This window comes from Macrobrachium nipponense, chromosome 17, assembly GCF_015104395.2.
Source record: "Macrobrachium nipponense isolate FS-2020 chromosome 17, ASM1510439v2, whole genome shotgun sequence".
NCBI lineage: Eukaryota > Metazoa > Arthropoda > Malacostraca > Decapoda > Palaemonidae > Macrobrachium > Macrobrachium nipponense.
In genome coordinates this window covers 40,149,625-40,276,160 of record NC_087210.1, presented here as the reverse complement: position 1 = coordinate 40,276,160, position 126,536 = coordinate 40,149,625, and the positions used below count along the sequence as shown (strand labels likewise).

The 126,536-nt window shown below is 38.8% G+C and overlaps 1 protein-coding gene across 1 annotated transcript; it reads left to right on the top strand.

Moving 5' to 3' along the window:
- The first annotated feature begins 13,745 nt into the window (after positions 1–13,745).
- Positions 13,746–119,258, top strand: LOC135196193 (uncharacterized). Its single transcript, XM_064222790.1, has 5 exons — positions 13,746–15,391; positions 68,065–68,224; positions 86,912–87,069; positions 91,002–91,176; positions 118,334–119,258. Exons 1-5 carry the CDS (start codon positions 13,761–13,763, stop codon positions 118,460–118,462), a joined length of 2,253 nt encoding a protein of 750 aa, XP_064078860.1. The 5' UTR covers positions 13,746–13,760; the 3' UTR covers positions 118,463–119,258.
- Positions 119,259–126,536: the final 7,278 nt, after the last annotated feature.

Genomic DNA, 126,536 nt, shown 5'->3' with positions numbered 1-126,536 from the left:
AACGTTATATATATATATATAAAAGTAACTTACCAAGTAAATACTTAGCTAACTATTACCCTTGCACAGCATCCTAAATTAAAAAATTCACATGCAAGTGACTTAAGGGGGAGGCCCGCCCACCGCAATGGGGGAACTCGCAAGTGACAGAAGCCCACAGCGTCATTCTTATTCATGCCACGCAACCGACTAGACGTCATCTTGCTCCCAAAGTTCATGTTGCTTGGTGAAGTTGGTGATGTATGCACTTTAGTTGGTTTTTCGTTTGTTGCTTTACCTGCATTAGTTTTTCTCTTCTGTTAGCTGAGGATATTTGTATATCTGAGTATGTATAGACTAGATTGACCAAGCTGTGCTATGATGCGTACATTAAGTGCAGTAAGTGTAGATGACAGGTGTGTATGAGAGAGCTTACCTGTGATGACTGTAAGCAGTGGGATGATAGTAGGTGGAGGTTTTTGAAATCTCCCCTACATAGGTTAGAAAAGAACACGATCAGGAAGGTGGCCACTAGAGCCAAAAGTAGGACTTCTGTCAGTAGAGACTCTTCCACTAGGCCTAAGACAGACTTCAATCTGTCTCTTCCTTCTACTCCTGGTAATAATCTTTCACCTATACCCAGCCTTCCTTTCTCACTCCTCCCACTCCAGTCCTCGGCTCCCATGCTTCCAAACCTGATGCCATTGCCAGTCTAGAGTCTAGCATTAACTCTCAAGTTTGATAAGTTTAATCTAGTGTTAAGTTTTGTTTTGAGGTTCAGGATGTCTCTTAGAGTCCTCATGGACAAAGTGGAGAAAGTGAGGAGTGATAAAGTGCTAAGTGAAGTGTGAGTCGCAAGCGTGTCAGTGGCGTGGTTGGTATGGTGTTTGCATCGCACCTCGGTGGTCGCTGGTTCGATTCTCGGCCATTCCATTGAGGAGTGAGAGATGTGTATTTCTGGTGATAGAAGTTCACTCTCGACGTGGTTCGGAAGTCACGTAAAGCCGTTGGTCCCATTGCTGAATAACCGCTGGTTCCATGCAACGTAAAAACACCATACAAACATACAAACATCGGCTTTCCTAGACGAAGGTCACTGTCCCACTCCCCTGCACCAGGGAAAAAACTTACCGGAGGTCCAAGGGAGGCTGATGGGGTTTGCCCACAGACTACCGCCTCCTCTGTCGGTCCTGTTGTAAAGTCCCAGGATACGACCAAGTGCTGTTGAAAAGGAATGTCTGGATATATGCCATTTATCATTCAGTTCTGACTCTGACTCTGATCGCAGGCATTGTAGACGCTATTGGGACGCTTCTAGGCCATTGAAAACGCATGTGTGTGATTTGGCTCCCGAGTCTGTGGTGCCAATCAAGCGACATAAGGACTCCTATAACCTCACCCTTCCTGCATGTAACTACAGGGTTGACCCTTCAGTGTTTGCTCCGGTACAGTTGCCTTCCCATCCATGGGACTCGCCTATACTTCTGTCCCACAAGGACCAAAAGTCAAAAGCTCCGTGCTAGGCACATGTCAAGGCTCCCACTCTCAAGAACCCGGTCCCAGCTCACTCCCACCAACAGCGACCGCACACCCATAATTGGCTTCCGCACCACCAGTTCTCGCTCCCACTTTGACTGCTCTTGCTCCTGTGATGTCTGCTGCCGCACCTGTAACTGCTTTGGATCTGCAATTCAGGGCCCCTTCTGATTCAGGACATGTAGCCCCTCAGCAACAGCAGACCTTAGTTGCGGTATCAGATGACCCCTCTCTTGCACCGCTGAAGAGCCAGCTTGCAGAGATTCTGAGTTATGTCAAGCAAGCTTCTCTGACAGGAGTTTCCTGTAAGACAGCCGATGACCTTTTTTACTCGTCCTACTCCAGCATCTCCTGTCTCCTCATTCCTGATGTTGAAAATTCAGCTTGAATTTGCTCTCCTTCCCAAGATGGTCCTTTCCACCACCACCTGGAAAGCTCTGAAGGGGGTCAAAGAGTGGCTCTCGATGAAGAGAGAATGGGAAGGCAACGTTCACTCACCCCCACCCCCCCTGCATCTTATCAAGAGGTATCAAAGGCCTTCTGACACAGGAGAAAACCCCTTCCTGCAAGTTGCTGCCTCTTCCCAAGGGGACTTGTCTAATCTCATCGACTCTGCATCATGCAGCCTTTGCTTTGGCCAGAGTTTTCTTCTCGGCAGAATTGGACCACCTTGTCAGGAGCTTGTTGAGAGTGTTTTGAGTTTAGTTTGGACGGTGGGTGCTCTCGCCAAGAAGATTGAGAATGCCACAAGGATGGTTGACTTCATTCAGCAGACCTTGCTCTTCACCTTCCTTTGGACCTTTGGTGTTCTTTGGCTTCAAAGGGAGTTACGGCCCTGCAGAAGGCAGTTTTGCTTTTCGCGCCTCTGGAGCCTCTCATCTCTTCCCGCAGGCCATGGTAGAGCAGATAGCTGCAGACCTGCAGAAGTAGTCTACTCGGGACCTCCTGACTCAATCGTCATTTACCAAGCCTTCTCCATCGGTGCCATTTCGTCTGAAGTTCGTCTTTCTGCTCCAGCAGCACTTCTTTAGTGCAAAGAGACCCCATTCTCATCCTAGACCCTGTTCCAACCTGTGCTTCCATTCAAAATCCGTCAAGAAGCACTCCACCGCCAAGTCTCAACCAAAGAAGTGAACAAGAAGTCCTTCATGCCCATTTGGGAGCCAGGCTCCTTGAGTTTTGGGAGAAGTGAGCAGAGCCGTGGATCATCCCTTTCTTGGAGATCCCTCCTTTAGTCTCCTCTCCCATCGCATTGACGGCGTACTTGAAAGGCTCAGAAAGACCCATCTCTTTTGAAAGAAGTCCTCCCTCCTGAAGAAGGTCATAGCAGAAGTAGTAGAAGTTCATTCCTAGGGATTTTACCACCTCCTGTTTGTAGTTCCCAAAACATCAGGGGAATGGAGACCAGTACTGGACGTAAGCGCACTCAATCACTTCGTAGAAAAGACCAAGGTCAAGGTGGAAACAAGCCAGTCAGTCATGCTATCCATTTATCGGGGTGATTGGATGATCACTAGATATGCAGGATGCTTATATGTATGCACATCCCAGTTCATCCAATATCCAGGAAGTACTACCTAAGGTTTGTCTTCCAAGGGAAGGTCTTCTAGTTTTGGTCCCTCTGCTTCAGTCTTTCTATGGCTCCTCAAGTATTCTCTCGAGTTCTCTCTTCTGTCGCCAAATGGCTTCACCTTGTAGGCATCAACAGAAGCCTTTATGAAGATGACTGGCTTCTCCTTTATTTGGGGATGATTTTCCATCCACAAAGAAAATTGCAAACTGCATTCAGTCAGTCTCCACAAGTTCCTCTCTCCCGTCGTGCTCAGCTCTACAGTGGATGAGTCTGCTAGGAACGCTTTCTTCTATCAAGACCTTCGTTCCATTGGGCAGGTTGCACAAGTAATCTTCAATTCTTCCTCAAAGCCAACTGGGACAGGAAGACTCGACTGAGCTCGACGAGTTTTCCTATCACACTGGAGGTAAAATCCTATCTCAAATGGTGACTGCCAGAAAGAAGGTATTCACAGGGGAAATCCCTTCTTCCTCCCACCCCCAACCTGGACTTGTACTTGGACGTTGCAGACATGGTCTCCAGTAGAAATGAAGCTCCACATCAACATCAAGGAGTTGAGGGCCATTCATCTGGGCCTAAGTCAGTTCTCCTCGTATGTGTACAACAAGACGCTGGTTGTACATACTAACAACACCATGGCCTTGTCTTACATTAAGAAATGGGGGCATGCACTTTTCTCACTGTCAGACAGCAAGAGAGCTACTCCTGTGGGCTCATCAGAATCAAGTAACACTCATCACCCACTTCATTCAGGGGAAATTTAATATCCTGGTGGACGAGTTGAGCCGGTGGAGGCAATTACTTAGCACCAAATGGACTCTGGACGACAGGACGACCTATGGAGATTGTGGGGCAGACCCCTAACAGACTTGTTCGCAACATCAAAGAAACAACCGCCTTCTCCAGCCCCCGATCCTCGAGCATGGGTGACAGACACACTGCTGATCGATTGGTCGGGCCTGGATCTTTGCACATTCCCACCCTACAGCCTGGTCATGGAAATCCTGAACAAGTTCTTGTCCCACAGTAACATCTCAATGACTATGGTAGCTCTGTTCTGGCCCATGAAGGAATGGTTCCCGGACCTTCTTTGTCTTCTGGTAGACTTCCCGTGATTGCTCCCCAAAAGACTGTGGCTACTCAGACAACTGCGCTTCAGAAGGTACAACAAAGGGTTGTCCACGCTCGCTCTGACAGGCTTCAGACTGTCAGGAAACTTGTCAGAGCAAAGGGATTTTCAAAAGCAGCTGTGGAAGCTATTGCAAGGTGTAGATGTCAGTCTGCTAGCAACGTCTACCAGTCAAAGTGGGCAGTCTTCCATAGATGGTGCTTCAGACATCACATCTCGTTATTTAAAAACCTCTAAGAACCTTTCATCTAATACAATTAAAGGCTACTGAGCCATGCTTTCCTCAGTGTTTAAGCGTCATAATCTGGATCTTTCTGCGAATCAAGATCTTCATGACCTACTGAAATCTTTCAATATACTTCCAAGTAGATGTTGACAGTGGTCTCCTGGGACCTGGATGTAGTATTGAAGTGGCTTGCAATCCCTCCCTTCGAGCTATGGCTAAACGTGTGTGGGAGCTTCATGCTATGGATAGGAGAGTCGGATTCTCCCAAGGTGACATGGTCTGCTCCTTAACTTTGGGGTTCCTAGCCAAGAATGATGATCTTAATAAGCCATGGCCTTGCTCCTTTCGTATAAAGAACTTACAGGTATCCTGGGCTTGGAAGAAGAAAGAGTTCTCTTCCTGGTCAGAGAGCTGAGGTGTTACCTGGAGGGAACAGAGATCAGGGGATCCTCAAGTAACCTCTAGTGTTTGGTCAAGAATCCCTCTCGTCTGCTTTCCAAGAACGGCCTGGCGTTCTCTATCAGAGATCTAATGTCTGAAGCTCATTCCCGGATACAGGAGGAATCGCTTCCATCGGTTAAAGTGAGAGCGCATGAGGTCAGACCTGTGGCCACCTCTCTCTCCTTTAAACATAACTAGTCTCTCACAGTGATCCTTTAATCAACTTATTGGAGGTGTAAGTCGATATTTGCATCACAGTATTTGAAGGTAGTAGGAACAGTGTTTGAAAATTGCAGTGGCTGGCATGGTATTGAGTGAGGAAGCGCAGGAGAGAGGAGTGTCGAGGATGTTGAGTTATGGGAGCCTGCGGGGGTTACCTAGTACCTGAAGGACCCACCAGTTGGTTGGTTGGTTTGTGTCTTTTATCATGAACTTGTGTAATGGTGTAAAGATGACAGGTTTATTTCCTGGTCTTCTTGTTATGGTACTGTGCCCAGGGCAAGGGCATGAATATTTTATCTTGAGTCTTGTCAGTGGTCAGTCAGATCCCTCCGCTGCAAGACTTCCACCAACATAGAAGTTAAGATGAGCACCAGCAGAGGCAGCATCTCCCGGTGTAGCTCTCTTACCAGGTAAGCAAGCGACGAACACTGACCCATTGTTAGCCATTCCTGTAGCTTTTATAATAAAGTGAAGTTTGTTCATGTAACTTACCTGTCAGATATATATATAGCTGTATTCTCCGAAGTCCGACAGAATTTCAAAACTCCCGGCACACGCAGTGGTAGGCCAGGTGGCTAGTACCCATTCCCGCCGCTGGGAGGCGGGTATCAGGAACCATTACCATTTTCTATTCAGATTTTCTCTGTCGCCGGTACTGTAAACATCTGTTTCCAGTACCTACGTCTTAGGATTTTGGAAACTTCATTGCCGCTTGAGTATCCTGATTGTCTTTTGGTTTATTGACTTGGATTTGTGGCTTGGCATACGCTATCGTGGTTTGATTTTGATTTTGGCTTTGACTGTTCTTGAATTAAGATGTCTGGATCTAGTTCTTCTAGTTTCAGGGTGTGTTGTATGCAAGAATGTAAGGTGAGGCTACCGAAAGCTTCGGTAGACCCTTACTCGGTATGCACAAGGTGTAGGGGGCATGTTTGTTTGTTGAACGATAGATGTAACGAGTGTGAGAATTTGACTGATCTTGAGTGGAAGACGTATGATTCTTATATACGTAAACTTGCGCGTGATAGAATCAGGAGGTCTTCCTCCAGGAGTGCTTCAATTAATAGAAGTCAGGGTAGTAATTTATCTCCTGCGAACCCTCCTGTAGATTTTGTTACACCTAACCCCGTAGTATTGCCTTCAGGCAATCAGGAGGTATCTACAGAAGGAAACGTACTTTCTACGATCATGGAGTCTATTTGTGCCCTGGAGTCAAAAGTGCTCGCGCTCCAATCTAATGTGTTGAAGTGCAGTGATAGTTTTGGTGCCTCTAGTGTTGTGGAGGGGGCGTCAGATCAGTCCCATAACGCCTCCAGGTCTAGACCTCTCGTACTCCCAGGACATAAAGAGTGGGCAAGTCGAAAGCCGAAGGAGGGTTACAGAGACTATCTACCGGTCTGACGTCCCTTCAGCAGAACCTGTTGACGCTTCCCAGGCTACCAAGGATCGTACACGTGCACGAATCCTTAAAGAATCTTTCTCTTCCTCCGAGGCGTCCTCCCCTCACCGGGGTTGGAGCGCTCAGAGGGCCTCTCACAATGAGAGTGGCAAAGGCGCAAGATGTCGCACAGGCGGCTGTCGTCTTTACCGCCCTCTTAAGAGAGGTTTTAGAGAAGAGGACGCTTCACGTCCTCCTTCTCGACCTACGTTTCAGTCGTCTCCTGAATGCTTTGAAGACATTCCCCCACAGAAGAGGACCAGGAATTCATCGGAGGAGGACGCTTTTGAGCGCTCCGATCGCTCTAATTTTGTTCCTGAGAGAAAGGAGAAAACGTCCCCTCGACCATCATCTTCTCACAGGATTAGTCCTTCTCCTGGCCATGGATCTTCTCCTTCTAGAGAGATCCTTATAAATATGCAACAACAGTTGGCGTCGTACTTCGCAAAGAGAGAGGTAGAACCCCATTGTCGTAGGAAGGATCGGTGGCTGCCTGTCAAGAGAACCAGGCAGTCCCCTGCTCCTTCTCCTCGTTCATCGACCTCCCGAGCTTCGTCGCCTTCTAGATCCTGCCTACTCATTCGAGAACGCGCAAGCGTTCCTTTTGAGAGAGCTTCTAGGAGTATCGATGAACGTGACAAAGGCGCAAGATGTCGCACAGGTAGCCATCGTCTTTGTCAGGAGGTCGGGAACGTCCATAAGTCTCCTACTGACGACGATAACCGAACATCTGAGTTTGCCACTCGCGCGCTTCAAGAGCGGCGCGAGACTCGCCAAAACGCTTCTCAAGTTGAACGGGTGGACGCTTTTGTGTCTTACACGTCACGTCAGGAACTTTTTCAACATCGAGATATTCAACAAGACCCTCGTAAAGACGTCTTTGGGGACGCACGACGTTCTATGCACGCTAGATGTCCTGCACATCTAGACGCTCGCGAGGACAATTCTGATGGTGCTCGACGTCCTGCACATCGAGACGCTCGCCAGGACGCTTCTGAAGATGCTCGACGTCCTGCACATCGAGACGCTCGCCAGGACGCTCGTGAGGACGCCTTTGAAGGTTCTCGACATCCTAAACATCATGACGCTTGGCAAAGTATTTGCCAAGACGCTATTCAGAACGATGGACACCCTACATGTCAAGACGGTTGGCAGGACTCCTGCAAAGGCGCTCTTCAGGACGCTCCGCAGGACGTTCCTTTACAGGAACTGGAAGTTTCGAAATTAGCGGTGAAACAGACCCGAATTTCTACTGCGAACCCTCCTTCAGACAGAGGCCCCCTTTTACGAACGGAACCTCAGGGCTTGATTACATCACGGTCTGTTAAGGACACTTCTGCTATTCCCCTAGAGGAAGGAGAATCTTCGAGTGACTCTCGTCCTGCTGACGATGAAGAGCCGACAACGTCGTCTTCTTCGGACTATTAAGACGTTAACCCGCCTCCTGAAAGACTTGTTTACCGACAAGTTTCAGACACCGGTTCCTTGCTCTCCGCCTTCACAGTTGGCCTCATCGAAGACGAGGAAGGCGCCTGGCTTCGTTAAGATGGCCACTTCGCTCTCTACAAAGAGAGCATTCAAGAGGATCCATGACTGGATGGACTCCAGGAAGGCGCGGGGCAAGGCTTCCTTTGCTCTTCCTCCATCGAGGCTAAGCGGAAGAGCTGGAATTTGGTATGAAACGGGAGAGGAAGCGCAGTTGAGAATTCCTCAAAACCCAGAGGAAAGAAGTGACGTCTCTGCCCTTCAGACACCGGTCGGAGCGAGATTCTCATTCTTTGCAGAGGCATGGAGAGTAAGAGGGATGGACACCTGGTCCCTCGAGATAATCGAGAGAGGTTACAAGATACCTTTCCTCTCAACACCTCCATTGAGCACGAAGCCCATAGACCTGTCGCCCTCATACCAGCCGGCGAAGCAACAGATATTGCTCGATCTTCTCGAGCAAATGATAGAGAAGAGAGCCGTAGAACAGGTTCTAATGTTAGATTCCTCAGGCTTCTACAACAGGTTATTCCTGGTTCCGAAGCAGTCTGGGGGATGGAGACCTGTCCTGGACGTCAGCAGGCTGAACCTTTTTGTGAGAAAAGAAAAGTTCGAGATGGAGATGTCTTGGTCTGTGCTGGGAGCTTTAAGACCAGGGGACTGGATGGTGTCCTTGGACCTCCAAGACGCCTACTTCCACGTCCGATTCATCCTCAATCAAGGAAGTTCCTGAGGTTCGTCTTGAAGGGACAGGTTTTCCAGTTCAGAGCGCTCTGTTTCGGGCTAAGTACAGTGCCTATGGTCTTCACGCTTCTCATGCAAAATGTTGTTAAATGGCTTCATCTCTCAAAGATAAGGGTCTCACTTTACCTAGACGACTGGCTCATCCGTTCATCGTCGGAGTCGAGGTGTCTGGAGGACCTTCATACGACATTGCAGCTGACGAAGGCCCTAGGCCTACTAGTCAATTTCAAAAAGTCCCATCTGATCCCTACGCAGTCCATCATATATCTGGGGATTCAGATGGATTCAGTGGCTTTTAAAGCTTTTCCATCCCTGGAACGTCTGCAGAAATGCTTAGAAAAAGTGTCAGTCTTCTTAGGGAAGGAGACATGCTCGGCGAAGGAATGGATGAGTCTGCTGGGGACTATTTCCTTGCTGGAGAAGTTTGTTTCCCTAGGGAGGCTGCACCTCCGGCCGCTCCAGTTTTTCCTAGCGGAGAACTGGAAAGACAAGGAAGACATAGACGCAACTTTGAAGATTTCTCAGTCGGTCAAGGATCACCTGAAGTGGTGGAATGATCCCGTCAAGCTTTCAGAAGGACTGTCCCTCAGCCTTCTGAGCCCCAACCTAGTGTTGTTCTCAGATGCGTCCATGGCGGGCTGGGGAGCAACACTAGGCAAGGAGGAAGTGTCAGGCCTCTGGAGAGGGGAACAGAGGTCCTGGCACATAAACCTCAAAGAGTTAGAAGCTTTTCAATTGGCTCTCCAGTTCTTCGAGGGACGAGTTGTTGGCCGAGTTGTCCAGATCAACTCGGACAATACCACGGCTCTCGCATACATCAAGAAACATGGGGGGAGACACACACTCGGTCCCTGTTCGAGATAGCAAGAGACATCCTTCTTTGGGCAAGAGCACGGAACATAATAATCCTGACGAGGTTCGTTTCAGGAGTTCAAAATGTTCGGGCGGATCTTCTCAGCCGTCGACATCAACTGCTTGCGACAGAATGGACTCTTCATCTAGAGGTCTGCCAAGAGTTGTGGAGACTATGGGCCGTCCATTAGTAGATCTCTTCGCAACATCGAAGACGAAGAGACTTCCTCTTTACTCCTCACCGGTTCTCGACCTGGGAGCAATAGCAATAGATGCCATCCTATGGGATTGGACGGGGATGGACGTCTACGCCTTTCCCCCGTTCAAACTCCTGGGAGAAGTAATCAGGAAGTTTGCGGCGTCTCAGGGAGCGAGAATGACGTTAATCGCCCCGTTTTGGCCTTCAAGTGACTGGTTCACGGAGGTCATGTCCTTTCTAGTGGACTTCCCAAGGACCCTGCCAGAGAGAGTCGATCTACTCAGACAGCCCCACTTCGAGAGGTACCACGGAAACCTCTCCGCTCTGAGTCTGACTGCGTTCAGACTATCCAGAAGTTGGTCAGAGCGAGAGGGTTTTCAAGACCGGTGGCAAGAGCTATTGCCAACGCAAGAAGAGCTTCCTCTCGAGCAGTCTATCAATCTAAGTGGGCTGTCTTCAGGAGATGGTGTATGAAGAAAGGTATTTCTTCCTCCAAGACCTCTGTGAATCAGATCGTTGATTTCCTCCTCCATCTGAGGAATGTTGACAGACTCGCGGTTCTCACGATTAGGGGGTACAAGAGTATGTTGTCGGCTGTCTTCCGACACAGAGGCTTAGACCTGACCAACAATAAAGACCTTCACGATCTTTTGAGGTCTTTTGAAACCTCGAAAGTACCGCAGCCTAAGATTCCGTCATGGAACTTAGATATAGTTCTAAAGTTCCTAATGTCAAGTCCTTTCGAACCTCTGCATGCTGCCTCTTTAAAGGACGTCATAAGGAAGGCTATTTTCCTAACCGCTCTGGCCACAGCAAAGAGGGTTAGTGAGGTTCAAGCCATAAGTAAGTAGTATGTGGGCTTTAGAGGACACAGTGCAGTGTGTTTCCTGAGCCCTTCCTTCTTAGCGAAGAACGGAAATCCGTCCAACCCCTGGCCCAAGAGCTTTGATATCAAGGGGTTAGCAGAGATCATTGGACAAGAACCAGAGAGAGTCCTGTGCCCTGTCAGGGCTCTCAAGTTTTATTTGGAAAGAACTAAACAATGTTGAGGTCCTTCGGACAATCTCTGGTTTTTGTCAAGAGACCAGACTTTCCAATGTCAAAGAACGCACTGGCGTTCTTTTTGAGAAGCACCATCAAGGAGGCTCATTCGTCCTGTCCAGATGGTGATCTTAAAATTTTGAAAGTTAATGCTCACGAGGTAAGAGCTGTCGCGACCTCAGTGGCATTTCAAAAGAATATGGCACTCAGTGATATCCTGAGTACCACATTTTGGCAAAGCAACTCTGCGTTCGCTTCACACTACCTGTGGGATGTGAAGACGGCATACGAGAACTGCTATTCGCTAGGGCCATACATATCCACAGACATGATATTGGGGGCAGGGAGCAGCACAAATCCTATCCTATAGAAAATGGTTAGGTGTGCTTTTAATTTTGTTGTGTTGATTTACGGTTGTGGGGTCGGCCGCCTGAGGCGGACTTCCCTTCTTTTTAGTTTTTTTTGTGACCGCTCTTTGGTAATTGGCCTACATGACTGTAATGTCATGCATTACAGTGTTATGCTTATTTCATCAATTGAAACACGTTTTGATTTTCTTTAGCCTAAAAGTTATGTGGGATTAACTTTTGATTGGTTAGGTCAGGTGGTGGTTTTTTGCTTTGTTGCCCTCAGAGTATGGTCAATATGGTCTAGTCGCATTGTGGTCAGCTATGCTAACAGGTAAGGAACCAAGATGTCAATCATCTGCATGTAATTATTTGTTTCCAAAATCTTTCTATTCTGTCCCTTCCCACCTCCAATGGTGGGATTCAGATATATACGTATATATCTGACAGGTAAGTTTCATGAACAAAATGATATTGTTATGATACAATAAAGTTTGTTCATACTTACCTGGCAGATATATATAATCAAGTACCCACCCACCTCCCCTCATGGGACAGTGGCATTAGAAAATCTGAATAGAAAATGGGAATGGTTCCTGATACCCGCCTCCCAGCGGCGGGAATGGGTACTAGCCACCTGGCCGACCACTGTGTGTGCCGGGAGTTTTGAAATTCTGTCGGACTTCGGAGAATACAGCTATATATCTATCTGCCAGGTAAGTATGAACAAACTTTATTGTATCATAACAATATCATTTTTATAATTATACTTACCAAGTAATTACTAAATCAAAGCCTCCCCTCCTCCCCTCTGATTTTCATGAACCTAGCGGCAACAAATGAGAATGACGCTGTGGGCTTCTGTCACTTGCGAGTTCCCATTGCAGTGGGCGGGACCTGTCACCCCTGCTTTGCAACAGTCACTTGCACGCAAATATTTGAATTTAGGATGCCATGTGAGGCTAATTGTTAGCTAAGTGATTACTTGGTAAGTATATTTGTAAAACTATTTTATTTTAAAAATATAGTTTTTATAAATATACAGTACTTACCTAGTAATTACTAAATTTCATGAACTTAGCGGTAATAAATAAGAATTATGCTGTGGGCTACTCGATTCCAAGGTCCCGTTGCGGTGGGCGGGACCTGGACCTGTGTCACCCCGCCCCCATTGCAAGTCTCACAAATTTTTGAATTTAGGGTGCCATGCTAGGCTAATTGTTAGCTAAGTAATTACTTGGTGTGATATTTATAAAATTTAATTTTATTATAAAAATATATTTGTAATCAATTACATTACATATTGTCAGTTTTACAAAACCACAGGATTTAGCCCTGACTTGATTTGGCTCATCAAAGTTAATTCCAAAGTCAGATGTGGACTAACTGAATCCAAGAGGGTGAAACTTATTGCCATATAAATATTCTCTCTCTCTCTCTCTCTCTCTCTCTCTCTCTCTCTCTCTCTGTATTTTGTTATTGGCTGCTATTTGTTGTGTATAGTTGCACTTACTTCACTGGTATTGGACAAAAGCAGGTACTCTGATCAGATAATTTCCGTAAGGATTTTTTCATCAGACTAGGCAGATTGATTGGTTTTGAGTGCCTTTATTTTGTTGATGTGCTTGCATGTATCTTTTTTTTTTTTTTTTTTTACATATTTCCAGTAAAATTTCTGTTAATTTGTTATTAAAAATGATTCTTATAACTTTCAAAACTTTCATTTTTACATAAAAGATTTCAAATGAGTAGTATTTACATTTGCCTTAAAAAATCTTGCTTAAAAATCTAGTGTCTTGGAAAAGTAAAAGTTTAGTTTTAGTGGTTTTATGCTTGGGGCATTTTTAAATAGAAGACATCAGAAAACATGAATACAGTACTTTTTTTAGGTTGAAACGGATATGTTTTACCCCAAAATATTTTTTATGTACAGAAATCTCTCTGTTAATGCTTAGTATTATGTATAGGCCTGTACATAATAAACAGAAATGGTTAACATGGCAAAAAATTAATTTTATAACTCGGATGCCAGGCCTTGAAGCAAGAGCTAAGTTGTGGCTGTTTACTATGTCCTCTGTATTTATTATTTATTGTATATTCACCTGTAGAGTTATATCTTTGAAGATGGAATTTTCATCATAAGCTGGATTAAATGTACTGTATTATGTTCATTGTTTCTTAATTTGGTTACATTTTCCCAATTGTACAGTTTCCATGTTTATCTAGATTGTTTTATTCAAGTCTTGTTCCTTTCTGCAAAATTTAAAGAAAGGTAATTTTTTTCAGGAATCCTAAGCTTAGGCCATACTTATGTCCATCATTTGCTGTATTTGTTTGGTCATTATAAATACTATTATGTGTGAAGCTCATTGCTTATTTGTGTATAATTTGTATTTATTGTGTTTTTAACTATTTTTTTTTTTTTTAGAACTGGTAATTTTTTGCTTTGTCTTTTGTAATGAACATGGCATAGCATTTCAATATTACGTGAATTAATTTTATAACTTTTGGTTTTACTAGGATTATACTACATACTAGGAAAAGGAAAATGTCTTATCAGTGTGGGCTATGCAAGAAAGATTATTCTTCAATAAAACGCTTAGAAAAACACAAATGCTCGTTTTGCTTTTTTTGTCAACGTTCATATAGCACTAAGCAAAAATATGACAGTCATAGTTGTGCTGGCAAAAATGCAAAGGAAATACTGAGTGTTGGTTTTGAAAATCCTGGTATTTCTAGTCATGTGTGTGAATGGTGTAAAAAGGGATTTTCAAGTTTGAATTACTTAGCTGCTCATAAATGCCCGTACTGTGCAGTGTGTGATCACATTTTTGCATCATATCAAAAGTATGAAATGCACAAGCGCAAATGTGCAAGGTTGCACTCTTCAGCTGATTTAGAGCCTGTAGATTCATTACCACCACCAGAGCCTACTAGTACCCCAGTCATTACAGATCATAAGTGTGAATTATGTAAAAAGTATTTTTCTAGTCCTAAATATCTTGCTACTCATAAATGTGCATATTGTAGACCATGCAGAAGAAGTTTTGCTACTTTTCAAAAGTTTCGAATGCACAGATTAAAGTGCACAAGAGTTAATCATTCTTCAGAAAATAATTCAGACTTGGGCACTGCAGATGAAGTTATAAATAACAATAGTTTACAAGAAGTCGTTGCAGCAAGAGGTAATTTTATTACCAGAAAAGTAATAAGTCACATGGCCATGCTGGAGTTGATCAGACGTATGTCGGGGTTGTCATCTATGATTGATCTGATTGATCACTCTGGGCCTTCCCTGACAAAGACTCATGATGTGAATGAGAGACCAGAAAATTTGACACATAAGCCAGGAAGTCTTATTAATTTACTAGACACCTCAGAACAAGATAATTTCCAGTGCTTTGGTGGAGAATCTACAAATTTTATTCTTAGTAGATTATCTTTGAGTAGGAATTCCCCAGAAAATGACAGAGAATCAGATGTTGGAAGTGTAGATATTGAGGATGGTCAAGATAACAAGAGTGTTACTTCTTTGGATTTTGATAATGCAAATTCAGATGAGGTTATTGATCAGAAAAAGTTAGACTTTTTAGACAATAGTATGGATAATATTGGAGACCATTCTGTAAGTCAGAAAGAGGCTGAAGAGCATAGACAGTCCCCAAAATATAAAGAGAAACACTTTGAACAATTTTCAGTCGATGACAAAATAGGTGCCACATCCCCTTATGTAAATGAGTGGATGCGTTTGGAAAGATCCCCAAGTGAAAGTGAGCATACTGTTGACCATTCCCTTTGTGATGAGAGAACAGATCATTATAATGTTAATGAAGGAGATAGATTGTTAAACTTTTCAGTCTGTGATGATGAAAGTGCTGGTGTTAGGTTTTCCTCCATGAGTAGTGATTGTAAAATAAGTAGACTACCTGAAAATCCAAAAGAAAAATTTGATGTTTATTCTAAAACTGCACCCTCCTTCCATCATCCAAATCCTGAATCATCAGAATTGTTACCTCTTGAGGAAATTGAACCTGCCAGATTGGATCAAAATGTTGTTTTCGCTCAGTTAGTGGCAGCTATAAGATCTCAGTTCCTGTTATCTGCTGGGTCTCACAAATCATCATATTTTTTGGATGACAGTCAAGATAGCTCCGATAACCAAATAAAGGAATGGATAAGGTGAGCTTAATATAGGCTATTTCATTTCCTACCCAAAAATGAAACAAATCAAACATCCATTGCTATCATAATTAATGCTAAAGCGATCAGTGAAGTTAGGCAAGGTTAGGTTGAATCGGCAAAGTAACTTTCGTAGATAAGCATTTTGTTCTGGGACTGTAAGATATCAACAATTTTTGTTATGAGAAGTATTCTTTAATGGAATGTAATATTACTAATTGCAAATCCTCTTACTGTACTATTACTTAAGCTTTACCATTTGGATAGGGTGGATGCACTAAGTGCTGAACAGCTGTTTGAAGTGCAATAAATTATTGTTATGTAACTGGTAAAACCTCCCCCATGAGAGAAACCCATGCTCCTTTTTACTTGTTAGCAGCTTTTCCAACTGTGTTTTACCTTCACTTTATTTTATTACCTCCAGTTATTGTCACTATGTAGTATTGGACATTGTATTTTCCTGATTTTTGTGTAACTGTTGCTACATTTAAAAAACAGGGTGCTTATGTTTATGGGTTGCAGTGATTTTCATATTAGTTAATCAAAGAGTGCAGGCTGTAATTCACTTTATTTCTCCCATTGTGCATATTTTCTCTGGGTTTGTAGGTAATGTAAAAGTTTTACCTACTCATGTCTGCAGGAATAGAGAAAAGCTGGCGAGTCCCAGAAGTCTTACAAACACTTTCTAGAGTTTGGGGCTTGAGCACCGATTGTAAACATGTAACAGGTTGTGGTCCATTCATTTCAGTAGGATTGTGGAAAGGCTTTAAAGTTCCAGGGATAGAATTTCCTCCACTGCAAGTAGAGATATAGCTGTGCTGCTTATCCACATGTTATAAGGTATACAGTTCAGTCATCGCAAGTACTCAGTCAAGCAAAGCACTGATAGGACTTATTCTGTCAGATTGATCATGGGATCTTATGAAGCTGGCGATAAAAGTGCTGTTGATGGAGCCTATTAAATCTTCCAGCCACTTTGATGCTTAACTACCGTTGCTGAAGTTTGCATGAATAAAACAATTCTGTCTTTATTGTGATGTGAAGTCAGTGAAACAGCTGAAGAGAAAGAGTATGTATTTGCACTTTTGGCATCATAAATTGATATTGCATCAAATTGCAATGCTGTTAATGCCTATTCTTGCAGACCCCTTCAGGATGATAATTGTAGCATGGTAGACCCCTTCAAGATGGTAATGTTAGCATAAGTGAGGTCCTTCCAGGAGTAAATTTTATATCTTTACTAGAAGATGTGGATCAATTTTTTATCTCCATGACTGCAGAAGTGTTCATTAAGGAGATGGCTCTATTGCAGTGTAACTCCATTTGAAAGTTTCAGGCAGTATGCTGATTATCGTCTTCCAGATCTGGGCTTGAGTGAGATGTAGTACAGTTACTGGTGCAGTGCATCATTGTTAATGATAGTGGTCAACAAGAAACCTAAGCTCATCTTGTTACAGTGGGTAGATACTTATGAAGGTCAGGAAAAAGTCATAATTTGAGATAAACAAGTAGCCGGACCTGTGAAGCTGATATCTTGTATGGGATCCTCCATCAGTACTGTGGCATCCTTTGCTGGATCACTTAACATTACTAACAAACTAGTGCTGGAAGAAAGGTTAATGATCCAGTTGCTTTGATCAGCAGTCATTGCATGAGTAGTCCTTTATGAGCAGGCTTATATTCATAGGGATCAAAAAATAGAATGAAGACCTGATTAAAAAATGAGGTGAAGACCTCTTGAAGTAGGCAGAGACTTTGTGACTATTCAAGGTTAGAGGGGTTGTTGAGTGGCACAAGCTAGAAGCTGTACCGAGAAAGTGGAATGTAGTCATGAATGGCCAAAGTAAAGACCTAAAAATCTTTTTTCATTGGTACTTCACCTGCTGAATGAAAGAGCAAGAATCTTTGGGAAATGGCTGAGAACTGTTTTAAGGCTGCCATCAGCTGAAAGCTTACCATGTAATCTTTGCCTCTACCAGATTTAGGGGCACAGTAAACAGATACCCGTACGTGTTTGTAGATTGTCATAGACTCTCTTGTTTTGGTTCAAGAATTTCCTGTCAGCACAGGAGACCTAAACTCACTTAAAGGAAACAATGCACAAGTTTTGTCTTCTATCATGCAGTATGTCAACTGCTAAGATGTTATTTCAAGTTGTTAGCCTGGTATTTTGTTGATTTCACTTATAGCTGAGCTGGTTAATATTAGTTGTTGCCATGAGGTTGATGGATCACTAACTTATCTATATCTCAGGATTGTAACCTAGAGCCTGACCATTCCACATTTGCAACCTGGAGTAAATTTGATAGCAGCATTCATACAAGTATCAAAGAGGACTTTCTAGCTTTTTCATTTTACGTGTGTTTCTTAAAGAAATAAAAGGTAAATAATAGGTGAAAGTCCTAGAATTGGTCACCTCCTTCTTAAGTAGGTATTGCCATTTTTCTTTTAAAAGAAAAGTAAGTGTATTTCCCTAATTGCATACAAAACTTGAAATTTAGCTTCAGAAGTGGATTTTTATTCCTTTCCCATTGTTACACGTCTAATCTATAAATAGTCAAAAAGTGGAAGTGCTCTCTAAGTAGGAAAGGATGCTCTCCCAAGTTTAATATGTAGGTCTTACTTATCAACTGCTGTTCAGTATATTAGCCTGTCCTCTCTAAGTATGAGTGGCATAAGTAAAAGCAAGAGGTTTGTGTCTGTAAAGTGAAAATTCTTTTTAAGCACTTTTTTCATGTAAGTACAGTTTGTGATCAGTAATAATTGTATGTTTAATAAGATTGGTAAAATTGTAGAATCTCATCTGATACATTTTGTTCAAGTTAGTGTACTTGGAAACTTACTTTTGATGGCTAAATGCCTGAAATGATTTGTTAATATTAAAGCATGAAACTTGCATAAAGGTATCATGTCATACTTTTTTTTTTTTATGGTACTTTGCATAATAACAATTTTGACTTTTACATGTTAGTTTTGCTTGCGTTTTAATGTTTTGAGACAGTACGATATAGTATAAATTTTTTATTGTTGGCATGTGGCATAATACTAGGCTCAGGGACAAAGTGAGGGTTTAATGTTTGAAAGAAAAAGGTAACCAGTCTCTAGATATGGGGACAGTTGTTGGTTTGGATAAATCGACAAGTAAATTTTATATGTAAACTTTTTTTTTTTTTTTTTTTTTTGTTACAGTTTATTTATTCAGTGTTGAGCAGCGGTTTTTGAGAGGGGTGAGACTGTTGAAATGATTGTTGTTATATTGTTATGGCAAGAAAATTGAAATATTTTTTATTTCCGTGTCGTTAGATTTCATCAGATATTACTCTGTATCTCAGGTTGCCTTTCCCTTTGCTGTACTTGCACAGTATTGAGAATATCAGGATTTTAAAGTACTGTTATTCGTTTTAGAAAATTTTGATATCGAAAGCGCACATCCGTAGTAGAAATAATACTTGCAGACAAGATACAAAAATTCTTAATTGACCGCACTGGAGCTTGAATGTGAATAGTACAAAGTAGATTCAAATTGTAGGTGATTTTGATTATATAACACATTAGAGGTTAAAATTTTGTAATGTGTACATATTTTTTAATTTACCTTCTAATTGGGTTCTACTTTGTCATAATATGTATAAATGTGGTAAATATTCTGGGAAAAAGATTTAGACACATTAATATTTCATGACAATAAAGTATGAAGAAAATATGAGGCTGATTACAGACTTTTCTCCTTTACATACAACATATTTATGGTCCGGGATCCTACCTCAAATAGGCATGTGTTGCTCATCCTGCCCAGTTGGCTACCATTTATCTTCTAGAGTCTAAAGGTTTCATACAATCAACTTACCTGTCAGATATATACATAGCTAAGACTCCGTCGTCCCGACAGAAATTCAAATTCTTTCGCGCCACTCGCTACAGGTAGGTCAGGTGATCTACCGGCCTGCCCTGGGTGGCAGGACTAGGAACCATCCCCGTTTTCTATCATATTTTCTCTGTCGCCGGTGGTATCAACATTGTTGTTATTACCTCCTGACTTAGATTCATTTTTCATCCTTTGATCATCGTTTTTTTCGGCTTTTTGGTGACGTATTTTGATCGTGTTTTGGCATTCGCTACAGTGGACTGTTTTTGTTTTTTTAATAACTCTTTTGGATTTTTCTCAGTATTCTGATTCTAATGTGAGTGTGAGAATGTGTGTGAATGTAGGCTGCAGGGTGAGGATACCGAAAGCTTCGGTGGATCCTCAACAACGTATGCCGTAAATGTAGGGGGTTTCAGTGTTCTGCTATTAATACTTGTAAGGAATACGAGGGATTGAATGCAGAAGAGTGGAAGACTTTGACTTCTATTTGAAGAAGTTAGAGAGGGATAGAATTAGACGATTGAAAGGTGTTGAGTTCAAGGCCTATTGAGCCTTTCACTGATAATTCTAATCCTACTGATGTAGATTCTCCCTATGTATCTCATTCTCAGAGTGCTTTTTCGGATTCGGCATCGAAATCGCCAATCTGAAAGGCTACAATTAGAGACATGAAGTCCAAGATGGCTGACTTCAAAGGTAAGGCTAGTGAAAGTTGAGCATTACAGTGAAGTGAGTTCTCCCAGTGTTGTGGAGGGGGCGTTTGATCGTCCCTAGCGACGCTCCCAGGCCTAGACCTCTTCCAAGCTCACAAGCCCAGAGGAGAAGGAAAGTCGAAAGCCTTAAGGAGGTTGTGGGGAATCCCCAACGGTCCAGACGTCCCTTCAGCTAGCTCTGCTTCGTGGCAGGCGGCTCAAGGGCGCTATAGAAAAAAGCGTCCTTCGCGAGTGTTTCTCGTCCTCTCCCTCTCCCTCACCTAAACGAGGGTGGAAGGAATCGAACTTGTCGAGAACCGCTGAAGCGTCATATGAAGCCTGACATAGATTCTAGTCCAGAGCGTTTCTCAGATGACGCTCCGTCTTCTAGCAAGAAAGCGTCACCTGAAGTGTAGCGGAAGTACCCTTTCCTTCTTCTCCCCCAAGTGATGACGAAAGACGTCATGCACTGGACGTGAGAGAAGCGTCAAGAAAGATCATTATGGCAGTTCAAGAGCACTGTCATCTCTAGTGGGAGTTTTTAGCGCCACGTCGGAAGGACGTGCACCTTCCAATTAAGAAGTCTCGTCCTCTCTCACCTGTTCAACGAGAAGCGTCATACAGACGGAAACGGCGAAACGTCTTACAGAAGCGTCTAGTTCGAGAGCGAGAACAGGTGCTTACGAGAGTACGTAACGCCGGAAGAGACGTAACGACCTCTTTTAGACGCGAAGCGTCATTGGAAGCGGAGCATAGACATGACGCTCCGTCCAATATTATGACGCCAAGTAGGACGCCTTTGGAGAGCGGAGCGTCTTCCAAGCGCGAAGCGTCATCGAGACGTCAGCAAAAGACGTCATCCATGACGCTTGGCGAACGGGAAGCGTCATGTAAGTGAGGCGTCTTCTAAAATTCTAGAGAAGCCGAAGCTTATGACGCCTTCCAAGACTATTAGAGCGGGAAAGAGGAAGGATTATCATTCCCTTAGCCCTCTCCTATTAGGAGTTTGTCTCCTCAAGAAGAAGAACGTTCGGAAAGGAGAGCGGAAACGCATGTAGATCCCGAGTTAGAGGAAAACTCGGATGACGAATATAGTGGAAGATGAAGGTCTGTCTAACTATAAGGTGTTGACTACCCTACTTCTTGAGGAGTACGGAGACGAGTTGACGCCTGCCGCTCCTCCTTCAATCCGCGCTCGCTCTTTTCCAGTGCTAAGAACGAAGAAGCCTTCGTCTTTTCTCAAAATGAAACCCACCATATCGATGAAGAGAGCATTACATTCCTTAGACTCATGGATGAAGTCTAAGAAAGACTTAGTGAAGACAGTCTTCTGCATGCCTCCAGCAAGATTAGCTGGGAAAAGAGGCATTTGGTATCAGACGGGAGAGAATATGGGTATTGCTCTCCCTTCTACAACCGAAACAGATTTTTCGACTTTGGTTGACGCTTCACGGCGTCAAAGTCTCAATTCTGCACGGATTACGTGGGGAATTTCGGAACTGGATCATCTCCTCAAGGGACTCTTTCGTGTATTGGAAGTTTTTAACTTCTTAGATTGGTCCCTTGGGGTGATGTCCAAGAAAGCCCATGATTCGGAAGGAATCGAACCTGAAGCCCTGTTATGCATATTGTCTTGTATTGACAAGGCGGTACAGGATGGATCTTTTGAAATCTCCTCTTTGTTTGGGGCAGGTCTTTTAAAGAAAAGGACTGTATATGGCGCCTTCTTAACAAAGGCAGTCTCACATGCTCAGAGAGCAGCACTTCTTATATGCGCCTCTATCTGACTTTTTGTTCCCTTCTCAGTTAGTAAAGGACATTGCGCATTCTTTAACTGAGAAGGCAACTCAGGATCTGCTGACGCAGTCAGCAAGAAAGAAGAAACCTGTTTGCTGCATCGGACAAGAAAGACCAGTACAAACGGTGCAGCCCTTTCGAGGTGGTCCGACCTCCAGACCTTCCACAAGGAGGAGGAAGGCTCCAGAGAAGAGAGGTAGATCTGCTTTTTCGTCCCTTTAAGAAGGGAAAATGAAGATTCTCTCTCCAAGCACCAGTAGGTGCCAGGCTCCTGGGATTTGTGGAAGCCTGGACACTGATACATGCAGACGCGTCATCTTTGGCGATCTTAAGGAGGAGGGGATATCGTATCCCTTTCCTGAACACTCCTCCCCTAACGTCAATACCAGGGAACTATCAGCCAAATACAAGGATCCTGTGCTGAGGGATACTCTTCGATCGGGGAGGATGTGGAACAAATGTGGGACAAGAAGGGGAGCGATAGAATTGGTACGGGATCAAACACTCCCCGGTTGTTTTACAATCGCTTTTTACTGGTGGCGGAGAAAGCTCGGGAGCTGGAGACCAGTACTGGACGTCAGCTCTCTGCAACAAATTTGTTCAGAAGGAGAAAGTTCTCCATGGAGACTTCTGCTTTCAGTCATGGCGTCATTACGACAGGGAGATTGGATGGTGTCTTTAGATCTCCAGGACGCCTACTTTCACGTCCCGATCCACCCTTCAGTCGAAGAAGTACCTCCGTTTCATGACGGGGGGAAGGATCTTTCAGTTCAGAGCCTTATGTTTCGGCCTGTCCACAGCTCCTCAGGTCTTCACAAGCCTGATGAAGAATGTGCGAGGTTTCTTCACCTCAAAGGAGTGAATGTCTCTATGTATCTGGACGACTGGCTCATCAGGGCCAGATCGGAGAGACAGTGCTGGAGGACCTAAAGTTAACTCTGATTTAATCAAAGCGTTGGGATTGCTTGTGAACCTCGAGAAGTCTCAGCTGACCCCCAGACAAGACCTAGTCTATCTGGGGATTCGGATGGATTCTCGGGGTGTTTTCGAGTTTTTCCTTCGCAAGAGAGAATCGACAAAAGGTTTGCGGATAGTCTCTCTCTTCTTAGAGAAGCAACAAACGTCGGCGAGGGAATGGTTGAGCCTTCTGGTGACGCTTTCCTCGCTAGAACAATTCTTCCCTCTAGGAAGACTTTATATACGTCCGCTTCAATTCTTCCTCAAGAGGTCTTGGAGCTGGAAAACCGGACACTGTCGGACGTTTTTCCATTCCAGTGGAGATAAAGTCACACCTACAGTGGTGGTTGCTCCCTCTGGAAGAGAACAAAGGGATCTCTCTAAGAACACAGAAACCCAGACCTAGTGTGTTCTCCGACGCGTCGGAGAGAGGTTGGGGAGCGACATTAGGCTCAGAGGAAGTGTCAGGCACCTGGGAACCAGCACAGGTGTCTTGGCACATAAACTGCAAAGAGCTCTTCGCCGTACATCTGGCCTTGAAGAGCCTAGAACCTCTGGTGTCAAACAAGGTAGTGCAAGTAAACGTGGACAACACCACAGCACTTGCCTACATTCGGAAACAGGGAGGGACGCACTCCTCGTTCCTTTACGAGCTCACGAGAGACCTATTACTTTGGACGTCTCACAGAAACATCTCCCTGCTGACAAGGTTCGTACAGGGAGTAAGGAATGTGAGGGCGGACAGGCTCAGCAGGAGGAACCAGGTCCTTCATACAGAAATGGACACTACACGAGGAAGTGTGTCTCGATCTCTGGTCTCTGTGGGGAACTCCTCATGTGGATCTCTTCGCAACATTCATTTCAAAAAGGCTCCCAGTTTTTTGCTCGGTCGTGGAAGATCCAAGAGCTCTTATGGTAGACGCCTTCCTGCTAAATTGGTCTCGAGTAGACGTATATGCTTTTCCCCCATTCAAAATCCTGGGGTTAGTAATGAGAAAGTTGTGGCGTCAAAAGAGACGAGGATGACGTTTTGTAATAGCCCCCTTTTTGGCCGGCCCAGGAATGGTTCACGGAGGTGGTAGAGTGGATCGTAGATTTTTCCAAGATCCCTACCAAGAAGGATGGATCTTCTCAGACAACAACCACTTCAGAGGTACCACCAAAACCTCCCCGCTCTCGCTCTGACTGCCGTTTCGACTATCGAAAGACTTGTCAGAGCGAGAGGCTTTTCTCGCGAAGTGGCAAAGCGCGATCGCGAGAGCACGCGCCAGAACCTCCACTACGAAAGTATACCAATCAAAGTGGCAGGTATTTAGAAGGTGGTGTAGATCCAAGAAGTTGTCCTCCTCCACTACCTCTATAGCGGAAATTGCTGATTTCCTGCTATTCCTGAGAGAAAAATCTCGTCTAGCCGTATCCACAATAAAGGGATACAGAAGTATGCTCTCGGCTGTATTCAGGAACAGAGGTTTAGATCTGGCAGATAATAAAGATCTCCACGATCTCATAAGGTCTTTTGAGACTTCAAAGTCTAAGGAACCAGTACCTCCGAACTGGAACCTAGACGTAGTCCTAAAGTATCTGTCATCAAAGAAAGATTCGAACCTCCTCATCGGGGCATCAGTTTTAGAGACATTACCCGAAAAATGCTTATTCCTTTTATCTTTAGCTACGGCAAAGAGAATTAGTGAATTGCATGCTCTGCAGGATAAAGTAGGATTCAAGGGAGACTCAGCGATTTTGCTTCGTTTAAGACCCTGTTTTTAGCGAAAAACGAGAATCCTACGAATCCCTGGCCTAAGTCATTCGAAGTCAAAGGCATGTCGAGTCTCGTAGCAGAGAAGCAGAGAGGTCTCTATGCCCTGTTAGAGCTCTGAAGTTCTACCTTCAGAGAAAACATCAAATGGGAGGCTCTAGACAAGGTCTTTGGTGCGCGGTAAAAGACCCCACAAGACTGATGTCCAAGAATGCGCTGGCATTTCTTTGTAAGGAAACGTCATTACAGACGCTCATAAGGCCTGTCCTGACGAACAGTTACAACTGTTGAGGTAAAAGCTCATGAAGTGAGAGCTATAGCGACGTCTCTCTCCTCGTTTCATAAGAATATGTCGCTTAAAAACATCATAGATACGACATTTTGGAGATGCAACTCGGTATTTGCATCTCATTACTTGAAAGACGTGCGTGTGACATATGAGAAATGTTTTTCTCTAGGTCCTTTCGTATCGGCGGATACGATTCTGGGTACGGGAGCCGACACCAATCCTTAAATGTATATACTTTTCTTCTTTTTGGGATATGGTCAAGAGTCTCTTCGAACAATGGAGGACTTAGGCTAGCACGGGCGGCCGTCCATGTTGTTCAGTAAGAGAATTCTTGTCATATCCAATTAGTTGAGTATAATGATGAAAATTATGTATGTGTGCGTAGTGGTTTTGAGTTACGGTTGTTGTGACGAGTCGGGGCGGGGATAACTCGGAACAATCCTTAGTTCTAACAGATGGTTAGGATCAGTGGTCGGCGGGATTGGTTGTGTGTCTTCCTTCATAAGGTGTATTGGTCATATAAGTGGATCAGCACCCATTGACAAAGTCCTTTCAGGCTCTGCCGAGTAAGTGGATAAGACCCCATCGGCAGACCCACAAGAACTCTTGGCCATAGATCATATATCTCGCTAAAGTTTCTTGAGGTGATGCAGACTACTGGGCAAACACCCACGAAGTCTACCACCTATCAGGTAGGAACCAAGGTTTTATTTATACCTACAACATATGTTGTTTACCTGTCTATTCCATATAGAAGCTGTCTCTTACCCTCCACCGAAGGGTGCCAATCAGCTATGTATATATCTGACAGGTAAGTTGATTGTATGAAAATGATATTGTTATGTTACAATAAAGTTTCATACATACTTACCTGGCAGATATATACAATTAAAGGCCCACCCAGCCTCCCCGCAGGAGACAGGTGGAAGAGAGAAAATATGATAGAAAACGGGGATGGTTCCTAGTCCTGCCACCCAGGGCAGCCGGTAGATCACCTGACCTACCTGTAGCGAGTGGCGCGAAATTTGAATTTCTGTCGGGGACGACGGAGTCTTAGCTAGTATATATCTGGCCAGGTAAGTATGTATGAAACTTTATTGTAACATAACAATATCATATTTATAGAGATTCCTTGATCTTGGACCATCTCTTTTAGATCAGGTTAAATAACTTACAACACCTTGTATATTTTCTTTATCATAAATATTAGCCAGAATCACAATTTATTGAGGAAAAAAGATGATGAAGAGGACCCAAGGGGAAGAAGACTATATCAAGGTACAAGAAGCCCAGTTCCCTTCTGGTAGCAAGCACTGGAGCAATAGTGGATCATCTAGAATAATGGAAACTAGCTAAAATGGTGGATCTGCAAGGGAAGACATATTTTCAGAAAAGTACACTCTCCAGGTACCTTAGGCCTAAAAGCAATTGCTCCATCAAACACACATCTCTATGTATGCTATAGACACGGGAGTTGAGATATGAAGAAATGAGTATGACTCGGTGAGATCTCTCCTAATAATAAATATGACCTGCAGTGAGTTGGTTCTGTTACATAAACATGTAACATCAAGTAGAATCTTGTGATGGTACAACGATGCCAAGTGTGCTCTATAAAGATGACAAAGCTCCAGGAGGTACTTAGAAGCCAGGGAAGACGGAAAGAGCTTGAGCCTCACACGGCTCATCATCAGTCACTACAAGATGCCCCCTGGTGAACATAGAAGTAAACCTTAACCTACTAAATCTAATATGGAATAGAATTTTCTAAGTTAGGATGGACATCAATTTTCAGCAGAAGTGGAAAGTAAGACAGGAGGAATGAGGATGGAAATATCACCTGAAGATGACATGATCAGACTCTGGCATAACTTGCATTCTCAAGCATTAAGGAGATATTTTTATGGTGGGATGAAAAGGCTCCAAAGGACAATGAGGGCTTTGTTTACTAGAATGACTTGGGAATAGTGAGACAAGTCAGGCTGCAGAAAATAAATCAATAGTATTTGGGCATACAAGCCTGCTGGATTTGATGATAAGGATGCTTTCTGGCTGTGCTCCAGGGTTGTTTTTAGATTAGAAAGGACCTCAAAAGAACACTTAGGATGAAGCCTCATACTCATGGAGACCTGGGCAATGATACTTGAGCATAATGTGCACAAAGGTAGTCAGATACACTGAAGCAGTTAAATGCAGTGGCACATCAGCTTAGCAGATTTTGTCACTTAATTTGCTCGTCCAAGTCCAATAAAAGCAATAGAAATATTTTGTACTTACTGGAGAAATCCAATAAGTAAGATAGGGATATTGACCAGTAGACTGTGGCTTTCTTTTTGTACCTGTGAGGATGGAAAAAACTCACTCATGTTGACTAATGCTCTCAGGATGTGTCTGCTAGGGTGGATGGAGAACAGATATGTATACACGACCAATATTTTCATCTTTATGCGCCACGTTGGGAAACAATAAGCAATGTCCAACTGTGCCTCTCTCTCTCTCTCTCTCTCTCTCTCTCTCTCTCTCTCTCTCTCTCTCTCTCTCTCTCTCTCTCTCTCTCTGTTATTTTTTGACTACTTAATGCAGTTACAGTAGCGTACTGTACTTGATACAAGCTGGAAATGTAGTGTTACACTTTTTTTATTATGTTTGTATGTGTACAGGGTATACAGCCATGTGTGCATCACAGAATTAACTACACCATTTATGTGCTATGTATATGCGCTCTCTCTCTCTCTCTCCCTCATTAATAATTTGGGGTTATGTTTAAAAAGAAACAATGTTTAGGTATGTTTTATTTATATTTTACGGGTTCTGTATACTGTGTATAACTGAATCACGAAAGTTAGGAACGTGATAAATCCATAAATAAAGATAAATGCCACGAAGGAAAAATAAACGAAGGAATAGTCCTTCGTGGCATTTATCTTTCTGTATACTGTATATACTTGCACATCATGTAAGCATAAGTAGATACAGGTATATATATTATTAGAAGTAATTAACTCCGAAGAGATATGTCTGAATTTAAAGGATAAGTAAATCAATACCTTGAATTGAATGAAGTGTAAAATATTGCCTAGCATAGCTTATCAAATACTTATGAAATAGCACTATGCTATGAGAATTAGCCCTGGGGACCGTATCATTGGTCATATGCCAATCTTGTTTATGCACCGTAAGGGAAGATCCCTGAGCTGTCTTTAATACACGATACCCATTATATACACTGGAACAGTCAAGAATGCTGAAGCAGACAGCCAAGCCCATACATGAACACATGGGGATGCTGAAGCCAGTTGCCAAGTATTTGTCAGCAGTCAAGTACTCTGAGACCATTGCATACACAGGAACAATGAAAACCAAAAAGGACAGAGATCATTCAGCTGATATCACTAAAATCACAGGCATGGGTAGTGAGGCGATTGGCAGCATTGTAAAAGCTGAGGGTAAAAACCTACAGTTAACTCTCATAAACAGATCAACCACAAATAATATCTTGTCCTGGATCACAGGCACCTTTCATGAGTCAAGCCAGGAAAGAGGTATGCATAAGCTGGACAAAGGATCTCCAAGAAAGGAGTGGTTGGAATCACATGAGTGGAGAAAGATGAGTAGGAGTAATGAATTTGGAGGCAGGAATGATATAAGATAAAGATAATTAAATATCCCTCCCTCCCAGGAGTGGTACAGTAATTGTCCAGAGAGGGAGACTGGGAGAGGAGAAGCTTCAATAGGTAATAAATGAATAAAAATGAATAAATTCTTTATCCTAAGAACCAGAAACTTCAATGATAATTGTGAATAGCACAGCAGCACAAAGACTTCCAAGAAGGCATACACCGAGAAATGTTGCCATGCTCTCCAGGCCTGTGAGGCAGGGGTTAGATCAGCACACTGACTTTCAGGAAGTCATACACAGAAATTTTTGCCATGCTCTCCAGGCCTGTGAAGCATGAATTGGATGTGTGGGGTAGGATTTCTTTCTTTTTTGAGATTACAAAGTTGGTGTGGCTGGGAACAGTTTGCATGGAATAAGGGTAATGATTAGTATGTTGTAAGAATAAGGATTCAGTGCCTATTTTGTGAGTATGAAGACTGTATGTTAGTTTTGATTCTTCAACAGAATATTTGTGTACATTAGTGGATAGCTCACAGATATTGCCAAAATGGGAATTTGGGTCTTGGAAAACTGTAGTCTTAATCTGAAGGTTCAGTTGGCTTCAAGATTACACAATTGTCCCAGCTTCCCTGTTACAATAATTTGCATAGTATTCATTCAAGCAGTTTCAACTTTTACCCCTGTACCTGTCTTAATAAAGTTACAGGACAAGAAACAGACGAAGCCTAGGGGGGAAATTGGTTAATATTTTGAAAATATATTTTAGGGAAAGAGGATTATAATTGAGAAACTTTTGGTGACACGGGTTTGATATCAATGATTGCCACTTGAATATTCATTCCTGAGGTAATAGATACAACTGTTCATGAAACCTGTCCTAGCATGTCTTTGCCATCAAGTGCAGGGCATACATCTGGTTTTGCACTATAGACACACAAGTTGTAGATCATGCCCCAAGTATGGATAAAAGCTTGGCTAGGAAGTCCTTGGCAAGTATGCTGAGGCCTGTTGACCATACAAAATAAACTTATGTAGCAAGGCAAGACAAAATGCTTTATTTCAAGGAGAATGTAGGCCACAAAAATGAAAACAATTTCAGTTTTAAAAATGACCATGAACTAATTCATTTGAAAGAGAAAATTACGGGAAGCCAGAAGTGGCGGACATCCAAGACAACCAAAACACTTGTTGATAATACTAAACAAAAACATAAATAGCAAACGTTTGAGAAATATTTAAACAAAAAATTGATTTTTTCTTAGATACAAACCTTAATTCTTTACTGAGGATTTAGCTTGTGAACACAAGCTGCAATGGCTGTTTAAACTTGACTTAAAAGATAGTTAACTATCAACTTATAGGGGGATCCCTTCCCACTTGTTGGTCTGCATTCCACTTTGCTTTTGGCTGCTGTTGAGTTCAGATGTCTCTCATGACCCTCTGCCTGATGATTCTACTTAAATATTCCCTTTCCTCTTTAGGTTTTTGACTTAGTTTTCATCAGTTTCTAAACTATCGATCAAGTAAGCTTTCTTGCAAGGCATTGGGGTTAGTTTTCCTTGCCAGTATGAATAATTATTTTCATCAGACACAAAACAACTTTGGTAGTGCCGAAGCTGTGTCATGCTCTGACATACTAATATATTTACCTTTCAGGTGTGGAATATGTGGCCACTCGGATGTTCAGTTAGTGTGTGGTTTCCTTAATTAAAGTAATCCTACTATCATGTGCTTTGTTTTGCTTGGAAAAAATAGGCTGTGTATTCTTTTTCCTTTGATCATTGGCTTAGTCTGTTAATTTTGACTGGTGGAAGGAGGATAGAGGTGTTCATTTCTCTGTTCACCTCTTGTGTCATTCTCACTGGACCTCACTTGCACTTTTGACTACAGCTGCAATTTTAGAATGTGGAGAATCTGCCTTGCATTATAAGATTGATTAGCTTCTTTTGGTGTGCCACTCCCATTAGGGTGGGCTGGGGAGTCTTGATTGCTGATGGCAATTGATTTCTTGGTTGGGATTGTCACTTGGGGCCATTCTCTTAGACTCAAGGTTCTCTTTGTAAGGTTTTAAGCTTGTTTCAAGTAGCATCGTTTTTCTCTCGGTGAGAGAAAGTGTTGTGACAACACTGTGCAGCTTATTCGCTCCTTATTTTCCTAGTTTACAAGATAGGTTAATGGGTGACTATGAGTTTGGAGTGTTTTCCCTGCTTTTCCGTGGTCAGATGACTATAGTAACAGGTGTGGTGTTCAACCTTTTAGGTGTGGTGTTCAACCTTTTTTGAGATGGCTTAGAGAGGGGATTGCATATCTTGTTCACATAGACCATTGGCTCCCTTGTACCCAATCTTTGGGTTGGGTTAGGGTTACCAGTGGTCCAGACATGGTCTGTGTATCTTTACTTGGTCGATTGACCAGGGTGACAGGAAAACACATCGATTCTTCCTCTTCCCCAGCAATTTTTTGGAATTGCACAGATAACATTTTGTGTGATCATTTCTTACTACTTGTTCATTCCCTGAATTCTCGTTTTGAATTGAGGTTCCAGAGGGCGTGAACAGGTGTTCCTGGTCTTTCAGTGGTTAGGTGGTCCTGGTGACAGGGGAACACTGTACCCCTTCTTTGTTCAGCTCTTCAAGGATGTTAGGAGGGGATAGCATAGTGTGGTGATACGTACAGCTAATTCACTATCGACAATCCCAATCTTTGGATCAGGTTGCTCACCAGTGTTGAATATTGTGGAGTTTTATATATGTAATTTACAAGGTAAGTACATTGCTCACAGTTTCACTGTCAGCTCGGCCAATGCGGAACCAGAGGAATTTATTTCTGGTGATAGAAATTCATTTCTCAATACAATGTGGTTCGGATCTCACAATAAGCTGTAGGTCCCGTTGCTAGGTAACCAATTGGTTCCTAGTCACGTAAAAATATCTAATCCGTCGGGCCAGCCTAGGAGAGCTGTTAATCAGCTTAGTGGTCTGATAAAACTAAGATATACTTTTACTTTTTGAAAACCGCAATAGCACTAGTGTCTATAGGTACTAGCCCAGCCCACTTTCTGAGTAAGAAAGGAACAACTTCTGTGAGTTCAGTTGTTTTCTGCTGGCTCTTGACTGTAGTTCATTATAAGCAGTCTGCTTAGATTTTTATTTTTGTCTTCTTTCACTTTATCTTGCCATCTAATTCTTTGTACCTCTCTCTATCTTCTTCTCTAACAGGTTCCTCCCAAGCCCTCTTCACTCCCTCCTCATCATCCATCCTCAACACATGCCCATACCATCTCAGTCATGCCTCTCATCACCTCTGCAATCTTTACTAAGCCTGCCCTTCTTATTTCACCATTTTCCAATATCTCAAGCATCCTAATGTGTCAAAAAGAAAACGTTCTCTTACTCTATGACACTGCCAGACTGATACCACAGGTAGATTCAGCTCTCCCTATGTCTTGGCTGTCATTTTTTTCTTGCTAGAATTTCTGGGGGGGGGGTCTCTCTCTCTCTCTCTCTCCTTCTCTCTCTCTCTCCTCTCTCTCTCTCTCCTCTCTCTCTCTCTCTCTCTCTCTCTCTCTCTCTCTCTTGGCTCCTTTCAGAAAGAGTAAAAGCTGCAGCAAAATTAGTGTTGTTGAACATAAGTGCCTGTCTTTGCCAGGCATTGGCCTTCTCTCCTTGGGGCAGAGGAATTTCCAAGTTTCCTCACTCACTTTGAGATTCCCAAACTTACATCTTTAGGGAGTGTTTACGTATTTTACTTTGACATATAAAAGGTGGCAGGGGGAAGGAGAGGGAGGAGAATGCAAGGGCAGTATTCTTTCTCTGGCTAACATTTTTGAAAGGGTACCTGTTGAGTAATTTTCCTGTGGCTGTGACATTTCTCAGTGACCCGAGGAGTAGATGCCTTATGAAAGGGTATTTACTACTCAACTTTTGTTTTCTGACACCTCATACTCTCCTTTTACTGTCCATTCCTCACATTGGCTCACTTTCTGACACCTCAACTCTCCTTTTACTGTCCATTCCTCACATTGGCTCACATAGGACCTTACCTTCAGTAGGGATGGATGTGTGAAATTCCAAAGATTAGTGTATTAGAAGTCAAGAGAGAGATCTTTTTGGAGACCTTTCACTTTGATGAAGGGATGCAGGTTCCCCACCTCTCGTCAAGGGGAGAGGACAGACAATAGAGCTGACTCGTTGATTGTTTTGCCTGTTTTGTTGTCTTTAACACTTCTGTTTGCTTCTTCTTGCCTGATTAAGTAATTATGTATAAACTTATTACACAATGGTCCAGAAGTCTAGAAATTGCCGTATCCCATATATGGAGTATGCTAGAGGCTCAGTGTCCCCTCCTCCGCTTCTATTGGACCAGGAAGGTGTCATCCCTAATTGGGCAAAGCTACCATTTGGTTTAGGGAGTTCCCAGATTTCCTTGCACTAATGGCTAAGTCTCTTATGTAAAGAACAAATGTCTGTATTTGTGTAGGAACAGATGCAAATTTTTAAAATAATTTGTATTTTTCCTATCATTCAAACCTTCAGTTCTTAATGTGAATGGCCCACCTCAGCCACTTGGACTGAAAGGTAAAATGGAGTAAGGCAAACAGTCAACTACCGTGTCAGTATATAGTAGTTTAAACAGCTGTTCCAGTTCATGTTCACAAGCTAAAAGCTGTGTAAAGAAATTTTGGTTTGTATGTTAGGAAAATGGCAAATTACTTTTAAAATTTATTTGTTCCGACACCGTATACTTGCCCCAAACTACTATTGTAGGAGAATCCTGGATGTCAGTCTGGTACCAACCAGAAAAAAAAGGTTATTTCTTCCCCTACCCGTAGCCAGGTACGTGCCCCAGGGGTCGGAAGATCCTGACCCATGACCCGGTCTCCAGTCCTTTCCTGGTCGCTGTAGTGTTCACACACTTCAGCTTGTCATCTGTTACCAGCCCGTTTCCCTGTGTGTGTGTTGGTTTCGGTTTTTAAATGCAGGCTTTTTCTCAACAGAGTTGCCCTGGCCCTGAGGGCAGGGCTTGTGGGGCTTTTCTCTCTCCAGTGAAGATAGACCCCCACACTTTATGTAACAAGTGTGATAGACCCCCACACTTTGTAACAAGTGTCAGGGTCACCCTTGTTCGCGCGAGGCCATGTGTGCTAAGTGCATCGTGTAGACGAAGCATCAATGGGATCTGGCCTCGACAAAGCGGAAGGAAAAGCCTCGATCTCCCTCCAACTTCCGAGGAGTAGAAGCACGAGCCGGGAGCCTGGAGGCCCTTCTCTGTCTCCAGTCCCGCTTCAGGAGTCCCCAGCGGAGCGCCAGGATTTATTCCCTGTCCCCTCCCAGTGAGGGGACCTAGGTAAGTCCATTTCATTTCCCTCACAGGATGTGCCATCGGATGATACTGTCTTTCTTCGGGAGTGTTGGACGTGTGGTGGTTTGTGGGGGGATCCTATTGATGGACGCACTGGTAGCGGTGCTGCATGCTGCCAAGAATCTGCCTCCTGCTGTGGAGTGTCCCATTCCTGCTCGGAGCGCTCCACTCGGTCCACCCGGTGTCCCTGTGGGTCTGTCCTTGTCCTCCTCCACTATCTCAGCCACCTCTATGGGGGTGGGGGATCTCCCAGGTAGGCGGTATGAACCGAAGAAGTCTTCAGGGGTCCCCCCGGGCTGTGGTCAGGGACCCCTTGTATCTCAGGTAGGTCACCCCTGAGGGAGGAGGTGTTCCTGTTCTGGGGCCCCTCTCTCCCCCAGCCAGGGTTGATGGGCCTTGCTAGTGGAGCGGGCTCCCACCGATCTCCCCTGCGCTGATCACCACCCGCCGCAGGAGAGACAAGAGAAGAGATGTCTCATCGGAGGATAGGTCCTCTTGTAGAAGGACACTGTCACTCCAAGAGGAGGCGCTATGGGAGGAGTCAAAAACGGTCTTACTCCTCCTCCCCGGACCGACGGTCCAGATCTCCACGTTGTAGCCAGAACCGCAGGGGTCAGAGTAGGAGCGGCTGCTGCCGAGACAGCTTACACTGCAGGTGCCGCCCCCACGGGGTCTCCTCGTGAGGGGTGCCCCCCTCTCCCTCGGGTTTGTCCCCCTGCGGCCCCGGTGGATCCTGCTCTGGTTCCGGTGGCCCTCTTGTGAGCCGACTGGACTCCTTCCTGTTCGTATCCTCCGCTCCCCCCCGATGCTCGTTCGGAGCGGAGTGCTCCCTCTCCGTGCTCCCCCCATCTGTTGGGTGGCCCCATGACAGCCCCTCTGGCTTGGGCATGGCTTTTCCCCCCCCACCCCCCCCCCCTTCAGCCCCCCCCCTTTTCCCCCCCCCCCCCCCCCTTCAGTCTCGGTGGAGAAAGGGCCCGGTTTACCCAGAAGCCCTCTCCTCCCTCATCACCGCAGCCGGTGGCGGGTCCCTCCACGGCCCATGAGGCCTTCGTGCAGACCAGTCTGCAGAGTTCCCTGGAGATCCAAGGCCCCTCGGATGAGGGCTCGGTGTTCCGTAGAGTGCTCGGAGTTATCTGGGCGAAGAACGGATTGGCGGAGCCCTCCACTCTCCCCAACTCCAGGAAGGCCCCGGCTGTGGACCGGCTCTTCGGGGGGCAGGCACCATACTCCTCCGAGGCGTTTGTGTAGGTGGAAGTAGTAGTTGCCGGGGCCAAGAATTCCCTGAGGGCCCAGGGCTCCTTGAAGCTCCTCCTGGCGGCCAAGGCCAGACAGAGGAGGCTGTATGCCCTGGAAGGTATGTCCCTGGCTCCGAAGTCGGTGGAAGGGCCTCTCACAGCCCTTGCCCAGGGCCTTTCGGAGAAGCTTTTGGAGAAGCCATGGCCAGGGAGTCTACAGTGAGGACCTCCATCCATGTCGTGTCGTGGCTTGACCACTGGACGGGTGCGATTGCCAGCTTCGCAACCAAGCATGACTTACAAGATGAAGGTGAACTAGCCACCTTCAAGGAGTTAGTTCTGTCGGGGGGCAAGTCGCTAGGATTCCTTACTACCCATCTCCCTGACAGCAAGGTTCATTCCGGGGAAAAGGAACGTGATTGCAGACGGGCTCAGCAGACGCAGGCAGGTCCTGGGAGTGGAGTGGTCCCTACACCTGGTGGTAGAGGCCGAGTTGATCGGGATGGGGGGCTCCCCCTCCATGGATATGTTCGCAATGAGTCTGAACCACAAGCTCCCGGTATTCTGCTCCTTAATCCCTGACCCGGCGGCAGTTTGGGAAGACGCGTTCCAGCACCCCTGGGACAGGCTGGATCTTTATGCGTTCCACCCCTTTGGGGTCCTCAGACAGGTCCTCAACCGGCTTGACCTCCAAGGGCACCATCATGACCCTCATGGCCTCCCGATGGCCAGACAGGGACTGGTTTCCGGACCTCATAGAATTGTCCATCCAAGGCCTCTGGGAGCTCCCATGGAGACCAGACCTCCTAAGGCAGCCCCACTTCAAGAGGTTTCACGAATGCCTGGAGGCCCTCTGCCTTCATAGGTGGAGGCTATCGAGCTCCTCATGAACAAGAGAGGCTTCTCCCGCAGGGTAGCCCCCCACATATCGTGGTCCCTGAGGAAGTCCTCTGCGGCAGTTTACCAGGCGAAGTGGAGACTGTTCGGGACCTAGTTCAAGGAGCGAGACTTGGACCCCTTATAGACTAAGATCCCGCACGTTGCGGAGTTCCTGGTCCACCTGAGGGAGGACAAGGGACTTTCCATTGCGGCCATCAAAGGGGTCAGGGCAGGGTGAGCCAGGTCTTCTGCCAAAGGGGTGTAGACCTGGGTAACTCCAAGGACCTCTCCTTACTAATCAGGGGCTTCGAGCAGGCCTGCCTGGCCCCCCCCCCCCCCCCCCCCAAGGTCCTTGGCGGTTCCTCACTGGGACATAGCCAGGGTCCTGGATGCTCTGAAGAAACCTCCCTTCGAGGCCCTCAAGGTCATTACGGATAGTGAGCTCACGCTCAAGACGGTCTTCCTGCTAGCCTTAGCTTCCTCCAAAAGGGTGGGTGAGCTCACGCTCAAGACGGTCTTCCTGCTAGCCTTAGCTTCCTCCAAAAGGGTGGGTGAGCTTCACAGCCTCTCCTACGAGGTTTCCCACCCGAGGGGCTGGAAGGACCTCACTTTCAGGTTTGTGCCCTCCTTCGTGGCCAAGACCCAGAACCCATCGGTAGTTGACGATCGGTTTGTGGAGTTCTCCATCCCAGCTCTGCCTAAGTCAGAGGATCCCAAGGACCTTCTATGCCCAGTCAGGGCAGTGAGGAAATACCTCAGCAGGACGGAGGGCCTCCGCCCCGGGATTCAGAACCTGTTTGTTTCTGCTGGCCGGGAAAAGAAGATGGTCTCAAAGAACACCATCTCCTTCTGGTTGAGGGAAACCATTAAGAGGGCCTACGAGGGAGCGGGACTTAAAAAAAAAAAAAAAAAAAAAACCCCCCCCCACCCCCCCCCGGGTGCGAAGCCCCATGACATTAAAGGCATAAGCACCTCCCTGTCCTTCACCAGGAACTTTGCCATCAGCCAGGTGCTCTGGGCAGGGGTCTGGAAGAGGCAGTCTGCCTTTACTGCCCATTACCTCAAGGATTGCACTAGAAGGTCCCTGGACTTTTTCAAGATCGGTCTGGTGGTGGCAGATCAACAGAGGGTCTAGTCCTGCCACCCTTGCCAGGTGTGTCGTGAGTGTGTGTGTGTGTGTGTTTGTGTGAAGTATGAACATCTTTCATAATCTTACCCACCCCCTTCCCCTTTGTCCCTTCTTGGGCCTTCGGCGTACGTGTCATGATCCTTCATATATTCAGGTAAGATGACTGAATGTGTATCATATTATACAAACCATTGCATTACATACTCTGGTGGTTGATTCTTCCCCTTCCTTGCAAGCCAGGCCGATTTCCCCCTTTGGCCGGCCCCCCCTGCGCCCCACTCCGGCAGAGCAGGTCCCTCTCCTCCCGGGACAACCAACCCCTTAACCTTAGATCGGGCCTCCCCGTCCCCCACCTCCTAAAGAATAAGTCTCCTACAATAGTAGTTCGGGGTAAGTATACGGTGTAGGAACAAATAACAAATTCTTAATAATTTGTATTTTTCCTAACTATACTTACCCCGAACATGTATCTGAGGACAGGAGCATTAGAGGTCTGGAAAGGACTGGAGACTGGGTCATAGGCCAGGATCTTTGACCCCTGGGGCATGTACCTAGTTAAGGGTAGGGGAAGAAATAACCACTTTTTTCTGGTCAGTACCAGATTGACATCCAGGATTCTCCTACAATAGTAGTTCGGGGTAAGTATAGCTAGGAAAAATACAAATTACTAAGAATTTGTGATTTCAAGATGATATAGGTAAGGACTGCCTCTAACAGGGTGATTAAAGGAAATAAATATTTTAACGAATTTCTTGAGAAGTGAGTACAAAGTCAGAGCATGTGCTAGAAAACTTGGATTGTGACTAGTATGAGTTAGGTGAGACTAAGCTCTGCACAAATGATTAATGGATTAAATTAAACTACAATTTTTTTATCCTTTGAAACATATTTTTCCCATAATTGTGTCCTTCATGACTTACAAGAGGTTGCTCACTCAAAATAAAATAGTAGGACCAGATTGCCCCTTCAATGGCATGAAAGTTTCTAGTTTTGTTTGGCATTTATGAATGATGAATGCTATATGAGATACACATTAGAAGAATGCTGTACTGTACTAGGATAGAAAGAAAATATCTTTTACTGTAATTTACAGAGGGAAAATAGACTACGTAGTTCTTTTGTAGTAAAAATGATATAGTATCGGTAACAAAAAAGCTGATTATCCATGAAGTTGAATGCATACCCAGAAAAAAAAACCTATTGTGCTTAAAAATGTAAATTGTAACGGTAATCTAACATTATGTACAAGAGAAAATAAACCTAAATTGTTCTTGATGTCTCAGAAGAAAAGTAGACAGTATAAGCAGATACTCGGTTACAGTATCGTACATGTATTACAGTACGTATTGTACCAGAATTGTTTGAACCTGACAAATCTAGTGCTGTTGATATGTAACTAGTACATTTTCCTTTATGCCTAAGAACTTCATAATTAATATTCAAGTTGTGATGCCAGTTTGTAATATACAAGCAGGCAATTATGTTTTTGTTGTGTGCAATAGTTGCTGCTGAATCCTTATGGGGTATTACCTAGTGTACCGAGCATGACAGACTAGTATAGAGGGTACATACTAAAGGCCCTTTGTTGGAGTCCTAGGATACATTTATTTGAACTTAATGCTATTTATCTGTTCCCTTTCTCTTCTCACCTAGCAATGCAACTGTGTCTTGCTGTAGTTTTCACCCTTAATTTAAAAACAGGTCCATTTTAGTCCAGTTTTATGTGAAAGACATATGACTCAGAAGTTTGGGTTAATTGTGATGCTGGTAATGGATATTTCCAAGCAGAAATATAATACGTAAATGAAGTAGATTTTACAGGTTTGGGTATTATAAAAATATTTTAAACTTTGGGTGCCCAGCTTTGAATTTGATCATTTTTAAGGAAAGTCCTAGTGGTAAGATATTAGTAAAGGAACTGGAATATACAGGAGTAGTGATGATGTCGTTTATTATGGTGGCAGACTTAAACATTCTATAGGACCCAACTTTGGATGCCTTTTGGATTGCCATTTGTGGGGAAAAATGGTTGAATATATGCAGTCAGAAATACTGAATGATTATTGAAGCCTCAGTAACACACAGTTTAACAGGAACAGATGAAGACAATAATGGTACTCAAAAACTACGTTAAACTATTCCTTTGTCTGGTACTATACAGTTTTAATTTTTATGAACCTACTCTTTCATACATGGAGTACTTTTCATTGTCTGCGACTTATAAAAGCAAATGTCCATTGGGCATATTAAACTATGACCTGAAATGTGGGTAGCTTGACCATTTTGTTCACAGCCATGTAGTTGTATGGATGTCTGTTGACCTTTCATCTTGCATAGTTGAGATTTGATTGTGCATGGTTTGTGTTCATCCCTTTGTTCATTTTTGCCAAATCAACTTGCCCCTCCAGTGCCATAATCTACTCCAGTAGCCCTCCCTGTGCTATAGACCTGTGCAGTGTATGTATAGTTGTTTTGTGCTGAAAAGAGGCATTTCAGTGCTTTTTACTTTGGGACCCAGCCATGTTGGCGAGCAACTTCCATTGTGTGACTGAGCGCATTGTGTAGTGTCCTTGTGTGTTTCATTGCCCCCTTCTGTGTTTATGCTGTGGACTGCAATAGAGGTTTTGAAATCTGATTTTTGTCTTCAATTGTAGTAGACCTGCATTCTGTGTGTTTGTCGTGCGATGAATGTGCTGGGTTGCTCATCCCGATGGTCTTTACGAAGGAGATACAAAAAAGGCAGTTCATTTAGGGGTTGACCCTTAGCCGTTTACCATGCCCTTCTGTGTTCCTGCCTTCACCACCTGTGACAGACAGATGGAGAAGATGCATTGACATAGGGAGACTACACACCATGGGAATGCTTGAGATTCCAATATGATGACCCACTTGAATTTCCTGTGGGTTCCTCTTCCCCCCTCAACCTACTTTGATGAGTAGGGGGAGGGAAAGCAGTTGAGGCCTACAAAGTGGTTGAGAGCCCATGCTTATTCCCCCCTCCCCTCCCCTCCCCCTTTGTTTCTCTCCTTTGGTGGGTTGCTTCTCTACAACTTACAGCAATCCCTCAGTCCTCCTGGAGGGGAGAGCAGATGAGACCAGTGTGAAGGGTGGGACACTTCGAAGTAAAACCAACTGCCGAGAAGGAAATATACATCAGAATGAATTTGGGGAGCTACACGAGTTTGAGGTCTCCATCTTGGAGAAAAGACCCAGGGACCAGAGGAACTGCACTTGGAGGGAGAACCTGGAGTTTTCGTTTTCTCATTTTACTTGGTTTGCACCTTAAAAAACTTTGCCCTTTTCTTATCAATTAATCAGCATCTCCCAAAGAAATTTGACTTGACATGGATAAGTGATTTTGTGTAGACACTCACTGAATGAGCTGTTTTTAAAGAGATTTAACTAAATTTTCCATGACAGAAGTGGGTGCCTTTAAGGAATTTAAGATAAGTTTTTACTTACATGGATAGATACCCTTGTGTAAGAGATATCACCTGTCGGTTAATGATACATCGTGGAAACCTGGTTAGAATTTTCTTGGACGAGTGTAAGTAAATTTTGTGCTTAGAAATATCAAACTTGGGGGGAGTGAGGCTTTGTCAAGAGCAGAATAGCACTTACTTAACTGTGCTGTCTTCCTCAGTTTGACTAATAATATTTGTCTTTAAGTTTTGCAAGGTTTTGTCCCTTGTAAGCCCACCTAACAGACCTATCTGCAGTAAATGGGGCTTTCAGTGGGTTTTCCTTTCCCCCATGTTTCTTCCTACAGGTATACAGCCAGAGTCAAGACAATAGTGTGCCAAACGTAGGAAGTTCTGGTATCTCCTTCCTTTGAGACTGGGTGACGAGAGTACATCTGACAACTTAGAGGCAGAATCAGGAGGTTTGCCAGGGCCCCTTCCATTCCCTGACAGAGCATCCCTTCACTGTGGGAATTTGAGAGAGAAGCAGCACTGCAACTCTAATCGCAGAGTCATCCCACCGTGATATGCTGAGGTGGTTTTTTGTTGGGTGCCCTCTCCTCTCGGAGACCAGACATCATGAGTTTCATCATGCCATGAGGAGGTAGTGTGGACTGAGAACCAGCAGTCATACCCTGCCTCCCTGCCGTTAACAGCTAGCAGCAGCTCTACTAGACGTTCCAACGGCAGAAGACCCTTGTCCTGATGTCAGAGCAGATCAGGCATGTTGTCAGACTTGCCTTGCTCTGTTCATCTCTGAGCAGGGCAGAGCATTGAAAAATGAATCCTGAGATCTCCCCAGTAGGTCCTCCTGGACAACCACCAAAGGAGCTGCCCAAGTTGGTAGTGGTCTCCATCTGGGGCAAGGATTATATATGGTACCCAAGGATTGGCAGGGTGCTTTCCTGTATATCCCCATCCATGAGATATTCAGGAAGTTCCTGAGGTTTGTTTCCCAGGGAGTAGTCTAACATTTCAAGGATCTTTGTTTTGGGTTAGTGGCAGTGCCCCAAGTCTTCTCCCTTGTGGTCCAGCTAGTATCAGATTGGGTATACACCAAGGGCACATGACTGCAGAGATACCTAGATGATTGGCTGATCCTAGCATTTTCAGACATCAAAGCAGAGCTCCACAGGGACCAGGTCCTGTCTCCTTGCAAGTAGTTATCAATTCAAGCAAGTGGGACCTCCCCAAAGCTGACTATCAGGTACCTGGGGATGACAATCAACCTCATGCAGTGCACTGTAGGCATAACTTGAGGTTCTTTGCAGTGTCCCTTCGCTCCCTAGCAGCAACCTATTTCATTCTTTTTACTGTAACTGTTCATATTCTCTTTCTTTTATCGTACTTTCCACCCCCTCCTAACAATTGATTCATAATGTAACTGTGAGGTTTTCCTCTTGTTACACCTTTTAAAGCTTTTACAGCAAATTTCCATTTCAGTGCTGAATGACCTCTTTGGTCCCAGCACTTGACTTTGGCTTAAACTCTACGTTCTACATATTCTATTCTCAGTGAGAATCGACACAACAGTGGGCAAAGCTTTCCCATCAAATGAGAAAACTGCTAACTTGATGAAAGTTCTGAGGAATTCCTTTTTCTCAACCCACCAGACAGCAAAACTAGTAGATCATGAAAGGCCAACTGAGTGGCCACTTCAGATTCCTCCAGTGGCAGTTGAAAACAACCTAGAGAAAAGCACAAGAGCCCTTGTCATACTCGGTACAGGTGACGGACAGGGCACGAGAGGACTTGCGGTGGTGGTGAAACCACCTGGAGGAAATGCCACTCAGCGGCCCCACCTAAGAAGTTGTATCCTGAAGGGCATCGGGGCATGCACCTGGAAGGAGAGTGTGTTTTAGTGATGTGATGACTTGTGGAGGACGACAACCACATTAACCTGCTAGAGATGTGGACAATCTGGATGGCGCTCAACACTTCCAGGAAAAGCTGGAATGGAAGTCAGTGGTCATTATGATCAATACCACCTTGGTAGTCGTTTACATATATACAAGCAAGGCGTTATATTCTTCCTGGAGCTGAACATCTTGGCAATGCAGGTGCATAAATGGGCAGAGGCCCATAGTTTGGACATGTCTGCCAGGCTTATCCTGGGAAAGAAAAATGTCATTGCTGACCATCTGAGCTGGACAAATCAGGTAGTAGGCACTGATTGGTCCCTAACTCAAGAATGGTTGATTCGCTGCTAGTATTGTGCAGGGTCTGATGATTGACCTGTTTGCCGCAGTGAGAAATGGCAAATTTCCCCTGTACTGCTCCCCAGACCCAGACCAGAGGGCAGCACTACAGGACATTTTCCAACACCCACGGGACAAAGTGGACATTCACGCTTTTCCCCCATTCAGCCAGTTGAAAGATGTCATTCCTGACCAGCCTGTCGGTGGCATACAAAAAGAACCAATCCGTTCAGCAGTCAGTTTTCACATTGTTCTATTGGCAGCACTTGGTCCACAAGTCCTTGGACACTTTCACTTTGGCATGACAACAATGATTCTGTCTACAACCCTGTCCATCATAAGTCTCTCTCTCTCTCTCTCTCTCTCTCTCTCTCTCTCTCTCTCATCTCTCTCTTCTCCTCTCTCTCTCTCTCTCTCTCTCTCTCTCTCTGGGTAGATCAGTCCTCCCATCTAGTGGGAAGTCTCCATCTATGAAAGTGTTTCTGTCGGAACAAATACCAAGTTCAAAGTAATTTGTATTTTTCCTAGAATATGAACCCTTACTTTTGTAGAGTAAGTTTTACCCTCCTCTACTGCCCATCATGTTTCTGATCTCGCCTAGTCATGGACATGGGCAGGGCCGCTAATTGGCTGATTCACAAAATAGACGAGCTGCTCAAATCTCAGGTTAAAAGTTAATATGCCCAATGGGGATTTGTTTTTAAAAATCAGTAGACAGCCACAGCGCATCACGCTGAGTACTCCATCTATGAAAGCATAGGTTCGTATCTTAGGAGAAATACAAATTACATGGAATTATTTCTGTATCTTGGAAACGGTTAGGAGGCAAACCCATCCAGATTGCTATGGTGTCCTGTGATGAAATTATGTAATGACATCTTTTAAAATGACTACTGGTAATTTACCTTACATGATATTGTGAATGCAAATGCTGAAATTGCAGCTTGATTACATTTGTGCTGTATAATATATTTTTGTTTATATATATATATTTACTACGTTGAAGAAATATATGTTTTATGTATTGTATTGATTTTGAAAAATACCAATTTGTCCAGGAAGAAATAATCCCTATGAGTTGTAAATAGATTCAGGAAATTATTTGCTTTTATTAACTTGCTATAGAATGTGTGCCTTTTGTAATGAATGGCTGACTTTGTTTTTGTTGCATAGACCTTTTCAGTTTTCCTTTCTTTGAAGTTCTTTTTATAAACTTGAAATGTTACATTCCCTATTGCATATGAAACTGCCTATTGTAACTGGAGCCTCATTTTAGGACTTGTTTATAACACTTCCTTTGTTTAGGAATTTCCTTTGTAATGTGAATTGACTGTGGATTAATAGAATAGCTTGCATGTCTAATGTATTATAGTGGTGTAGCCAAAATGTTTTGTCCATGTTAAAGTTACTGTTTACTTTAAAAATTATATGAATGCCAAAAATGTCCCACAGTTTTGGTCACAGTACATACCTTTTGTTTGGTTGTGTAATATACAGATATCCTTGTTATGGTTTCCTGGATACTGGTAATATTCACACATCAGTCATGTAGATAAAATGTCAGCATTTTTATGTTATTTTATCACTGGGATCAATTTAAATTGATTTACCTTGAAGTTACAATAGGTTTCTATGATAATGCAGAGGGAATTTCTCAATGATGGACACAAGTATAGCTCTGGGTTGGGTGCTCATTACCACGGCTTTTAAAGTTGCTTAAACTTGGATTCTGAATTCAATGTTCTTGAAAGAATGTACTCTTAATACACATTTGTATATGAAGAGCACATTTGGTTTTATTACTATGCTTGTTGAACCATGTCTGAAATAAATCTATTACTGCATGCATTTTCCCCTTCCAGTTGCAAGGAAAATTCAGGTTCTTTATGCATTTACTATATTAGGGCAAAAGATTTTGCTAACATTAAGTGGTATGTTGATTTACTGTGCCTTGGTTACAGACTTCATTAGAATAGATATTTTATCATGTGTTTTTACCTACTGAAAGCAAATTGTAGATTTTTGTAGTATATGTGCAGTGTAATTTAATTTTTTAAGAATGTACATTGTTCTACTGCTTTTGGCATGTGCTTTAGGAAGTTTATAGCTTGTAAACTTTATTTATTTGCTTTTTGAATTTTACAGCCTTTATGGTGACTTCTTTTACATTTTTCATTGAAGCTCATTTTTAGTACAGTAGTAAATATTATTTAAGTCTGCTTTTATGGCAATGTCCCCACAATTCCAAAGCTTCTAGTCCATATGGACAAGTTGATCGAAAAATGGCCTTTACTACAAGTGATCTTTTGATATTAATTGAAAATTGTAAGCAAAGATAGATTGATCTGTAACATTGTAGATTCCTCACCATTAGCTCTCATATGAAAATACAAACCATTGCCATACTTAGAGCACTAAAGGGCAGATGAACTTCCAACAATAAAAATAAAGCTCTTATGATGTAAGAAAGGTGAGGAATGCCTTACAAATAAGAGTACATGTGCTCTGCATCCCCACTACTCTCAGTAACTTTTGTTCTTACCCTCCTGACCTCCTACCTTGTGTTTTTTGTCAGTTCAGGGAGCTGATTTAATATGACATCCAAATGCTTATGGAAAGCAATGGAGTCCTACACATCAGATAGATGTGATAATAATATTAAATACAAGGAGTTTTGATCTCTAATCTTTGTGATGTGAAACTGCAAATTTGCCTCTGGACTTAGTCTTTAGAAGTTCTTGTGCTCCATATTTGTATTCCATCTCTGAGAATTCAGGCCATGATTCGTAATCTGTGGTGGCAGTGAAGTTTATTGCTTCTCTAACAGTGTGACGTTGCTTGAGAATGTCCCGTAACTCATCATATCAAGAGGATTCCCAGGGAATATACAATATGTTCCAGTTTCATACATCATATTGTACAAAAGGTTGAAGACCCTTTGTCCCCGTGCTTGAAGGCCATCCTACCCTTTAAATAAGTTTTTATTCTCTCCAATTTTCTCTTCATACCCAAAAACCTTGTCAGATTGCACCAGGCCAAAATGATGGATCTAACTATGCTGTCAGTAGGAAATCCCTCCTTTTATCAATTTTCATTCTGTAAGGACTTTTATATGTATTGGCCAACAGAAAGAAGCTTTTAGGGTATTCTAAACTTCATATTCTGTAGATTATGGTATTTTTCCAGATTGTTCAGAAAGTGAATTCTGTGTCAGTGGGAACCTCCCAGTTTTATATAAACTGCTTTATGTAACGGCTAATTTAAAATGGTGCAAACATTACCACAATCACACGTATGATTTTTTCAGAAGAGTTACCGTGCAGACGTAAAGAAAATGTTATTTTTTTCATAAATTCACCATAAATCGAAATATTTTGCTAGAGACTTCCAATTTGTTGCAAAAGGAAGGTAAATCCTTAATGAATATTACTAGAATATAAGCGTTTTAGCTTACAATTGCGTTTTTCGACCATTTCGGTAGAGTCAAAGTTAACCGAAGGTTGAAATTTTGGCAATTATCGTTATTTATATGAAAATATCTCAAAACTGATAAAAGCTACAACCATGGGTTGTTTTTTTATTTGTATTGTGCATTGTGCATGAAATTGCACACATTTCCATATATAAAACTTTATATAACGGCTAATTTTAAAATGGTGCAAACATTACCACAATCGCATGTATGATTTTTTTCGGAAGAGTTACCATGCGGACGTAAGGAAAAAGTTTTTTCATAAATTCACAATAAATCGAAATAGTGTGCTAGAGACTTCCAATTAGTTGCAAAATTAAGGTAAATGATTGAATATTACTAAAATATAAGAGTTTTAGCTTACAATTGATTGAATATTACTAAAATATAAGTGTTTTAGCTTACAATTGCGTTTTTTTACCATTTCGGTACAGTCAAAGTTGACCAAAGTTTGAAATTTTGGCAATTATCGTTATTTATATGAAAATATCTCAAAACTGATAAAAGCTACAATCATGAGTATTTTATTGTATTCTACAAAAAATTCGCACATTTTCATATATAATACTTCATGTAACGGCTAATTTATTATGGAACAAAAATTATGTCAAAGTGACGAAATAATTTTTGAGATGTCACAGATACTTTTTAGTGCGGCAAGAAAGAAATTCGCGCTTGCGCGCCTGCGTAACGATTGTAAACAAAACAACACCTTGATCCGTGAACTCCCAGCATCCCCCAAGGCGCGTGATTCAAAAGTTTTAGGCTGGTAGGCCTATAAGTATTTTTCTGCGAATTTAAAAAAAAACTTTTGTAAGTCGAAAAAAAAACTTTTGTAAGTCGACGTAAAATACGTCCAGTCGGCACACGGGAGACAAAAAATTTCAACGTAAAATACATCCAGTCGGCGTAAGAGGGTTAAAGGAAAGTGAAGCAACAGAATGGTTGTAGGCCTTTTGACACAACAGTTCTTTACTAGCAGACTGATGAGAAATATGAAAATAAGATTACAAGAAAGTTCATATAAATGACAGATGACATACAGATATCCCATGAGGATGGCATTTGCCTTTATATACACACACACACACACACATATATATATATATATATATATATACATACATACATACATACATATACTGTACAGTGGTACCTCGAGATACGAAATTAATCCGTTCCGAGGCGGCCCTCGTATTATGAGTTTTTCGTATCTTGGAACACATTTTACATGTAAAATGGCTAATCCGTTCCAAGCCCTGCAAAAACACCCCAGTAAATTATATTTCCAGGCCTAAAACACATGTTCTAGGGTTACAACGCCGATCCGACGGAAGAAATATGACTCCAAAAAGGCAAAATACTGTACATACTTGAGTAATATTCAACTGCATGTAATGTTCAACCCCATTTTTTACTGCATATATTAGGACTTTAGCATATGTCCCTTAGCAATAAGCCTAGCCTATGTTAGCGGTTGCTACTGTAGCCTAGTCTATGATTCTGACATCTAAACCTAAGAGCTAAAAGCTTAGAATATGCCAATAAAATGTATAAATAATCAGTATGTACTCATTTCAAATAATTATTAATTAATCATTAACTATAATACACAAACAAACAAAAAACAAACAAACCTTCCAATCGATTGTTACATTCAGCTCTTACCATCTTACGAGTATCGAACGAGCCCCAAGCAATCATTTTTCCTAGCACACAGTAAGCCATAAATTGTCATTAATATCTCTCCTCAACTAATGAAACTACCAAACAGTATAATAAAACCATTTCATTTCTATTCTTTTTTCTATCTTTACCATAATGGAGATACCGAGTTACTGACAGCTATAATGAAACATACGTATACATACGTAATAATAAAACAGAAGAAGAATTCCTAAAAAATACGTATTTGTTGGCAGTCTGATTTATTTTATATTTTTATGAATATTCTAATTCACAATTTTTTTTATTAAATGTATTGCTTGTACTCATTTCAAATAATTATTAAGTAACCATTAACTATAATAAACAAACAAAAAAAAGCTTCCAAACGTCTGTTTACATCCAGCACTTACGAGTATCGAACGATCGACAAGCAATCACTTTACACAGTAAGCCATAAATTTTCATTATCTCTCTTCAACTACTGAAACTACCAAACAGTATAATAACCATTCATTTCTATTCTTTATTCTATCTTTACCTAATGTTTTGTTCATGAAACTTACCTGTCAGATATATATAGCTGTATTTTCTGAAGTCCGACAGAATTTCAAAAACTTCCGGCACACGCAGTGGTCGGCCAGGTGGTTAGTACCCATTGCCCACCGCTGGGAGGCGGGTATCAGGAACCATTCCCATTTTTCATAAATTCATTAATCTGTCGCCGGTGCTGGAAACACCTGTTTTTTCAGTACCTCCGTCTTAGGATTTTGGAAACTTCATTGCCGCTAAGTATCCTAATTGTCTTTTAATTTATTTACTTGGATTTGTGGCTAGGCATACGCTATCTTAAATTGATTTGAAATTGATTCATTTTTGCATAAGATATCTGAATCTAGTTAGGCTAGTTTCAGAGGGTGTTGTCTGCAAAGATAGGGTGTGGCTACCGAAAGCTTCGGTAGATCCGCACTTGGTATGCACGAGGGGTATGGTTCTTGCTTCTTTGTTGAGATTTGTCATGTAAGGAGTGTGAGACTTTGTCTAATTCCGTAAGGAAGACGTATGATTCGTATGTACGCAGTTAATCAGTAAACATGTCTAATTCCGTAAGGAAGACGTATGATTCGTATGTACGCAATTAATCAGTAAACAAAAGTCAGGGTAGTGAACCTGCTAACCTTCCTGTAGACTTTATTTTGCCTAACCCTGTAGTATGGCCTACGGGTTATGAATATGTCTGCGAGAGGTGATCGCTCTCCTTCATTCTTGTGAAGAGTGCTACTTCTGTTATTGTTACTCCTAACCCTGTAATGTTGCCTTCGGGCCCTAAAACAGTGTCTGTAGAGGTTATTGCCCTTTCTCTAATACTCTTTCGATTCGTAACTTACAATCAAAAGTGCTTGCTTTAGAGAGCAATAGTGAAGTGGCTAAGTGCAGTGACAGTGCCCCTTGTGTAGTGGAGGGTGCGTCAGATCGGCCTTATTTCGCCTCTAGGCCGGGACCTCTGCTAGACTCCCGGACCCGGGGAAGAGAGCATGTCGAAAGCCGAAGGAGGGTTACGAGGAACCCCACCGATCTGGCGTGCCTTCGGCAGTTTCTGATGAAAATCCCCAGACTGCCAAAGTGCGAATCCTGAAGTATTGCTTCTCGTCCTCCGAAGCGTCCTCCCCGCGCAGGGGTTGGAGCTTTCGGAAGGACTCGCGCCCTGCCCTCTAAATAGAAGCTTTATAGAAGAGGACGCTTCACGTCCTCTCTCTCTAGTTATGCGTTTCAGTGAGAAGTAAGAAGGCGAACGTCGCCTGATCACGTGTACGTCTTTCCACAGAGAAATATGAAATAGAAGTCTTAGTAGCAGGACGCTTTTGAGAGCGGACGTCCGAGCTTTGTTACTATGAGAATAAGAAGGCGTTCCCTCGCCCCTCGTATTCTCACACGATCAACCCTTCTCCTGAGACTGTTTCGTGCAGTCGGATTTCTCTCCGAGATGTATCTCGCTCTTCCCTGAAGGCAGTTTCTCTCGCTTGTTTTGACGCCTGTCAGGAGCGTGACGCTTTTCTGCATGCTTCTTTTGACGCTCGGCTTGGACAGGACGCTCGGATGGACGCCAAGCGTGCACCAGTGGACGCCGAGCGCGCGCGCCAGTGGATACCGAGCGCGCACGCCAGGTGTGTCGCCTGGCTGAACGTTTCTGTTGAACTCTTCAAGCTCTTGTTTACGATTTGGGCCTCAAGAATTTTTATCTCTACCTTCGGTGATACCTTATACCTCACATGCAAAGAATGTGAAGTAAGCAGTGCTTCGGAGGAAGCTTAAAGTGAACAGACAACTTCGTCTTCGAAACCCAGCAAGACCTCGGGTTTCGTAAATTCAAGAGGTCTCTGTCAATATTATATTGCTTTTCGCAAAGGTGGATGGAGTTAAGGAAAGCTCAAGGGAAGATCCCGTTTGCTCTACCGCAGTCAAGACTTTGCGATAAGGCAGTTACGGGTTATGTAAAAGCTTGACGTCCTGCACTTCAGGACTCTCGGCAACGTTCAGTAGGATTCTTGCAAAGGCACTCATCAAAATGACGCTCTTCAGGAAAGCACAAGACAGGACTTCCTTTGCCACATCTGAAAGGGTTTTTCAGATGATAGATTTTGTTAGTTCCTAGTCGGGACTACGCTGCCGAATTGAACATCGTCATTCTACCTGCCGTAAGCCCAGTCTCTTGACAGGATTCTTGCCCCCTCCTCGTTTGAGACGGGAATCGGAAAAATAAAATGCTCGACTTCCTGGATTACGTTTTGTCAATTCAGTGACTTTCCCCCATTGACAATATACTATCGTTTTGTCAAGTAAGTGGGTATCCCCTCATTGACAAAATATCTCATTGTCCCGTAAATGGGTTAGTTCTCATTGACAAACATCTCATTAACTTATATTGCGTAAGCGGATAAGCTCTTATTGACAAGATTCGGAAGAGCTCTCATTCGTCATTCGCAGACTCGTACAAGAAATAGACTTTTAGACTACGTCAATGAACGCTTATGTCCAATAACATAAGAAGCTTGAGCTGTCTGCTTCGATTCTCTTAAGTTTTGTTCATGAAACTTGCCTGTCAGATATGTATGTAGCTGTATTTCCGAATTCAGCTATATATATGTCTGCCAGGTAAGTATGAACAAACTTTATTGTAATATAATTTCATATTTTGCCTTGCATTATTTTACTACTGGTTGGTTCAAGTCATATACGCTTGCTGTAGTTACCTCTTCAGATGGCAACCGAGAGGTTTATTGTCTATTATTTTAAGGACATTTAATTGTTACTCCCTGCAGCCTTCCAGGAGTTTCCGATTTATCTTTTACCGTTGTATGGTAGTGTTATGACGACACAAACGCATCTATATATTTAGCGTTTTCTGTTTCGCTTAAATATACCAGCTTGAGAGTCTCTTTCTGCTCAAAAATAACGGACCTATTTCTTCGTAGAATAGGGTAGCTGGCAACCCAGGCATAAAGTTAAGAGACGACGATCGTAAGCTGCTGCTTGTGACTGTCCTCCAGTCCAACTCCAACCGAGCCAGTACCAGCTCGTGCGCTTTCATGCGCGGTAGGTTACGTCTCTCTCTCCTGCGGGATTGACTGACTAACCGTATCTCTGCCCTACAATCACGGACTTTAGCCTAAGATTGAGGGGATTTCTTACATGAATGAATAAACATTGCATTCGTTTTGCCTTACTATGTTCAACAGAGATATCTCTTACTCCTTTCGGTGCTCGTTACTGCACGGTATAGGACTACGAGTCTACCGCAACATTGCACTATTATATGCTCTCCTGCTTAGGTAAAGCGCAGCCTTATTAGGGAAGTAAACATACTGTGTGAGGGAATGGGTGAGCTTGCTGGGGACCATTTCCTTCCTAAAGAAGTTTGTTTCCCTGAATAGACTGCAATTCAGACCTCTACATGTTTTTCCTACCGGGAAACTGAAATTTTATTCGAGATCTAGGAATGATTCTGAACATCTCTCAGTGCGTCAAGTATCACCTGAGGTGATAGAAAGAAGGTGCCGGACATCTGGAGAGGGTTTCAGATGTCCTGGATCATAATCTGAAAGAAGTGGAAGCAATTCGGTCGTCCCTCCAGTCCTCGAAACGAGTTTTTGGAACCAGTGGTCCATATCAACTCTGATCTTCCACAGCTCTCTCATATCTTAGGAAGTATCTTCTCTCGGTCCCTGTTCGGGTTTACGAGAAAGAGCCTATTATAACAACAGACGTAGAATGTAACAATCCTCTAGAGGTATGTTACAGGATTGCAAAAGTCCGTACGAATCGTCTCGATCGACGGCAGCAACTACTAACTTCCGAGTGGAATCTTTCTTTAGAAGTATGTTGAGAGTTGTGGAGACTTTAGGGACGTCCTTTCATTCATCTCTATGCTATGTTGAGGACGAAGAGGCTTCTTCTTCTCTGCTCCCTTATTCTCGATCCGGGAGCGGTACCATTAAACGCCATCCAATGATATTGAACGGGGATGGATGTTTAGTCTTTTCCCCTTTTTCAAAACGCCTTAGGAAAATGTAATAGATGATTTATGACGTCACAGGGAGCGACAATGACGTGATCGCCCTTGTTGGCCTTCAAGATCCTAGATTCACAGAGGTCACGTCCTTCCTAGTTCACTTTCCAAGGACCTTTTCCGAGAGAGTCGGTCTACTCTACACGAAAAGGTACCTATAACCTCTCCGCTCTGAGTCTGACCACGTTCAGACTATCGAGATGTTGACAGCATAAGATTACCGTCTTCCCTTTCCGTCTGAAGAATGGGATAAGCTGGCAGTCACAACTATTAAAGAATACGCAAATATGTTGTTGATGGCCTTTGGGCTCAGAGATTTGCTTCTGTCAAACAACAAAGCCCTTCACGATCTTGGAGTTCTGTGGAATCTCGAAACTCGCTCACCATCTACTTTTTGTCTCACCTGTTTTCTCGGAGTCAGACACTCGTGCGAGATCAGGCAACATATAGTAGCCCTGAGTTTCTTGTTGATGAAGTCGGTTGCGTTTATACACCCCCGATGATCGTTTAACATGAGACCAGGTTGGACTGTCAGGCATTCGTCCTTCGGGACTGAATCGCCTTTTTGCTCCTCACTCCTTTCTCCTGGTACCAGAAGCTCGAGTCAGGAGTTGCTCAGGAGTTGATTCGCTAACGACGTTGGGTTGCGTTGATACACCCCCCCAAGGTTTGCTTAGCTTGAATCGCCCAGGCAGTCCAGACACTCATCCTTCAGCGAAGAATAGTGCCTTATGGTCTTCAGGGTACAGCCTTGCTGTCCTTGATTCGTCTGACTGGTCAACTGGTCGGTCACCTGACTTTAGTACAGACGGACTGACTGTGCATGTCCAGATCGAAGCTTTCTATATGGAACTTAGACGTAGTCTGAAGTTCTTGATGTCAAAGCATTTCGAACCTCTCCTTTTGGTTAACTTATTGCACGTGACCAGAAAGGCCTATTTTCTAATCACTCTAGATACGACAAAGAGGGTTAGTGAGGTTTTAAGCCATCGTCAGAAGTTTTGGCTTTAGGGAACACAATGCGGTGTGTTCGCTAAACCTTCCGTTGTGGCCTAAGAATGGAAACCCGTCTAGTCCTTGGGCCAGGAGCTTGGAATCAAGGGATGGCAAAAGTTATTGGGCAAGAGCCAGAGAGAGCCCTGTGCCCTGTCGGGTCTCTCAAGTTTTATCTACATAAAACTAAAGAAAGTCGAAGTCCTTCGGACAATCTGCAGTGTTACGAAAAAGACCAGACTTGCCCATATCAAAGAACACCCTGGCTTTAGTGTTAAGGAGTTCTTTCAAAAAGGCTCCTTCATTGTGTTTGCACAAAGATTTGAAATCTTTTGATCTGAATGCTCACGAGGTGAGGGCACGGCCTTGGAAGCATTTCAACAGAGCATGGCACTCAGTAACATACTGAGTACCACGTTTTAGCGAAGCAACTCTGTGTTCGCTTCACACTTCCTGCGGGATGTGAAGACGGCATATGAGATCTGCTGCTCGCTAGGGCCATACGTGTCTGCAGACACAATCTTGGGGGCAAGAAGTACCATCATCCTAATCCTGTAGAAAATGATTAGGAAGAGCTCTTAATTTAGTTATTGAGTCGCCGCCAATGGCGACTTCTTAACTCTTAAGCCTTAGTTAAAACACCTTAACTTTGTCTAGGTTGGTCAGGTGGTGATATATATATATATATATATATATATATATATATATATATATATATATATATATATATATATATATATATTTATTTTACTTCTTAGCCCTCATGGTATGGTCAATATGGTCTAGTCACATTGTGGTCACGCCCCTGTTGACAGATCATCTGGAGTGCACCAGCTTTATAGGTCTCTACCTTGCTGGCAACTCTAGTAAAGCAGAAGCAGACTTGGGTGACAGTAATCACGAAGTCAGCTATGCTAACAAGATGGAACCAAGATGTAAATCATCTGCATGCATTTGTTTCCCAAAATCCTTCTATTCTGTCCCTTCCCACCTCCAACGGTGGGATTCAGCTATATATATATCTGACAGGTAAGTTTCATGAACAAAATGATATTGTTATGATACAATAAAGTTTGTTCATACTTACCTGGCAGATATATATAATCAAGTACCCACCCACCTCCCCTCAGGGGACAGTGGAAATAAAAATTATGAATAGAAAATGGGAATGGTTCCTGATACCCGCCTCCCAGCGGCGGGAATGGGTACTAAAAACCACCTTGGCCGACCATTTCTGCGTGTGCCGGAAGTTTTTGAATTCTGTCGGACTTCAGAAAAATACAGCTATATATATATCTGCCAGGTAAGTATGAACAAACTTTATTGTATCATAACAATATAATTTTTTTTTATTAAATGTATTGCATGAATAAGTTTTTCAATTTACAGCATCCTTTTATCAATAGAATATTTAAAGCACAAGGGGTAGATACTGACCAATAGGAGAGCAGGACCTTATGGGGTGACTAGCATCAGGAACCAATGGGAGAGCGGGAGGATGGTGGTGAGTTTACTCAGTTGGCGGCGTGGGAGTTTTAAATTGTTCTCGGTGGTCCGGGCGAATCTCGGGACTTTACAGCAACAACCTTTCGTATCTTGAAAACTTTTCGTATGTATAACAGTAAAATTTTTCGCATTGGCTTTCGTATCTCGAGTTTTTCGTAAGTAGAGCCTTTCGTATCTCGAGGTACTACTGTATATATATATATATATATATATATATATATATATATATATATATATATATATATATATATATATATAAAGGTTTTTTTGCCTTTTTTTTTTTTACGAATAAAAAAATGAAAAGCGAGAACGCGAGATAGCCGATTATATTATATTATATAAGATATTTATATATTGAGGATATATATATATATAATAATATATAATATATATATATATATATATATATATATATATATATATATATATATATAGATATATATTATATATATATATAATATATATATAATATATATATATATATATATAATTAAATGGTTTTTGCCACCGAATAAAAAAATGAAAACGCGAGATAGCCGAGGTTTGAAACCCCTTATATCCATATATATATATATATATATATAATATATATATATATATATATATATATATATATATATAATATATATATATATATATATATATATATATATATATATATATATATATATATAATATAGCATATGCTATGATACTATATAGTTACTGTGTCAGCCTTGGATAGACAACTGAATACAATATACTGGCTGCCAGTAATAATACAAAACATGAGGGAAATGGAATGCAAATATGAATTATTACTTTACATCAATCTACTGCAAGTTGTCATTTTACTCTGTTAACAATTAACAACATTTACTTAACCAATAATAATAATAGCTCATGAATTAATTATAACCATGAGTACATGTGGGTAAACAATAAAGAATAATATATAGAGGCAGTCCCCGGTTATTGAGGGGGGGTTCCTTTCCCAGGGGTGTGCTGATAAGCGAAAACTCCCATTAACCAAAACTCTAGGTTTATTGCACTACGGCACTGATAATTGGTTATTGGTGCCATAAACACCCTTGTCACCCTTGTGGCATGCCATAAGAACCCTTATGGTGCCAATGACCGAAACTCGATCTGTTACGCCGCCTCCCATCTCAAATACCTGCCACGCTCAGGTATTTTTTGTTTTGGAGACTGCATAAACTTATATTTCTTGCGGTGGCAGGGTTGGTTAAGACTTCACTGCCAGTCCTGGAATTGAGAGGTTGATGGTTCGCGCCTGTTGGCCGGCAATTCTATTATCGCTTAATAAATTCCCCCTCGGTTAAACATATAATAAAATATATTAATTCCGGGGTAGAGCGAATTAGATATTAAAAGACATTTGTAGCTCGATATACTATGTATATGAATCATGGTAATGTGATATGGCTTATACGTATAATGACTACGTGCGGGCAAAAGCACTACCACGCTACCGAGGATTAGATGGGCTTGATGCAGTATCCAAAACAAAAAATACCTGAGCGCAGCAGGTATTTGAGATGGGAGGCGGCATAAACTTATATCTCTTGCAGTGGCGGGGTTGGTTAAGGCTTCACGGCCAGTCCTGGAATTGAGAGGTCGATGGTTTGCGCCTGTCGGCTGGCAATTCTATTATCGCTTAATAAATTCCCCCTCGGTTAAACATATATAAAAATATTAATTCCGGGGTAGAGCAAATTAGATATTAAAGGACATTTGTAGCTCGATATATGTATATGAATCACGGTAATGTGATATGGCTTATATAATGACTACGTGTGGGCAAAAGCATTACCACGCTACCGAGGACGATATGGGCTTGATGCAGTCTCCAAAACAAAAAATACCTGGGCGCGGCAGGTATTTGAGATGGGAGGCGGCATAAAATTATATCTTGCGGTGGCGGGGTTGGTTAAGGCTTCACTGCCAGTCCTGGAATTAAGAGGTTGATGGTTTGCGCCTGTCAGCTGGTAATTCTATTATCGCTTAATAAATTCCCCCTTGGTTAAACATATATGAAAATATATTAATTCCGGGGTAGAGCGAATTAGATATTAAAGGACATTTGTAGCTCGATATATATATAATATATATGAATCACGGTAATGTGATATGGCTTATATAATGACTACATGCAGGCAAAAGCACTACCACACTACCGAGGACGAGATGGGCTTGATGCAGTCTCCAAAACAAAAAATACCTGAGCGCGGCAGGTATTTGAGATGGAGGCGGCATAAAATTATACCTCTTGCGGTGGCGGGGTTGGTTAAGGCTTCCTGCCCGTCTTGATAATTATCTACTAATTGTTGCACCTCATGACACTCTTGGCCCTGGTGTCCATCAAAACCCTGTTCAACCAAATGCTCTCTCTGCAACTGATTTGGGTACTGAATGTTCGGCTGCTGACCTTCAACATAAATTGAAGTGCCTTGATTATACTGGTATGCATGTTGTAAATGATTGGTCAACACCCTCTGTTCAGCAGGGAGTGGAGATTCTACCAGCCTTGCAAAGTTTCCAGTTATCCCATGAGAGAGACCTTGATCACTTATCCCATGTGAGAGATCTTTGTCACTTATCCCCACGAGAGAAATCTTTGGTTTCAATCATATCATATATGTCGTCACTCAAGAGGTGGTCTTCTTTTTCCATTTTCTGTGAAAAGATATGAGAAATTTTTTTTTAAAATACACATTGACGATCCCGAAACGAATACCGCGTGCGTACTATAACAATGCTGGTACCGAGTGGCCAAGGCATGCCACCACGTTCATAGATGCATGATGGGAGTCCCTCCCATCATGGCCAATAGGAGAGAAGGATCTCATGGCCGCGACTAGCATCAGGAACCAATGGGAGAGCAGGAGGATGGTGGCGAGTCTACTAAGTTGGCGGCACACGAGTTTCAAAATTGTTATCGGTGGTTCAGGCGAATCTCGGACTTTACAGAAACCTTTCGTATCTTGAAAACTTTTCGTATGTAGAGCCGTTAAATTTTTCATATTGGCTTTCGTATCTCAAGTTTTTCGTAAGTTGAGCCTTTCGTATCTCGAGGTATCAATGTGTATATATATATATATATATATATATATATATATATATATATATATATATAATATATTTATATATAATATTTATATATATATGTTTTACATACACAACAATATACACACAGGCAGTTCCCTGTTACCGTTGGTATTGGTTACCGCTATTTTGGTTTTATGGTTGTTCAATATTATATTCATAACTTTGTTTTACCCTCCGTAGGATTTATAGCACCAATGTGTTATCATTGGCTTAGCCAAAATGCCGAGACCACCTCATAAAGTACATACATAACAAATATGCATTTTTTCCTTGGTGCTTTTAAAGTTACCTTTTACTTCGCTGTCTCCAATATTACTGTATATTCACCCATCTCACCTTATATAGTCTTATATTACTACTGTATTATAAACTTCAAACAAATTTATAATCTTTTGGTTGGAAATAGCTGAGGGTGGAGGTAAGATTATTTCTCTGTATTTAACCCAATTCAGAGTAATTTTCTTGCTTTTATTTAGCATAAATTAATTTCTTTAAACATTTTTATATGGGACAAGGTAGTTTTTCGTTATGAGAAGTGTTTTTAAGTTGAAATATGACTTAAATACATCTTTTTATGAACTACATTGTTATTTTTTTAATAGCTAGGGCCATTTTCTGGTTATTGGTACTTAGCCTAAGCAGTAAGAGACCTTCATGAAATACAAACAAATAAATATGCATCTTTTCCTTGGCTCTTTTAAAAAGTTATGCTTTACTTCTCTGTAGCCAATGATATTGTATGAAGTCTCATATTACTATTAGTATTATAATTACAAAGTGATCAATGTTTTGGTTTGGAAAAATCAGATGAGTGGAGGCAAGATTATTTTGCCTTGTTCAACTCAATTCAGAGCAATTTTCTTTCTTCATTTAGTGTAAATTAATCTCTAGAAACACCATTTATATGGGACAAGGTTATTTTTCGTTATATGAAGTTTTTGTAAGGTGAAATATGACTTGGATACGTTTTGTTGTGAACTAAAGTTTTTTTTTTTAATAGATGGTGTCAGGGGCATGTTTTTTGTCTAAAAAATTAAGATTCTATTCACTATTTTCATCCTATTTCATAATAATACGAGATTTAAGTATTTATCTTTTATTGGCTTGAAAAGAACAGTACTAAAATGTGTTCTCTGGTACACATTCTGTGTGTGTGTATGTATGTATGTATGTATGTATATATATACTGTATTTCAATTAAGCACACAACTTTAATGGATTTATAAGCCTGTTAGGAATTGATCAGCTCCAGGTCAAAAATAAATTGTCGTCTGAATGATAAGGGAATATGAAATCTTGCCCATTAGTGTGAGTGATATTGGACAAAGCAAGGGGTGAACTCAAGAAGTTTGGTTGACTTTAGACACCAGGGGTAATTGCAGTTGTTTTGGGACATTGGACTTGATTAGAATTCTACACAAAAATATTCCTTAAGGACTTGAGTAGGATTCTATGCAAAAGTACATTCCTGGTGACTTGACACTAAAATGTATTTCACAGTAGTAATAAATATAAGTGCATATGTGTAGTATGCAAACATAAAGTAACAAGTGGATGGCAAATAACTAAAAATTCTGAATGCATAAAATTTATTATATTTTACTTTTAATCACCTTATATGAGTAGAAAGGATTCTTAATCTTATTTATAAATAAAATTTTATACACATTGTTTTAAATATAAAGAAATTCATTATGTATTTTGAATATAAAAATCCCAATACGTACCAATGATTTTTGACCTTTCAGTCTTGAGCTCAAAGCAGTGGCTGTTGAGTGAACCATACAATGTACAATAAAATGGCCAAAACTAAAGCAACCCAAAAAGTTCTGCTGGAGGCTCACATCCAAACTAGTCACCAAATCGGTCTTCTTCTTGAACTTTCCCAGTAAAAACAATTCTTGTAATGTACACTACAGCAAATGCAGTATGCCACTGAGAGACACCATGCCTTTCAAGAGTAAAATAACTCTAACTAAAAATTGGTTATTAAATCAGCCAATGGGTTATACAAAAATATTTCAAGCAAATGATTAAATGTTGAAATAAATTTTCTAGGCCATCTACCTACTAATCAAGTTGTACTAAATACATATTCCCTAGGAAAAGAGGAGAGCCTGCTCCTCTTTTGGGACACGTCAATATTTTTGACATACATAATGCTTATGTATCTTACATACATACTGAGTATTACATATGTAGGTATCAAATATTGAGGCTTCCAAGAAGTGGAGCATGCTCTATTTTTTTATTAAGGAAATATAAAGTAAAACATAGTTGTTAAGTAGGTAGGTACTCATAGAAATTTCATTTAACATTTTATAAATTGCTTTGAATATTTTTGCATAACCAGTGTGCTAATTTTATACATTTAATAACTAACTTTTAGTTCTAATTATTTTAATTTTGAAAGACTTGGTGCCACTCAATGTTATATTTGCTGTCGTTCAAGAATGAAGGTTGATAAATGTGACTATTGAGCATGTGGGCCTTTTGCTGAATTTTTAGGGTTGCTTTAGCCGTAGTTTATTTTGGTGCATATGGTATGTTCACAGGATGGCCTCTACTTTGATCATGAGCATTGGAGATCAAATATTGTTGGTGTAGGGATGAAATTTTGATGCACCAGTAGACCCCAGTTATTGGCGGACTTGGTTCATTATGATCCAGTTTTATGGCACTTGTTTAGTGTTATAAAATCTGTGATTTATGGTGCATCATGCACAGAATTCCGGTTATTGGCACCATAAAGTGCCGATAGTAGAGTTTTGGCACTATAATATGCCTAACTGAGGCGCCAGTAACAGGATATCGGCATGGTGGTTTCTGCTTCTCAGCTCCCCACTGAGACCGAACCCCCGCCGATAAGCAGGGACTGCCTGTATACAGGATTGAGAAATCCTATGCCCTCAGAAAAAAAAGGTGCTTGAAAGTAAGCTTGCGTAATAAGAACTGGGCTGGTATCCATCAACAGTAGCAGTGAAATTCTCATGATGGACATATTGAAATCCGTAGTTAAGCAAACTTTTAGCGGTACAAAATGACAGTAGTAGTTAATGTTGTCTCCCCTGACACTCAAAAACTCGCTGCTTCATGGTCTCCAGAGATATTTCTATAAAGATGACTGAAGTTTGCCTTCATTGCCAATTTTTATTATCTTGAAATGTATTGTTAACCAGGTGCCTGATTCAACCTCCTTGCCTTGATCAGTTTGGTCTTTGTGCAGTAATGAAATGTTTGTGATTTTTGTATGGTTTTACTTTACACAACAGGGATTTTTTTTTAAGAGTTTTCTGCTTATAATGATTTCTTGGCTAGCTATGAATGCACAGTACATTGTATTTACAGTATATATGCAATCATGTCTTGAAGTTCTCTCAAGAGTTGTGGGTGCTCTGAACTTGCTTTGCAAATGGATGTGAAAGATTTACAGTGTTGTTTTATGTGAGGTAAGAATTTTCCAAATTACCTCTTTTTGACTAAGCTTTTCATATTTCCTTTGCAATGTACCGCAATATAGGATTTATGAGTATGTATTAATTAAAATGCAGTGCCTCTTTGTTTTATATGTAATGCAGGTGATATCTATATTTCTTGCTCGTAGCATTTAACAAAACCAGTGTTTTGTTAAATGCTGATACATGTATTACAATGAAAGTCTCTTTAAGTTCCTGTAGTTCACAGTATAATTGGAATACTTGCCAAAATCACCAAAAAAACAGCCTATTCAAACACTACCAGGTACTGGAACCAGAAAAAAATATGAACACTAGCTACTATTCAGGAAATTGTTAAAACGCTGTCCTCACGTTATGAATACTAGTCTGTACCGACACTTTGTTTAGCAATTTGTCATACTGTATCTTGCTTTTGGGTTTGTTGTTTTGGTACCTTAGAAGTGTACTTCATATGAATGAATTCTTTTAGATGAAATTGTCTTTGTTATTATTAATTTAGTATTTTAGGAAAAACACTTGTAAAGTTAAACAGCAGAAAAGAGGAGGGTATTCAAACCCCAAGGACGTTGCAGTTATTATTAATTGAGTACTTCAGGAAAAAAGCACTTTTTAAAGGTTAACAGCAGAACAGAAGAGGGTACCCAAAGGCTTTCCCCCTGATCTTGGTTTTGATGGTCCTAGTGGGTACGTTCTATTTGAATAGGGTTAATCTTCTGAATAATAATAATAATAATAATTTGTAATTATGTACTGGAGAGTTGGAAACCACCACCACTAAGGCTGAAAACAAATTGAGGTATGAGAAAAATCCAAGCCTCCAGGAAAGCACCAAGTCAGTCCGTATTCTCAAATGAGAGGATACAAAGATACCTCTGACTGGAGCTCATCAACAACAGCCCAAGTCACAGAGCATTGTTGCAGAAAACTGAACTGAGAGTCCAACAGATACATGCAAACAGAACTACTCATGGTCTTCTAATTCATGCTGTTGGACTTAGCAGACCTCTTCAAGTAATAAATCTCATCCAAGAGCAATTGATGAAAGAAAGTCGCAGGATAAATTCAAGTTACAGCTGTGATTAAGAACTATACTGGAAGAGAACAATCTCTGATGAGCAAAGAATCCAGTCTTGTCCTTTTCTAATCACAGAAGGCTATACATAATCTCAACATAAGGACTCAGCAATGGGTCACAAGGGATAGCAAGTATGAGAAAACTGGTCCATGATCAAAAACCAAATTCCAGTGACTTGGCTCACTTTGACCCTACAACCTAACAAGAGGAGCATCCTGTTTCCAACAGTAATCAAATTGCTAGGAATAAGAAAAGCATAAAAATAGCTGAAGTCAAGGCATTGCTTCTATGGCACCACCATCAATGCAAATCTTAAAGAACACCTCCTTGGGGAGGAATCACATCATGAAGATGAAAAGGATTGGCTGGTTGATTTTCATATATATGGTGTCTCAGCAACATGGGTCACAGATACTAAATATCAATTGATTTATTTATACATATAAAGATATATCTGTAAAAAGAATCACTGAAAAGCTTTTGATGTGCTAAAGAAGTCTATCCCTTGTAAGGACACTGTATAAGTAAATAAAATTAAATTCTGTATATTTTTTTTATTTCTGATATCATATATCATCTCCAATCCAAGAATCATTGAAAGGGCACACTTTGAGCTCTCAATTTGATTCAGCCAGCAAATGCTTTACAGTTTGAGGTTGTTCTGGCAGTGAGAGAGTAAACCTAAAGAAAACTGCATCCAAAAAGCCTCTCTCAAAATAAAGAGTGAGAAGAGGAAGTTGGTATCCAGCACTCAAAGGATCAACTGAAAAAATATCTGGAGCTGCAATCTCAAAGCACAAGAAGTACAGAAAACTTAAGCTTGCCAGAGAAAGGCCAATACAACCATTGTCAGCATGGAGTGGAGATGTCAAGCAAATGACATCGAATGAGTAGGCAAGGAAACATTTAAGACAACATAAACTGTAATAATCAAGTGTTAGTGCAACTCATTGATATAAGAAAAGAGAACCTAGGCAATGACCAAGTCATGAGCAGGACTCAAGTTGGCGCTTAATTCAGAGGCAGCCTAAGATATTACCAGGTTACTAAAGATACAGAACAACTATTTAAGAGGTCAGAGGAAATGTATTAAAAGTAATATTATTATTATTATTATTATTATTGTATGCTGGAACTAAACCCTATTTTAAACTTGTTTTATTTAAGGTTATTGCTGCATCAACTGCATTAATTTTATTGAGGTTCTCTAGTTTTCTAATTATGGTGTTTTCATTGTTGCTGAAACTGGTGAGCAACACACCAAAGGTTGGCATGTCAAAACTAAGTATACGTAATTAAAACTATTTTTATTCCAATAGTACCTAGGGCATTAGTTAAACTTTCAGGTTATAACCCAGGATATACCCTGAAAGTTTAACTAATGCCCCAGTCATTGGAATAAAAATTAAAGTCTATAATTACTTAGTCTTGATATGCCAACCTTCGGCGTGTTGCTCACCAGTTAAGCAACAAAGAAAAAACTATAATTAGAAAAATAGAGAACCTCTATAAAATTAATGCACCTGATGCAGCAAATAACCTTTAATAAAACTATTATTAGTATTATTATTATTATTTATTGTTGTTTTTGCTCTATCACAGTCCTCCAATTCGACTGGGTGGTATTTATAGTGTGGGGTTCCGGGTTGCATCCTGCCTCCTTAGGAGTCCATCACTCTTCTTACTATGTGTGCCGTTTCTAGGATCACACTCTTCTGCATGAGGCCCGGAGCTACTTCAGCCTCTAGTTTTTCTAGATTCCTTTTCAGGGATCTTGGGATCGTGCCTAGTGCTCCTATGATTATGGGTACGATTTCCACTGGCATATCCCATATCCTTCTTATTTCTATTTTCAGATCTTGATACTTATCCAATTTTTCCCTCTCTTTCTCTTCAACTCTGGTGTCCCATGGTATTGCGACATCAATGAGTGATACTTTCTTCTTGACTTTGTCAATCAACGTCACGTCTGGTCTGTTTGCACGTATCACCCTATCCGTTCTGATACCATAGTCCCAGAGGATCTTTGCCTGATCGTTTTCTATCACTCCCTCAGGTTGGTGCTCGTACCACTTATTACTGCAAGGTAGCTGATGTTTCTTGCACAGGCTCCAGTGGAGGGCTTTTGCCACTGAATCATGCCTCTTTTTGTACTGGTTCTGTGCAAGTGCCGGGCATTCACTTGCTATGTGGTTTATGGTTTCATTTTTCGTATTGCACTTCCTACATATGGGAGAGATGTTATTTCCGTCTATCATACTTTGAACATATCTGGTTCTTAGGGCCTGATCTTGCCGCCGTGTTATCATTCCTTCAGTTTTCCTTCTTTAGCTCTCCCCTCTGTAGCCATTGCCAATTGTCATCGCTGGCTAGTTCTTTAGTCTGTCTCATGTATTGTCCGTGCATTGGTTTGTTGTGCCAGTCCTCTGTTCTTCTGGTCTTTCTCCTGTCCTCTGTATATTTCTGGGTCTTCGTCTACTTTTATTAGTCCTTCTTCCCATGCACTCTTTAGCCACTCGTCTTCACTGGTTTTCAGATATTGCCCCAGTGCTCTGTTTTCGATGTTGACGCAGTCCTCTATACTTAGTAGTCCTCTCCCTCCTTCCTTTCGTGTTATGTATAGTCTGTCCGTATTTGCTCTTGGGTGTAGTGCTTTGTGTATTGTCATTTGTTTCCTGGTTTTCTTATCTATGCTGCGGAGTTCTGCCTTCGTCCATTCCACTATTCCTGCGCTGTATCTGATTACTGGCACTGCCCATGTGTTTATGGCTTTTATCATATTTCCGGCGTTGAGTTTTGACTTGAGTATCGCCTTGAGTCTCTGCATATATTCTTTCCTGATCGTGTCCTTCATCTCTTGGTGTTTTATATCTCCTCCTTCCATTATTCCCAGGTATTTGTATCCTGTCTCATCTATGTGTTTGATGTTGCTCCCATCTGGTAGCTTTATCCCTTCAGTTCTCGTTACTTTGCCTTTTTGTATGTTGACTAAGGCGCATTTTTCTATTCCAAACTCCATCCTGATGTCTCCAGATACAATCCTTACAGTCTGGATTAAGGTATCTATTTCCTTGATGCTCTTACCATACAGCTTGATGTCGTCCATGAACATCAGATGGTTGATTTTGTTGCCTGTTGTTGTTGTTGTTATTATTATTATTATTATTATTATTATTATTATTATTATTGTTGTTATTATTATTATTATTATTATTATTATTATTATTATTATTATTATTATTATTATTATTATTATTATTATTATTATTATTATTATTCAGAAGATGAACCCTATTCATATGGAGCAAGCCCACAGGGGCCATTGGCTTGAAATTCAAGCTTCCAAACAATATGTTGCTCATTTGGAGATAGTAAGAGAAGATACAGGGAAACACAGAAAGAAGAGATTTAGCTTTAAAAAAATTGATGAATAGATGAAAATGTATTAAAATGCATGGAGAATACTACCTATTGAGGTAGTAATGCATCACATCTTCACTTGAACTTTTGAAGTTGCTATTGCATGACATCATCAGGAAGACTGTTCTATGGTCCAATGGTGTGAGGAATAAAGGACCTCTGGAACTGAGAAGTTCAATAGCAAGGCACACTTAGTGTATAAGTGCTGTTGTTCAGCAAATTGTGAATGTGAAAAATCTCTGAAAATACAACTTATGAAAAAGAAATGAGAGACCATTCGGCTGTGGTTCAAGTCATAACTGCTACTTATTAGGAGACAGAACCCTATTACCACAAACCACCCTGTGTAAATGAGATAAATCACTGGCAGAAAGAGACATTAGTACTGGAGAATAGTGTTCTAGTCAGAGACATGAGTAAATTAGCTCTGGCCAGAGAAGTGGTTCAAGGAATAGAGACAGGTATTTTGCCTCCACTAGTGTAGTGTCATTACAGGGTTACTATGTTAATCTGTGGAGTGCATAATTTTTAAAAAATTGCAATTTACTTGCAACATTATCAGGCTCCCATTATTCATGATTCCTATAAAGGAAGCATTATATCCTTGTATATAACAGTAGAAGCTGAGAATGATGGCAACTTTTATTCAGTTAAAAATCCTTATAGAAATTATGTTAAAAGTCAGGAGAGCTTCAGCTGTCTCTCAGAAGTCAGGAGAGCTTCAGCTGTCTCTTGCAGCCTACTTATTAAAGGCTGCCCTTGCATGTCACCATTTGTTAATAAAAGATTTACTTGCCTTTCTTTCTTGGCTGAACATCAAACCATTAAGTGCTGTAAGTCTTTGGTTCTCCCACTTCAGTTTGTAAGGCTGCCTATCACTATTCAGTCTATTTTAAATTGCACTGCTATGGTATTTCTTTGGAGAACGCCAATCCATAATTTCCTGCATATCCTACTAATTTACTTAGTGAAGGTTGAGTACAGGAATTCTGACATTGTACTTGCATTGATGAAAAAGTTACTGTTAACAAGTTGAATAATAAGTAATAAGTGTCATCATTAGATCATTATTTTTTGAAGACTAAAATACTGCCAGATGTCTTCATCTAGTGCTGGCCAGAAAAAAATCCAAAAAAGAAAACAAAAATCAGATGATGGAAGGTTTAAGGTTGTGAGAAAGACACCAGACCTACCAGATGGTAGAGGCATTGCTTTACCTTAATGTAACTTAATAGAGATAGTGAAAAAGTCAAAATTTTTGCTCAAGATTCTTATATTGTACATGTCATTGAAAGCTGAAAGTGTATAGGACACTGAAATTACCATTTCTGGATTAAAGTTGACTGGAGGAATTTCAAGGTAGGGCTTACAAAGTTGCAATTATTGTAAAATTCCTGTAAGAGTTCATTACCAAATGTAATTCGGTTGACTTTACAGAGTTCCAGTTCCTTTGAGAGCCTTGCCAGAAACATTTTTCTTTCAACTAATATTTTCATCAGTAATTTTTATGCCATGTAAATTGCTTGTGTAATCTTGCTTTGGAGAAATGCAACAAAATGGTGGTGCTTGGTACTTAATGATATTTCAATGTAGTATTTTACAAAATGAAAAACTAACCCATTATCATAAATTTCACCAGTTTTATAAGATAACAAAATGCTTTGATTTTAGAGTTATTGCAGAATACATTTTCTTTGAAAAAACTGAAGCAAGGAGGCTGAAAATTGACAAGGTTTCTGGATTAAGAGATAATTAAGTATGGTAACAATGGTTATTTTGTTTTTATTTAAGTAAAAGATAAAAGTGTGATGACACTGATGATGTGTATCATTTCTTATCACCCTATACTGTAAATGATGAGTTATGTAAAGAAGTTTCAAACTAAAAGAATGAGGACAGTTTGACTAGAATGAATATCCTTCACTTGAAGAAAAGCAGCTCTCTATGGGATGGGCACCTCATGTAGTGTTTGGATTGGCTTGTAGTTAATGTCATGCTGCAGAAAGTTTAGACATGTAGTCTTTGTAAGGATTTGAGGGAGTTTCATTTCCCATGTTAGTCCTAGGAATGCAATGAAAACATTTCCTCTATGGCTATAGCCATCACTGATACATATAGGTACTGTAATGAATTTTTTATCTTTATTAAAAAAATGTTTCTTTTCCCTGCAGTGAGATGCCTCGTGCTAAGTTAATAGACTCGAAGCCCCGTGGGCGTATGTCTGCCTATGCATTTTTTGTTCAGACATGTCGTGAAGAACATAAGAAAAAGCATCCAGATGAGAATGTTGTCTTCTCAGAGTTTTCCCGCAAGTGTGCTGACCGTTGGAAGGTAAGGTGTTGCTCTATTTTATGTAGTATGTAGTTAAGTTTTGAATATACATATATACTATAAAGTTTTTGTATATACACATATACATGTATGTATGGTGTATAGTAGTTCAATGCATATGTACAGTAATTTGTAGTTTATGCAGGTTAATAAATCCAAGGCCCTGCTGGATGTTGGGCATTTCCAGATTATGTATCATGAAAAAACTTCAGACATAAAATGGTAACTTCATGCCCATACTTTCCCTACCTTGTCAATCCATAACTATACTGTAGTACTGTATGCTTATGCACAACACTATCATACTGTATACTAGTAGATAAGCAAAACAAAATGTTCTTACATTGTTATTTCCTATTTTGTCTCTTAGAAATACAATAACCTATACAAAATAAAAAAGAAATTTCTCTCTTACCCAACACACAGTATGGTCAGTACTGTATGTATAGTATGTACACTATCGTACTATATACAGTTTTTAGTAAAACTAAAGTTCACTTTTTTCTTATTTTGTCTCCAGAGATACAGTAATGTCTATACAAAATAGAAAAAAAAAAATTTCCCACCAGGAATGTGAACCTACCCACCCTTTCATTAATGAAATTTGGTTATCACTGACTTAACCAGAAAAACAAAAGCTTATTGAATAGGCCTAAGTCACTCGTTACCCGAGTCGGCTGTATTCTTTCATTTTGTTCTCTGCCCTCAATTCATGTGCTTATCACTACATTCTTCTCCCATTAGCTGAGATTTGTCTTTGCTTGTCTCGTGTTCATGCCTTTGTGTGCTTTCCTCTGCTGGGACATTGCCCTTTCGGGGTCTTGTGCCCCTCCTGTAAGCCCATTGTGTTATCCCTTTAAGGGGCACGCTAATCTTCAAATTTCGGGAATTATCAAAATTAAGTTATTGACAGTTTTGCACTGTTTATGTCTAAATAAAGATATCTGGAAGTGTTATCTCTAAGAAAAATTTCAGATGGGTTTATTGAGTTACTGACAGTTTTGGACCATTTTATGTCTAAATAAACATATCCTGAAGTATTATTGATAAAAAAAATTTTAGATGGTTTTATTGACAATTTTGTTGATCTCAAAATTCAAAAATTTATATAATCCTGTATGGTTTGAAATAAATGATGTACAGTACAGTAGTACCTCGAGATACGAAATTAATCCGTTCCTAGACGCCCTTCGTATCATGAGGTTTTCGTATCTTGGACCACATTTTACATGTAAAATGGCTAATCCGTTCCAAGCCCTCCAAAAACACCCCAGTGAATTATATTTCCAGGCCTAAAACACATGTTCTAGGGTTACGACGCTGATCCGATGGAAGAAATATGACTCCAAAAAAGCAAAATACTCTACATACTTGAGTAATATTCAACTGCATGTAATGTTCAACCCCATTTTTACTGCATATATTAGGACTTTAGCATATGTCCCTTAGCAATAAGCCTAGCCTATGTTAGCGGTTGCTACTGTAGCCTAGTCTATGATTCTGAGATCTAAACCCAAGAAGCTAAAAGCTTAGAATATGCCAATAAAATTATAAATAATCAGTATGTACTCATTTCAGATAATTATTAATTAATCATTAACTATAATGCACACACACACACACAAAAAAAAAAAAAAAAAAAAACTTCCACTCGATTGTTTACATTCAGCTCTTACCGTCTTACGAGTACCAAACGAACGCCAAGCAATCACTTTTCCTAGGACACAGTAAGCCATAAATTTTCATTAGTATCTCTCTTCAACTAATGAAACTACCAAACAGTATAATAACCATTCATTTCTATTCTTTATTCTATCTTTACCTAATGTAGATACCGAGTTACAGCTATAATGAAACATATACGTAACGTAATATTAAAACAGAAGAAGAATTCTAAAAAATACGTATTTGTTAGTCTGATTTATTTTATATTTTATGATATCTAATTCACAATTTTTTTATTAAATGTATTGCATGTACTCATTTTAAATAATTATTAATTAACCATTAACTATAATAAACAAACAAAAAAAAAGCTTCCAAACTTCTGTTTACATCCAGCACTTACGAGTATCGAACGATCGCCAAGCAATCACTTTACACAGTAAGCCATAAATTTTCATTATCTCTCTTCAACTACTGAAACTACCAAACAGTATAATAACCATTCATTTCTATTCTTTATTCTATCTTTACCTAATCTTTTTTTTATTAAATGTGTTGCATGAATAAGTTTTTCAATTTACAGCATCCTTTTACCAATAGAATACTTAATGCACAAGGGGTAGATGCTGACCAATAGGAGAGCAGGATCTTATGGGGTGACTAGCATCAGGAACCAATGGGAGAGCGGGAGGATGGTGGCGAGTTTACTCAGCTGGCGGTGCGGGAGTTTTAAAATTGTTCTCGGTGGTCCGGGTGAATCTCGGGACTTTACAGTAACAACCTTTCGTATCTTGAAAACTTTTCGTATGTAGAGCTGTAAAATTTTTCGTATTTGCTTTCGTATCTCGGGAATTATCAAAATTAAGTTATTGACAGTTTTGCACTGTTTATGTCTAAATAAAGATATCTGGAAGTGTTATCTCTAAGAAAAATTTCAGATGGGTTTATTGAGTTACTGACAGTTTTGGACCATTTTATGTCTAAATAAACATATCCTGAAGTATTATTGATAAAAAAAATTTTAGATGGTTTTATTGACAATTTTGTTGATCTCAAAATTCAAAAATTTATATAATCCTGTATGGTTTGAAATAAATGATGTACAGTACAGTAGTACCTCGAGATACGAAATTAATCCGTTCCTAGGCGCCCTTCGTATCATGAGGTTTTCGTATCTTGGACCACATTTTACATGTAAAATGGCTAATCCGTTCCAAGCCCTCCAAAAACACCCCAGTAAATTATATTTCCAGGCCTAAAACACATGTTCTAGGGTTACGACGCTGATCCGATGGAAGAAATATGACTCCAAAAAAGCAAAATACTCTACATACTTGAGTAATATTCAACTGCATGTAATGTTCAACCCCATTTTTACTGCATATATTAGGACTTTAGCATATGTCCCTTAGCAATAAGCCTAGCCTATGTTAGCGGTTGCTACTGTAGCCTAGTCTATGATTCTGAGATCTAAACCCAAGAAGCTAAAAGCTTAGAATATGCCAATAAAATTATAAATAATCAGTATGTACTCATTTCAGATAATTATTAATTAATCATTAACTATAATACACACACACACACACACACACACACAAAAAAAACTTCCACTCGATTGTTTACATTCAGCTCTTACCGTCTTACGAGTACCAAACGAACACCAAGCAATCACTTTTCCTAGGACACAGTAAGCCATAAATTTTCATTAGTATCTATCTTCAACTAATGAAACTACCAAACAGTATAATAACCATTCATTTCTATTCTTTATTCTATCTTTACCTAATGTTTTTTTTATTAAATGTGTTGCATGAATAAGTTTTTCAATTTACAGCATCCTTTTACCAATAGAATACTTAAAGCACAAGGGGTAGATGCTGACCAATAGGAGAGCAGGATCTTATGGGGTGACTAGCATCAGGAACCAATGGGAGAGCGGGAGGATGGTGGCGAGTTTACTCAGCTGGCGGTGCGGGAGTTTTAAAATTGTTCTCGGTGGTCCGGGCGAATCTCGGGACTTTACAGCAACAACCTTTTGTATCTTGAAAACTTTTCGTATGTAGAGCTGTAAAATTTTTCGTATTTGCTTTCGTATCTCGAGTTTTCCGTAAGTTGAGCCTTTCGTATGTTGAGGTACCACTGTATGTACTTGTGGTACCCACTAGAGTATGTTAGTTTCCTCTAGTATATCTTTACAAGGTGTCTATTCACAAATAAAAAGATATGTAAATTATAGCAACATTTCCTTTGGCACTTCACATGCTACATTGTAATTTTGTGAGTCATGTCACGCCCAGCTTATTACTAGTACATTTACATTTACGAGTACAGTTTTTTTCTGCCATAATAGGAGCAAAGAAGAGTTGTATAATAAAGAGAATTATGTAAAACTATATGCACTATGAGAATTGAAAAGACAAAAGAAATTGGGACAAAAGGCAAGGTTCTCCATTTCAGATATGTCATGAATGTCAATCACCCTAAAGGAAACCAAACAAGGAGCACATTTCTCTTCATCTGATGGTTTTGTAAATTTCAGGAGAAATTTCTTATATGAAAATTACTTCTACTACAAAAATCCGCTTTTATATAAGTAACTTATCAAGTAATTACATAGCTGTAGTTTCCCCTGGAACTGCACCCCTGATTCAAGATTTCTTGGGTAGTGCTTCAATATAGTTTGTGTAGGTGACCGCCCATCCTGCTAATGTAATATTGGAATGAATTAGTAGACAATGCTCATTCATTTCCTGCCATCTGTGGTAGCAACGTCTAGTCTGATAGTAGCATTATTCATTCCATTTAATTTACAGGATTCCAATGGAGGCTTCTTTAAATCAACCATCGAATGCGCATATTGTAGCCTTCAAGGTGAAATGTTTCAGGATGAGTTTTATTTTGTTTTTACGTTTATTCAGAGTCATCAACGAGCAGCTGGTGAATGACACCATTTGCATTTATGATTTGTTTACTGGTTGTGCTGATAACAGGTTTGCCTAGAAAGTAATTCTTGGAATGACATTCCATTATAGAAATGATTTGTTGTATGTTATGCATTTCCATTAGTCCATATCTTGGGCACTTTATGAATTGTTTTCCAGCTATAAACTATACTATCGAGCCACCAATAAGAGCTTTGTTTTAAAAGTAATTCTCAAGTGTTACGATACTCCATTATAAAAGTAATTGGTCTATTTTATGCCTTTTCATTGGGCCATAACCTATGCAATTTATGAATTGTTTTGGCCTTAAACTTCTAGCAAGCCATCAATGATAGTTTTGCTTAAAAGTAATTCTCAGATGTTACGGCATTCCATCTTAAAGTACAGTAGAGGCCCAGACCTCGATTGTATTAGAACTTGAAACAATCCGATTTCAACCAAAAATTTTGAGCAAATGTTGCATCTTAGCTCAAACAAAAATCCAGAAACCGACCCAAGGAATCTGTGATTTTTTGTAAACAAAAGTGGTTTGGTCAGTTGCTGCTAATAGGCGTTGTTCCCATGCTCATTTGGTGAGGAAAACAGTAAGAACCACAATTGAATTTAAGATTATTGAAAATTATAATGTAAGAGGCACTCTGTGACAGCCTTAAAATCCTATGAGATTTTTAATAATAGGCTAACCCTTGAAGTGTTGATAGTTGTATCATTAGTTGGCTACAGTCACAACTGTCAACACTGTGAACAAAATATTTGCAACCTAATAATGGTAAAAACCATAAGTTATTCAAGTGAATCACTAGTGATACAACTTTTGATAATGTAAGCAAAACATCTAATTACAGCAATTACCATAATTAGATGTTAGGATGAGCGAGTTCTCACTTTGTTACAGGAGTAGAATCTCAGTCCATAATTCTAAAAACCGAAAAGGTCTATAAGCCTAAACAAATATTTTCTGGAGAAAATGATAATATGAAAAAGTTAAACATATTTTACAGAATATAAGCATTGTCATCGTATGCTTTTTGCATTCAATTTTGTTTACATTCTCAAAATCTCAGCTGATTGAGATATCGATATCTTCATTGCCCTTACACTTGGCTGGTAGATGATATGTAATTGAAATACTTTCTTATAAATTAACAAAGTTTGGTTTAAAAGTGAATCAGTTCCTGATTGTATAAGCGTTAAGTGTGATTTTGCTAGTTCTGGACATCAATATTGCCTGCACCTTTTTTTTCTCTCTTCTTTTTATAGTGATGGCAAATGACGTCAGCAATCGGCCATTTTTTTATTTTGTTGCTTATGTCTGTACTACAGGTTTACAATCACTTCATCCGTAATTTTACAAACCGGGAATGAAAGAGAGGGAGAGACTGTTGCTGGGGTTTGGTTGTTACACTGACACATATCCATTAGCAAAAGTCGATAATATTTGTGCATTGAGAATAATGATAATTTTAATAAAACCCTTGTTTTACTGTATCTAATCATATTGCATATATTATTACCATATTATTTAATTATAATACGAACAAAGTGATCTGCCATTTGCATTCTGATTTTATGTTCTAAAAATATCAGCTGATTCATTTTGCCGACATGATCACTGTCTTTAGATGCTGAATGGAACTTTATTTACGAAAGAAAGCTGTGCTGAAGAATTGCAGCTACTTTGTTTATAAACGTAGTACCGTATATTAAAAAAAAGTGTTACATGTGTGTTTTTTGTCAGTTTCAGACAGTGCTTTTGCCTGCCAAACATTTTGCAGTCTGCTCATTATTCCTAATTCTCAGACGTGCTTGACTTACTAAAGTTACAATGCCCATAATTCGTAGTTCCCAGTCGTGCTGGACTTCGAGCCTTGTTGATTACTAAGGGGTAATATTTTCTTGGTAGTATTTTATAATCAAATTATGTACCTAAAGGGTTTTGCGATATTAATAGCTCCCCAGTTATCCTTAATATTGGTATTCTTTCCAATTTTAAAAGAATATATTTATGAGGATCTGCTTCCATTGGGTATTACTCCGCCGATAATTATGTCACATTATCAAGCACAAAGCACCTATGAAAAGTGCCCCTATTTTACAAGGATATTTTATGAGAAAAAATTTAATATCGTAATGCGTACTCAAAGATATTTTAAAGTTATTTTGTATACAGTATTCCAGTAGACTCTGTATGGTGGTTTGTTTATTGGTGCTCATGGGCACTACTAAACATTGGGAATTTTTCTAAAGTTTACGATAACAGACAATTTGGCTTATTTTTAATATTTTGTTATTTTCCTGTAAAAATAAGACTATTTTCAATGTTTTATTATTAGCAACAATAATTATGCATACTCTTACAGTTATATAAACTATGTACCTAGCCTAACGTATGGCTCTTTGTCAACCATCATATTATGGCCCAATAGGGCGTACATAGGGCAGTTGTTTTACTACTATTTAAAAATGAAAAAAAGTGCATTGAATGGTTTGTTATAGCTTTGGCAGTTTATGATTTGTTTATAGGCCTTAGACTTCACACAAGCCACCGATAATTGCATTATAGATAATTCTTGGGTATTTTGTCAGTTAATTAGGCCTGTAATGTTTGCAATTATGATTCGTTTATCAGACATATGATTCTAGTAAGCCTCCAGTAGATCAATTTTTTACATATCCTTCACATCTTTTGTAAAAGAACTGTAAAGTGTAAAAGAGAAAGTAATAAGGAGAGAATTGGTCGTTTCATTGACTGCTACAAGGAGGTACTCCTCGTTTAATGACTGGGTTCCGTTCCAGCGACCCAGTCGTTAAATAAATTTGCCATCAAGTAAGTATTCTCTTTATTTTGACTAATGGCACTAATTTTCAGTCATATATTATACACAGAACTATAGCTTTTCTTTGCAAAGTATATTAAAGTCATAGTTATTGTTTTAGCCATGGATTTCAAGGTTTTCCTAACCTAGGCTAGGCTACATTATTGACACTGAATAGCTTTTCTCTTGGCCACCATTCAGTAATATTTTTATTTTTATTTTAAGGTTTTTTTTCTCTTGTATGTTAAAGCCTTATTTTTTTGTTTTAGCTGTGGAGTTCAAGGTTTTAAAACCTAGGTTAGACTAGATTATTGGCACTGAATAGCCTTTCTTGAAATTACAAAAATGAAGGTACAATAAAGCAAACTCAACTTACAAATCATTGTTCTATTAACAAAAAATTCTTAAAATTATATAACAGAAGGTACAAAGAAGGAAACTGAACTTACTTATCTTTTTTTTAACATTAACACACTTACGCCGACTGGACGTATTTTACGTCGACATTTTTTGTCTCCCGTGAACACACTTACGCCGACTGGACGTATTTTACGTCTACATTTTTTGTCTCCCGTGTGCCGACTGGACGTATTTTACGTCGACTTACAAAAGTTTTTTTAAAATTCGCGGAAAAATACTTATAGGCCTACCAGCCTAAAACTTTTGAATCACGCGCCTTGGGGGATGCTGGGAGTTCACGGATCAAGGTGTTGTTTTGTTTACAATCGTTACGCAGGCGCGAATTTCTTTCTTGCCGCACTAAAAAGTATCTGTGACACATCTCGGAAATTATTTCGTCACTTTGACATAATTTTTGTACCTATTGTAAATTAGCCGTTACATGAAGTATTATATATGAAAATGTGTGCATTTTTATGTAGAATACAACAATAAAATACTCATGATTGTAGATTTTATCAGTTTTGAGATATTTTCATATAAATAACAATAATTGCCAAAATTTCAACCTTTGGTCAACTTTGACTCTACCGAAATGGTCGAAAAACGCAATTGTAAGCTAAAACTCTTATATTTTAGTAATATTCAATCATTTACCTTAATTTTGCAACTAATTGGAAGTCTCTAGCACAATATTTCGATTTATGGTGAATTTATGAAAAAACTTTTTCCTTACGTCTGCGCGGTAACTCTTCCGAAAAAAATCATACATGCGATTGTGGTAATGTTTGCACCATTTTAAAATTAGCCGTTATATAAAGTTTTATATATGGAAATGTGCGGAATTTCATGCACAATACATCTAAAAACAACCCATGGTTGTAGCTTTTATCAGTTTTGAGATATTTTCATATAAATAACGATAATTGCCAAAATTTCAACCTTCGGTCAACTTTGACTACTGAAATGGTCGAAAAACGCAATTGTAAGCTAAAACGCTTATATTCTAGTAATATTCAAGCATTTACCTTCATTTTGCAACAAATTGGAAGTCTCTAGCACAATATTTCGATTTATGGTGAATTTATGAAAAAAATAACATTTTCTTTACGTCCCCGGGGTAACTCTTCCGAAAAAATCATACGTGCGATTGTGGTAATGTTTGCACCATTTTAAATTAGCCGTTACATAAAGTTTTATATATGAAAATGTGCGCAATTTCATGTAGAATACAACAAAAAATAATTGAAGGTTGTAGCTTTTCTCATTTTTGAAATATTTGCATATAAATCAAGATAAATAGAAAAAAAACCACGTTCGGTCAACTTTGACTACCGAAATGGTTGAAAAACGCAATTTTAAGCTAAAACTCTTACAGTCTAGTAATATTCAGTCATTTATCTTCATCTTAAAACAAATTCAAAGTCTCTAGCAAAATATTTAGATTTATGGTGAATTTAAAAAAAAAAATCTTTCCTTCCCTCCGCGCGCGGATTCTCCGCCACAAATCTCCGAAATGCGTACGTACCATTCTCGAAATATTTGCTCCGTTTCATATTAGGCATTTCATAAAGTTTTATATATGAGAATGTACGCAATTTCATGTAGAATAAAACGAAAAATATTTGAAGGTTGTAGCTTTTCTTATTTCCGAAATAATTGCATATAAAAATATATATATATAAACAAATTCAACATTCGGTCAACTTTAACTTGTCAGATATGGTCGAAAACTGCAATTGTAAGCTAATACTCTTACAGTATAGTAATATTCAATCATTTGTCTTCATTTTGAAAGAAATTGGAAGTCTCTAGGACAATATTTAGATTTATGGTGAATTTAAAAAAAAAAAATATTTGTTTACGTCCTCGCGTTACGAATTCATGCATTATTTTGTGATAATATTTTCTCTTGTGTTGCTTTTATCGTTTTACAATGTGTTATATACCAAAATGATCGCAATTTAGTGTACATTACAACGAAAAAAAAGTAACTTGTTACCTTTAACCGTTTTGCGCACAGGGCGATTTGAATACAATTATATATGAAATTTCGTTTTTGCGCTATCATATATCGCATTATTTATGTATGATAATGATAATTTTATTCATTTCTGATGGTTGCATACTAAACTTCAGCCAATGACAAAAAAAGGAGCCAAAAATGAACTCTTAATCTTGAAAACTAAGCGCGCTGTGATTTTTTGAAAAAAAAATTTTTTCCGCTTCCGCGCTCACTCTGAAACACCTCCGGCACACGGGAGACAATTTTTTTTTTACCGCTTCGGCGTAAGAGGGTTTACATACGAAAATCTTAAAATTATAGAAAAGAAAAATAAATTAGTACTTCAATTGTACATACAAAAACCTTCAAATATCATATCGCCCTCCTCTTCGTCATCAGACTCAAACAGGCAGACAGGATCATCAGGTCTTCATTGTCAGATTCATGATCAGCTGATTGCCAGGGTAAGAGAGAGCCTGGGGTAGGGAGCGGGAATGGTGCTGGGGAGGGGGTGGTTGGAGTTTTGCACAAATAGCCAAATGTAGATGATTGTTTTGTTCGCTTTTTTCATAAATTTCACGATAGCACCTGAGCCCTTCTTTCTTAAGTCTTTTAAATTTTGCCAAACGTTCAATGTTAGGGTCCATTGCCTCTAATTCTAAAATCATTTGACTCGTTTTCGTGAATACTTTTGCCAATCCCTTAGCAGTGAACATCTGTCCCTCATCTGTTTTTTCTGTCCCTTCCAACTCTTCTAAATGTCGCTGCTCTTCCAACTCAATTAAATCTTTGTCGGTTGACTCTTCTTCAACAAAGTTCAATAAATCTTCCACATCTTCAACTTCCACTTCCAACATCAACCCTCAAGCAAGGTCAATAGTTCTATTATTTATCATTTCCAAGTTTACATCTTTATCAAACCCTTCAAATTATCATAACTTTTTAAGCACTTTTTCCATATACAGTAGTACCTTGAGATATGAAATTAATCCGTTCCGAGGCGCCCTTCGTATCATGAGGTTTTCGTATCTTGGACCACATTTTACATGTAAAATGGCTAATCCGTTCCAAGCCCTCCAAAAACACTCCAGTAAATTTCATAATAAAGCTAAATCGACCTATAAACAATGAAATACTGCAACAATTTGGACCATTCAATACCTAAATTAATAACAAAATGCAAAATAACCTGTAAATAAAGTGTATATGGTATACAGGAAATACTGTACGTAAAATGTGGAAGCTTACCTTTAGAGTGAGGCTATCTCCAAAAGTGGTGGCAGAGGAGGAGGAGGACAAACGATTGCCTTGATTATACTGGTATGCATGTTGTAAATGATTGGTCAACACCCTCTGTTCAGCAGGGAGTGGAGATTCTACCAACCTTGCAAAGTTTCTAGTTATCCCATGAGAGAGACCTTGATCACTTATCCCATGTGAGAGATCTTGGTCACTTATCCCACGAGATTGGTCACTTATCCCACGAGAGAGATCTTGGTCAATCATATATGTCGTCACTCAAGAGGTGCTCTTCTTTTTCCATTTTCTGTGAAAAGAAATGAGAAATTTTTTTTAAAATACACATGACACACAAACTATCACAATGTCAACTCTGACTAGTAGATTCAGAAAGTTGACAATCCCGAAACGAATACTGCATGCGTACGATAACGATGCTGGTACCGAGTGGCCGAGGCACGCCACCACGTACATAGATGCATGATGGGAGGGACGCTGGCCAATAGGAGAGAAGGATATCATGGCCGCGACTAGCATCAGGAACCAATGGGAGAGCAGGAGGATGGTGGCGAGTCTACTAAGTTGGCGGCGCGCGAGTTTCAAAATTGTTATCAGTGGTTTGGGCGAATCTCGGACTTTACAGAAACCTTTCGTATCTTGAAAACTTTTCGTATGTAGAGCCGTTAAAATTTTCGTATTGGCTTTCATATCTCGAGTTTTTCGTAAGTTGAGCCTTTCGTATCTCGAGGTATGTACTACTGTATGTACCTTGCATGCATTATTCAGTCACTTCCTGCCAAGTTGCATCAATGCTTTTGATGCAATAAAGATTATTGTAATTTTTCCAAAAATCACAGTCATTTCAACATCCTCCGTTGCTGCTACCACCTTTGCGAAAGTAGTGCGTAAGTAATGGGCCTTAGAAGCAGGTATGGCCCCCCTGGTCCATTGTTTGCAGTATTGAAGTCGTATTTTTGGGGAAATACACTACTTTTAACATTTGGATGCAGTTCATCAAAATGGTGGGGGTGGCATGGAGCATTATCAAGAAGCAGAATCTTGAAGGGAATATTTTTCTTAAGGCAGTATTCTCTGGCTGCTGCTGGTATAAAGCAGTTTATGAACCAGTCCTCAAACAAAGCTTGAGTCCATGCCTTGCTGTTTACCCGATAAAACACTGGCAGCGTATGCTTGTTCACATTCTTTAAAGCACATGGGTACTGGTAACGATAATTGAAAAACGGTTTTAACTTTTGCCCTGAAACATTTCCACTTAAGAGCAATGTCACCCAACCCTTGAATGCCTTGAAAACAGGCATATGTACTTGTAGCCTCTTGGTGGAGATACGTTCTTTCTGGCATTTTTTCCAAAATAGTCCTGTCTTGTCTATGTTGAAAATTTGTTCTGGATGATAACCTCCTTCCTCCAGAATCTTATCCAAAACATTGATAAATTTTTATGCTGCTTCAGTATCTGCATTTGTTGGTTTACAATAAATACTACTGCTGTGCAAACTAAATTTACGACAAAAGCACTGGAACCAACCGTGGCTTGCCATAAACATTTCTGTGCATTCTTCTCTTGAAGATGCTGAGTGCCTTACTTTGAATTACATTAAGGCTAATAGGCATTTGTTTGCTTATTTGGTTGTCAAACCAAATGGCTAACAATTTTTCCATCTCATGTATCAGGCCTTTTCACTGCCTTGTTATCAAAGCATTGTATCCTGTTGTAGTTTTGGCCATCTCCTTCACTTGTTCTTTGTCCTTTAGGATGGTAGGTATTGTAGAATTCGTTAAGCCCCTATTACTAACGATTGTTTGAATTCTCTTTCCTTCAAGTTGCTTGATGATCTTAAGCTTCGTTTCGATATAGATAGATTTCCTTTGCTTCTTGGCAGAAGATCCTTGAGAAGTAGTACTCATTCTTTTTTCAGACGTCTTGAGAGGATATACGAGTATCAAGCAAAAAAATCCTACTGAAACTAATGCGACTGGCTGATGCGCATGGAAGACCATGCGCGGTGTTGAGGTGAGGAGATGGAGGCTGCACTGCCAGTTGCCTCAACCCAACTTATCGTACACAACTGTGTACAATTACAGTAGTGCATCGGGATACAAAATTAATCCGTTCCAAAGTGGCTTTCGTAACCTGATTTTTACGTATCTTGAACCGCATTTTACATGTAAATTGCCTAATTTGTTCCAAGCCCTACAAAAACACCCCAGTAAATTTTATAATAAAGCTAAATTGACCAATAAACAATGAAATACAACAATTTGGACCATTCAATACCTAACTTGAACTACATATACTACTAATATGTATTACATACATACCTGTAAATAAAGTGTATTAGTGTACAGTACATGGTACAAGAAATACTGTACGTATACGTATGTAGTAAAATGTGGAGGAGGAGGACAAATGGCAGTAAACATGAACACCTAACTTTACTAAACACATTAAAAATGACAGAAAACATTAACTAAACTTTACAAAACACATTAACAAATGGCAGAAAACATTAACACTTAACTTTACAAAAAACAAAATAAATTTTTTTTTTCTTATTGTCTTTTTTATTACATTTTTTTTTTACTTTTTTATACTTTACGTTTTTTTACAAAATTTCAATTTCTTCACCACTTTCAACTTTCTGTTTTTTCGTATCACTTGGATCTTCTTGTTTGCTTACTCCTATTATAGGCCTCTTTAAAAAATAACTATCCAAGTAAGATTGCTTATGCCTGCTTTTCACAATGTTCCTGAAACAACTCGGGCAAACGTCATCGACCTGTGTAAGCCTTTTCGGGGTGTCTCATTTCTACAAATGATTGCACCTTATGAAAAGCAGCTAGAGCATCCTTAATTTCTGCCGTTGTCATAGGGTTCTCCTCCTCTTCCTCGCCACTACTAGCCCTTTAACGTCGATATAAATTGTCTGTTGGGTGTCGATTGGACGTATGGTATGTCATTATAAAAAAGTTTTTTAAAAATTTGCGGAAAAATAGTTATAGGCCTACTAGGCAAAAACTTTTCAAATCACACGCCTTGGGGGATGCTGGGAGCTCACGGATCAAGACGTTGTTTTGTTTACAATCGTTACCCAGGCACGCAAGCGTGAATTTCTTCTTGCACTAAAAAGCCTCAGCGACACATCTCAGAACTTTTTTCATCACTTTTGACATGTTTTGCACCATTTTATATTAGCCGTTACATGGAGTATTATATATGAAAATGTGCGCAATTTCATGTAGAATACAACTAAAAACAACTCATGGTTGTAGCTTTTATCAGTTTTAAAATATTTTCATATAAATAACGATAAGTGCCAAAATTTCAACCTTTGTCAACTTTAACTCTACCTAAATCATCGAAAAACGCAATTGTAAGCTAAAACTCTTGTATTCTAGTAATATTCAATCATTTAGCTTCATTTTGCAATAAATTAGAAGTCTCTAGCACAATATTTCAATTTATAGTGAATATTTGAAAAAACTTTTTCCTTACGTCTGCACGGTAACTACGAAAAAATCATAAATTTTTTCGTAATGTTTGCACCATTTTAAATTAGCTGTTAAATAAAGTTTTATATATGGAAATGTGCGCAATTTTATGTAGAATACAACTAAAAACAACCCATGGTTGTAGCTTTCATCAGTTAAGAAATATTTTTATATAAATAACGATAAGTGCCAAAATATCAACCCTCTGTCAACTTTGACTTGACCGAAATGGTCAAAAAATGCAATTGTAAGCTAAAACTCTTACCTATAGTCACAAAAATTATATGAAAATACAGTAATTTGTGAATATTTCTCAGTGAAAAATATTGCGAAGGGGTATATACTATCCTTAGAAAAATCAATTAAAAGGCAAGTCTGCGAATCATGAGCACAGTCCGCAAATAGTGGGGGTAGACTGTACTTGCTCCCCTGGCGCCAACTACAGTATGTCACCAACTATAGAGCTTCCAGAACTTTGAGCTACTAGCTCTTCTGGCATCCAGCTATAATGCTCCCATTGCCCAGAGCTTACAGTACTATCTGCAAACTCCCAGAAGATTGACTGGTGCCCAGCTCACCGGGCACCAGCAATATTTATACCTATCTGTGAGCTACCATGTCTCACCTGGTACCATCTCCAGACTGGTGCCAGCTACAGTCTGTCACCAACTATAGAGATTCCAGAACCTTGAGCTGCTAGCAATTTATGGCACCATAACCTACCAAGTTCCAGTTATTGGCACCGTAAGGTGCTAGTAGTTGAGTTATGACACCATAACCATACGTAACAGAGGTCCCATTAACTGGTTATCAGCGCCATCCCAGGTCTGAAGCGTCTGAAAATGTTTGGTCTGGTTTCGAACAAAGTAATGACATCCCAATTGAGAACCTCCCTGCCTCAAGCCACCACCACAAGTCCTCCGGATGGGGGAGCTCATCTACAGGATTTAGAAGTACTACTAGCAGGGACTTGGCGCCACAACAGGAAAAGAAGCTCCATATCGAAGCTCCACATCAATGTGAGGGAGCTAAGACCAATACATCTGGCCCTTCATCATTGGCCTACATGAAAAACTAGGGAGGTAGTCACTCCTTATCTCTTGTCAGTAAGCCGAAAAATTACTTGTCTGGGCTCAGAACAACTACACACATCTAGTCATCTGCTTCATTCAGGGCAAACTGAATGTCCTTGCGGACTAATTGAGTCATCACAAACTGACTGCCAACAGAATGGACACTGAATCTGCAGATGTGCACTGACCTGTGGAAACGGTGGGGAAAGCTGTTGATAGATCTTTTGCAATGGTGAGGAATAACAGTCTTCCATTTTGTTGCTCCCCAGTCCTGGACCCTCTTATGTGGGCAACGGACGCAATTCTTCAGTACTAGTCCAACCTTCATGTTAATGTCTTCCCTCCCTTCAGCATAATGAGGGAAGTAATCAAGTTTTGGTCCAGTAACAATTGCTCTATGACACAGATAGCCCCATTTTGGCCACAGAGGGAGTGGTTCTTGGACCTCCTCGGTTATTGATGGACTTTCCAAGACTTCAGCCTAAGCATTGAAGTCTTCTCAGACAACCACATTTCCGCTGCTTTCATCAGGGTTTGTCCACTCTTGCTCTGACAGGTTTCAGACTGTCAGGAAACTTGTCTGAGTGAATGATTTTCAAGAGCAGCTGCAAAGGCTATTGCCAACTACAGGCGGCAATCCTCCTCAAACATATATCAAGTGAAGTGGTCAGTCTTTTGCAGCTGGTGTTGAAGACAATAGTATCTCATCTTCTGAAACCACTCTAGAACAAATAGCAGACTTTTTGCTATTTTTGAAGTCTTGGGGTTTAGTGACTTCAACCATAAAAGGTTGCAGAGCCATGCTCAGTTCAGCATAGAGGCCTGGACCTTTCTATGCGTCAGGATATTAGCGATTTGTTTAGATCCTTCGACACTGTGAAGCAAGATAATTCTCCCTCTGTGTCCTGGAATTTAGATGTCATTCTTAGATGGCTTTCAGGTCCTCAATTTGAACCATTTGAAGCCTCTTCTCTGAGTGATTTAATGAGGTAAACCCTCCTCTTAGTTGCTTTGGCTACAGCCAAAAGAATTAGTGAATTACAGGCTTTGGACAAACAAGTCTGCTTTTCACAAGAAGATGCAATCTGTGGGTTCATGCTTGGGTTCTTAGCAAAAAATGAATCGCCTTGCAATCCTTGGCCTCACTCAATCTCGATTAAGAACCTCGCTAGTCTCCTTGGACTGAGTAATCAGGAGAGAGTTCTGTGACCTGTTAGAGCTCTTGAACTTTACCTTCATAGAACCATGAGACACTGGGGTCCCAGTCTTAATCTGTGGTGTTCAGTAAAGGATCCCTCTCATGCTATGTCCAAGAACACCTTATCCTTCTTCTTAAGGGATGTGATCTCTGAACCTCATAAGAATATTTAAGAGTAGGTATTACCTTTGTTGAAAGTCAAAAGCCCATGATATTAGGACACTGGCCACTTCTTTGGCTTTTAAATGCAATTTGTCACTGCGAAAATTCAATCTGCATACTGGAAATGCAGATCCGTTTTTCCATCCCATTATGTAAAAGACATTGAAGTGTTGTATGAGGACTATAGTATGTTAGGACTGTTTTTTTGTGGCTAGCATTGTATTGGAGAAGGAAAGATAGGAATATATCTTCTATTTATTTATCTCTTTTCACCTTGGTTTAAGGGGATTGAGTTATGGGAAGGCTGGGGTGGGTACATGGTACCTGGAGTACCCAATAGTCATTGGTTTTTAATGGTTGGCTAGTGAGTTTCTAATGGTTTGTAGATAACTAAGTGATCTGGTTATTTACTAGTTGTTCAAGTTTTGGCAACCCTCAATGTACTCTTGGTTGCAAAACACCAACTGCATAGAGGCAACCCTCAGCTTTACTACTGTCCACTACGGGTTGAAGATGAGCACAAAACCAGAGGCAGTAACCACCTGCTATGGCTCTCTCAACAGGTAAGGCTGCAATAAGCATTGTTCCAATGCTAGCTGATTTCACTATATATCAAATTCATCTCCATTACCAAGATTAGTGTGTCCATATATGTATCAGACCTCCAGTATTGTGGGATTCAGCAGTGTAATTATACTTGGTAAGTTACGTATATGAAAATAACATTTTTATAATAAATTAAGACTTTATACATACCAAGTATTAATTACATGATCGGAGCCCTCCTTCCTCCCCTCTCATGGACGTATAGACAAATTGAGCTCTTTAGACAGTTTCTATCTATGCTTCCCCAAAAGTGGGCAGGGCCAGTTACCTACTCCAAACAATCGAGTTCTACTGCAAATTTTAAGCTTAAGCTGCTGTGAAAAAGTTAGGAACTATACCAATATAATTACTTGGTAAGTATATATAAAATCTTATTATAAAAATGTCATTTTTTTTCAGTGATGCAGAATTGACAAGGTAGGGGAGGAAGGGTACGAATTTGCAGTTTTACATCCTCAGAGTTTTATTTGACCTTATCTGGATTTTGCCCATCCCTAACAGGGCCTTGGCACTCTTAATTCAGAAAATCAAAAAATTACTTTGTCTGGTTTCCCACCTCAGACCATCCCATCAGTAGTCCCTTTATCTGAAGGAATGAGTTGAGCTTCAGTCAGGTGGTTGCAGGGATTTCTTAACACTACTAACTTAAGGATGTTGTGTTAAAACAGTGCAATAAATATAAGTATGGGGACCTTTAGTTATGGGTAGTTTCACAATAAAAATGAAAACTATGGATATGATAAGGTATGGTGAAAAGTTAAAAATGGCAGCTATTCTTTGAAAGGTGGTGCCACAACATTTTGATTTTTTACTGTTTTATTGGTTCTATTGTTGCTTTCTTTGAGGCTGCCCAGTATGATTCTAGTAATAAGTTCACTAGTACATGCTCATATTTTGTACAGTTACTGTGAGTAGATCATATGGATGTCCATGATATTTTGATGCAGAAATGTTCAGGAATATAATTAGTTTGTTCTTGCTAGTCAGCAACCAAAGGTTTGCACCAAGAATTTACATATAAAACATAAGTGTAATTTATGCATTAAGACTCCGTTGTTTAATTCCTCTTCAGACTATGACTGATAAAGAGAAAATTCGCTTTTATGAGATGGCTGAAAAGGATAAAGATAGATATGAAAGTGAAATGAAGGGATACAGAGGACCTCGGATGCCCCGAGGTAGTCGTAAGCGCCGTAATCGTAAGGATCCAAATGCACCCAAAAGAGCTTTGTAAGTGCTGTATTACTATCTTCTTTCTTCATGTTTCTCCTTGTGTGATTCAACTGAATTTATAGGTATAAGTAGGTATTTTTGTATGGTATGGTCATTCTTTTAGTGTCACTTCCCCTTTGAGCTTGCAAGTCATGGGCTTGTTCAGTATACTCTTTTGTTCCCTTTTTCTAGTATGTATAATTGTGTTAAACATTTATCTTAATGAAACATATTATCCATATCATGACACCTAGCCTTTTGCTATTGTTCATGAAATTGAATGTTTAGAAATGTATATAATATACAGTTGACCCCCAGTATTTGTGGCCTTGCGATTTGGGGGCTCGCCTATTCACAGATGTGTCTGTGGAACATATATAAAGAAATACCCTGAATTTACACGAGGTTAGGTTCCAGACCCCCTCGCGTAAGGGAAAGTTTTGCATAAGTTTGGCACGGTCTCTAAAAATAGTAATAAATGCTTACTTCTAGAGTTTGAATACTAAATATGACCCTAATCATGCTCCCTAAGTATTAAGCTAACTTTTAAATTAAATTAAAGTTACTGTAATTTTATTTAATACTTTAATTCATTACCCTTAATAAAGAAATAACTGGTTGGTGTAAAAGCGGCTACAGGAACTACTACATACGTATCCATTATCGTACATGTACTAACGTTACCCTTAATTCATGGGATGTCATTTTCTTTTTCCCTCAGGGTAAAATAAGTTTTCTTTGGTCATAAGGTAAACTTCATAAGTCTTTTATAACGAAGGTAAGTACCCAGTTCAATGAAATAAAGAAAACATATGTACATACGTAATGTTTGCAGAGGGTGAAAGTAAAATTCAATCAATTTAAAATCATTTATGTACTAGTGTGAGGGCTATCTATGAGAAAGAGAAATACATATGTCATGTGAAGTAAAACTCTGGAGGGGTATCATCTTTAAAAAGTGCAAATGGGAACATCTTCTGAAAGTACATTAATTGTATGTGTTGTAATTACAAAACATAGTACATACAGATTGTACCAGTACTTTTCTCCAAGGTTAACCCTTTAACGCCGATTGGACGTATTAAACGTCTATATAAATTGTCTGTTGGGTGCCGGTTGGACTTATGGTACATCGATATAAAAAAAGTTTTTTTTTAAATTCGCGGAAAAATAGTTACAGGCATACTAGGCGAAAACTTTTGAATCACGTCCCTTAGGGGATGCTGGGAGCTCACAGATCAAGGCGTTGTTTTGTTTACAATCGTTACCCAGGCGCGCAAGCACGAATTTCTTTCTTCTAGCACTAAAAAGTATCAGCGACACATCTCAGAAATTATTTCGTCACTTTGACATAATTTTTTGCACCATTTTATATCAGCCGTTACATGGAGTATTATATATATGAAAATGTGCGCAATTTTATGTAGAATACAACTAAAAACCACTCATGGTTGTAGCTTTTATCAGTTTTGAAATATTTTCATATAAATAATGATAAGTGCCAAAATTTCAACATTTGGTCAACTTAGACTCTACCGAAATGGTTGAAAAACGCAATTGTAAGCTAAAAACTCTTACATTCTACTAATATTCAATCATTTACCTTCATTTTGCAACAAATTAGAAGTCTCTAGTACAGTATTTCGGTTTATGGTGGATTTATGAAAAAAAAAAAACATTTTCCTTACGTCCGCGCAGTAACTTCCTAAAAAATCATAAATTTTTTGTCCGATTGTCATAATGTTTGCACCATTTTAAATTAGCCGTTAAATAAATTTTTATACGTACATGGAAATGTGCGCAATTTCATGTAGAATACAACTAAAAACAACCCATGGTTGTAGCTTTTATCAGTTTTGAAATATTTTCATATAAATAACGATAAGTGCCAAAATATCAACCCTCTGTCAACTTTGACTCAACCGAAATGGTAAAAAAACACAATTGTAAGCTAAAACTCTTACATTCTAGTAATATTCAATCATTTACCTTTATTTTGCAACAAATTGGAAGTCTCAATTGTAAGCTAAAACTCTTATATTCTAGTAATATTCAATCATGTATCTTTATTTTGCAACAAATTGGAAGTCTCTAGCACAATATTTCGATATATGGTGAATTTATGAAAAAACATTTTCCTTACGTCCGCGCGGTAACTTCCGAAAAAATCAAAAATATTTTTGTCCGATTGTCGTAATGTTTGCACCATTTTAAATTAGCTGTCACATAAAGTGTTATATATGAAAATGTGCACAATTTCATTTAGAATACAACAAAACACAACACATGGTGGTAGCTTTTATCAGTTTTGAAATATTTTCATATACATAACGATAAGTGCCAAACTTTCAACCTTCGGTCAACTTTGACTCTACCGAAATGGTAGAAAAACGCAATTGTAAGCTAAAACTATTACATTCTAGTAATATTCAATCATTTACCTTAATTTGCAACAAATTGGAAATCTCTAGCACAATATTTTGATTTATGGTGAATTTATGAAAAAAAAAAAACATTTTCCTTCTGCGCGGGTAACTCTTCCGAAAAAATCATAACTTTTTTTGTCCGATTGTCGTAATGTTTGCACCATTTTAAATTAGCTGGTACATAAAGTTTTATATATGAAAATGTGCGCAATTTCATGTAGAATACAACTAAAAAAAACACATGGTTGTAGCTTTTATCAGTTTTGAAATATTTTCATATACATAACGATAAGTGCCAAACTTTCAACCTTCGGTCAACTTTGACTCGACCGAAATGCTCGAAAAACGCAATTGTGAGCTAAAACTCTTATATTCTAGTAATATTCAATCATTTACCTTTAGTTTGCAACAAATTGGAAGTCTTTAGCACAATATTTCGATTTATGGTGAATTTTTGAAAACTGCTTTTTTTTACGTCCGAGCGTTACGAATTCATGCATGATTTTGTGATAATATTTTCTCTGTGTTGCCTTGATCGTTTTACAATGTGTTATATACCAAAATGATTGCAATTTAGTGTACAATACAACGAAAAATGAACTCGTAATCTTGAAAACTAAGCGTGCTGTGATTTAAAAAAAAAAAAAAAAAATCCGCTTCGGCGCTCACACACAAACGCCGCCGGCATACGGGAGACGATTTTTAAAATACCACTTCGGCGTTTAAGGGTTAAGATAATAATTTTCACAGAACAACAAATCTGTTATGTCTGATATGTTTTACTAGTTGATCATGAAGATCTTTATAGTGACAAGCACTGTGAATTAAGTACTACTGCCTTTGTACATATTTTCAAAAATATAAATAGCATACACAGAATCTCCATATTGATTTTACACTTGAAAGTATGAAAACATAAATTAGTATACTAGTACGTCAGAAATCAAAGTTTCTGAAAGTGTATCATCTTTGAAAAGTGCAGTAGCTTTGTGAATGGGTATTGCATCTTGTAAAAGTATGTATATGCACTAACTGTAGGTGCTGTAATTACCTTTGTATCATATTCATGTATGTACAAAAATAAAAATACATTTTTAATAAAGATTGTATACAGAAAGGCTTTAAAACTTAAACATTTACATAATAAATTAAACATAAAAGACTTTTGCAGGGTTTTGCAGTGTTTCTGGGGATTCACAAATGTTCGTGCTATTGTGAAGAACTCTCATATGATAATATGTGATAAAACTATTGAAATGCACTTTTTGTGATAAAACTATTAAAATACTCAGGTTTCAAAATTTCTTTAGTTTTTTTTTAATACTGTCAAATAGGGAGACCTAACCATTTTTAGATGGGTTTTAAGAACGTGGATTTTAGCTATTTGCTGGGTGGTGGGTGTGTGGTACGTATCCCCCATGAATACCGGGGTTCGACTGTATTATGTCTTTTAACTGTATGCTGTCTCCACTTTTCTTCCCTTGTGGAATATGCTAGATTTAACATTTTTCAAAATTATTACAGATCAGCATTCTTCTGGTTTTGCAATGATGAAAGACCTAAAGTTCGAGCTGCCAACCCGGACATGGGAGTTGGTGAAATTGCAAAGCAGTTGGGTGCAGCCTGGAGCAATACCTCATCAGAAGTAAAGAGCAAGTATGAGGCCATGGCAGAGTACGACAAAGCTAGATATGAAAGGGTATGTTGATAAATATCAGATTTCAAGCAAAAAATAATGTTAGTGTATACATGTATATACTCTATCTATATTATTATTCTAATGCAAGAGTGCATCCGCTATATTAATCATGTGATTAAGGTTTTTAGTTTTCATGTGTATCCTGATTAAAAGGTGAGGTAAACAAAACATTGTTATAATTAGTTTTTTCTTTGTTTTACAAACCAATCAATTAATACAGCACTCTCAATTATAATCATTTTCATTATCCAGAATTGATGTTATCTGCATGCAGCTGTCACCCAGGCACTCGGTATTTATGGAATACATTATTATACAAATATCTTGAGTGATTGGGTGACAGATGTATGCAGATGTCATTGCTGGATAATGTAAATGGTTATAACCTGTAACAAGAGATAAAGTACTTGTGTAAAAATACATTGTGTGTTGGTACACACGCAGGCTACTTACCCACCAAATTGTCATTTACAAATTTACAATGAGAGGAAAAAAAAAGTGAGGTTTGCATTTTTTCCAGTGTATTTATACAGTATATTTTGATACAAAATAAAAACTGGATATAAAACAGCAACACTCATATTTGTAACCATAGATAGATATACGTAGAGGAGAGTGATTGGATAGACAAGTGACGATCGTGTGCATGTAAGGCTCCATTGTTATGCAATGATTCTGAGAAATGGCAGACTACAGAGACCAATAGCAACAAAGCCACTTTTGGCACCCAGTGCTGTTCCATACAGAAACAGGATCACACAAGAACAGGGGATCATATTTCACAAGATAGTGACTTTTATTTTATGAAAAACTTTTAAACTGCGTTGAAACCACCTCAAGTAAATGTGTGTTGATCACAGTCAACTTGCAGTCAACTACATGCCTGCTTTTTGAGCTGATAGAATAATGAATGTTGTCATAAGATTGTTATTGAAGCCTATTTGACATTAATTTCATGTAGCTTAATAAATTAGCATGTAGGGTTACTGTCAGCCGTAGAACCATGGTTAAGTCTGACAATTTTCCCAATGACTAGCACTACAATGTACATTATATATGGTGAGGCCTAGCCCTGGGCCTGCTGCAGTGGTAAGTGTTAGTGTTGATGAAGTATTATAATGTCATCAATTAGTTCTCAAAACTCCTTCTATGCAGAGGACTCAGCTAGATTTGATCTGTCAGAACACTTGAATGTAGTAGGCTATTCTTCAATTTTACCATTATCATTTTTACTCTATTCTTCAAATTTATACCATTTTAGCTTTAAAAGTAAACTTTACCTACTAGCTAGTCTACAAGTAAACTTGAACAACTAGCCAGCCTACCAAGGTTGATCATCAAATAACCAAGGGTAGGCCACCATAGCTTAGCAAAGGTAGCCTAATTTGGTATAACCTTCAGGAATGCTGATATTTCTATCTGTCCCCCTCTACAGACTATGAAGTACAGCTCAAAGTCTTGGCTAGCTATAAAAGGATAAGTTATTCTTACAGGCTAGCCTAATTTAGACTATACGTTGTAAATAAATATGTTGAATTACAGTGGGGCATCGCTTAGTCGCGGATCAGCAATCACGGAATCAGTCATTCACAAGCTTTTTCTTGGACCTCTTCTCATGCTATATCACTGGTATGAATCGCAGCATCGCAGGACAAACGTGTTGCGTATGTAATGTTTATCGGTAGGCTAAGTCTCGGCCGCGGTCCGATAATCACCAACATACATGATATTAACTAACAAAAAAGGTAATAAAACCATTATCACCTTATGTATTATTGGCATATCTTCATAATAAATAGCCTATTCAAGGTATATGTATGACGTTCATTGGTAGGCTAAGCTTAGTTGCAGTGGGATAACCACCAACATACATGAACAGATTCACATTATGATATTAACTGACAATAAATTTAATAAAACCATTTTCACCTTATATATTATAGGCATATTTCTGAATTAAGTTTCATTCGACAACTAAATGCATGATGATATTGGTAAAACGAAATCAGTTGATTATTTTAACCACCAACATCATGAACAGATTCACAATTATAGATATTAAACTGAAATAATTTAATACAAACCATTTTCACCTTATATATTAACGGCATATTTCTGAATTAAGTTTCATTCGACAACTAAATGCATGATGATATTGGTAAAACGAAATCAGTTGATTATTTTAAGAATGTAAACAAAACCAGAATGCAAATGGTAGATCACTATGTTCATATGATAATGGTATAATTTGGTAATACATGCAATATGAAGACACAGTAAAACAACAGTTTTATTAAAATGATCATTATTCTCAATACACAACTATTATTCAACTTTGCTAATGGATATCGTCAATGTTACAACCTAATCAGGCAACAGTCTCTCTCTCTCCCCATCGAGTTGTGTTTTAAGTTGTCACTGCCAATGTTCAATGGTGGCTTCCAAAAGTAAAAATAAATTAAATTTTTACTCATTCTTCATGCAATAGAGATCTGAAGAAAGAATCCCAGTAAATAGAAGCTGTAGGTTATGGCCGAGTCTAAATAAAATGAATAATGGAGCACATGATGTCTCTTCGGATGGACAAATAAATCTTTGAGACATTGTAATTCTCCTCTCTCTCTCTCTCTCTCTGTGACGATGTAAACGAAATAGGTAAAACCATTTGTTAGCTTATATGTTATCGCCATATCTTCATAATAAAAAAGCTATTCGTGGAGTAATTTCATATCGGTGAAATCAACTTTTATCTATGCGAGGCCAGCCAGCTGACAAAATGTATGTACGTATATGAAAGTCAAATTATGGTAGCGTTTACAGCAAGGTTATCTTTCAAAATTTTGATAGTACAGGTCATGATAGTAATAATGTTTGAAATATACGTAAATTTTATTTTTAATACAAAATATCATTGTTATTCCAGTAGTAATCAATAGTTTAGAATGATCATATGTACTTTGCATAGTTAGGGGTTTGTGGCAGCGATGAAACAAACAAAATAAAGTTTTCCGTATAGGCTACGTGTTTAGGAAAAACATGACATACGTAGAATCGGCTTTGCAACTTCGTTTATTTTGATATTTTTAATGATACAATAACTATCATTTGTACTACTAACACCATCTTCACATAACTAATGTACGGTTGCTGAGTCCAGGGTTACTAATTTTGCATTTTTAATGCTAGCTTTCATTTTCTTGAGGTAATTAGCAAGAAAATTTTCAATCTAGCATCTGGCAAGAAAACTTGCATTTGTTTCAAATACATCTAGCATACGTATTTTGACATCAAATCTTTGTAATGTTAAGTTAAATATTTCTTTTATTCTACTATGTTTGATATATCATATAAGAAAAAATAACAATCTTGCAAAACCATTTTCAGGAATTGAACAGAATGTTTTGAAAATTATTAGGAATCATGTAACGTAATATACAGGTATACTGTGTATGTTAGAAACATGCTTGAATCCAAAAAGAGAGCAATCGGTTGAAATAGGCTGGATGGCATTGTTGTGTATGATGTGAATTTTTTAGCACTTTATGGAGCAAAATCTAGCAAGAAATTGCCATTCCCATTTGGCAACACTGGCCTAACCACGTTTTGTTTATGTTGTTATTAAAGTCGTGTTCGCCGCGTTCTTTAACCCTCTTACGCCGGAGCGGTAAATAAAAAATTGTCTCCCGTATGCCGGAGGGGTTTCGGAGTGAGCGCGGAAGCGGAAAAAATATTTTTTTCAAAAAATCACAGCGCGCTTAGTTTTCAAGATTAAGAGTTCATTTTTGGCTCCTTTTTTTGTCATTGCCTGAAGTTTAGTATGCAACCATCAGAAATGACAAAAATTATCATTATCATATATAAATAATGCAATATATGATAGCGCAAAAACGAAATTTCATATATAATTGTATTCAAATCGTGCTGTGCGCAAAACGGTTAAAGGTAACAAGTTACTTTTTTTTCGTTGTAATGTACACTAAATTGAGATCATTTTGGTATATAACACATTGTAAAACGATAAAAGCAACACAGAGAAAATATTATCACAAATAATGCATGAATTCGTAACGCGCGGACGTAAACAAATATTTTTTTCAAAAATTCACCATAAATCTAAATATTGTCCTAGAGACTTCCAATTTCTTTCAAAATGAAGACAAATGATTGAATATTACTATACTGTAAGAGTATTAGCTTACCATTGCAGTTTTCGACCATATCTGACGAGTTAAAGTTGACTGAATGTCAAATTTGTTTATATATATATTTTTTATATGCAATTATTTCGGAAATAAGAAAAGCTACAACCTTCAAATATTTTTTGTTTTATTCTACATGAAATTGCGCACATTTTCATATATAAAACTATGAAATGCCTAATATGAAACGGAGACAAATATTCGAGAATGGGACGTACGCCCATTTCGGAGATTTGTGGCGGAGAATCGCGCGCGGAGGGAAGGAAAGATTTTTTTTTAAATTCACCATAAATCTAAATATTTTGCTAGAGACTTCGAATTTGTTTCAAGATGAAGATAAATGACTGAATATTACTAGACTGTAAGAGGTTTAGCTTACAATTGCATTTTTCAACCATTTCGTAGAGTCAAAGTTGACTGAACGTGGTTTTTTTTCTATTTATCGTGATTTATATGCAAATATTTCAAAAATGAGAAAAGCTACAATCTTCAATTATTTTTTGTTGTATTCTACATGAAATTGCGCACATTTTCATATATGGCAATTATCGTTATTTATATGAAAATATCTCAAAACTGATAAAATCTACAATCATGAGTATTTTAATGTTGTATTCTACATAAAAATGCGCACAATTTCATATATAATACTTCATGTAACGGCTAATTTACAATGGTACAAAAATTATGTCAAAGTGACGAAATAATTTCCGAGATGTGTCACAGATACTTTTTAGTGCGGCAAGAAAGAAATTCGCGCCTGCGTAACGATTGTAAACAAAACAACACCTTGATCCGTGAACTCCCAGCATCCCCCAAGGCACGTGATTCAAAAGTTTTAGGCTGGTAGGCCTATAAGTATTTTTCCGCGAATTTTAAAAAAAACTTTTGTAAGTCAACGTAAAATATGTCCAGTCGGCACATGAGACAAAAAATCTTGACGTAAAATACGTCCAGTCGGCGTAAGAGGGTTAAATTGTACCCATATAAACGAGTTAATTATGTGGCATCCAAAAACCCAGATTCTTTTACTCTTATGGGAAAGAAGGCTAAACTTCAGATGAAGGTTATTACTCGAACTATATTAACATGTGTTGTGAAGAAGGGAAGATATATTTTGCTGCATGCTGCTGATAGCATTATCGTTATTGTTCATCCGATTTCACTGCAAAATCGTTGCCATCTTATCAACAAAGATCGTTGGTGATTACCCATATGATTTACATAATTTTTATATTTCTCTTACCTCTCTCCCTCTTTCCTTATAAAAGGATAGAGGCCCACGAGTACGTTATAGCACATGCGTATGTAGGCTTCTAGCTGTAATCCATAGGCTAGTAGGCTACATATGTACAGTAGTATTATTCTACATATATTTTAACGGCTAATGTTGTAAAATAACTTTGAAACTGTCTTGAATTTAGTTTAAGGTGATATTTGAAGACATATTTAGGGTCTGAACTAAAGTAGACAGTTATAAACATTGGAATAGTGGTCTTGGGTCGGTTAACTATTCAAGTAGGCAGTTTTAAGCAATTTTTGAGGGGGGTACTAGGATAACATGGGTATTTACTTAACACCGGGGGTTCTGGGCCCTATCCCCCCCGATTATCGAGGCCCTACTGTATAGGTTAGTATGATTGTGACATGTTACCTAGCTTTATATATGGTTACTATATGTCTGCAGACTGCAGCACATAGTTATTATTAGTAAATGAATATTTACTAATAATATGCCTCTCTTATTAGATTCCACGTGAATCCACGTGAACGTGTGTTTTATTTTTCAATAAATCTTTTAATGGAGCCCCTCTATTCATAATACATAGCAGCGTTTTCAGAATTATTTTATTATATTTTTCTTTGTTGGAACAAATTCTCTTGTGTACAGTATTGTTTAATAATTACGATTATTTAAGAATTACAATTGTATAGAAAAAGGTAAATGAATATTTACTAATGATATGCCTCTCTTATTAGATTCCACGTGAGCGTGTGTTTTATTTTTCAGTAAATCTTTTAATGGAGCCCCTCTATTCATAATACATAGCAGCGTTTTCAGAATTTTTTGATTATATTTTTCTTTGTTGGAACAAATTCTTTTATGTACAATATTGTTTAATAATTACGATTGTTTAAGAATTACAATTGTATAGAAAAAGGTAAAGTATTAAAAATCCACTTTTTAGAAATTTCAAGTTTTCTTTTCTTGATAATGAGAAATGTAATTATTTCTTGAGCAAAAAACAAAACAATACTGTGCATAAAAGTATTTGTTCCAACAAAGAAAAATAAAAATAATTCTGGAAAGGCTGCTATTATGAATAGAGGGGCTCCATTAAAAGATATATTGAAAATTAAAACACAATGCAGAATCTGATAGAAAGGCACAAGAATATTGTTAGAGAAATAACATGACAAAATATTCATTTACTAATAATTAATATGCACTGCAGTCTGTGTGCGTGTATGCACATAATATATACATTTCATTTTAAACATCTGGATTATACTCATTTAGCTTTCAAAATAGATAGATATTAATTAGTGTCACAAATGGAGACTGAGTATTTTCTTTATGATATTAATTATCATTAGTTATTGGGCAAAGGTAACTAGTATTTCAAGAAATACATGCCCACTAAAAAAAAACCAAATCAGTTGTTGATATTTTGCAAAATGACACCAAATTTGCTAATATAACTAATTGAACGTTATAGTCCTTGATATTCTCACCATGAAATACCAGTAAAAATTAATGCTGTTTGTTTTATTATGACTACATATATTATCAAGATTTTATCTTTTAATCCATGTAAAACATTTACTTTGAATGGTTAACAAATATACTATCTAAAGAATAATTGTATTTCCCGGAAAATCCCTGGATTATTTTCTAATTGTTCCAAAATCTCGGGATCCAAATTCAGGCTCAAACTGTGACCTTGCCTAAGATGAGCTTGTTTCACTTTTCATCTCAATTAGCAGTAGAGACTAGTGAATATTGGATGTTAGGTATCCAGCGAGCCTAGGCTATTATTAATATTATATATATATATACATATTACACTTATGGCTGACAGCTTTTGAGGTGACAATTATTTTACCATACTGTTGTCAAATTTTGTCAGTTTGACCCATGAATAAAGAACTATAATAATTATTTATTGGAAAGAAAGGCACATAACGCAGACAAATTTATCAACTACAGTAGGGCCTTGATAATCGCGGGGGATAGGGCCCAGAACCCCCCGTGATAGGTAAATACCCGTGTTATCCTGGTAACCCCTTCAAAAATTGCTAAAAACTGCCTACTTTAATAGTTAACCCACCCAAGACCACTATTCCAATGGTTATAACTGCCTGCTTCAGTTCAAACATCAAATATGTCTTCAACTATCACCTTAAACTAAATTCAAGATAGTTTCAAAGTTATTTTACAACATTAGCCTTAAAAATATATGTAGTACACATGCTACTGTACATATGTAGCCTTCTAGCCTATGGATTACAGCTAGAAGCCTACATATGCATGCTCATATGGGACTCTTTTCTTCACAACACATGTTAATATATTACACGTAATAACCTTCATATGATGTTTAGGTTTCTTTCCCATAAGAGTAAAAGAATCGTGGCTTTTGGATGCCACATAATTAACTCATTTATATGGGTACAATTTAAAGAACGCGGCGAACACGACTTCAATGACAACATAAACAAAACGTGGTTAGGCCAGTGTTGCCAAATGGGAATGGCAATTGCTAGATTTTGCTCCATAAAGTGCTAAAAAATTCACATCATACACAACAATGCCACCCAGCCTATTTCAACCGATTGCTCGCTTTTTCGATTCAAACATGTTTCTAACATATACTGTGTACTTGCACATTACGTTACATGATTCCTAATAATTTCGAAACCTATTCTGTTCAATTCCTGAAAATTATTTTGCAAGATTTTGTTCTTTTTCTTACGTGATATATCAAACATAGAAGAATAAAAGAAATATTCAACTTAACATTACAAAGATTTGATGTCAAAGTACGTATGCTAGATGTATTTGAAAACAAATGAGTGTTTTCCTGCCAGATGCTGGATTGAAAATTTTCTTGCTAATTACCTCAAGAAAATGAAAGCTAGCATTAAAAATGCAAAATTGGTAACACTGGACTCAGCAGATCCGTGTTAGTGGTACAAATGATAGTTATTGTATCATTAAAAATATAAAAATAAACGAAGTCGCGAAGCGCCACAAACCCCTAACAATGCAGAGTACATATGATCATTCTAAACTATTATTTACTACCAGAATAACACTTGATATTGTGTATTGAAAATGAATGTTACGTATATTCCCAAACATTATTACTACCATGACTAATACTATTACAATTTCGAACGATAATCTTGCTGTGAATGCTACCATAATTTGATTTTCATATATCTACGTACATTTTGTCAGCTGGCTGGCTTCGCATAGATAAAAGTTTATTTCACTGATATGAAATAATTCCATGAATAGCCTTTTTATTATGAAGCTATGACGATAATATATTAGGTAAATAATGGTTTTACATATTTCGTTTACGCTTCATCGCCGAGAGAGACAGAGAGAGAATTTTGTTTACGCTTCATCACCGAGAGAGAGAGATTCTCTCTTCAGATCTCCATTACATGAAGAATGAGTAAAAATGTATTTTATTTTAACGTTTGGAAGCCACCACTGAATATCGGCAGTGACAACTTTAACACAACTCAAGAAACGCTCGATAGTTATGGCAGATGACGTCAGCAATCAGCTGTTTCTCTATAGAGAGAGAGAAACTGTTGCCTGATTTGGTTGTAACATTGACAGATGATATCCATTAGCAAAAGTTGAATAATAGTTGTTTATTGAGAATAATGATCATTTTAATAAAACTGCTGTTTTACTGTGTCGTATTGGATATACTATTATTACCATATTATAGTATTATGATATGAACATAGCGATCTACTATTTGCATTCTGGTTTTGTTTATATTTTTAAAATAATCAACTGATGTCGTTTTACCAATATCATCACTATTTTTAGTTGCCGAATGGAACTTAATTCAAGAGATATGGCTATAATATATAACGTGAGAATGGTTTTATTACCTTTATTGTCAGTTAATATCATAATGTGAATCTGTTCATGTATGTTGGTGGTTATTGCACTGCAATTAGGTTTAGCCTACCAATGAACGTCATACCTATACCTTGAATAGGCTATTTATTATGATATGCCAATAATATATTAAGTGAGAATAGTTTTATTACCTTTATTGTCAGTTAATATCATAATGTGAGTTGTTTCATGTATGTTAGTGTTTATTGGACTGCGGACGAGGCTTAGCCTACCAATAAACATCGCATGCGCAACACGTTTGTCCTGCGATGCTGGGGATAATTGTATTATCGTAATACTCATAGTCCTAGCAAGCGGGTTCTGCTTACAATTGGACTACACTAATCCTGTTATACCATCCCCTTTTGGGGTAGGGTAGGGATGCGAACATTTGGGAGTCCTTTCTTACTTGTGCCATTGGCGGAAGATTTAACTTCGCGAAGGGCCAATGATATCTTTTCAAGATATTTTTTTTTTTTCCTCATCTCAAATTTATGAATACTGAAATAAATTATTTGAGTACCCCTGGGCCCCATGATGGAAAAACTCCGGCACAGTTGATGACTATTGGCATGTCACTCCCAAATTTCCTTGGTACTGCCTCAAGTAGTGAAAGTACTATAAATGATACAAAGGAACACCCTGCTCCAAGTAAAGCAGCAGAGCCAGAAAACCAAATAGGGTGCAATATACATAAAACATGGACCAAAAAGAAACAAAAAATTACCGACTTAATCCCAAATTGGTACATTTTGATTACCTCTTTGGACCAGATAACTGGTCAAGATTTCTAGTCCTCAAAGCTGACAACAAAATCTCAGCAGCGATACTAGAAAACAAATTACTTAACATGTATCCAACACAAGACATAGAATGCAGACCCATCAAGGACAATGAATGGCTTATCCAAGTAACCAATAAAAAGCAATCCACTGCCTTTTTAAGTATAACAGAAATAAGTAATATAAAAATAACAATTACAAGCCACAAAACACTGAATTATGTATACGTAGGGTAAAGTCATCCTACCCAATAGCAAGCAGGAGCTTCCTTCAAAACAACTACTGCTAGGCTCCTTAAAATTGAGATATAACAATATTCATGATCTAGAAATATACTCAATTTCAAGTAGGAAAGACAAAAATAAAAATATCAACATTGCCAAAATAAAATTTACAGGCCAAGACCTACCATTTAAAATAAAAATTCTTGGACAAAAGAGAGAAGTTGGTCCTTTCGTTCCAAAACCACTACAATGTACACAACACAGTGCTCAAGGTATGGACACACAAAAAATGCTGTAAGGCAATATGTGCTGTCTGCGCATCAGATAACCATACCACTAATTGGAACTGTAATCATCGAAAATGTATTAATTGTGGACTAGCCCATTGTGTGAAATCTAAAGAATGCTCATTTTACCAATACAACACAGAACTTCAGTTGTTAATAAATTGGACAGGAATGTCAGTCATGGAAGCCAGACTCGAGCTAAAAGTAAGAGTTAATAATCTATCCAAAACCCCCACCTTTTCAAATGTGACTAAAAATCAAGACATCAAGCAGCACAATAACAAACAAGATAATATAAACATGGAAACTAAATTTCATACCAATAATACTGAAACCCAAAATAAAAGTGATATTTTACCAACCAATACGACCACTAACATTGATGATTCAGTTATCCATGGAAAAGAACTTCCAATGGAAGAGGAGTTAAATGATAATAATAATCAAACTGACAAAAAGAAAAGAATACTGGAACAAACCCCACCTAAGGGGAAAAAAAGTTAATATTGAAAATTACAATCAATCCAAAGAAACTCCAACTACACCAGGAGAACATTTCAAAAAAGATATATTAAACTAACCTCATCACAAATGGAAATACACAATTACCCTCAATCTCAATCAAACAGCCAACATCTGGACAGTAAAGAAACAATTAATCACTTTTTATAATTCCCATCAAATAATATTAATGAAAATCATACCATTAAACCAAACCAAATTGTAACTTATCACCCCCCCAACCATCCACAAGACCCAAATATTCCATTAACAACAGCAAAACAGTTAACCCCTCAAACCGACGGTCCTTGTCACTATAGAAAAGTACTAATAGAATTACAAAACCAGAAATTTCTAAAGCTAGATCAAAAACTTCTGAACCAACAATTAACATCACCAAACATGCTTCGTCTTGTGGGTGTAATGAGTGCTTCGTAGGTACATATAACCAACTAACCACCAAGACAGAGGACACAGTTCGAAATTGTATAGACAATTTTATTAAATTAAGGAAATGCCCTTCAATACACCAACATAAGAACGAAATATGTTCTGAATCCTTAAAATATAAAAAGGAAATTATAAAATAAAAAAATAGACATTAATATTCAATTATGAAAAACAAACTACTGCTGAATCTAGTAACCAACATACAAATACAACAATTAAAAAACCACAAATAAATTCAAATGCTTATAAACTACGATGCAAAGTAAAATCTGCAATTAATTTACAGAATTCAACACCAATTCCTCCGAATAATGGAATATAAAATTATTCAATGGAATATAAATGGCCTCTTAACCTACTACATCTGGGTGAATTACAAAGAATCGTACGAGACCACAACCCAATGTGCATATATCTACAACATATAGGAAGTAACCCTACAAATATCCAACACTATAAAATTCCCTGTTATTCACCCACTGATGGTGGAAAATTGGCACAGCTATATACGTTCATAATAGCATAACATACAAACCTTTCAACATACCTTCTATGCCATATCAAATAGCAGCTATTAAACTGTATATGTATACCTGACAAAAGTAAAATCACTTTTTGTAATTTATATAACCAACCAAAATTCAATGCAAGTTTTAGTGATTTTTCTGAACTTATTAGCAAAAGTATACAGGAACCCCTACCTATAGTAGGAGATTTTATCCCACATAATCCATTATGGGATACTAATAACTCCACTGACATATCCAGAACCAACATAGAAAAAACTATAATGAAACATAACCTGTGTTGTCTCAATGAAAGTGAAGTTCTAACATATTTTTCAAATACACACCTAACCTTTTCCTCAATCGACATTTCATTATGTTCAAATGATGTAGCCGAGAAATTTGAATGGAATGTCCTAGATGATTCATACACAAGTGACCATTCCCAATCATTCTGAACTACTTAAGTAATATCAAAATATTGCCACCTACAAGATATAATATCCAAAAAGCTATTTGGGATAAATATTTCCTATACACTCAAAACATACCACCATTCCCACACAACAAAGATCACAATACTACATGTGAATCCTTCTCAAACTTCATAATAAATGCTGCAGATAAAAGTATTCCAAAAACCAAATCACATTCCACAAAATCCCCTGTCCCATGGTGGAATCCAACATTAACAACATTAAGTAAAATAAAACATATATTGAGTCGCAATCTAAACAGACTCAAAACTCGCCTTAAATCACTCAACAAAATGCCCTATAGTATAAACATATTAAACAAAATAATTATAACAAACATAACAATTAACCACATTAAACCACTATATAACAAATATACAGCCAAATTTAGAAAAAAGGTAATAGCTGAAAAAATCGCATCATGGAAGGAATATGTCTCAAACATATCTTCAAACACATCCACAAGGGATGTCTGGCAAAAGATAAGGAAAATCAATGGAAAACATATAAGACCTCCAAGAAGTGCAATACATTTAAATGGAAAAATATACCATGATACTTATGAAATATCAAACATAATTGGGAAACATTTTGAAAACATCAGTGCTTACTCCAGCCTAGATACACATTTTCAAAATATCAGAAAACAAAAAGAAAATATAATACTCAATTTTGAAACTCTTGAAGACCTGGAATATAACTATATTTTTAACATGGATGAACTAGATAATGCCATCAACTCTTGTCATCCCTCTGCACAAGGATATGATAAAATATCATTTGAAATAATAGAAAAATTAGCTCCTATAGCTAAATCATATTTATTAAAATTTTATAATAGTATCTGGCTAAAACATATCTTTCCTGATAAATGGAAACATGCCATAATAATTCCAATAAATAAACCAGGAAAGGATGCAAGTAATCCATCCAGTTATAGACTGATATCACTAACAAGCTGCCTATGCAAAATCTTAGAAAAAAGGGTAAATGCACGATTAACGTATGTAATAACCAAAGAATCCATTTTAACACCAACACAATCAGGTTCAATAGCTGGCAAATCAACCCTAGATCCCTTAACACATTTAGAAGATCATATCAAAAAAGGCTTTGAACAAAAAAAATTAACAGCAGTTATATTTTTTTATATAAAAAAAAGCATACGATACAACATGGAAACATAACATATGCAAAAACTCCACTCCAAGGGACTAAGAGGCCACTTACCAATATCCATTAAGAACTTTTTAACAAACAGAACTTTTCAAGTAAGAGTAGAAAATTCCTCTTCAGTAACCTATAAACTGGAAGAAGGAATCCCTCAAGGTAGTCTCTTGAGTTGTACATTGTTTGCTCTAGAAATTAATGACATTACTATAAATTTACCAAGTGGTGTAAAAAACATTTTATATGTTGATGACTGTTATTTACTATACGAGTAGTAATTTGAGACATGCTCAGAGAGTTCTCAATACTGTCATTTCAAATATATGTAGTTGGATTTAAATTTTTAACTGATAAAACAAAAGCAATCATCTTCTTCAAAGACAAAAGTTGGCTGAAGAACCAAACAATCAAACTTCACCTTTATAGCACTGAAATACAATTTTGTACAAAAATCAAATATCTAGGAGTGATATTTGATCAATATTAAATTGGAAAGAGCATTTCAAATACATTAACGCCAAAGGCATCAAAGCTCTTGCCATATTGAAAAAGTTATCACACACTAATTGGGGAGCAAAGCGAGACATTTTATTAATGATATATAAGACAACAGTCTTATCCATAATAGATTACTGCTGTCAAATTTTTTCATCCGCCTCAGAATCTGCATTAAAATCTCTCAATGCAGTGCACCATGAAGGCGTGCGATTGTGCACAGAAGCATTCCGATCGTCCCCAACAAGCACGCTTCTGGTAGAGGCAGGTGTGTTGCCCTTGAAACATCACCGTAATTTGATAGCAATATGAAGGGGTCTTTCACTGCAAGCAGGATCGTCTCCTGCAGCTGACTGCTTTCAAAATTGTAATCCAGTAACAGAAGTTAATAGTACTTCTTTCCCAAAAAGAGCTAAATACATAGTGAACTTGCATAACATAGATCCAATTTTTCGCATAACATAGGTCCAATTTTTCACCCACCAATGGAATTGCCACCACCGTGGATTTTAAAACTTAATAAAGATATGTACCTCCCTGTCTTTCCTGCTTAAAAAGCAAATTCATGGTATATACAGACGGCTCCAAAAATAATGTTGGAGTAGGAGCATCTGCATATTCAAAAAATATGTAACCCTCTTATGCCGAATGGACGTATTAAACGTCAAGTCATAATGTCTCCCGTATGCCAAATGGATGTATCATACGTCGACTCAAAAAAGTTTTTTTAAAAATTTGCAGAAAATACTTATAGGCCTACCAGCCAAAAACTTTTGAATCACTCGCCTTGGGGGATGCTGGGAGTTCACGGATCAAGGGGTTGTTTTATACATTCAACTTACCTGTCAGATATATACATAGCTATTGACTCCGTCGCGCCGACAGAATTTCGAATTTCGCGCACACGCTACAGGTAGGTCAGGTGATCCACCGCGCTGCCACTGGGTGGCAGGAATAGGAACCATTCCCGTTTTCCATCAGATTTTTTCTGTCGGCCATACTGGCAACATCGTTGTTGGTATCTCCGGCTGGATTTCGTTTTTGGATACAATTGATCGTCGTTTTTGGACCCTTTGGTGACGTATTTGGATCGTTGTACTGGCATACGCTATTTGTGGATCGTTATTTGGATTTTGGCTTGGAATTTTCATCATGTCTGATTCTGGAAGTGTGGTGAGATTGTGTGTGAATGAAGGGTGCAAGGTGAGAATGCCGAAAGCTTCGGTTGATCCTCACACTGTATGTAAAATATGCAGGAAGTATGAATGCTCGATGGATAACACTTGTAATGAATGTGAGAGTTTGAGTGCTGAAGGGTGGAAGTCTCTAACTTCTTATTTAAAGAAATTAGAGAAAGACCGGTTAAGGAAGTCATCTTCCAAAACCAAGCCTAGCTCTCTATCTTCAAGTGGTTTGGTGAGTAATATTGTACCCTCTAACATTATGAACGCTCCTTGTAATATTTCAGGACCTTCTCCGAATGCAGATCCTACGGACTCTGCTTCGGAGATCGCAAGTCTTAAAGCTGCGCTTATGAAAATGGAGCGTAAAGTGGCTGCCATAGAAGGTAAGCAAAGTAGTGCTGTGGAAAGTGATGTGAATTTCCCCAGTGAAGTGGAGGAGGCGTCTGATTGGCTTCACAACGCTCCCAGGCCTAGACCTCTTTCAAGCTCCCAATCCCAGAGGAGAAGGAAGGTCAAAAGCCTTACGGAGGTTATGGATGATCCCCACCAGTCAGATGTCTCTTCGGCAGAATCTACGTGAATGTTTTTCGTCTTCGGAGAATTCCTCACCTAAAAGAGGATGGAGATCAGCGGATCGTTCTCGTCCATTGAAGAGGATCTGGGAAGAATCGGGAATAAACTCGAGTCCGGAACGTTTTTCGGAGGATTCCCTGACGGAGATCAAGAAAGCAAAGGTTTTGGCTTCTCCCGCTAAGTCGTGGAGAATGGAGAAAGAATGCTCTCCTTCTTCTCGTTTAGACCAAAGAGAAGAAACGACTAAAATATTGAAAGATATGCAAGAGTCTATTGCTTCTCTAGTCAGGGTTCTTTTGAGAGATCCTCCAAGAAGAAAGGATGTTAATCTTCCTGTGAAGAAGTAAAAAAATCCTCAATATCAACCTCCCAGAAAAGAAGATCCTTCTTCGGATGAAGGGTCTATTTTTCACAGACCCGCGCGTTCGGGGCGCGAGGCGCCAGCCGCAAAGAGCTACCAGTGAAGCGCGAAGCGCCAGCCAGGCGCTATCTGATATCGGATGAGGATTCAGATAAAGACTACTCTTCAGAACAACATTTACATCATAAGAAGAGTTTCTCTAAGGAAACGACTGGAACGACGGCCAAGCGCGAGACGCTAACTAGACGCGAGGCGCCAGCCGCGCGTGAGGATTCTATCAAGCATGGAAAGATAACCAGGCGCGAAGCGCCAGCCAGACGAGAAGTGCCAGACTGCCGAGAAGCGCCAACCAGGCGAGAAGCGCCAGGCTGCCGCGAAGTGACATACAGGCGCGAAGCGCCAACCAGGCGCGAAGCGCTAGTCGAGCGCGAGGCGCCAGGTGAACGTGAAGAGCTGGAAGAGCGAGAAGTTACAAGGAGTAACAGAAGATCTTAATATAGTCATGTTATGTCTTCGGATAGCGAGTCTCCTACAAATAGAAGCCCTAATTCAAGGAAGCAACCTGGTACATCGAAGGTTACGGTTTCAACCTCGATGTCTCAGGATGTTTTAGTGGAAAGGAAAGGGAGAGCTTCTAGGTCAGTCAGTCTCTCTCCTTCTAGGAGTATTTCTCCTAAAGGGAATAAATCTACGGGCAAAGACTCTCATAAAAGAGCTCGCTCTCCTTCTATGATGGAGTTGGACGAAGTGTCGGAGGAAGAAACCCCGAACAATGAGGGGGTATCTAATTACAAGGTGTTAGCCTCTCTTCTCCTGCAAGAATTTGGAGACTCTCTAAGCCCTGCAGCTCCTCTTTCCCCGAGATCTCTGTTCTCGAGTACGAAGATTCCTAAATCTTCGTATTTAAAAATGAAGCCAGCCATATCAATGAAGAAGGCTATTCAATCTTTAAATAATTGGATGAAGGTGAAGAAGGAAGCTCAAAAGACAGTTTTTCGCACTCCTCCATGTAAGCTCGGGGGTAGGAGAGGTATATGGTACAGGACAGAGGAAGCGATGGGACTTATGCTTCCATCTTCCGCAGAGGCAGATTTTTCAAGCTTGGTTGAAGCATAGAGGAGACATGCTTTGAATACAGCTAAAGCATATTGGAGCATGTCAGAATTGGATCAGCACCTCAAGGGATTGTTCCATGTACTAGAAGTTTTTAACTTCTTGGATTGGTCCCTTGGAGTGCTGGCCAAGAAGGCAAATGAACCAGACGTTTTAGAGCCTGAGGTGTTACATTGCATCTTATCCTGTATGGATAAGGCAGTTCAGGATGGTTCGGGAGAATTGTCATCTTTATTTGGAGCAGGAGTAGTGAAGAAGAGATCATTATTTGGTTCATTTCTAACCAAAAGCGGTATCATCCTTCACAAAGGTCAGCCCTTTTATACGCTCCTCTCTCGGATCACCTGTTCCCTTCGCAATTGGTGAAGGAGATTTCTAAGTCTCTTGCTGAAAAGGCAACCCAAGATCTATTAGTACAATCTTCTAAGAAAACGAGACCAACAGTACCAGTGGCGAGGAAGACTACTCGTACTCCGGTAGTGCCCTTTCGGAGAGGTTCCAACCCTCTCGTCCTCCAACGAAAAGGAAGGCAGCAGAAAGCGAGGAAGGTCCTCCTTTCGGTCTTTCAAGAAATCAAAGTAGCAGCGAAGTCCTCCAAACATCTGTAGGGGCCAGACTCCTAAACTTCGTAGGGGCTTGGGCGATAAGGAAAGCCGATCCTTGGACGCTAGCAGTCTTGGGGAAAGGTTACATTATACCTTTTCAGGACAGACCACCTTTGTCAAATTCCCCAAAGGAACTGTTGGCGAAGTACAAGGACCCTGTTCTGAGGGAGACACTTCTTCAGATGGTGATAGGAATAAAGGACAAAGAGGCAATAGAAGAGGTTCAGGATCCTTCCTCTCGGGGTTTTACAACCGCCTGTTTTTAGTTCCAAAGGCATCCGGAGGATGGAGGCCAGTCTTGGACGTGAGCATTCTGAACAAATATGTGGAAAAGAAAAAGTTCTCAATGGAGACTTCTGCCTCGGTACTTTCAGCCCTGCGAAGAGGAGACTGGATGGTCTCTCTAGACCTGCAGGATGCATATTTCCACGTTCCTATTCACCCGTCATCAAAGAAGTATCTCAGGTTTGTGATACAAGGGAAGGTCTACCAGTTCAGGGCCTTGTTCCTTCGGCCTCCTCCACGGCTCCACAGGTATTTACGTACCTGATGCGGAACGTAGCCAGATGGCTACACCTGGAAGGCATAAGCGTCTCTCTTTACCTAGACGATTGGCTGATAAGAGCAAAATCCCAGGAACAATGTTTGGAGGATCTGAAGAAAACATTAGAATTGACAAAGGAATTAGGACTTCTCGTGAATCTCGAGAAATCGCAGATAATCCCCAGTCAGGACTTAGTCTATTTGGGGATTCAGATTAGTTCTCGGGATTTTCGGGTTTTTCCGTCCCAAGAAAGGATTCTTCGAGGGATTCAGAAAGTAACATCCTTCCTAAAGAAAGACAGGAGTTCAGCCAGGGAGTGGCTGAGCCTTCTAGGGACTCTTTCTTCCCTGGAACAATTTGTATCCCTAGGAAGACTTCATCTAAGGCCTCTACAATTCTTCCTAAAGAGATCTTGGACTTGGAAGAAGGGCCATCTGTCGGACACTTTTCCGGTAACAATAGAGGTGAAGAAACACCTAAAGTGGTGGCTGCTCCCACTCAAAAAGAACGAGGGAGTGTCCCTAGAGGTTCGGAACCCAAACCAAATCTTGTTCTCAGACGCTTCAGAGACGGGATGGGGAGCGACTCTAGGGGCAAGAGAAGTCTCTGGCAAATGGAAGAAAGAACAAAAGGATTGGCATATAAATGCCAAAGAACTATATGCAGTGTTTTCTGGCATTAAAATTCTTCGAGTCAGAAGTAAGAAATCAAGTGATTCAAGTCAACGCAGACAACACCACGGCGTTGGCTTATATAAAAAAACAAGGGGGGACGCACTCGTTTTCCCTATTCGAGATAACGAGGGATCTGTTGTCATGGACGGAGGAGAGGAATATCACCCTCCTGACCAGATTTGTAAAAGGGGAAAGGAATGTCAGAGCAGACAGGCTCAGCAGGACAAACCAAGTTCTCCCCACGGAGTGGACTCTGCACGAACAAGTCTGCCAAGACGTGTGGAACCTGTGGGGAAGGCCGCAGATAGATTTGTTTGCGACGTTCCTGTCAAAGAGAATAGAGAACTTCTGCTCCTTAGTAGAAGACCCGAGAGCGATAGCGGTGGATTGCCATGCTACTGGAGTGGTCGGGACTCGACGCTTACTGCTTTCCCTCCATTCAAGTTGCTAGGAGTAGTGATGAAGAAGTTCGTAGCATCAACAGGGACGAGATTTAAACTCTCATCGCCCCGTTTTGGCCATCCCAAGATTGGTTCACAGAGGTACAGAATGGACAGTAGACTAACCCAAGATCTCTTCCAAACAGGATGGATCTTCTCAGACAACCCCACGAGAGGTTCCATCAAAACTCCCCGCTCTCGCTCCGACTGCCTTTCGACTATCAAAAAGATTGGTCAGAGCGAGAGGCTTTTCAAGCAAGGCTTCGAAAGCAATTGCTAGAGCCCGAAGATCGTCAACTATTTGGGTCTACCAATCGAAGTGGGATGTGTTTAGAAGATGGTGTAGGAAGAATAAGCTGTCCTCCTCCGATACCTCTGTGACCAATATAGCAGATTTTCTGTTATTCCTGAGAGAGGAATCTAATCTTTCCGTGCCTACCATAAAGGGATACCGAAGTATGCTGTCAGCAGTAGTATGTTAGAAATAGAGGTTTTAAACTTTGGCAGAGGATAGAGATTTGCACGATCTGATAAGATCGTTTGAGACTTCAAAATCTATAGTCTGCTACTCCTCCAAGTTGGAATCTGGATGTTGTGCTCAAATTCCTGACATCAGAAAAATTTGAACCTCCCGACCGTGCCTCGTTCAGAGATTGGACGAGAAAGTGTGTGTTTCTCATAGCCTTAGCGACAGCTAAGAGAATAAGTGAAATCCATGCTCTAGATTCTCGGGTGGGTTTTAAGAAAGACGCAGCCATCTGTTCTTTTCAAACTCTCTTTTTGGCAAAAAATGAGAACCCTTCGAAACCATGGCCAAGGAGTTTTGAAGTGAAAATTCTTTCAACATTAGTGGGAGACGAAATTGAAAGAACTTTATGCCCAGTTAGAGCTCTTAGGTTCTATCTTAAAAAGAAAGAAGAGTTAAAGGCATGTAAACAAGTCTATGGTGCGCAGTTCGGGACCAAGAAAAAACGAAAAGTACCAATGTCCCAAGAATTGCGCTAGCGTATTTTATTAGAAGAAGTGGTATTATTTGGAGGCTCATAGCGATTCTGCAGAGGATTCCTTTAAAATATTACAAGTTAAGGCTCATGAGGTAAGAGCAGTGGCAACATCATTATCTTTCCAAAAGAATATGTCCATGAAGGACATTATTAATGCGACCTATTGGAGATGCAACGCGGTATTTGCATCCCACTATCTTAGAGATGTTAAAATTACCTATGACAAGTGCTTCTCTCTAGGTCCTTTTGTGTCTGCGGATACAGTGCTGGGACTGAGGACACATACCGATCCTTAAACTTTTATTAAAAGTCTAATATTTCCATACCATACCAGTGGGATGGGCTCTAACTTTCTTACCTGGCGGCTAGTTGTTGCACAGGCGGCCATGGCCTTGTTTAGGTAAGGAACTGTGAGTTTATCTTACAGGATAGGCTTGGATAAAAACGGTGTCTTTGATTACGTAGATCTCCACTATTTGAGGCGGGTTTCTGTGTTACTACTGGTAAAAGTGCTTGGTGTCGCTCAGGCGGCCGTAGCCCTTGCTAGTAAGGAACTAGAAATGTGCCTTTTAAACGGAGTAGTATTAAAGACATTGTCTAAATTCGTACATGGACCTCTCCTTTTAAGACGGTATCAGGATTTTCTGCTGACAGGAGTGCTTGGTGTCGCACAGGCGGCCTTTGGTGCTTTTGACAGTATGAGAATGTGAATAGGTCTTACAAGCGAGGTAGTACAAATTGAAATTATTTTTGTTTATTTTTATTTATTTTTCATAAAGAATTAGGTGTAAAATAATGTGGATTGAGTTTTTTTGTTGTTTGCAAGGAGTCCGGGATGACTTCTTGCAATCTTAGAAACAACATTTGGTTAGGTTAAGGTGATCAGGATTGGGATTGTGCTCCTTAGAAAAAAGGTTCTTGTCATATAAGTGGATTGAAACCCTTTGACATAGCCCTTATAGGATCGGCCAAGTAAGTGGATAAGACCCCTTTGGCAGACCTACAAGAACTCTTAGCAATAGATCAATATCTCACTGAGGCTCTTGAGACTAAGCAGACTCCTGGGCATTAACCATGAAGTCTTCAGTCTAAACAGGTAGGAACCAGTTTTATTTTATTTTTATTTTACCTACAACGATTTGTTGTGATTTCTGTTAAATCAGTTTTATTAGCTGTCTTTACCCTCCTCCAATGGATGTGAATCAGCTATGTATATATCTGACAGGTAAGTTGAATGTATAAAATGATATTGTTATGATACAATAAAGTTTTATACATACTTACCTGGCAGATATATACAATTAAATTACCCACCCAGCCTCCCCTCAGGAGACAGATGGTGTAGAAAAAATCTGATGGAAAACGGGAATGGTTCCTATTCCTGCCACCCAGCGGCAGCGCGGTGGATCACCTGACCTACCTGTAGCGTGTGCGCGAAATTCGAAAATTCTGTCGGCGCGACGGAGTCAATAGCTATGTATATATCTGCCAGGTAAGTATGTATAAAACTTTATTGTATCATAACAATATCATTTTTGTTTACAATCGCTACGGAGGCGCGCAAGCGCGAATTTCTTTCTTATCGCACTAAAAAGTATCAGTGACACATCTCAAAAATTACTTCGTCACTTTAACATAATTTTTGCACCATTTTAAATTATCCTTTACATGAAGTATATATGAAAATGTGTGCAATTTCATGTACAATACAACCAAGAAATACTCATGATTGTAGCTTTTATCAGTTTTGAATATCATACATAACGATAAGTGCAAAAATTTCAACCTTCAGTTAATTTTGACTCTACTGAAATGGTCGAGAAACGCAATTGTAAGCTAAAACTCTTATATGCTAGTAATATTCAATCATTTGACTTCATTTTGCAAGAAATTGGACGTCTCTAGCCCAATATTTCGATTTATGGTGAATTTATGAAAAAACTTTTTCCTTACGTTCACGCGGTAACTCTTCCGATAAATTTTTTCGTGCGATTGTCCTAATGTTTGCACCATTTTAAATTTGCCGTTACATAAAGTTTTATGATATGGAATGTGCGCAATTTCATGCACAATACAACTAAAAACAACCCATGGTTGTAGCTTTTATATCAGTGAACATTTTTTCAATATAAATAACGTTAAGTGCAAAAATTTCAACTTTTGGTCAACTTTGACTACCGAAATGGTCAAAAAATGCAATTGTAAGCTAAAACTCTTATATTCTAGTAATATTCAATCATTTACCTTTATTTTGAAACGACTTGGAAGTCTCTAGCACAATATTTTGATTTATGGTGAATTTATGGGGGAAAAAAAAAAAAAAAAAACATTTTCCTTACGTCCGCGCGGTAACTCTTCCGAAAAAATCATAATTTTTTGTGTGCGATTGTCGAAATGTTTGCACCAATTAAAATTAGCTGTTACATAAAGTTTTACATATGAAAATGTGCGCAATTTCATGTAGAATACAACTAAAAATGATTGAAGGTTGTAGCTTTTCTCTTTTTGTCGAAATATTTTGCATATAAATCACGATAAATAGAAAAAAAACCACGTTCAGTCAAATTTGACTCTACCGAAATAGTTGAAAAACGCAATTGTAAGCTAAAACTCTTATGGCCTAGTAATATTCAGTCATTTATCTTCATTTTGAAACCAATTTGAAGTCTCTAGAATAATATTGTGATTTATGGTGAATTTTTGAAAAATATATTTAACTTCCCTCCGCGCGCCGATTCGCGGCCGTAAGTCTCCGAAATGCGTACATCGCATTATCCTAATATTTGCTCCTTTTCATATTAGCCTTTTTATAGAGTTTCATATATCAAAATGTGCGCAAATTCATGAAGAATACAATAAAAAATAATTGAAGGTTATAGCTTTTCCCATCTCCAAAATATGTGCTTATAAGAAAATATATATATAAAAGTTTCGACATTCGGTCAACTTTAACTCGTCCGAAATGGTCAAAATCTGCAATTCTAATCTAAAACTCTTACGGTATCGTAATATTCATCATTTTTCTTCATTTTGAAATAAATTGGAAGTCTCTAGAACAATATTAAGATTTACGGTGAATTTTTGAAAAAAACATTTTTTTACTTCTGCGCGTTACGAATTCGTACATCATTTTGTGATAATATTTTTCCGGTGTTGCTTTTATTGTTTTACAATGTATTATATATCAAAATGATTGCAATTTAGTGTACAATACAACGGAAAAAAAGTAACTCGTTAGCTTTGACCGTTTTTTGCACAGCGTGATTTGAATACAATTATGTATGATTTTTTTTTTTTTTTTTTTTTTTTTTTTTTTTTTTTTTTGCTACCATATATCGCATTATTTACATATGATAATTATTTTTTCATTTCTGATGGTTGCATACTAAACTTCAGGCAATGACAAAAAAAGGAGCCAAAAATGAACTCTTAATCTTCAAAACTAAGCGCGCTGTGATTTTTTGAAAAAATTATTTTTTCCGCTTCCACGCTCACTCCAAACCGGCCCCGGCATACGGGAGAGGTTTTGATTTTTAGGGCTTCGGCGTAAGAGGGTTAATCAAAAAAAGCCTACCTTTAATATCATCAATATTTACTGCTGAAGTCACAGCCATAGAGATGGCTCTTGATATGATATCTGAGGCAAAACCAAGTGTCTATTATTTTCAGTGACTCACGTAGTGCTATAGATGCTATAAGACAGTATAAATCAGTAAACCAAACAGTGCAGGAAATACAAATAAAAATTCATCAACTCCTCCAATCAAGATTATCAATAGAAATATGTTGGATTCCAGCACAAATGAAAATGCAGACTCAGCTGCTAAATTAGCCTGCACTATCCCTCCAAGAATTACACATGCCCCAGGGTCAGACTGGATAACATCTGCTAAACCATTGATATACCAGGATTGGAAAAGAGAATGAGCCTTAGTGCCAACCAGAAATAAACTTAAAGACATAAAGACTTAAGTGTATGCATGGAAGACATCCTCACAGAAAGAAAGATCAAAAGAGGTATCCTAACAAGGCTCTGTATAGGACACAAGATTCTCGCATCACATGATGTCAACACCACATGCCGACCCAATAAAGTGTAATAGATGTCAAACACCCATGACAGTGCAGCATTTACTTATTGAATGCCCAAATTGGACCCAACAAAGATTAATTTATCTACGGAATTAAAAAATGAAAAGCATTCTTGTTGAAAGCAAAGATTTTTCAATTAACATCAGCTTAGTAGATACATAACTACATTATAAGTATGCTGTAAATCATTTTTATCATGAATATCAGTATTTAGTCACATACACTATAAAAAATACTGTAATTAGTGAATAAATAGTGTTGCTCTAGAAAAAAAGCAAATTAATAATAATTTTGAGATGTGGTCAATTAAAAAAAAATCTGCAAATTAGTCCAAGTTCCCTGTGGAAAAGTGAATAATGTGTTTCACAAAAATCTGCGACAAAGTGGACTACTGAAATGTGGAACATGTAAAACTGCGGAGCACTTTATATATTTATATATAGTTGCCTTATTTAAAGAAATGCAGGTGCTGATACTGTTTTTTGGAATTAACCTGCTTGTTCAGAGTTGAAAGTGTTTGTGTTCTTGATACCGGAAACTTTCTATGTATTATGAAGATTTGCCCCCCTTGGAAAATATGCTGCACGCACCCTTGCACACAATATCATAACAGATAACTAAAAGTAGTAACAAATTCTGAGTATATTTATTGTAAAGTATTTACACGATTTCGTTGGATGGGAATTTTGAACAACACTCTCCTAAGCCATCCTAAGGCAAACTGATCCTTCTCTGCTGTACTGACTAGCTATTAAGAGTTGGGGTAGAGTTGCCATGATTCACTTATGGCCCATGAGAGTGATCTGCGCACTTTTTCCATAGGGGGTTAACCAGTCCATTGATGAGCTAAACCACTCTGCCATGGTGCCCATTATTATTATTATACTCAGGTGAACCCTATTCATATGAAAGAAGCCCATAGGGGCTATTAACTTGAAATCGAAGCTTCCAAATATGGTGTTCATAAGATGTAACAGAAGGTTATAGGAAATGCAGTTAGGTGTCAACTTACAAAAGTGTTAGGCTCTCACATGCATGTCGTAAGCCGAATTGTGATGTAACCCGGTTTGCAGTTCAGTATTTAGGTATATGCTGGCTACCCATAGCCTAAGTCCTTTGACCTACAGCCTTCCATGGTTTTATCACTGTGAATATATTTTTATGCAGTAACTTTCCTGTCAATCTTTACAATAATACATTATATTAATTTGTTTTTGTACAATTTAGTAAAATTGCCATTTACATTGTTGTGTTACCACAAATTTTATATACCAAGCATTGTATCCCCGGTTACTGGTGGATTCGGTTAATGGCGATCCGGTTGTATGCACTAGATGGCGATTTATCGCCGTAACAGGCCAAGTTTCAGTAATCAGCGCCATAACATACCTAATTGAGGCATCACTGACAAACTTAGCGCCATATAATTGCCGAGTTGCAGTTAATGGCATTTTTTGCTTTTCATCACCCCCACCGAGAATGGAACCCCCGCCGATAACCAGGGACTGCTTGTGTGTTGTTTTCGACAAATTTATTCGAGAGATAATATTAATCTTCTGTTTTACCATGGTCATTGATTCTCATTTTGCCTTGTAATATCACAAACACCTTGTGGATATAACTTACCATGTTTATATCTACATGCAACATTTTGTTCATTATGTCATCATTTACCTTTTTTTTTATTTTTTTTTATTTAGTGCTGAGTAGCATACTTATACGTATGTATATTTAAAGTACAAAGGAGAATATTTTATCACTTTTGATAATCCATTACAGGCATTATTGGGTTATGTCGTTCCGGTATTTTGCTGTTTTTTGTCTTCCCAATGAATGTACAGTTTTGTTAGCTAGTCTTACTCAGGTTTTCATACCTCATGTAAAATCAAATAATTGAAGCTAGCTAATGACAATGAAACTGTACCAGTAAATGATGGTAATAGTTACTTTCATCATTAAATCCTTCATTTTGCTGAAGGGTATAATCTGAATATTGAAAATATTCCTTATTTTTTTATATTTCTTGCCTTTCATGCATTTTACATCTTTTCTTTGTTAAAAATAGTCCTTTATCCATCCTTTTCTGTGTTAGAAAAAGTTTTGGTGTACAGTATACACTTCTGGATGCAGTACATTGTTCTGGTACAGTGAACAACTTTTCTTCGGGCTAATCCATGTCTTATATCCAGATGTACAGTATCTTGCTGCTCTCAGTGAATCCATTGTCACGGTAGTAATTTCCAATTTTCCAGGTGTTCTATTTTAACTAATTTCTCATCTTTTCAAGCAGTCCATTTCATAGCTAAATATAATTTTGACTTGCAGGAAATGAAAGCCTTCAAAGAAGGAAACTTTGCAGCCAAGAAACAAAAGACTGTGGATACACCAGATGAGGATGATGAAGAAGAAAGTGAAAGTGAAGAGGATGAGGAGGAAGAAGAAGAAGTTGAATGAGCATTGTACACATTGTAGGTCAGCCAGAAGTATTATAGGAGTTTTCTTTTTTTTATTTATTTAATCAAATAGGCTTCATTTTGTAGAACTGGTCTTTGTATGACCTGTGTTGTTATGGGCTCCCTTGAGTGCATGAAGACAGCGCTGGTATAAATTTGTTTAGTTGGTTATCCTTGAACTGTAAAATTTTCCATATATATTTTTAATGGGAAAGCCAAAGAAAATCTTTATTGAGTTAATAAGAAATTTTTTGTTTGTATTTATTAGATTTTGAGTGATTTAACTTATTTTAGTGTTAGAGTTATGGTGTTCATTAGCGAACAAATGAATGTACATAAATATTTTGTAAAACAGTCAAGGTCTGACAAAGGTTTCCTAAAAGTCTTGGGATCCTTTGTTATGATGAGAGACCAGCTGTTATGACAGATGTACTTCACTCTCATAGATTTGTACATCATGTCTCATTAAGGCCCTCAAATAGTGAAGCCAATTCATTTACACAATATTAAAAATAAAATCGTGTGAAATTTTACCTTGATAGAGGTTGATTAGAACCTTAAAGGAGGTTTGTGGTACAGGTCACAAGTTTTTATGGAGCATAACAAGTGTCTTAAATTTTTTTATAAATTTCTGATAAAGAGTCCTTTTACATTGTTCCAAAGGCTCGTGTCTGTATTGCTCTCTAGGCCTGAGTGGGATGAATTGAGCTTAATGACATATAATCTTCTTACACCACAGCATTTTTTTGCTGTGACCTTTTGTATGAAGAATATGAATTAAAAATCCAGTTTGTAAATTGTGTTTTATTAGTTGTCCATTGTGTTAATTTTGATTTGTAAATGTTTGAGATTTGGCTGAGGAAGAAAAGAAAATTTGTTACTCCTTTCCCTTCAGAGAGGTAAACAATTATCTTTTGTTCTCCCTGGCACAAACTGCCAAATTTGGCAAATGCTTTTATGTTAAATTATGCTTCCAGTGCTGAGTTCAATCTCAACAGACTTACTACCCTTAATCATTAAGAGCTGGGCTAAATAAACCTTATGCAGCACCCTAGGCTGGGGAAACTTTGAGATTAGCCAATTTAAGAAAAAACACATCAAATGGAAAGAGGAAGATATGCAAATGCACATGGTGTACGAAAGAAAAAAAATCTCCCTACCTTCCATGAGTAGTTGAAAAAAGACTGTGTACAACCCCTTGTAGGGCCTCTTTTACAAGACAATCGTAAATTTTTCCAAGTTATACATGTCATCTCTAATAAATAATTATTTTGTAAAATTATAATTGCAGCTCACACAAAATCATAACAGATACGATCTAAGATCAGTAACAAATTCTGTTTGTAAAATATATATGTAAATTTACTGAGATCAAAGATGCAGTAACTTTTTTGGATTACAAACATGTTTTTGCTAATATAATTATTTTAGATTATACATGTTTTTTCTAATATTTCTTTGCCCTTTTCTTTGCAATATTACAATTACAACTGACATACTATCATAAAAGATAAGAACTAAAACCAACAGCAACCCTTGGGTATATTTATGAGCAAATAAAAAGACATCATGGAAGGAAGAGAAACTCAACATTCCCCCCTTGGAAGTCAAGATCACAACTGACGCTTGAGCTGCCTACTTTGTTGATCTGAGTTAGTCTACAAGTTGCCATTTGTGGATTTATGGACTATAAAAGTAATGAAACCTCTTTTCAGCTAGATTCCCCCGAATCGATGGCGCATGATATTGATGCTCGCCATGAGTGAATCTGTCCACCACCCAAACCCTGTAATTCCTACTCATATGAGTATCCACCCATTAAAGGTTAAGGCACTGAAGGTATGGTGTATATCCAGGTGAGGTTCCCAGGACAGTTACCATTGTGGTTAACAGTTGGGCCTCCCTGGTGAGAGGGACCTCATTCTGGATGAAATTTGTATTATCTGTTTTATGGATATAAATTCTAACTGTCCTATGACTTGGCACAGCCATGGACTGTTCCAAGTCCAAATTACCAAAGTCAACGTGGTATTAAAATGTTAGTGCCATTTCATCATCATTCAAGTGCCGTGTCTTGGACGTTGGTGGTCATTTGCCTACACCTTTCAATCTCTAGCCGCTTGTATTAGTTAATTTACTGTGTAATCTCTATCCAAGTCTCCCGCCAAGCTGTCCAAGTATTTTACTCTTTGTCTACCTCTCTCTCTCCTCCCCTCTATCCTTCCAATAAGGCACAAATGCTCTTCTCACTTATTATATGTCCAACAAAAATCATCTTATTTCTCTTACAAGGGCTCTCTGTTCCAATTCTTCTATAAAACCACATCTTCGCTCCATTCAACTTGGCTTTCAATTCCTGCTGATTGTCCAGCTCTGATCCATACATGAGGGTGGACCACACACGTTTTCAGAGCTCTTGTTCTTGTGAGAGTTCCAGTTCTGTTATTTGTTAGAGGGTTTTTCATATTTTTAAAAGCTTTTAGCTTTCAAAATCCTTCTCTAAATATCTTGTTTTGCTCTCTCATCTTGTGTTAGTAGACTACCCAGGTAAACAAAACTGTTAGCTAGTTTTATACTCGTGTTGTTTATCAATATTTTGCAATTTGGTGGATCTTGATTCTTTGATACCACTACAACTTCCATTTTTTTTCTTTCATTAATTTTCAGTCCCATTTTTTCGCTCCCTGTTTACTGTGTCTACTAATGATTGCAGTTTTTCAGTTGTGTCTGCAATGATTACTGTATCCTCTGCGTATCTGATATTGTTATCCCTTCCATATCCTCTTATACTTCTCAAGATGATCTTTCCATATATTACAAACAGATCTGGTGATAATACACATCCCTAGCAAACGCTTCTCTTTTTTTTTTTTTCTTTTTTTTTCCACCCATTCTGATAAGCTGTTGTCAATGCTGACTGCTACCATTCGGCTCCAGTATAAGTTGGTAATGAGTTGGATGTCCTTGCTATCTACGTTTATTCTGTGTAGTATTTCTACCAACTCAGTGTGCCTCACTCTATCAAATGCTTTTTTCTTTTTCATAATCTATAAAACATATACGTCTTTCTGAACTTCTATAGCTCTTTGTTAACATTTGCTTGATGAAAATTGGTTTCTTGTTCCTTTCCCCTTTACAAATCCGCATTGTTTCTCAGCAATTTCTGGCTTTAGTTTTCCTTTTATTCTGTTTAAAATTACTTTTAGAATCATCTTTGTTTTCTGGTCTATTAAACTGATGGTCCTATATAAATTGCATTCGACTGCACCAGGTTTCTTGTGTATGGCTATCAAGAGGGATTTGTATATCTCTTTTGGTAAATTACTATTATGACAACCTTGACTCGCTTCGACTCCCTCTTTGGGAATGGAAGTATATCAATGTTTCTAACCATGGAAACTGACCAAAATATTTCAGCATTAAAATGGGAAGATTTAGGAAATAGGCATTTAAGGCAGACTAATAAAAGAGAAGACTTGGCTTATAGAAGCCATAACAAAAAATCAGCCTGAAGACTATTTGTCTTTGAAAAATATAGATGATCTAATTGTAAGTGAAAAAAACATGATACTACAAACAGCATTCAGGGTACCATTGTACTTCCTGAAAATAACAATGAACCAGTCGAAAAGAAAATGCTACTCTCAAAAATAGATACCCAAGGGTCTAGGGTTGTGAGGTAAATGTTGTACCACAAAAAAATCATATATAATATATTAATATATTATATATATATATATATATATATATATATATATATATATATATATATTTGGAGTAGTAAACAAAATTTGAAGGTGAAGATCTACCTCAAAAAATAATTTTAGGCCAAAGTAAAGTTACAACCCTATGTCCCAAAGTCACTAGTAATATCCCGAACGTGAGCGATTCGATTTGGGTGAATTCACAATCGCATGAACTTTTCATTGGAACCTAACTATTATCATACGCAAGTTCACAATAACGCGAACATTTGCAAATCCTCCAGAAACTGCAAAACCATGCAAAAGTGTGTTTGATTTATTATGTAAATTTTTAAGTTTGAAAGCTTTTCTGTATAAAATATTTATTTAAAATGTATTATTATTATTTTTGTACGTGCACATATATGATGCAAAGATAATTACATCACCTACAGCTAGTGGATATGCGTACTTTTATAAGATGCGATACCCAATTTCAAAGTTACTTCACTTTTCAAAGATATCCCTTCAGAAATTTTGTTTGATTTCTGAAGCACGTACTATTGTACTGCAATTAGTTTAAGTTTTCATGCTTTAAGTGTAGAACCAGTACGGAGATTTTGTGTATGCTATTTATATTTTTGAAAATAATACAAAGGCAGTACGTAATTCAGTGTTTGTCACTATATAAGAACTCGTTGATCCACTTGTAAAACATATTAGAGTTGTCGTTCTGTGAAAATTACTTGCTTAACCTCGGAGAAAAGTGCTGATACAATCTGTATGCACTATGTTACGTAGTTACGGCACATACAGTTAACCCTTAAACGCCGGAGCGGTAAATAAAAAAATGACTCCCGTGTGCCGGAGGGGTTTGAGAGTGAGCGCGTAAGCGGAAAAAATATTTTTAAAAAATCACAGCGCAATTAGTTTTCAAGATTAAGAGTTCATTTTTGGCGCCTTTTTTTGTCATTGCTTGAAGTTTAGTATGCAACCATCAGAAATGAAAAAAATTATCATTATCATATATAAATAATGCGATATATGATAGCGCAAATACGAAATTTCATATATAATTGTATTCAAATCGCGCTGTGCGCCAAACGGTTAGAGGTAACAAGTTACTTTTTTTTCGTTGTAATGTGCACTAAATTGCGATCATTTTGATATATAACACATTGTAAAACGATAAAAGCAACACAGAGAAAATATTATTACAAAATGATGCATGAATTCGTAGCGCGCGGATGTAAAAAAATAATTTTTTTAAAAATTCACCATAAATCGAAATATTGTTATAGAGACTTGAAATTTGTTTCAAAATGAAGGAAAATGATTGAATATTACGATACTGTAAGAGTTTTAGCTTACAAATGCAGTTTTCGACCAGTTCGAACGAGTTAAAGTTGACCGAATGTCGAATTTTTGTTTAAAATTTTTTTTATATGCAAATATAAAGAAAATGAGAAATGCTACCAACCTCCAATAATTTTTGTTATATTTTGCAATATAAAAAAATGAGAAATGCGACAACCTTCCAATAATTTTTGTTATATTGTGCATGTTTTTGCGCACATTTTCATATATAAAACTTTAAAAAAAGCGTAATATGAAAAGGCTCAAATATTAGGAGAATGTGACCTACGCGTTTCCGAGAATCGGCGCGCGGACGGAATAAAAATATTTTTTTCAAATATTCACCATAAATCGAGATATTGTTCTAGAGACTTGCGATATGTTTTAAATTGAAGATAAATGATTGATATTACTAGACTGTAAGATTTTTATGTTACAAATTCTTTTTTTTTACCATTTTCGGTTGGTCCAAGTTGAACCGATCGTAGTGCGTACTCATCGTACTTTATATGCAAATATTTTCAAAAATGAGAATGCTACAACCTTCCATATTTTTTTGTTATATTGTGCACGTTTTTGCGCACATTTCCATATATAAACCGTTAAAAAAAGCGTAATATGAAAAGGCACAAATATTAGGAGAATGTGACCTACGCGTTTCCGAGATTTTCGGCCGAGAATCGGCGCGCGGAGGGAATAAATATATTTTTTTCAAATATTCACCATAAATCGAGATACTGTTCTAGAGACTTGCAATATGTTTTAAATTGAAGATAAATGATTGAATATTACTAGACTGTAAGATTTTTATGTTATAAATGCGTTTTTTTTTACCTTTTCGTTGAGTCAAAGTTGACCGATCGTAGTTTTTTTCGTACTTATCGTACTTTATATGCAAATATTTCAAAAATTATAAATGCTACAACCTTCCAATATTTTTTTTTATATTGTGCATGTTTTTGCGCACATTTCCATATATAAACCTTTTAAAAAAGCGTAATATGAAAAGGCTCAAATATTAGGAGAATGTGACCTACGCGTTTAGGAGATTTTCGGCCGAGAATCGGCGCGCGGAGGGGAAAAAAATATTTTTTTCAAAAATTCACCATAAATCGAGATACTGTTCTAGAGACTTGCAATTTGTTTTAAAATGAAGATAAATGATTGAATATTACTAGACTGTAAGATTTTTATGTTACAAATGCGTTTTTTACCATTTCGGTGAGTCAAAGTTGACCGATCGTAGTTTTTTTTTTCGTACTCATCGTACTTTATATGCAAATATTTCAAAAAATGGAGAAAATGCTACAACCTTCCAATATTTTTTGTTATATTGTGCATGTTTTTGCGCACATTTCCATATATAAACCTTTAAAAAAGCGTAATATGAAAAGGCTCAAATATTAGGAGAATGTGACCTACGCGTTTCCGAGATTTTCGGCCGAGAATCGTCGCGCGGAGGGGAAAAAAATATTTTTTTCAAAAATTCACCATAAATCGAGATACTGTTTCTAGAGACTTGCAATATGTTTTAAAATGAAGAAATTATTTTGAATATTACTATACTGTAAGATTTTTATGATAAAAAAGCGTTTTTTGACCTTTTTCGGTTGAGTCAAAGTTGACCGATCGTAGTTTTTTCGTACTTATCGTACTTTATATGCAAATATTTCAAAAATGATAAATGCTACAACCTTCCAAATTTTTTTGTTATATTGTGGATGGTTTTGCGCACATGTCCATATATAAACCTTTAAAAAAAGCGTAATATGAAAAGGTCAAATATTAGGGAGAATGTGACCTACGCGTTTCGAGATTTTCGGTGGCCGAGAATCGGCGCGGAGGGGAAAAAAATATATTTTTCAAAAATTCACCATAAATCGAGATATGTTCTAGAGACTTGCAATTTGTTTTAAAATGAAGATAAATGATTGAATATTACTAGACTGTAAGATTTTTATGTTATAAAAGCGTTTTTTGACCTTTTCGGTTGAGTCAAAGTTGACCGATCGTAGTTTTTTTCGTACTTATCGTACTTTATATGCAAATATTTCAAAAATTATAAATGCTACAACCTTCCAATATTTTTTGTTATATTGTGCATGTTTTTGCACACATTTCCATATATAAAACTATAAAATAAGCGTAATATGAAAAGGCACAAATATTAGGAGGATGCCCTGGACCTACGCGTTTCGGATATTTTCGGCCGAGAATCGGCGCGCGGAGGGAATAAAAATATTTTTTTCAAATATTCACCATAAATCGAGATATTGTTCTAGAGACTTGCAATTTGTTTTAAAGGGGAAGGTAAATGATTGAATATTATTAGACTGTAAGTAATTTTCTTACCCCCCAAAAAAAAATATAATATATAATATATATATATATATATATATATATATATATATATATTATATATATATATATATATGTGTGTGTATAATTTTTCTTTATACTAAAAATATATATATTACATTCTTCGATTCTGGTACCAATACATAAATAAAAGGAATGCAGGTGAGACACTTCTCTTTTCGCATACAATGAAATGTCTTATTATTATTTAATCATGCACATTCAGATATATAAAAAATTGTAATAAATATAAAACTAAATATAAAATAAATGCAGAATACTCACTCGTAATCCTGACTCTTCGTTCTATTCTTGTTTCTCCCTCCTCCATTTGAAGAGTCTTGCATTTTTTTCCACAGGTACAGGTGGAGGAGGGAGACTCGTGCCCTTACTGCTGATGGACCCTGCGGCCCCGTGCGCCCTCCGCTGTCGGTTTAGGGGGCGCGCTCCAATACATGACCTTAGTGTGGTACTTTCGGTCACACTCCCTATCCTGCAAAGAGCAACTTTGCAGAGACGACAGAAGAACCGGGTGTCTCTCCTTCTGCCATTCATATGGCCCACCCACCCGGCACCGTTTCTGCCTTCGCCCTTCTAAGGCCTCCAGTATGTGTTCCCCTGGCTGCAGCCGACACGCAGGGTCCACTACCCGACGAGAAAGAAGGGGGGGGGCAAGGG

Coding starts and splice junctions, on each gene's coding strand:
- LOC135196193 (XM_064222790.1), top strand. CDS start 13,761: ATGTCTTATCAGTGTGGGCTATGCAAGAAAGATTATTCTTCAATAAAA. Junction 15,392..68,064: donor CAAATAAAGGAATGGATAAG/GTGAGCTTAATA, acceptor TTTTCCCTGCAG/TGAGATGCCTCGTGCTAAGT. Junction 68,225..86,911: donor AGTGTGCTGACCGTTGGAAG/GTAAGGTGTTGC, acceptor ATTCCTCTTCAG/ACTATGACTGATAAAGAGAA.